The following is a 144,179-nucleotide window of genomic DNA, read 5'->3' as shown; positions in this document are numbered from 1 at the left end:
TGTAATTATCAACAAACCTCTGACATCTGATCTTGTAGAGAAAGGGAGGACATTTATGATGGAGTTGATACTGGTTGAACAGGCAGCTATCATGTAAGGACTTCTGCATTGATATCATGAGGTTGTATGGATAGATTTCCAACACTCAGTTCTACAGAGCCAGTTTCCAGCCTGATCAGTGGTTTTATCCTCATGAAATTTACAAGCATTCTTTGTCCTGTAGGGTTGCCTGTGTGTTGCAATTACCACTCCATTCCAAAGATGTGCTGACTTTTGGGTTAGTTGTTCACCACACGTTATCCCATATGAGGTGGTTGACAACCAAATAGGGATCTGTAGAAATGGAAGTTTTTGTGTTTAGAAATTCTAATGGAACCTGTTTCCTTTCAGACAACCAGGCACTCTGTCTGAGAAAGCCACACCTTTCACAATGGAACAACTCAGCAAACTGAAATCCTACTTTGAAGAAGGTGGGGTGGAAAAAGCTACCATTCTGATACAACAGACACTAGAGGAACTGGATAAAATAGAGCTTAACATTGCAGTGACAGGAGAAACAGGTGCAGGAAAATCCACCTTCATCAATGCCATGAGAGGACTTCGGAGCAATGATGAAGGAGCTGCTGAAGCTGATGTTGTGGAAGGTACAATGGAGCCAACTGTGTACCCACATCCCAATGATTCCAACGTCCGCTACTGGGACCTGCCAGGGATCGGATCCCCAAAATTTCTAGCTGGTGAATATCTCAAGAAAGTGAAATTTGAAAGATTCGATTTCTTCATCATAATATCAGCTTGTCGTTTCAAAGAAAATGATGCAAAACTTGCTAAAGAGATTAAACAGCTTGGGAAAAATTTCTACTTCGTCCGCACCAAGATTGATCAAGATGTTTATTCAATGAGTAAGTGCGGAGGAAATAAAATTAATGAGCAAAAAAAGCTGGATTATATTTGGAGTAACTGCGTCAATAATTTGAAGAAAGTGGGGATTCGGACCCCGACTGTGTTCCTGATATCCAGTTTTGAACAGAATCTGTATGATTTCAATCGGTTAAATAAAAGACTTGCAGATGATCTGCCGTATATAAAGAAAATCGTCTTTGTCCTGGCCTATGCAAACCGAAGTGTGGAGATTGTTCAGCAGAAAAGCAAGATGCTACAGGAACGTATCTGGATGTCAGCAACAATTTCAGGAGGTGTAGGAGCAGTCCCTGTTCCTGGTCTCTCCCTTGCTTGTGACATCACCATTCTGATTCGGGAAATAATCTATTTCCGTAAATGTCTGTGTCTGGATGAAGCTTCTCTTCAAAGACTGGCCAACATCACGGAAAAACCTGTGCAAGAGCTTAAGGCCATAGTTAACCCTCTTCTGCTGGGGAAAATAGATAAAAATATAATTGTGAGGTTAGGTTGGGGTGCTACAGTTGTTGCCATTTCAGCTTTGGAATTTGGTCTTGGCTTCATCCCTGTCATTGGTTCCATTTTTGGAGCAGGATCATCATTTCTCATGACCTACATAATGCTGACCAATGCACTGAAGGACCTTACAGAGAGCGCAGAGAGGGTGGTGAAGGTAGCATATGGCATTGATTAACTGGTCAGCACCAACATCAACCCAGTGAGTTAATGTTATACTGCAGTAAAAATATTCAATCGGCCTGTCACTGAACCCTGCAGAAATTCTACATGACAACTTTCTCCTTTGTTGCTTTCCTTCTGAAATATTTCTTATCCATTTCTGAGGACACACTTATGCCTGACCGAGGGAGTGCCAATCCGTTAAGGAGATGAAACAGGAGGACATAGATGACATATGATTCTAATTCGAAGAAGATTCAAGAAGTTACCTCCAGGTGTCTGAAGGATGCTCACCCGTCAATCAATAGCTCTGGGGCAGACTGTTTGGTCATTATATGGTCACAGTGTATGCAATATTGCTGTGTATAAACTAGTGGCTGTGTTTTCCCTTCAATATCTATAAAGATCTGATTGTGATATCATAAATAGGGCAATGGAAAGGCATTTCAAGAAATTGGAGTATCAAATGAAACAGCAGCCAGAGACACAACTGAGTTGCAGTCAGAAATGAAAGAGAGCTGGAACAAAATCTCAGTGTCTAAAGAGAAAAGAGCCTGACCAATCGGATTTTGTTACCGTTGTGGCAGGGGCTCACATACACCAGACCATTGCAGGTTTAAAGGTGAAACTTGCAGAAAATGCAACAACATAGGTCACAAAGCGTGTGCGGCAGATGACAAAAATAAATAGCAGTGTTCAAGCATGGCATTGGAAAACTCAGACTTATCAACAGTAAATTAGTGTTAACTGAAAATTCCACACACAAATTTTACAAAGCTCATCTGGTTCCTTCTACCATCGGTGATAAAGTAGCCAGTGAGCTAGATCAGCTGGAGGCTGAATAATTATTTTCAAGGTTGTGTGGAGCCCATCGGCAATAGTTGTGTTCCCAATGGACACTGGTGTCCATTTTCAAACCTCAGAAGGATATTCCACTAACTTCAGCAGCACAAATGCAAAGATGGCTGTCATTCTTGAAGGACACAATTACAAGTTTGAATTTAAGTGCATGATAAGTCATGAAAATGCTGATGGATTGTCTCGGCTCGGAGCATTTCACTGCAGCGGTGCCTGGGTCCTAGTGCGAGGTATTATGTAATGTTTGGACAATTTAAACAAAGGCCCAGATATACTGGAAGGACAGGGTGTCGGGATTGAAGGTGAGAGCCAATATCACTCACTCTCCTGTGATGCCCACTCCTCTCCATGGTGCTGAGGCTATGAAGACTGCCCCGGTGCTGTGCTCTGTACTCGCAAATATAATGAACTGATACCGAGGCTTTGGGCCTACTCCAAGCTGCTCTGGGGTTTGGAGTGAAGGACTCACTTTGGTTCAAAACGCTGTTGCTCACTTCTTTTGTTTTCACGTTTTGTGTTTTTTTTCTCCCTCTCTCTGCGCATCAGGTGTTCGTCTTTATTTCATTTTCTTATCATTGGGTTCTTTTTGGTTTCTTGCTTTCCGGTTACCTGTAAGAAAACAAATCTCAAGATTGCATGATTCATACATTCCTTGATAATAAATGTACTTTGAAACTTGAATCAGAAACTCACCAATTTCCTCCTTGTATGTCGTAAAGCAACACACTCCACAACCGACAACTCATCGGCTATGCTGTGGATGTCTATGTAACAGATGGGTTATGTTGTAAGAGGCATGTGTGTGTATGTATTTGAGTAATATTGCAAATATATTGTTTGATTAGTGATAGACAGAGAGAAGGTCTCTAATGAAGTGGTTCCTGTTCTACACTAAGTTTCTCCGATGTACAAGAGGCCACACTGTGAGCACTGGATAGAGCAGATGATGCTGACAGGCTCGCAGGTGAAGTGTTGTGTCACCTGGAAGGATGTTTCTCCCTGAAGGGTGATGAAACATATAAATCTACCGCACATTACAGGCCCTTCAGCCCACAATATTGCACCAACCATGGAATCTACTCTAGAAGCTGCCTAGAGTTTGCCTACCACATAGCCCTCTATTTTTCAAAGCTCATGTACCTATTGAAGAGTCTATTAAAAGACCCTATTGTACCATCATCTACCACCTTTGTTGGCAGTGCATTCCACACACCCACCACTCTGTGTGAAAAGCTTATCTCTGACATCCCCCTTGTACCGACTTCCAAGCACCTGAAAACTATGCCCCCTCTTGTTAGCTATTTAAGCCTTGGGAAAAAGCCTCTGACTATCCACATGATCAATGGCTCTCATCATCTCATACACCTCTATCAGGTCACCTCACATCTCTCATGCTAAGGAGAAAAGGCCAGGTTCACTCAACCTATTTTCATAAGGCATGCTCCCCAATCCAGGCAACATCCTTGTAAATCTCCTTTGCACCCTTTCTATGGTTTCCACGTCCTTCCTGTAGTGTGGTGACCAGAACTAAGCACAATGCTCCAAGTGGGGTCCAACTAAGGTTTTATATAGCTATAATGTTACCTCATGGCTCTTGAATTCAATCCAATGGTTGGTGAAAGACAACACACCATACACCTGCTTAACAGCGCTGTCAACCTGCGCAGCAGCTTTGAGCATCCTATGGACACAGACCACAAAATTTCGCTGCTTTTCCACACTTCCAAGAGTCTTACCATTAATACTATAGCCTGCCATCATACTTGACCTACCAAAATGAACCACCTTACACTTCTCTGGGTTGAACTCCATCTGCCACTTCTCAGCCCAGTTCTGCATCCTATTGAGGTCCTGCTGTAACCTCTGACAGCCCTCCATTCTATCCACAACACCCCCAACCTTTGTGTCATCGGCAACCTTACTAACTCATCCCTCCACTTCCTCATCCAGGTCATTTATAAAAATCACAAAGAGAAGAAATCTCTTTGCCAGAACAAATCCCTGAGGCACAGCACTGGCCAATGTCCTCCATGCAGAATATGAACCATCCACATCCAGCCTTTGCCTTCTGTTGTCAAGCCAAATCCGGATCCACAAAGTAAGGTCTCCTTAGATTCCCTGCCTCATTACTTTCTGAATGAGCCTCAAATGGGGAAACTAATTGAATACCAAATGTTCATAAATTCTGCCTCTCAGGATCTTCTCCATCAACTTACCAACCACCGAAGTAAAACTCATTGCTCTATAATTTCCTGGGCTATCTCTACTCCCTCTCTTGAATAACGGGACAACATCTGCAACGCTCCAATCCCCTGGAACCTCTCCCATCCCCATTGATAATGCAAGGATCATCACCCTATGCTCAGAAATTTCCTCACTCGCCTGCCACAGTAGCCTGTGTTACATCTCATCTGGTCCCAGTGACTTACCCAACTTGATGCTTCCCAAAAGCTCCAGCACATCCTCTTTCTTAATATCTACATGCTTAAGCTTTTCAGCCCACTGTAAGTCATCCCTACAATCACCAAGATCCTTTTCCGTAGTGAATACTGAAGCAATATTTTCATTAAGTACCTCTGCTATCTCCTCCAGTTCCATACACACTTTTCCACTGTCACATTTGTTTGGTCCTATTCTCTCACATCTTATCCTTTTGCTCTTCACATACTTGTAGAATGCCTTGGAGTTTTCCTTAATCCTGTCCACCAAAGCCTTCTCATGGTCCCTTCTGGCTCTCCTAGTTTCATTCTTAAGCTCATTCCTGCTTGCCTTAAAATCTTCTAGATCTCTGTCATTCCCTAGTTTTTTGAACTTTTCGTAAGCTTTTCTTTTCTTCTTGACTAGATTTACAACAGCTTTTGTAAACCATGGCTCCTGTACCCTACCATTCTTTCCCTGTCTCACTGGAATGTACCTGTGTAGTACTCCACCCAAATAACCCCTGAATGTTTGCCACATTTCTTCTGTATATTTCCCTGAGAACATCTGTTCCTAATTTATGCTTCCATGTTCCTACCTGATAGCTCCATGTTTCCCCTTCATCCAATTAAATGCTTTCCCTACTTGTCCGTTCCTTTCCCTCTCCAATGCTGTGGTAAAGGAGATAGCATTGTGATCACTATCTCCAAAATGCTCTCCCACTGAGAGATCTGACACCTGACCAGGTGCATTTCCCAATACCAGATCCAGTACAGCCTCTCCTCTTGTAGGCTTATCTACATATTGTGTCAAGAAACCCTCCTGAACATATCTAACAAACTCCACACCATCTAAACCCCTCACTCTCGGAAAATACAATCAATATTTGGGAAATTAAAGTCTCCCACCACAACAATCCTGTTATTATTACACCGTTGTAGAATCTGTTTCCCTATCTGCTCCTCAATGTCTCTATTACTATTAGGTTGTATATAAAAAACACCCAGTAGAGTTATTGCCCCCTTCCTGTTCCTAACTTTCACCCACAGAGACTCCATAGACAACCCCTCCATGACTTCCTCCTTTTCTGCAGCCGTAACACTATCTCTGATCAACAGTACCAGGCCCCATCTCTTTTGACTCCCTCCCTGGCCTTTCTGAAACATCTAAAGCCTGCCACTTGAAGTAACCATTCCTGCCCCTGAGCCATCCAAGTCTCTGTAATGGCCACCACATCACAGCTCCAACTACTGATCTATGCTCTAAGCTCATCTGCTTTGTTCATAATACTCTTTGCATTAAAATAGACGCATTTCAAACCATCAGGTCTGAGTGTGTCCCTTCTCTATCACCTGCCTATCTCCCTTCTCACACTGTCTCCAAGCTTTCTCTATTTGTGAGCCAACTGCCTCTTCCCCAGTCTCTTCAGTTCGGTCCCACCCCCCAGCAATTCTAGTTTAAACTCTCCCCAGTGACCTCAGCAAACCTCCCTGTCAGGATGTTGGTTATCCTGGGATTGAAATACAACCTGTCCTTTTTAAACAGGTCACACCTGCCCCAAAAGATGTTCCAATGATCCAGAAATCTGAATCCCTGACCCCTGCTCCAATCCCTCAGCCGCTCATTTATCCTCCACCTCATTCTATTCCCATACTGTCACATGGCACAGGCAGTAATCTCAAGATTACTACCTTTGTGGTCCTGCTTCTCAACTGCCTCCCGAACTCCCTGCGGTCTGTCTTCAGACATGTCAGTTGTTTTCGAATAAAAACTCTCACACTGAGAACAGATGGAGTGGAGATGGTGGACCTGAGAAAAGGGAATGGCATAGTTGGAGTCATCGCAGGTGCCCATGTGAACACCTTGGGATTGGAGAAAGTGGGAGAAGCCAAAGGAGAACCAGATCTGCCAAAGAGAGGAGGGTGGTGGTGGAGTAGAAATATCCAGGTCTGTGGTTCCGAAAGATGCAGAGAGCTTTAAATCCTTCCTGATGGGGGTGGGGGGGGGGAGTCCTGTAAAGGGACTGCATGTCCATAATGAATATGAGGCAATCAGGAACAGGGAACTCAGTGACTGAGGTGTTCGGGAGCATGTAAGAGAAATTGTGTGATGCAGGAGGAAGAGTTGGGAGCACCAGAAATGTACAAATTAGAACGAGACAGAAAAATGATTCCAGATATTACTGGCACATTTGGAAGAATTAGAAACACTACAGTGAGCAGAAACATGAGAGAAATGAGGAGGAGATCCCTGGAGGAAGCCAGAAACAAAAGCACTGTTGCCGTGCACTAAATACCAATTGTATTTTAATATTCTTTTTGTGTGTTTCACTTCTGGTTCATAGATTGCAGCTTATCCATTAACTGGAACACATCAAGAGTCACAGAGAGATCCGACGTGGAAACAGGCTCTTTGGCCTCCCATGTCCATGCTGACCGTCAGGCAAACAATTGATTACTTGCAGACCAGAAATTATATTGTGTCCATCAGCACTTCTTGCTTCCAATTGACACTGATAAAGGATCGTCAGTGTTGCCTGTGGAGAAGCAGGTTTTGCATGACACAATCTGAGGAAAGGAGAGGGGTGTAGTACCAATGTGACAATGAATAATCTTGTTGAAATAATAGAAACATAGAAACATAGAAAATAGGTGCAGGAGTAGGCCATTCGGCCTTTCGAGCCTGCACCGCCATTTATTATGATCATGGCTGATCATCCAACTCAGAACCCCGCCCCAGCCTTCCCTCCATACCCCCTGATCCCCGTAGCCACAAGGGCCATATCTAACTCCCTCTTAAATATAGCCAATGAACTGGCCTCAACTGTTTCCTGTGGCAGAGAATTCCACAGATTCACCACTCTCTGTGTGAAGAAGTTTTTCCTAATCTCGGTCCTAAAAGGCTTCCCCTTTATCCTCAAACTGTGACCCCTTGTTCTGGACTTCCCCAACATCGGGAACAATCTTCCTGCATCTAGCCTGTCCAATCCCTTTAGGATTTTATACGTTTCAATCAGATCCCCCCTCAATCTTCTAAATTCCAACGAGTACAAGCCCAGTTCATCCAGTCTTTCTTCATATGAAAGTCCTGCCATCCCAGGAATCAATCTGGTGAACCTTCTTTGTAATCCCTCTATGGCAAGGATGTCTTTCCTCAGATTAGGGGACCAAAACTGCACACAATACTCCAGGTGTGGTCTCACCAAGGCCTTGTACAACTGCAGCAGTACCTCCCTGCTCCTGTACTCGAATCCTCTCGCTATAAATGCCAGCATACCATTCGCCTTTTTCACCGCCTGCTGTACCTGCATGCCCACTTTCAATGACTGGTGTATAATGACACCCAGCTCTCGTTGCACCTCTCCTTTTCCTAATGGGCCACCATTCAGATAATAATCTGTTTTCCTAGTTTTGCCACCAAAGTGGATAACTTCACATTTATCCACATTAAATTGCATCTGCCATGAATTTGCCCACTCACCTAACCTATCCAAGTCACTCTGCATCCTCTTAGCATCCTCCCCACAGCTAACACTGCCACCCAGCTTTGTGTCATCTGCAAACTTGGAGATGCTGCATTTAATTCCCTCATCCGAGTCATTGATATATATTGTAAACAACTGGGGTCCCAGCACTGAGCCTTGCGGTACCCCACTAGTCACCGCCTGCCATTCTGAAAAGGTCCCGTTTATTCCCACTCTTTGCTTCCGGTCTGCTAACCAATTCTTCATCCACATCAATACCTTACCCCCAATACCGTGTGCTTTAAGTTTGCACACTGATCTCCTGTGTGGGACCTTGTCAAAAGCCTTTTGAAAATCCAAATATACAACATCCACTGGTTCTCCCCTATGCACTCTACTAGTTACATCCTCAAAAAATTCTATGAGATTCGTCAGACATGATTTTCCTTTCACAAATCCATGCTGACTTTGTCTGATGATTTCACCGCTTTCCAAATGTGCTGTTATCACATCTTTGATAACTGAATCCAGCAGTTTCCCCACCACCGATGTTAGGCTAACCGGTCTATAATTCCCCAGTTTCTCTCTCCCTCCTTTTTTAAAAAGTGGGGTTACATTAGCCACCCTCCAATCCTCAGGAACTAGTCCAGAATCTAACGAGTTTTGAAAAATTATCACTAATGCATCCACTATTTCTTGGGCTACTTCCTTAAGCACTCTAGGATGCAGACCATCTGGCCCTGGGGATTTATCTGCCTTCAATCCCTTCAATTTACCTAACACCTCTTCCCTACTAACATGTATTTCGCTCAGTTCCTCCATCTCACTGGACCCTCTGTCCCCTACTATTTCCGGAAGATTATTTATGTCCTCCTTAGTGAAGACAGAGCCAAAGCAATTATTCAATTGATCTGCCATGTCCTTGCTCCCCATAATCAATTCACCTGTTTCTGTCTGCAGGGGACCTACATTTGTCTTTACCAGTCTTTTCCTTTTTACATATCTATAAAAGCTTTTACAGTCAGTTTTTATGTTCCCTGCCAGTTTTCTCTCATAATCTTTTTTCCCCTTCCTAATTAAGCCCTTTGTCCTCCTCTGCTGAACTCTGAATTTCTCGCAGTCCTCAGGTGAGCCACTTTCTCTGGCTAATTTGTATGCTACTTCTTTGGAATTGATACTATCCCTAATTTCTCTTGTCAGCCACGGGTGCACTACCTTCCTTGATTTATTCTTTTGCCAAACTGGGATGAATAATTGTTGTAGTTCATCCATGCAACCTTTAAATGCTTGCCATTGCATACCCACCGTCAATCCTTTAAGTGTCATTTGCTAGTCTATCTTAGCTAATTCACGTCTCATACCTTCAACGTTACCCCTCTTTAAGTTCAGAACCTTTGTTTCTGAATTAACTATGTCACTCTCCATCTTAATGAAGAATTCCACCATATTATGGTCACTCTTACCCAAGGGGCCTCTCACGACAAGATTGCTAATTAACCCTTCCTCATTGCTCAAAACCCAGTCCAGAATAGCCTGCTCTCCAGTTGGTTCCTCGACATGTTGGTTCAAAAAACCATCCCTCATACATTCCAAGAAATCCTCTTCCTCAGCACCTTTACCAATATGGTTCACCCAATCTACATGTAGATTGAAGTCACCCATTATAACTGCTGTTCCTTTATTGCACACATTTCTAATTTCCTGTTTAATACCATCTCCGACCTCACTACTACACTTAGGTGGCCTGTACACAACTCCCACCAGCGTCTTCTGCCCCTTAGTGTTACGCAGCTCTACCCATATCGATTCCACATCTTCCCGGCTTATGTCCTTCCTTTCTATTGCGTTAATCTCTTCTTTAACCAGCAACGCCACCCCCCTCCCCTTCCGTCATGTCTATCCCTCCTGAATATTGAATATCCCTGAACGTTGAGCTCCCTTCCTTGGTCACCCTGGAGCCATGTCTCTGTGATCCCAACTATATCATAATCATTAATAACAATCTGCACTTTCAATTCATCCACCTTATTACGAATGCTCCTTGCATTGACACACAAAGCCTTCAGGCGCTCTTTTACAACTCTCTTAGCCCTTATACAATTATGTTGAAAAGTGGCCCTTTTTAATGCTTGCCCTGGATTTGTCGGCCTGCCACTTTTACTTTTCTCCTTAGTACTTTTTGCTTCTACCCTCACTTTACACCCCTCTGTCTCTCTGCACTGGTTCCCATCCCCCTGTTGTGAACTAACCTCCTCACGCCTAGCCTCTTTAATGGCCAATGATACACATTGTACTTCATACTGCTGGGCTGTGCAGCTCAATGAGAATATAAATGTGTAAAGGTATCTGCCAGATGTAAACCCCTCACCTGTAGAATGCAGAGTAACGGACACAGCTGATATCTTCCAGACCACTCAGTCACAAACATCTTTTCATTATAATGGTTGGTCAGATATTTGGTAGAATTACCCTCTTCCATTAGATACGGGTCATCCTTAATGACACGTGGAATAAAGAAAAGGACAACTCCACAATCCAGTGAATCACAGCAACCATTGAGATTTACAATGGGTTGTTTTCACAGTGTTGCTCACTGATCTACAATAAGTATCTTCTCACAAGTTTTTCCCAATCCTTTGATTGGTGAGTTTCTGGGTCTATGAGTGATTTCAAAAGTAGGGGTAAAGAAAGAATGCTCACGGAAATGTTGAAACAACTTGCAGATGGCTAAATCACATCTTTTAGCTGGATGTCACAGCTTTTAAAAACTGAAAGAATTTCGAAAATTTTTTTTAAAAGGTTGATTAAAGATTAGCTGTGCATTGAAACATTGAAACTTACAGTAAAATGCAATGTGTGAGTCAATGGCAAATACTGTCCGAGGATGTTCTGGGGACAGCCCACAATTGTCACCATGATTCTGGTGCCAACACAGCATGGCCACAACTTATTAACCCTAACCTGTACATATGGGAGGAAACCAGGGCATCCAGAGGAAATGCACACAATCACGGGAGCACAAACTCCTTATCGACAGTAACGGGAATTGAACACAGACTTTCCAATCCCTGAGTCTAAATCATTATGCTACTGTGCTGCCCAATATCCTAGAACTATTAAAAATCAGAAAACTATTCGAATTGTACAGGAGAAAATATATTTAATAACTAACCAAGGCATTGAAGTGAAATTAACAAATTAAACAATGTCACTTCTATTAAACTTACTGTGATCTTTCACAGCCATTCAGAGTCATAGAGTCATAGAAAAGGACAGCTCATTCCACACTATCATGACCCTCGGAGTGAAGAAGTTCCCCTCATGTTCTGCATAAACTTTTCACCTTTCTCCCTTAACACATGACTCCGGATTTTAGTCCTATCTACCCTCAGTGGAAAAAGCCTGCTAGCATTTACCTTACCTACACCCTTCATAATTTTGTATACCTCTATCAAATCTCCTCCCAATCTTCTACAGTCTAAGGAATAATGTCCTAACCTATTCAAACTTTCTTCATAATTCAAATCCTCGAAATATCCTTGTAAATTTTCTTGGTACTCTTTCAACCTTATTTACATCGTTGCTGTACGTAGGTGACCAAACTGCACACAGTACTCCAAGCAACACACACAAAATGCTGGACTCAGCAGGCCAGGCAGCATCTATGGAAGTTGACATTTCAGGCCGGGACTCATCAGCAGGACTGAAGGAAAAAAAGGTGAGGAGTAGAGTTAAAAGATGGGGCTAGGGGGAGGGAGAAACACAAGATGACAGTTGCAACTGGGAGCAGGAGGGGTGAAGTAAAGAGCTGGGAAGTTGATTCTTGAAAGAGATACAGGGCTGGAAAAAGGGGAAACTGAAAGGACAGAACTAAAGGCCATGGAAGAAAGAAAGAAAAGGGGGAGGAGCACCAGAGGAGGGAGAAGGGTAGGGAATGAGACAAGGTAAGAGAGGGGAAAGGAGATGGGGAATGAGGAAGGGGTGGGGGGCATTACTGGAATTTTGAGAAATCGATGTTCCTGCCATCAGGTTGGAGGCTACCCAAATGCGATATGAGGTGTTGTTCCTTCAACCTGGTGTGATCTCATCGCGACAGTTGAGGAGGCCATGGATAGACATATCAGATGGGAATGTGAAGTGGAATTAAATAGGTGGCCACTGGGAGAACCCACTTTTTTTGTCAGATGGAGCATAGGTGTTTGGTGAAACGGTCTCCCAATCTATGTCAGGTATCACCGATATACAGGAGGCCACACCAGGAGCACTGGACACAGTATATGAACCCAACAGATTCACAGGTGAAGTGACACCTCACCTGGGGGGACTGTTTGGGGCTCTTAATGGTAGGGAAGGAGGAGGTGTAGGGGCATGTGTGGCACTAGTTCTGCTTGCAAGCATAAGTGCCAGGAGGGAGATCAGTGGGGAGGGACTAATGGACAAGGGAGTTGTGTAGGGACGATCCCTGCAGAAAGTGGGAGTGAGGTGGGGTGTTGAGGGAAAGGTGTACTTGGTGGTGAGATCCCTTTGGAGATGGCGGTTGTTGCAGAGAATTATGTGCTGCAATCCGATTTAGACCTCACCAATGTCTTATACATTTTCAATATCCCATCTCCTGTACAGAGTACTTTGATTTTTGAAGACCAATGTCCCAAAAGGTTTCCTTCTGATCCTGTTATGATCCTATCTAACCGTAACACCACCTTTAATGAATTATGGACCTGTATCCTCAGATCACTTTGTTCTACCACTCTCCTCAGTGTCCTATCATTCACTGTGTTACACCTACCTTGGTTGGTCCTATCGAAGTGCAAACCCTTACACTTGTCTGCATTAACTTCCAGGTGTCAATTTCTCAGCCCATTTTGCCAACTGATCCATATCCCTCTGCAAGCCATGATAGTCTTCCTCATTGTCTACTGCACCTCAATCTTGGGGTCATCAACAAATTTGCTGATGCAGTTGACTACATTATCTTTCAGGTCATTGATATAAATGACAAACAACAATGAACCCTGCACCAATCCTGTAACACACCGCTAGTCACAGACTCCTGTCAGAAAGGCAATTATCCATGACCACTCGCTGGCTTCTCCCACAAAGCCAATGTCTAATACAATTTACTACCTCATCTTCAATGCTGAGTGACTGAACATTCTCGACAAACCTTCCATGCAGGACCCTGTAAAAATGCCTTGCTAAAAAACATTGAGACAACATCCTTCAACATTCCTGATAACTTCCTCAATAAATTTATAAGATTAATTTGACATAATCTACCACACACAGAACCATGTCAACTATCCCTAATCAGTCCATTTCTATTAAAACGTTTATACATCCGGTCTCTTGGAATGATTTCCAATAACTTTTCCATAACTGAAGTCAGACTCCGTAGCCTATAATTTCCTGGTTTATGTTTGCAGCCTTTCTTAAAGAGCAGAACAACATTGCCTATCCTCCAATCCTCTGGTAACTATCCTGACACTAAGGATGGTTTCAATATCTTTTCTAGGGCCCCAGAATTTCTGCACTTACCTCCTGTAGGAACCCCAGAATCCTGAGCTGCCAGTCCTGCCCATCCTGTAACGAAGTCTCACCGAAGTCTGCAGTATCATAATTCCACGTGTTGATCCTTTGCCCAGAGCTTTTCCGCCTTTCCTATGATACTTCTTCCACTGAAATCAGGACACTAGTCTCACCATGCTCAATCTTTTGATTCCTGACTTTGTCTGAGGTCTAACCATCATCTTACCATTTCCCTTATCAGAACTGAATGGTGTCACTGCACCTGACAGTCTAGTTCAAAGTAAACTTGTTATCATTGTATGTATATGACAGCATGTTCTACCCTGAGAGTCAATTACTTGCCAGCATTCACAGTAGAACAAAGAAATACAATAGAATCAATGACAAACTGCACACATAGATGGACCAGAAAACTGTGTAAAAGAAAACAAACTATGTAAGTACAAACACAAACACAAATAAATGAATAAATACATAAACAAACACAGATTGGCAGACATATAAGGAAAGAAAGAAAGAAAGCTGAGAACATGAGTTGTAGAGTTCTTGAAAATGAGTCCACAGGTTGTGTTCAGTGATCAGTTCAGTGTTAGGGTGAGTAAGTTATCCACGATGGTTCAGGAGCCTGATGACTGAAGAGTAATAACTGTTCCTAAACCTGGTGGTGTGGGACCTAAGGCTCCTGTATCTCCTTGCCAAAGGCAGCAGTGAAAAGAGAGCATGGCCTGGATGGTGAGGGTCCTTGATGATGGATCTGTGTATAGATTTAACAGTGTCATTGTCAGCAAACAGACAAAATGTCACTGATCATGAGGATGTTGCCTCCATCACAATATGTTTGGACCGGGAACATCAGGATTATCATTAATCAATGTTCAGTGATGATAAACATTACCCTGTGTTTGAAAATGTGACGATCATCAGGGACCAGTGATGTGAAATCCTTGGGACTGAGGGGAGGCAGAGGAGAATAGCCTGAAAAAGGGCCTGGCAAAGACTGGTTACACTGGGAAGAATGGTGGCATCTGAAAGTAGAGGCTGGTGAGGTGGATGTAGAAGCCAAGAAAACCATCTCCTTGTTCTGGATGTGTGGGAAGTGTATGAGAACAGAAGTATAGGATGAAGACTGAAAGTTGCAGAGGGATCAAGACAAATCACAACTGGGATCCAGGAAAAGAACCTTAACAAAGTTCAAAGTTCAAAGTATATTTATTATCAGAGTACATTTATGTCACCATATACAACCCTGAGATTCATTCCTTTGTGGGCATACTTAACAAAATCTTAATAGAATAATAACCACAATAGAACTCATGAAAGACCAACCATCTTCTGTGTTCAATCAATGTGCAAAAGAGAACAATCTGTGCAAATACAAAAAGAAAGGAATAATAAAAGGATAAGTAAGTAAGAAATATCAATAAAGAGTGAGGGCAATTGAATCTGTGGGCTTGTCATGGTCTGGTCCTTTGATCCTTATTCCGGGTTTTCCTGTTTTCCCTTGTTCCATTGGGTGACTTAATTGAGGTACCTGATTCTCGTTTTGGGCTGGAACATAAATACCTCTTCAAACCAAGGATTCCTTGCTGGACTATTCCCTTCCCCTCCCATTTGTATCCTCGGCAGTTAACCTCAGCAGTCATCTCGGCAGGTATCCTCAGCAGTCATCCTGGCCCTGTGTCCTAGAAAGCTTCCTGGACCTGAGTCCAAGAAAGGTTCCTGGCCCTGCACTCCAAGAAGGAGTCCCAGCTCTGTACCCAAGAGCCTAATCAAGCTGAGTCCAAGATCTAAGCCAAACCTTGTCCAAGAGCCACGTCCTGTGCTGGAGTTCCTCGATCAGTCCAGGAATTCCTCGTCCAGCCCAGGAGTACCTTCACCCAACCCAGGAGTACCTTGTCCAGCCCGGTGCTGGAGTTCCCTCATCCTGTCCAGGAGTTTCTCGGTTCAAGAACCTCATCTGGACCAAGCCCCATCCAAGAACCTCATCCTGTCCAAGTCAAGACTTTGTGTTCTCATCCTGTCCACGTGCCTCGTCCTGTGCAGGAGTTCCATGTCCAGTCCTGTAGCCTAGCCACATTCCATCCTCTAGCCATGTCTTGTCCTTGCCTAGATCCAAGGACCGGGCCCAAGTCAAGACCCAGGTTCCGGATCCCTGTCCAGTCCCTGGCTCGGAGTCCTAGCCCAGGCTCTTAGTTCTTTGTCCTGGTCTCACCTTCCTAGTCTTAGTCCTAGCCCAGGCCCGGTGTCCTTGTCTCATCCAGGGCCTGTGTCCATGTCCAGCGTTATTTCTTCCTGACTCCCTTTGCTTTCTTGATAAACCGTGTTCTGTTCCTATTACTTCAGTGTCTGTGTCTTGCATTTGGGTCTGCTCCCAATGCCTCTTTATGACAGAACAACCCAGTCAGACATGGTCGCAGTGACATAGACAATGTTGTCTAACTCTCGTCATCTTGGGTTCCCTCCTATTGAATACCCCCCCACCCACCCAGGTCATCCTTAGACCTGGAAAGCCCGTTCGGTCACCCAGAGGCTCCCATAGCAAGGGGAGGGGTAGTGTCATGGTCCGGTCCATGAAATCCGTATTCAGGTTCACAGTCTGGTTCATTGATCCTTATTCCGGGTTTTCCTGTTTTCCCTTGTTCCATTGGGTGCCTTAATTGAGGCACCTGATTCTTGTTTTGGGCCAGCACATAAATACCTCTGCAAACCAAGCATTCCCTGCTGGAGTGTTCCCTTCCCTTCTCCATCTGAATCCCTGACAGTTTCCTTGACGCTTTCCTCGGCTGTCCTCTCAGCAAGTATCCTCAGCAGTCATTCTGGCCCTGTGCCCTAGAAAGGGTCCCAGACCTGCGTCCTAGAGAGTGTCCTGGCACCATACCCAAGAGCCTAAGCAAGCCGAGTCCAAGAACCAAACCAAACCAAGTCCAAGAGCCACTTCCTGTGCTGGAGTTCCTCATCCAGCCCAGGAGTACCTCGTCCAGCGCAGTGCTGGATTTCCCTCGTCCTGTCCAGGAGTAACTCGTCTAGTCCAAGCCATGTCCAAGTACCTCGTCTAGTCCAAGCCACGTCCAAGTACCTCGTCTAGTCCAAGCCACATCCTAGAATCCCGTCTTGTCTAAGCCTAGTCCAAGAACCTCATCCTGTCCAAGTCAAAGCTTTGTGTGCTCTCCTGTCCATGTGCCTCGTCCTGTGCAGGAGTTCCACATCCAGTCCTGTAGCCGCATCCAGTCCTCTAGCCACATCCATTCCTGTAGCCACATCTTGTCCTCATCTAGGTCCTCGCGAACACCTACACTCTGTCCACCAGTGAAAGCAGGATCTTCCAGTGGCGACACATCTTAATTCCACGTCACATTCCAACTCTGATATATCTATCCATGGCCTCCTCTACTGTCAAGATGAAGCCACATTCAGGTTAGAGGAACAACACCTTGTATTCCATCTGGATAGCCTCCAACCTGATGGCATGAAAATTGATTTCATTAACTCCGTTAATGCCCCTCTTCCCCTTCTTACCCCATCCCTTATTTATTTATTTGTTTGTTTGTTTGTTTGTTTGTTTATTTATTTATCTATTTATTTATTTATTTATTTATTATTGTTCCCCTTTTTTCTCTTTCTCTTTTTTCTCCCTCTGTCCCTCTCACTAGAACTCCATACCTGCTCTCCATCTTTCTCTGGGCTCCCCTGCCCATTTTTTTCTCCCTAGGCTTCCTGTCCCATTATCCTCTCCCTTCTCCAGCCTTGTATACCTTTTGCCAATCAACTTTCCAGCTCTTGGCTCCATTCCTCCCCCTCCTGTCTTCTCCTATCATTTCAGATCTCCCCCTCCCCCTCTCACTTTCAAATTTCTTACTATATCTTCTATCAGTTAGTCCTGACGAAGCGTCTCGGCCTGAAACGTCCACTGTACCTCTTTCAATAGATGTTGCCTGGCCTGCTGCGTTCCACTATCATCCCTGCCAGTGTTCTTTTCCAATCAATTTTGACCCACACCTCTCTCATGCCTCTGTGATCCCTTCACTTCACTGTAATACTGATGCATCTGAATTTAGCAACTCCCTCTCAAATTTCAGAGTGAATTTGATTTCAATATGATCACTTTCCCCGAAAGGTTCTTTTACCATGAGTTCTCTAATCAATTCCACTGCATTGCACAATGCCTAATCCAGAATTACTGATTCCCTCGTGGGCTGAACCATGAAATACTCTGAAAAGCCAACTCGTGGACACTCTAGAAATTCCCCCCTTGGGATCTGGCTCAAACCAGATTTTCCCAATCTACCTGCATATTGAAATCCCCCATGACTATTATAATATTGCCCTTTTGGAATGCATTTTCTATCTTCCATTCTAATCTGTAGACCACATCCTTACTACTGTTTGGGGTCTGTATATAATTCCCATCAGTGTCTTTTTACCCTTCTGACCCTATATGTCACCTCTTTGTAAGGATTGTTTTCACCAATAGAGCCACCCAACCTCCTCTGTCCTTTTAATATCATGTTCTGCATATCCTTTGACATTGAGCTTTCAACTATAATCTTCTTTCAGCCACGATTCAGCAATGTGCACAATGTCATGCACGCCTATCTGAAACTGTGCTACAAGTTCATTTACCTTTTCTATACTGTGAGCTTTCAAAGCTAACACCTTCAATCCTGTATTCACTCTTTTTGGTTTTGTTTACCAATTACTCTCTCTTCGGTCACGACCCCCACCTACAGTTTCTAAAGTGGTACACTTATTGTTGAGGGGAATGTCCACAGGTGTGCTCTGCACTGCCTATGCATTTCCCTTCCTTCTCCTGACACTCACCCAGTTACCTGTACCCTGCAACCTCGGGGTGACTGCCTCCCATAGTTCCTATCTGTCACCCCCTCATCCTCCCATATGAGCTGAAGGTTACTGAGCTGCAGCTCCAGTTCCTTCATACATTCTCTCAGGAGCTGCATCTCACTGCACCTGGTGTAAATTTGTTCATTAGGGAGACTTGTGTCTCACACACAGTATAAAACACTGCCCCTGAAGCTGGTCTCACCACACTACTATGCCCTAACAGATGTGAAATGAACAATTAAGATCACAAAGAGAAACTTACAAGATACTTTACCATGCTCAAGCCTGATCTCATCTAAACCTAATGAGCTAAAGCCACTCTAAATTGGCAGACCAATTGAATAATTACTTTGGTTCTGTCTTCACTAAGGAGGACATAAATAATCTTCCAGAAATAGTAAGGGACAGAGGGTCCAGTGAGATGGAGGAACTGAGTGAAATACATGTTAGTAGGGAAGTGGTGTTAGGTAAATTGAAGGGATTGAAGGCAGATAAATCCCCAGGGCCAGATGGTCTGCATCCCAGAGTGCTTAAGGAAGTAGCCCAAGAAATAGTGGATGCATCAGTGATAATTTTTCAAAACTTGTTAGATTCTGGACTAGTTCCTGAGGATTGGAGGGTGGCTAATGTAACCCCACTTTTTAAAAAAGGAGGGAGAGAGAAACCGGGGAATTATAGGCCGGTTAGCCTAACGTCGGTGGTGGGGAAACTGCTGGAGTCAGTTATCAAGGATGTGATAACAGCACATTTGGAAAGCAGTGAAATGATCGGACAAAGTCAACATGGATTTGTGAAAGGAAAATCATGTCTGACGAATCTCATAGAATTTTTTGAGGATGTAACTAGTAGAGTGGATTGGGGAGAACCAGTGGATGTGGTATATTTGGATTTTCAAAAGGCTTTTGACAAGGTCCCACACAGGAGATTAGTGTGCAAACTTAAAGCACATGGTATTGGGGGTAAGGTATTGGTGTGGGTGGAGAATTGGTTAGCAGACAGGAAGCAAAGAGTGGGAATAAACGGGACCTTTTCAGAATGGCAGGCGGTGACTAGTAGGGTACCGCAAGGCTCAGTGCTGGGACCCCAGTTGTTTACAATATATATTAATGACTTGGATGAGGGAATTAAATGCAGCATCTCCAAGTTTGCGGATGACACGAAGCTGGGTGGCAGTGTTAGCAGTGAGGAGGATGCTAGGAGGATGCAGGGTGACTTGGATAGGTTGGGTGAGTGGGCAAACTCATGGCAGATGCAATTTAATGTGGATAAATGTGAAGTTATCCACTTTGGTGGCAAAAATAGGAAAACAGATTATTATCTGAATGGTGGCCGATTAGGAAAAGGGGAGGTGCAACGAGACCTGGGTGTCATTATACACCAGTCATTGAAAGTGGGCATGCAGGTACAGCAGGCGGTGAAAAGGCGAACGGTATGCTGGCATTTATAGCGAGAGGATTCGAGTACAGGAGCAGGGAGGTACTACTGCAGTTGTACAAGGCCTTGGTGAGACCACACCTGGAGTATTGTGTGCAGTTTTGGTCCCCTAATCTGAGGAAAGACATCTTTGCCATAGAGGGAGTACAAAGAAGGTTCACCAGATTGATTCCTGGGATGGCAGGTCTTTCATATGAAGAAAGACTGGATGAACTGGGCTTGTACTCGTTGGAATTTAGAAGATTGAGGAGGGATCTGAATGAAATGTATAAGATCCTAAAGGGATTGGACAGGCTAGATGCGGGAAGATTGTTCCCGATGTTGGGGAGGTCCAGAACGAGGGGTCACAGTTTGAGGATAGAGGGGAAGCCTTTTAGGACCGAGATTAGGAAAAACTTCTTCACACAGAGAGTGGTGAATCTGTGGAATTCTCTGCCACAGCAAACTGTTGAGGCCAGTTCATTGGCTATGTTTAAGAGGGAGTTAGATATGGCCCTTGTGGCTACAGGGGTCAGGGGGTATGGAGGGAAGGCTGGGGCGGGGTTCTGAGTTGGATGATCAGCCATGATCATAATAAATGGCGGTGCAGGCTCGAAGGGCCGAATGGCCTACTCCTGCACCTATTTTCTATGTTTCTATGTTTCTATGTTTAAACACTGGTACACTCCAAAGATTGGCCGCTCCAACAATGGCTGCTCTGATAGCACTTGCATTATTTTATTCTCGCTTTCTGAAGAATCCTGCTTGGTGATTGCTCGCAGTCCAACTCCAGGAAGCTGTCAGGAAGCCCTGCCCTTTAAATCTTCATTATGTTCCAAACAGAAAAGGTAACTCTCTTCACGTATACCGCTTGGTGATTGGTTGCAGTCCAAATCATCCAAAATGGATTGGTTGCACTGTACTGTACAAGAGGGTATTAATGTCCTCGTGGTTAAACTAGATTGGCAAGGGGGGGTGGGGGTTGTACTCGAGAGGGTGAAGTCAGTATGATAACAGGCAGCATGCAAAGTCTGAAAGGGACCGAGAAAAACATCAGCAACATATTTCTGATCACAAAAGTCCAGACAGAGAAGGCAATCCTCCCACAGCTGGGTGACCACGTCATGGTAAGAGAGCTGCCAGAAATATCTGGATTAGCTCCAGGTGGATAGGACCACAGCTGGCCTTGTTGACGAATGATATCCATGTCTTTGTGCATCTCTGCAGGGCAGCAAGTGGAAACAAAGGATCATGCTGAGTGTTAATACTCACCTTCTTCTCACCCACACAGAGAGACCAAGAGATGAAGTCCACCCAATCACAATGTCATTACAGGGAATGAAAATAATGAACACCAGCCTCTGCTTCACATCTGACCTCTCCTGATGGAAGTAGAACGACCAATGAAAGGGAATGGGAATGAAAATGCAGAAACACAGTGTAGATCAGCAAACCACAATGAAAATGTTAAAATATTATGTGATTGTACTTTGTAATGAAGGCCTGCTCTGGGAGGTAGATGTTTAGTAACACAGATCAGAATAAAAAGTAACTAGATGAGAATGGATGTCAAGTTATGATAAAGACATTACCTCAAATGTGTGAATCAGGAGAGTGTGAGTGTGTGCGAGTAGCTGGTGAATAGATGAGGGCCTCCCCAACGGGCTCAGCTCTCTAAACACCAGCCCTGAAAGTTCTGACTGTGTCCCACACAGATTGCTGTCATAAGATCTCGGGTGGTGCTACGGAGTGCCGGATTGTCAGAGGTTTGAACTGAGAGAAGGTATGTTAAATTGGGGCCCGATTTAAACTGTGGCAGTGTCTAGCCACAATGGTAGTGGTTGCCACGTGACCTCCCAGGTCCCCTCTGGTGCTCGAACAGTTTGAACAGGGCAGCCTGAAAGAATGTCAGAAAGTTCACTTCAGTTGTGCTGCAGTCTCTTATCGCCTGGAACACTGGTGTGAAGCTAATTCACCCCCAGCCCACTCTCTCAAAGGCTCATGTCTCCCTTCTTGGCAGTGTCCAAGCCGGTTTCTTGGTCCGCTCTTCCCAAGGTTTATCCGGCTTGTTTACTCAACTCCTCAGTTCCTGGTTATAACAGAACCCCACCCCCATCACCCCATTAGCCTTGTTGGCTCCTTTTGTCATGAATTGTGAATTTCATTCTCACGGAGCCCTGAAGCAGGGCTCTCCCGTTTTCCCCATTCAGAAAGGGTCTGCCCCGGGTCCAAAATTAGTCACTCACTCCATTGCAGTGCGAATCCATTCTTCATGAACGCTGAACCCTAACCATAACCCGGTGTCTTTCTCTACTTGCTGACTGCTCTGTGCATCTCGCTGGGTCAGAACGACAGACAGTCAAAAGTTAACCACATTGCTCCAGGACTGGAGGGAGGCGCATGTGGAGAGAGGACAGCAGTGGCCTCAGTGAGCCCAAGGAGTTTTACAGCATCCAACAGTTCCACAGACCATGTTGCTAACGCTGCTTGATTTATTTATTTTGATGGATTAAAACTTCCCATAGATAGTGTTGGATTTAAATTTATGTCTGCCACCCGTGTTCCCTGAGCTGACAGCAACACACATAAAAATTACTGGTGAACGCAGCAGGCCGGGCAGCATCTATAGGAAGAGTTACAGTCGACATTTCGGGCCGAGACCCTTCGTCAGGACTAACTGAAAGAAGAGTTAGTAAGAGATTTGAAAGTGGGAGGGGGAGGAGGAGATCCGAAATGATAGGAGAAGACAGGAGGGGGAGGGATGAAGCCAAGAGCTGGACAGTTGATTGGCAAAAGGGATATGAGAGGATCATGGGACGGGAGGCCTAGGGAGAAAGAAAAGGGGGAGGGGGAAAACCCAGAGGATGGGCAAGGAGTATAGTGAGAGGGACAGAGGGAGAATTAGAAAGCAGGATCTCCCAGTGGCCACAGATTTTAATTCCACGTGGCATTCCCATTCTGATATGTCTATCCACGGCCTCCTCTACTGTCAAGATAAAGCCACACTCAGGTTGGAGGAACAACATGTTATATTCCATCTGGGTAGCCTCCAAACTGATGGCATGAACATTGACTTCTGTAACTTCCGTTAATGCCCCACCTCCCCTTCGTACCCCATCCCTTATTTATTTATTTATTTATTTATCCATCTATTTATTTATTTATTTATTTATTTGTTTGTTTGTTTGTTTGTTTGTTTATTTATTTATTTATTTATTCATTTTCTTTCGCTCTCTCGCTCTCTCTCCTTTTTCTCCCTCTGTCCCCCTCACTACCCCCTCACTATACCCCTTGCCCATCCTCTGGGCTTTTCCCCCCATCCCCTTTCTTTCTCCCTAGGCCTCCCGTCCCATGATCCTCTCATATCCCTTTTGCCAATCAACTGTCCAGCTCTTGGCTCCATCCCTCCTCCTCCTGTCTTCTCCTATCATTTCGGATCTCCCCCTCCCCCTCCAACTTTCAAATGTCTTACTATCTCTTCTTTCAGTTAGTCCTGACGAAGGGTCTCAGCCGGAAACGTCGACTATACCTCCTCCCATAGATGCTGCCTGGCCTGCTGTGTTCACCAGGTATTTTTAAGTGTGTTGCTCGAAATTCCAGCATCTGCACATTTCCTCGTGTTTGCATTTTTAAACTAACACAGTGTGGCAGGATCACCCGTGGGAAATTGACTCGGTCACAGGAGAACATGCAGACTCCACACAGACAGCACCAGAGACCAGGAGTGAAGCCAGGTCACTGGTGGTGTCAGTCCACTGCACCACTTGCAGTACAGTGTCACTGCACTCCACTGGGTCACTTTGTTACAGTGGGCATGAATTTGTTTAGTTTTCATTGTGAAATGAATTGAATCTTGTATAATTATCAGCAAACCTCTGTCATCTGACCTTGTAGAGAAAGGGAGGACATTTATGATGGAGTTGATATTGGTTGAACTGGCAGCTTTCACGTGAGGACTTCTGCATTGATATCATGAGGTTGTATGGATAGATTTCCAATACTCATAGATCTGGAAAGCCAGATTGCAGCCTAACCTATGGTGTTATCCACATGAAATTTGCAAGCAATCTTTGTGGTCCTGTCAGTTTGCCTGTCTATTGCAATTACCACCTCATCCCAAAAACATACTGATTATTTGACTAATTGGTTCAAAATGAGATGGATGACAAGAAATTGGTGATCTGTAAATTTCAAAGTTTTTATGATTAGAAATTCTAATGGAAAAATGCTCCTTTTCAAACAACAGGTGGCCCAGTCTGAGAATCCTACATTCTTCAGAATGGAACAGCTCAACAAACTGAAATACTACTTTGAAGAGGATGGAGTGGAAAAAGTTACCTTTCTGAGTGAACACAGCTCGCAGAACTGGATAACACAGACCTTAACATTGCAGTGACAGGAGAAACAGGTGCAGGAAAATTCACCTTCGTCAATGCCATGAGAGGACATTGGAACAATGATGATGGAGCGGCTAAAGTTGGGCTCACTGAAACTACAATGGAGCCAATCGAATACCCACATCCCAATCATTCCAATGTCTGCTACTTGGGACCTGTCAGGGATTGGGTCCACAGAATCTCCAGTTGCTGAATATCTGAGGGAAATGGAATTTGAAAGATATGATTTCTTCATCATAACATCAACTTATTGTTTCAAAGAAAATGATGCAAAACTTGCGAAAGAGATTAAACAGCTTTGAAAAAATTCTATTTTGTCCGCACTAAGAATGATGAAGATTTAGTTCAATGAGAACAGGGGAAGGAAATTAATGAGGAAAATGAACTGGAATATATTCAGAGTGACTGCATAAAGATGTTGAGAGAGGTGGGGATTTTGACGCTGAACGTGTTCCTCATAGCCAGTTTTGAGCAGGATCGATATGATTTCAATCGGTTAAATAAAGCAGTTGAAGATGATCTGCCGAATGTAAAGAAAAGAACCTTTGTCCTGGCCTATGCAAACCGAAGTGTGGAGATTGTTCATGAGAAAAGCAGGATGCTGCAGAAATGTGTCTGGATGTCGGCAACACTTTCAGGGTCTGTGGGAGCAGCCCCGTTCCTGGTCTCTCTCTGACTTGTGATATCGGCAAACTGATTGTGGCAATAATCCATTCCTGTAAATGTCTGTGTCTGGATGAAGCTTCTCTTCAAAGACTGGCAAAAATCACAGAAAATCTGTGCAAGAGCTTAAGGCTATAGTTAATGCTCTTCTGCTATGGTAAATAGATAAAACTATAATTGTGGGTTTAGGGTGGGGTGCTACAGTTGTTGCCATTTCAGCTTTGGTATTTGGTCTTTACCCTATCCCGATCATTGGTTCCATTTTTGCAGCAGGGTCATCATTTCTCATGACCTACACAATACTGACCGATGCACTGAAGGACCTTACAGACAGCGCAGAGAGGGTGGTGAAGTTTGTATATGGCATTGATTAACTGGTCAGCACCAACATCAATACAATGTGCTCATGTCTTTCTGTGGATAAAATATTTAAGAGGCCTGTCACTAAACCCTGTTGTAATTCTATATGACAACTTTCCCCTTTGTTGATTTCCTTTCTGAAATATTGCTTATCCATTTCTGAGGAACACTTGTGCCTGACTGAGGGAGTGCGATTCCATTAAAGACATGAAACAGGTGGACATAAATGACATGTGATCGTAATTTGAAGAGGAGCCGAGAAGTTATCTCCAGGTATCTGAATGATACTCACCTGTCAATCAATAGCCCTGGAGCAGACTGTGTGGACATTATAAGGTCACAGTGTATGCAGTATTGCTGTATACAAACTAATGACTGTGATTTCCCTTCAATATCTGTAAAGATCTGATTGTGACATCATAAAGAAGACAATGGAAAGGCATTGCAAGAAATCATTGAAAAACGGCTCCTAACTGAAGCACAACTCACATTTAAGAGAGCTGTTGAAATCACGAGTTCAAAGGGAGCAGCAGACAGAGACACAATTGAGTTGTATCAGGAATGAAAGTGAGTGTCAACAAAATTGCAGATATCCGACTGAGAACTTACACTGGAGAAACGTTAACTCCTGTAGGAGTGAGATTTGTAACAGATACAACAACCAACAAGCCACATTGGACTTGTATATGGTAAACACAGGAGGGTCAGCATTGTAGGGATGTGAGTGGCTGAGACAACTACAACTTGACTGGAGATATATCCACCATTTGCATGCCACATCCTCTGCCGTAGAGTCAATTGAAATTGAATTGAGAAAGATTCTGGATGATGCCAGAGCAGTGTTCAAGGTTGCCGTTGGAAAACTCAATCCTATCAATGGTAAAATAGTGTTAAATGAAAATGCCACACCTAAGTTTTTCAAGACCCGTCCGTTTCCTTAGACCGTCCATGATAAAGGATCCAGTGAACTATATTGGCTGGAAGCTGAATAAGTATTTTCAAGGCTGAGTGGAGCACATGAGCAACTGCAGTAGTTCCAGCAGACAAGAAGGATGGGTCTGATAGGATCTGTGGTGATGTTAAGGTCACCACCAACCCAGTCCTTAAAGTAGATCAATTCCCTCTGCCCAGGAGAGAGGAAATCTTTGCAACCCTTCTGGAAGGAAACATTTCAGCTGTGGACTTTGCAGAGGCCGAACAATGGATGGTGACATCAGACGCTGTACTCACACATTATGATCCATATCATCCAGTGAAGCTTGCCTGTAATGCCTTGTCTTGTGGTACAGATGCAGTCATGTCAACTGTTATGAGTGATGGAAGAGATACCCCATAGCCTTTGTGTCATGTTTCCTGGCCACTGCAAAGAAAAATAATGTGCAGATTGACAGAGAGGCCTTGAATCTGGTTTGGGGTGAAAAACAGTACAACCACTACCTGTATGGATGAGAGTTTACCATTGTTACTGATTATCAGCAGCTAGTGTCCATTTTAAATTCACAGAGGGTATCCAACTAACTTCAGCAGCACAAATGCAAAGATGGGCTCTGATTCTTGGAGGACACAAATACAAGATTCAAGAGGGTGATAAATCATGGGAATGCTGAGGGATCGTCCTGTTTACACTTGGAAAAGACCATAAGACCATAAGACAAAGGAGCAGAAGTTGACCATTTGGCCCATCGAGTCTGCTCCACAATTTTATCATGAGTTGATCCATTCTCCCATTTAGTCCCACTCCGCTGCCTTCCCACCATAACCTTTGAAGCCCTAACTACATAGATACCTATCAATCTCTGCCTTAAATAGGAAAAGGAACTACCTAAAAATTTACAAAAGATTTGTAATTTCCTCTGGATTAAGACAAAGCACATCTATACTGCGCCACCCAGCTATAAATGGCTCAGTGGAGAGGATTGTCCAGAATCCAAAGACTGCACTGCGATCAATGTCAGCAGAATACACTATTCTATCACTGAAACTGCTACCAAACACATGTGGCAGCTCACTGGTTGTTCAAAGGCAAGGAATTTGACTAAAAATATCACTCATTACACCTTTTCTGGAGCAATTTGTGGTAAATTTGCACCGTATGCAATGAAGAGACCTGCGAAGCAAAGCAAATTCGAGGGATGAACCATAATGGTACTTTGAAGAACTTAGGTGATGTAGTGAGCCACTCGGCGAGGGGAAATCGAGGCAGAGGAGTTTCAATGCTTCTACAACTGGCCCGGGTGAGAGGTTGGATCACTCTGGGCACCGAGCCAATTTGGAGAAATCAAGAGTGACTTTGGGATGGGCAGCGAAATCTGGGCACGAAGCGAGTCGCTAGGCAACGTGTTCTAGGCTTGGAGCCTTTCGCTGCAGCTTTGCCTGGGTCCTAGTGGGAGGTATGAAACACAGGACAATTCAAACGCTGGCCCAGATATACTGGAAAGACAGGGTGTCAGGATCAGAGGCCAGAGCCAATATTACTCACTCGCCTGTGATGTCCACTCCTCTCCATGGTGCTGGGGCTATGAAGACTGCCCTGGTGCTGTGCTCCATGCCCGCTAATATAATGAACTGATACTGAGGCTTTGGGCCTACTCCGAGCTGCTCTGGGGTTTGGATCTCAGGTTCATTTTGGTTCAGAAAGTTGCTGCTCACGTCTAGTGTTTGCATGATTTGTGTTTCTTTTCCCTCTCACTGTGGGTCGGGTGTTGGTCTTTATTTTATTTTTTCATTGGGTTCTTTCATGTCTCTTGTTTTGTGGTTGCCTGTAAGCAAACAAATCTCAAGATTGCATGACTCATACATTCCTTGATAATAAATGTACTTTGAAACTTGAATCAGCAACTCACCAATTTCCTCCTTGTATGTCGTAATGCAACACACTCCACAACCGGCAACTCACCAGCTATTCTGTGGATGTCTATAGAGCAGTTGTATTCTGTAGTAAACGGTACATATGTATGTGACTGTGTGTGTGTGTGTGTCTGTGTGTATGTGTGTGTGTGTGTGTGTGTGTGTGTGTGTGTGTGTGTGTGTTTCAGTAATAGTGCAAATATATTGTTTGTTTAAGCATTCTTTGTTTAATTTAATAATTATTTACAGGCTATGTGTAATAGTGCATGAATGTCATACATCATCACATCACCACGTCATAAGTGCACGCCTCGATAAAAGTGAAACCGAAGAGTATACATTTGTCCCAATCTCCCCGTGTGTTGCTTTTGATTGGTTTTATGTTTTCGAGTTACAAAACACAACAGCGTTGTTCCTCCAACCTGAGTGTGGCCTCATCATGGCACTAGAGGAGACCATGGACAGACATTCCGGAATGGGAATGGGAAGTTGAATTGAAATAGGTGGTCACCGGTAAATCCCACATTCAGTGATAGACAGAGCAAAGGTCCACTGATGGTGCAATCCCCATTCTACATGAGGTCTCCCCGATGTACAAGAGGCCACACTGTGAGCACCCAATACAGTAGATGACACTGACAGACTGGTAGATGAAATGTTGTTTCACCTGGAAGGACTGCTTCTCCCTGAATGGTGATGAGGGAGGAGGTGTAGGGGCAGGTTTAGCACCCGTTTGCAGGGATAAGTTGTACCAGGGAGATCAGAGGAGAGGGATGAGTGCCAAGGCAGCCTCATAGAAACCAAACCCTAATAGTAGGGTGGGGTGTGGTGAAATAGAAAGCTGTGCTTAGTGGTAGGAACACATTGGAACTGGTGAATGTTACAGACAATGATATGCTCGATACAGAGGCTTGTGGGGTGATAGGTAAGGACAAGGGGAACCCTATGGGAAAAGCTGAAGTACAGCCAAGATAACTGGGAGATTCACTAGGTTTCTAAAATATATCTATAGATTGACTATCTCCGGAGATGGAGATATAGAGATCAAGAAGGACGAAAGAGGTGCCAAGGAAGGAGCAAGTGAATTTGACAGCAGGGTGGAATTTGAAGGCAAAGTTGATGAAACAGATGAACTTAACATGGGTGCAGGAAGCAGCACAAATACAGTCATCGATGGAGCACAGAAAGAGTTGGGGTGCATTACCAGCTAGGCTTGTTGCCAGTGAAATATCATGCATAGTTGGGGTCATCATAGATACCCATGGGAACACGTTGGGATTGGAGAAAATGAGAGAAGCCAAAGGAGAACCAGATCTGACAAAGAGAGGAGGGTGGTGTTGGAGCAGAGCTGTTCAGGTCTGTTGTCCAGAAAGAAGTAGAGGGTTTTTAATCCTTCCTGATGAGAGAGAGAACTGTATAAGGACTGGACATCCATAGTGAATATGAAGCAATCAGGGACCGGGAACTTCATGACTGAGGCGTTTCAGAGCATGTGAAGTGTCACGGATGAAGATAGGAAGGGACTGAACCAAAGAATTCTGGGTATTTGTGTAGTGAGGAAAGCTACCCCAATGCAGGGGACAAGAATGTGACCCATGGGGAGATGTCTGATGGATCGGTTGAATGTTGTATTGAACCTGGAATTGAACTGCTGTTACTGTAAGATAAATTGTGTGATGCAGGAGGAAGAACTGGGAGAACCAGAAATGTACAAATTAGAACTAGACAGGAAAATGATTCCAGACATTACTGGCACATTTGGAAGAAGTAGAAACACTACAGTGAGCAGAAAACATGAGAGGAATGAGGAGGAGATGGGTGGAGGAAGTCAGAAGCAAAAGCACTGTTGCCGTGCACTAAATACCAATTGTACTTTAATATTCTTTTTGTATGTTTCACTTCTGGTTCATAGATTGCAGCTTATCCATCGACAGGAACACATCAAGAGTCACAGAGAGATCCGACGTGGAAACAGGCTCTTTGGCCTCCCATGTCCATGCTGACCATCAGATAAACAACTGATTACTTGCAGTCCAGAAATTATATTGTTTCCATCAGCACTTCTTGCTTCCAATTGACATTGATAAAGGGTCGTCAGTGTTGCCTGTGGAGAAGCAGGTTTTGGATGACGCAATGTGAGGAATGGAGAGGGGTGCAGTACCAATCTGACAATGAATAATCTTGTTGAAATAATGGCCAATGATACACATTGTACTTCATACTGCTGGGGTGTGCAGTTCAATGAGAATATAAATGTGTAAAGGTATCTGCCAGATGTAAACACCTCACCTGTAGAATGCAGAGTAATGGACACAGCTGATACCTTCCAGACCACTTAGTCACTATATAGAAGAAACATAGAAACATACAAAACCTACAGCACAATACAAGCCCTTCGGCCCACAAAGCTGTGCCAAAAATGTCCTTACCTTAGAGCTACCTAGGGTTACCCATAGCCTTCTATTTCTCTAAGCTCCATGAATCTATCCAGGACCCTATCATTTCCACCTCCACCACCGTCACTGGTAGCCCATTCCACGGACTCACCACTCTCTGCGTAAAATCTTACCCCTGACATCTCCTTTGTACCTACTTCCAAGCACCTTAATACTGTGCCCTCTCATGCTAGCATCTTCAGCCTCTGACTATCCACACAATCAATGCCTCTCATCATCTTATACACCTCTATCTGGTCACCTCTCATCCTCCGTCGCTCCAAGGAGAAAAGGCCGAGTTCACTCAACCTATTCTCATATGGCATGCACCCCAATCCAGGCAACATCCTTGTAAATATCCTCTGCACCATTTCTATGGTTTCCACATCCTTCCTATAGTGAAGCGACCAAAATTGAGCACAATTCTCCAAGTGGGGTCTGACCAGGGTCCTATATAGCTGCAACATTACCTCTCGGCTCTTGAACTCAATCCCACGGCTGATGAGGGCCAATGCACTGTATGCCCTCCACACTGTATGTCTTCTTAACCACAGAGTCAACCTGCATAGTAGCTTTGCGTGTCTTATGGACTCGGACCCCAAAATCCTTCTGATCATCCACACTACCAAGAGACTTACAATTAATGCTATATTCTGCCATCATATTTGACCTACCAAAATGAACCACCTCACACTTTTCTGGGTTGAACTCCATCTGCCAATTCTCAGCCCAGTTTTGCATCCTATCAATGTCCCACTGTAAACTTTGACAGCCCTCCACACTGTCCACAACACCCCCAACCTTTGTGTCATCAATAAATTTACTAACCCATCCCTCCACTTCCTCATCCAGGTCATTTATAAAAATCACAAAGAGTTAGCTGATATAAGAGCAGACTTAGGTTATTTCCCTCTCAGCCCCAATCTCCTCCCTTCTTCCCACAGAAAAACATAGAAACATAGAAAACCTATAGCAAAATAAATACCCTTTGGCCCACAACGCTGTGCCGAACATGCACTTACTTTAGAAATTCCCTAGGGTTACCCTATTTTTCTAAGCTCCATGTACATATCCAGGAGTCTCTTAAAAGACCCTATTGTATCCACCTCCACCACCGTTGCCAGCAGCCCATTCCACGCACTCACTACTCTGCATAAAAAACTTACCCCTCACATCTCTAGTTCCAACACCTTAAAACTGTGCCCTCTCACGTTAGCCATTTTAGCCCTGAGAAAATGCCTCTTGTACATCTTGTACATCTCTATCAGGTCACCGCTTATCCTCTGTCACTCCAAGGAGAAAAGGCCGAGTTCACTCAACCTATTCTCACAAGGCATGCTTCCCAATCCAGGCAACATCCTTGTAAATCTCCTCTGCACTCTTCCTATGGTTTCCACATCCTTCCTGTAGTGAGCTGACCAGAACTGAGCACAGTACTCCAAGTGGGGCCTGACCAGAGTGCTATAAAGCTGTAACATTACCTCCCAGGTCTTGAACTCAATTCCACGGTTGATGAAGGCAAATACACCATATGCCTTCTTAACTACAGAGTCAACCTGCGCAGTAGCTTTGAGCATCCTATGGACTCAGACCCTAAGATCCCTCTAATCCTCCACACTGCAAGAGTCTTACCATTAATACTACATTCTGCCATCATATTTGACCTACCAAAATGAACCACCTCACATTTATCTGAGTTGAACTCCATCTGCCACTTCTCAGTCCAGTTTTACTCCTATCGATGTCCCACAGTAACCTCTGACAGCCCTCCACACTATTCACAATACCGCCAACCTTTGTGTCATCAGAAAATTTACTAACCCTTCCCTCCACTTCCTCATCCAGGTCATTTATAAAAATCACAAAGAGTAGGGGTCCCAGAATTGATCCATGAGGCACACCACAGGTCACCGACATCCATGCAGAATATGACCCGTCTACAACCACACCTTGCCTTCTGTGGGCAAACCAATTCTGGATCCACAAAATATGTCCCCTTGAATCCCATGCCTCCTTACTTTCTCAATAAGCCTTCCATGGGGTACTTTATCAACTGCCTTGCTGAAATACATATACACTACATCTGGTGCTCCACCTTCATCAATGTGTTTATTCACATCCTCAAAAAATTCAATCAGGCTTGTAAGTTACTACCTGCCTTTGACAAAAGCCATGCTGACTATTCCTAATCATATTATTCCCTGACAAATGTTCATAAATCCTGACCCTCAGGATCTTCTCCATCAACTTACCAACCACTGAAGTAAGACTCCCTGGTTTATAATTTCCTGAGTTATCTCTACTCCCTTTCTTGAATAAGGGAACAACATCCGCAACCCTCCAATCCTCTGGAACCTCTCCTGACCCCATTGATGATGCAAAGATCATCGCCAGTGGCTCAGCAATCACCCCCGTCGCTCCCCACAGTAGCCTGGGGTACATTTCGTCTGGTCCCGGTAACTTATCCAACTTGATGCTTTCCAAAAGCTTCAGCACATTCTCTTTCTTAATGTCTATATGCTCAAGCTTTTCAATGCACTGTAAGTCATCCCTACAATTGCCAAGATGCTTTTTCGTAGTGAATACTGAAGCAAAGTATTCGTTAAGTACCTCTGCTCTCTCCTCCAGTTCAATACACACTTTTCCACTGTCACACTTGATAGGTCCTATTCTCTCGCATCTCATCCGCTTGCTCTTTACACACTTGTAGAATGCCTTGGGGCTTTCCTTAATCCTGTCTGTCAAAGTCTTCTCATGGCCCCTTCTGGCTCTCATAATTTCATTCTTGAGCTCCTTCGTGCTAGCCTTATAATCTTCTGGATCCCTAACATTACCTAGTTTTTTGAACCTTTCGTGAGCTTTTCTTTTTTCTTGACTAGTTTTACAACGGCCTTTGTGCATTGAAAAACTATTGAATGCTGTGCTTCATCAATTTTTTAAAGAAGACACAATGATACCTCAGGTAATTTGCTGGACTGGCGATCATTTCCAAAAAAGTTGTTATTTGTGTGATATTCTTTGTTTGGATGTGATATGCAGGTTTTGAAATTTGGGGTTGGTGCTTGCCTGGAGTGATTTGAGTTCATTGCTGATTGAGAACAAAGAGCCCTAAATTATTGACTGTCACTTGATGGGAAGAGGGCAATAAATGATGCCGGCTTCGAGCAGAGGCAATAACAAGGTCTTAAAGTTCAGACACATGACCTGTGGCCAACTTCACTGGAATGCAATATTTGAATTGATAAGGAATGGATGTAAAAGTGGATGCTTTGTGTGTGCTCACAGAAGCAACATGGGTTTCCAAAAAAAGCAGAGGATGAAATAGGTAAGGTAATCCAAAGTTTGGTAAAAACAAGGGGTACTGAGGCCGGTAGCCTGCACAAATAACTCACCCACACGGCCAGGGAGGAAACCAGATGGTAGTTGGAGGTTCACATTAGACTATGGAGTGCTGAATAATGTGATCCTGTAAGCATCCCCAACTGTAGCAACTAACCCAGAAATAGAGGTCAAACCGAATGGAAGAGCGCAATAGTTCAGTTTTGGACATAAATAGTGGATTTTGGTCTATCTCACTAGAAAGTGAGTGTCAATATAAGTTTGCATTTACCTTTCAGGGACAGAAGTATACCTGGACTGCCCTACAACAGGGGTTCCATAATTCCCCATCTATATTCATCAGCATTTAAGGAAAGAGTTAAAATGCTTTTCAAGTCTGAGTGATTGGTGCTATATATAGATGGTCTACTTTTGCAGACTGAAACCAAGCAGGAACATTATCAGCTATTGAGAGAACTGCTCCAATTATTATATGCATTGAGACTAAAGGTGAACCATAAAAAAGCACAGGTGATGAAACAAGAAGTTGGTTATCTGGGAATGACCTTGACACTGGGAAAAAAGAGAAATTGATAAATGAAGAGTAGAATCGGTTATGAAACTGCCTATTCCCAAGATTTGAAAGGGCTGGGGTCCTTTCTGGGGCTAGTAGGATACTGTAGTGATCACATTGATGATATTCCACCAAGGCAGCTACTTTAATGGAATTACGGAAAAAGAATGTGGCGTGGGAATGGAAATCAGACACACCCAGACCGTCGCAGCTCTAAAGCAAGCGTTGGCCACTGTGCCTGCTCTACAAACCCCAAATCTGAATGAGCCATTCTCACTGGAGGTGTCCACAACTGATACCACCCTCTCAGCAGTGCTATTACAGGAGATGCATGGGAAGTTAAGACCAGCAGTGTATGCTTCATGCATGTTCTCACCAGTAGAACAGGGGTATACTGTATGTGAGAAGAAGCATGCTAGTGGTTTGCTGGGCGGTACATTTTGCCCACAGAGTGGGACTTAATCCACTTACAATACTGACAGAACATACCCCCATATACGTAATTACTTCTAGATAGAAGAATTAAAGATGGTTCAGTAAGCAAAACAGAATTGCTAGATAGACATTGCTGTTGCAAGGGAGAAATATAACTGTAAAACGAGTAAGTACCACCACTATGTTAGCTGACAACCTGGTGTACCAAGGTGGTGAACATGGGTGTCAGGTTATGATAGCAAATGATCCCAAGGGACCACTTGTATCAAAACAAAAAGGAGAGGGTGCAAGCAGGTCAGACAAAATAATGACTGAGAACAAAGGCACAAAGGTGAAAGAAAAACCCTATTTTAAAAATTTTTGTAGACAGCTCCTCATCAGTACAGGATGGTGAGAGGAGAACTGGGTGTGGCATATATGTAGAGGATAAACATGGCCAGAAAAGGTATAGCACAGCTTTAAAGTTACCCAAAACCATGAGGGCACAGGCAGCAGAATTGGCAGCTGTAGCATACGTGGTTAGACACCCAGAATGTTTTCCACCTGGATCAGTCATACACTCCGATAGTATGTATGTTTGTAATAGCCTTACAGAACATTTGCCTGTGTGGGAAGCAAGAGGGTTTGTTTCGGCTGACAGAAAGCCCCTACTGCTGCTCTGTTGCAGTATATATTTGAAGAAGCAAAGGGGAAAGAATACAGAGTCATAAAGGTGAAAGCTCACTCTAAATTGTCTCCTGAGTGGAGTAGGAAGGCTGACGAGTTAACAGAGCAAGGTGCTTTAAATGGGCAGGAATGGCAGCAGCAGATTGGGGAGATGACAAGGCAGAGGAACAATGGGTTAAGGTTATGGATTTAACTGAGGAGCAGAAGAAAGATAAATAATTTAAAAATTAATAAAGGAACAGTGTCTGACTTGTATAAAGAGCACAAGGGTTTACTTGTTAAGGATGGAGTAGCCCTACATGATGGAAGGTTTGTGCTCACAGAGGGAGGAAGAAATCTGATGATCCACCTGGTACCATGATTTATGGGGACACCGGGGAGCTGAAAGCACCCTGGAAAAGTTAAAGGAGCTGTGTTGGTGGCCCAGGATGTCAAGAATTGTTTGATTTGTGCACAATATAATGCTGAGAGAAACGTAAAGAAAGGAACCTTCCGACATACCAGACCAGTGGGAGGGCCTTGGACTAATTTGCAGATAGAATACGTTGGACCTTTGCCACCCACCCCAGGAGGGTACAAATATATTCCCGTAGTAGTAGATGCTTTCCCCAAGTGTGTGGAAGCTTTTCACACGGCCAAAGCCACTGCAGAAGTCTTATTGGAAAGGGATTTTACTCTCTGGGGATTACCTCGGCGTATCGAGTCAGATCAAGGTACACATTTTACAGCACAGATAATGCAAGGTGATCGGTAATTACAGATCTCTCTGTGCCTCACTGATCATTGTTGTAAAAAGTAATTCTTACAACAGCACACATAGAAATATATGGTGTGGTGCTTTGGTAAGGCGGTTTTCAAATGACCAGGGCTGGCAATGAATTATCCATGATACACAAAGAAGAGATGGTTGAAATAGAAAAATAAGGGTGGTCACATGTGTAATAATGGATGGGAGAATGACCCTACAGCATGAGGACTGAAGCAACTTTGATAGAGTCAGAAAAGCAAGCTGAAGAAATCAGTGCTGAGAGTGTATTGGCTGCAGTTGCATTATGGAGCATCATGAAAAACAGGAAACCAGAGGTGCATGTGACACGGGTAGGACAATAACCATGGAGGAGCTGAATCCAGATCAAGACAGAAGAAACCAACTGGGCAGTAATAGTCTGGAGCTTGATGTCATGGAGCATGTAAGAGGTGGATTTCTGAAAAGGTGGTAAGATGGCGGCATCCTCGGACACAGCGGCCACTCCAGGTTCAATTAAAGGTGTATTTGTTCATCTTGCATGTCTTTTTAATGATTGAAAGTCACTGCTGGATACTGAGAACTTCAAATACTCCAGGACTGTCTCATCAACAAGTTGCTTGTAGTGATGGAGCTGGACTTGTTTCGTACCATTGTTGTGTTGTTGCCTGGAGTTGTTGAGTAACATACCACACTGTTCAGTGTGAGGGATTGTCTGGGATGTTTTTATTGTGACTGAAAGACCCTGCTGGACATTGGTAACATCAAATACTGCAATTCTGGTTCACTGTTTTATTGACGAGACCGACAGTGGAGGATCTGTGTTACCTCATTGGGCAAGCACTAGGTTGAGACTACGGGGTTGTTCCTTACAGCCGACCAGGAGAGGAGAGGCTGAAGTTGTGTGAAAGAACCCCGCAGGGCGAGCTAGAATCCGAACCTGTGTTGGGGCTGGTCCCTTCAGTCGATGATGCTCTTCAGTGTTTCGCTCATTGGAAGAACAACCTGAATCAGGACAACTTGCCACTAATCCTACAATCCTGCCACTCAGGCAATGGCTATATTATGTGTTGTTTCTTTGTGACTATATATATATTTTTGAAATTGTAACCACCTGTGGATCATTTGGCTCTATTCATGTATGGTTGAATCACAATTAACTTGAACAGGAGAGTTAAAGAAACAAGAAGTGAATAATCTTTTTATATGTGATGTCATGCAACAAGAAAAGGTTAATTATAAGTATTAAAATGCATAATTTTATGCCATGATGAAAGTGATTTTGCTTACATTAAAAGTAAATTTAAGTGTGTTTAAAACATAAAACAAAGGTATGAGGTATGAGTTGGTTATGATCAACTATAATCGACATTGAAAAGTATAACAGTTATCCTCAGCAGATCCTGATGATTGAGGATGACTACAGGCTTCTGAAGTAATTAATAAGGAAACTTGGAACTGTTAGATTCATCCAAATCACAACTGAGCTTTGTCCTTCTCTGGAGTCTGCATTGGGAATCTGAAAGATGTGGCTGATCCAGTGGGATATCTGTCAGAATTCTGATCATGAAGTTCCAACACAGAATCCTGGGATCCTGAGTGATCTGGTGACAAAGAGCCAAAAGGGAGTCAAATCTCTCCGTAGCTTTACCATTTAACACAAGCAAGTGCTTTTGGTTGGGGAATTGACATGTTGTGCAAGACGGCAGAAATCCTCTCAGTCCATGTATAATAACTGCCAGGTACACAACTGTCCACATGGAAGGAAGGAACATGAGAAGGAGGGACAATGAAATAGGGGCATCCCTGGTCTGATGCAGATTCGGGGCTCCAAAGGGCCTGGATTTCTTGTGTTGTGTTTTATTACTTGTACTGCTTTGATTTGGCTCAAAATACTTTAGTATTCACAACTGGCAGGTGTGTTTACTGACATTTTTAATCTCTCCCTCTCTCGATGTAGACTGCCTTCCTGCTTCAAATTATCCACCATTGTCCCTGTACCAAAAAAGACCAAGGTAACATGCCAAAATGACTGGCGTCCTGTCACACTCACCTCAAAAATAAGCAAATGCTTTAAGAGTCTGATCAAGGACTACATCTGCAGCATGCTACCACCCAAACTGGACCCCCTACAATTTGCTTACCGACACTTCTGATCGACAGACAATGCAATAGCCACTGCTCTACATACCATCCTTGCACATCTGGAGAAGAAGGATGCTTGTATGGGAATGCTGTTCTTGGAATGCAGTTCAGCATTCAACACCATAGTTCCATCCAGGCTCGACAAGAAGCTCAGAGACCTCAGCCTTGACCCTGCCTTGTGCAGCTGGATCCTGGACTTCCTGTCAGATCTCCTGCAGGTGGTAAGAGTGGGCTCCCACACCTCCACCCCTCTAACTCTCAATACAGGAGCCCCCCCATGGCTGTGTACTAAGTCCCCTACTTTACTCCCTGTATAACCATGACTGTGTTGCCACCTATAGCTCTAATCTGCTAATTAAATTTTCTGACGACACTACATTGATTGGCCTTACCTCAAACAATAACGAGGTGGCCTACAGGGAATAAGTCATCTCTCTGATACAGTGGTGTCAAGAAAACAACCTCTCCCTCAATGTTGTGATAAAGAAAGGAGCTGGTTGTGGATTACAGGGGGGAATGGAGAGAGGCTAACCCCTATTGACATCAATGGATCTGGGGTTGAGAGAGTAAACAGCTTCAAGTTCCTCAGCATCCACATCACCAAGAACCTCACATGGTCTGTACACACCAGCTGTGCGGTGAAAAATGCACAACAGCGCCTCTTTTACCTCAGACAGTTGAAGAAGTTTGGCATAAGCCCCAATTCTTAAGAACTTTCGACAGGGGCACAATTGAGAGCATCCTGACTGGCTGCATCACTGCCTGCTATGGGAACTGTACCTCCCTTAATCGCAGGATTCTGCAGAAAGTGGTGCAGACAGCCCAGCGCATCTGTAGTTGTGAACTTCCCATTATTTAGGACATTTACAAAGACAGGATTATTGGGGACCTGTTACCCTCAACCACAATCTATTCCAGCTGCTACCATCCGGGAAACAGTACCGCAGCATAAAAGCCAGGACCAACAGGCTCCGGGATAGCTTCTTCCACCAGGCCATCAGACTGATTAACTCACGCTGATTTGGGTGTATTCTATGTTACATTGACTGTTGTATTTATTATAAATTATTATAAATTACTATGATTATGATTGCATATTTAGACAGAGACGTAACATAAAGATTTTTACTCCTCCTGTATCTGAAGGATGTCAGAAATAAAGTCAATTCAATTCCGGGAACTGTGGGAGCAGTATCGAGAAGGAAAGGAGCTCGTGCTATACGACAAGTTGTTGTATAAAGCAAGAAAGTGGATATGAGGGAAGCTATGAGGAGTGTAGAGTGATGTGATTGGTGGATACATTCATAGTTCACTGCCAGCACCGTTGAGTTGGGGATGACTTTAAGAGGTTGGTTCCGACGTGTTGACGTAATTACAAAAAGTACTTTTACTGCACTTTCTGTTCAGTGCTTAGAGTACAATAAATTAATTTTCCTGGTTTTCTTAAACATAAAAGGCCTCCACCATTTTTATTTGCAAAAATCTTCATTGGTGACCTTTATGTTCTAGGATGATTCCAGAGTTACTGCACAGGAGATGTCAGGGGTAGGTTTTTTATGCAGAGAGTGGTGAATGCATGGAATGGGCTGCTGGTGGCAGCAATGGAGGCGGAAACGATGGGGTCTTTTAAGATTAGATTAGATTATGAGAACACTCAGTCCTCATTTATTGTCATTTAGAAATGCATGCATGCATTAAGAAATGATACAATGTTTCTCCAGAGTGATATCACAGAAAAACAGGACAAACCAAAGACTAACACTGACAGAACCACATAATTATAACATATAGTTACAGCAGCGCAAAGCAATACCATAATTTGATAAAGAACAGACCATGAGCACGGTACAAAAAAGTCTCAAAGTCCTGAGTCGATCGACTCCCAAGTCCCCGATAGAAGGCAGCAAAGGGAGAAACTTCCTGCCATAAACCTCCAGGCACCAATAACTGCCGATGCATTGGAAGCATCCGACCACAGTAGACACTGAGTCCGTCCGTCCGAAAACTTCGAGCCTCCGACCAGCCCCTCCGATACAGCCTCCCGAGTGCCATCCTCTGCCAAGCGACTTCGACCTTGCCCGGCCGCCGAAACAAGCAAAGCCGAGGATTCAGGGCCTTCTCCTCCGGAGATTCCGGACCACACAGTAACAGCGGCAGTGAATCGGGCATTTCAGAAGTTTCTCCAGATGTTCCTCTATACTCTCACATCTGTATCCATCAAATCAGAATTGTGCATGGTCCCCTACTTGACAAATAACAGACATCACCACTGAAGTGGCCACGCGCGCTGTGTCGCACTGCCATCTTCTCCTTCTCCTCCTGGATGGAGCTCAGAAAAATAGAGGGCTACGGGTAAGCCTAGGTAGTTCTAAGGTAAGGACATGTTCAGCATGGTTTTGTGGGCCGAAGGGCCTGTATTGTGCTGTAGGATTTCTATGTTTCTATGCTGGGTAACACACTTGCTTTGGATCTGCAAGAGTTTGGGGAGTAAAATGCTTTTGCTTGATTTGTGCAAGCCAAGGCCGAATTCGCATTGTGAGAAATCTCCAACAACACCAAATATTTCTGTGTGGTAGCATCACTCAGTAACTTCACAGTTGTGAGAGTGGTGAGTCTACTAGAACACCCACCTGAATATGATAAATAACAATCGCTGAGAACTCACTTTTTGCAGACTTTTGGACTATCGGAGTCTGAGCACGCCAGACAGTTGCTCTCCTTGCCCGGTCTTGGTGATGCTAAGCCATCAGGGCTAATGATCCACAAGCTGTCTCTCCTGGAAAATCACCAATCTTGTTTATTTTTAAAAAACTCTTCATGCAGCTAACACTTGATGAAGTTCACATAGCCATCACTAATGTACTGTGAAGGACTATAGGGAGCTTGCTAAATGGCTAATAGTCTATACTCAGCCAGGCAGCAGACATAATCCTCCATTCTCTTCCTCAATAGGCTCGGTCAGTAAGACCCCCAACATAAGGACACCCGCAGCTGTGGAACAGACAGACCTGGGTCTGTGTTTTTACCACCCTTGCTTTGGCAAGAATGCGAGGAAGTGACAACGGCCTTGCAGCTTCAACAGTGCCAGCGCATCGAGACATCAGAGGTCTGTGAACACTGTGGGCTCCAGCTGCCAGGTTACCTATTGTTCATTACAGACACCCTTTCAGGGCAACACTTCCTGTGTGACACAGGTGCTTAAGTGAGTGTGCTGCCAGCATCATTGTCCTGTGGGGTTGTTCATTGTTCTGATTGTCAAAAGTTGCTTCTGTTGTGATTGGTTAGTTTAGAAACTGCAGCTGGTTTTCACACTGAATAGCAGCCTGGAATCCCGTTATAAATATCCTGGGTATATAAAGTAGCATGTGGGAGCAACTTTCTCCCTTTCCTTTGTTTCAGGCGAGACCATTGAATCAGAATCAGAATCAGGCTTATTATCACAGGCACATGACGTGAAATTTGTTAATTTAGCAGCAACAGCAGCAGTTTAATGCAATATATAATATAGAAGAGAAAAAATAAATAAATAAAATTAAAATAAGAATAATAAATAAATAACTAAATCAATTACAGTATATGTATATGGGATAGATTAAAAACATGCAAAAACAGAAATGGTGTATATTTTTTAAAAAGTGAGTTAGTGTCCATGGGTTCAATGTCCATTTAGGAATTGGATGGCAGAGGGGAAGAAGCTGTTCCTGAATCACTGAGTGTGTGCCTTCAGGCTTCTGTACCTCCTACCTGATGGTAACAGTGATAAAAGGGCATGCCCTGGGTACTGGAGGTCCTTAATAACGGACGCTGCATTTCTGAAATACTGCTACCTGAGGATGTCCTGGGTACTTTGTAAGCTAGTACCCAAGATGGAATTGACTAGATTAAAAAACCTCTGCAGCTTCTGTCAGACTTGTGCAGTTGCCCCTGTATACCAGACAGTGATGCAGCCTGTCAGAGTGCTCTCCACGGTACATCTATAGAAGTTTTTGAGTGTATTTGTTGACATGCTAAATCGCTTCAAACTCCTAATAAAGTATAGCTGCTGTCTTGTCTTCTTTATAACTACATTGATATGTTGGGACCAGGTTAGATCCTCAGAAATCTTGACACCCAGGAACTTGAAACTGCTCACCCTCTCCACTTCTGATCCCTCTATGAGGATTGGTATGTGTTCTTTCGTCTTACCCTTCCTGAAGTCCACAATCAGGTCTTTCGTCTTACTGACGTTGAGTGCCAGGTTGTTGCTGTGGCACCACTCCACTAGTTGGCATATCTCACTCCTGTACGTCCTCTCATCACCACCTGAGTTTCTACCAACAATGGTTGAATCATCAGCAAATTTATAGATGGTGTTTGAGCTATGCCTAGCCACACAGTCATGTGAATGTAGAGCAGTGGGCTAAGCACACATCCCTGGGGTGCTCCAGTGTTGATTGTCAATGAGGAGAATACATTATCACCAATCTGCACAGATTATTGTCTTCCGGTTAGGAAGTCGAGGATCCAATTGCAGAGGGAGGTACAGAAACCCAGGTTTTGCAAATTCTCAATCAGGATTGTGGGAATGATGTTAATAAATGCTGAGCTATAGTCTTTGAAAAGCATCCTGACAAAGGTGTTTGTGTTGTCCAGGTGGTCTAAAGCCGTATGGAGAGCCATTGAGATTGCATCTGCCATTGACCTGTTGTGGCGATAAGCAAGCTGCAATAGGTCCAGGTCATTGCTGAGGCAGGAGTGCAGTCTAGTCATGACCAACCTCTGAAAGCATTTCATTACTGTAGCTGTGAGTGCTATCAGGTGACAGTCATTAGGGCAGCTCACATTGTTCTTCTTAGGCACTGGTATCATTGTTGCCTTTTTAAAGCAAGTGGGAACTTCTGCCCGTAGCAGTGAGAGGTTGAAAATGTCCTTGAATGCTCCTGCTAGTTATTTGGCACAGGTTTTCAGAGCCTTACCAGGTACTCCATCTGGACCTTCCAACTTGCGAAGGTTCACTCTCTTTAAAGACAGCCTAGCATCGGCCTCTGAGGCAGAGATCACAGGGTCATCAGGTGCAGCAGGGAAGGTGTGCTCTGCATGCACTTTTAACTAAGTATATTTGTGATATGTATGTTTGTTTGGTGTTCAGCTTTGTAGTGTCTGTAACTTGTAGGACATGAATGTTTGGTCCAATTTTTACTGTTTATCAATATATTATGAAAATACCTATTTGAAGTTAGTGCATGTCCTGTCTCACTTGCCAGACCCGTGAACCTGATTCAACATTACATTTGGCACTGCAAGCAGGGTATGGCTTTTTGAGCAGAAATGCATTTCTCAAAGAGGTTATTTAAAAGTTAAGACCCTTTATCTGCAAGATGCAGAGTCCCAGGGTGGACAAATAATAGTGCAGGTTTTGAAAGTCTCGCTAACTTACTGATGGGTTATGGGATGTCGGTAGATTGGTCAGACCAGTTAAATTTTGCCGGGGTTGAAATGGGGCATCTCATTGTTTCCATAGTTAAATTGTTGAGATTTCCCTGTGGAAAGAGAGCCAGCAGGATGCTTTCTGGCTGTTTGTAGTGATTGTAAGACATCAGTTAAAATGATAGTGGTAGCCTAACAGGGAATGTTGAATTAAATCCTGGAATGATAGGACACGTGGTTATAGAGGCAGTTTTCTCAATAAAAGGGGTAATGCTGTTGGTCACCCTATGAGTACAGCAATTCAATTATCATAAGGTTTAAGGTATGTAGAAGAGGGTGCACGTAGCCAAGTAGGGAAGTTGGATAAGCAGATGGGGAGTGCGGGATACTTCATATCTGGTAATGAAATCGTTTTAATGTTGCTTAAAGCTGGAGTTTCAGAGGAGCAGGTAAATGGGCTTCCAACCCCATCTACAATGTAATGTAGAAATACTGTCAGGAGGAACAAGAAAAGGAGACTGTTGAGGAGGAAGGGTCATTTTTCAAGTCCTCTGTAGATAAGGGTTCCTTTTGTCCTCTGCCAGATTCCCCGCATTATATTCAGGGATCCCTGCAAAGGATATTGGTGAACATTCATTGGGAATCAGTGGGTGGTTAGCACATTCGCACCTCATTGTTGTAGGGAGAGGGTGGTCATTCACCCTGCACCCCTCTTCTCTGTAAATAGAGGGTGAACTCTTTGAATGCAGGGAAATGTGAAGTGTGCCCACACATGTCAGTTTATTTGTGTATGTGTGGACTTTGCCTTTAAGAGACTCGGTGAATGTGGGCCCCATCCAGTTGCTTTTTCCTTGTCTGACGTTCTTTGATAAGTGTGCTGTTTCTCTGAGACACTAACTGTCTGTTTTAAGTTTTTGCAATTCCATGCAAGGCTTATTGAGAAAGTAAGGAGGCATCGGTTCTAGGGTGACCTTGCTTTGTGCATCCAGAATTCGCTTGCCCACAGAAGGCAAAGAGTTGTTGCAGACAGGTCATACTCTGCATGGAGGTTCGAGACCACTGGTGTGCTTCAGGAATCTGTTTGGGACCCGTTCTCTTCATGGGATTGAGTTTAAGAGCCGAGAGGTAATGTTGCAGCTATATAGGACCCTGGTCAGACCCCACTTGGAGTACTGTGCTCAGTTCTGGTAGCCTCACTACAGGAAGAATGTGCAAATTACAGAAAGGGAGATTTACAAGGAAGTCGCCTGGATTGGGAAGCATGCCTTATGAGAATAGGTTGCGTGAACTCAGCCTTTTCTCCTTGGAGCGACGGAGGATGAGAGGAGACCTGATAGAGGTGTATGAGAGGCATTGATCGTGTGGGTAGTCTGAGGCTTTTTCCCAAGGTTAAAAAGGCAAACACGAGAGGGCACAGTTTTAAGGTGCTTGGAAGCAGGTACAGACGAGATGTCAAGGGTAAGTATTTTTACGCAGAGTGTGAGTGCGTGGAATGGGCTGCCTGCAACGGTGGTGGAGGCGGATACGAAAGGGTCTTTTAAGAGACTCCTGGATAGGTTCATGGAGTTTGGAAAAATTGAGCGCTATGGGTAACCCGAGGTAATTCCTAAGTAAGTGCATGCTCAGCACTGCATTGTAGGTGAATGTCCTGTATTGTGCTGTTGGTTTTCTATGTTTCTATAGGAAGTTTTAAAGGAGATGTGTCATAAGGTGGTGGCTGGGATCGGACCCAAGTGCAAGACACAGACACTGAAGTACCAGGGACGGGACTAGGATACAGCGCGATGCCAAGGACATGGACAGGAAAACCAGGAACCTGGAACAGGACTGGACAAAAGAGCCAGGAGCCCGGGCTTTGACTCCGAGCCAGAAACTGGACAAGAACCCAGTACCTGGGTCTTGCCTCTGGCTCGGACCACAGAACTAGGCAAGGACGAGGCTTGACAGGAAGGCAAGACGAGGCTGGAGTCTTAAGACTTGAGGGTAGAGGCTAGAGACTTGGCTTGGCTTGGCAAGAGGCTAGAGGCTAGAGGCTGTAGTCTTCAGGCTTGAGGCTAGGCAGGAGGCTGCAGTCCTCAGGCTTGAGGCAAGGCAGGAGTCTGCAGTCCTCAGGCTTGAGGCTAGGCAGGAGGCTGGAGTCTTCAGGCTTGAGGCTAGGCAAGAGGCTGGAGTCTTCAGGCTTGAGGCTAGGCAAGAGGCTGGAGTCTTCAGGCTTGAGGCTAGGCAAGAGGCTGGAGTCATCAGGATTGAGGCTAGGCAGGAGGCTGGAGTCTTCAAGCTAGAGGCTAGGCTGGAAGCTGGAGTCTTCAGGCTAGAGGCTAGGTGAGAGGCTGAAGTCTTCAGGCTCGAGGCTAGGCAGGAGACGAGGCGAGGCTTGGCAGGAGGCTGGAGAATTGAGACTTGAGGCGAGGCGAGGCTGGAGGCTGGAGACTTGAGGCGAGGCTGGAAGCTGGAGGCAGGGAACTTGAGGCGAGGCTGGAGGCTGGACACAGGAGACTTGAGGCTAGGCAGCAGGCTGCAGTCCTCAGGCTTGAGGCTAGGCAGCAGGCTGCAGTCCTCAGGCTTGAGGCTAGGCAGGAGGCTGCAGTCCTCAGGCTTGAGGCTAGGCAGGAGGCTGCAGTCCTCAGGCTTGAGGCTAGGCAGGAGGCTGCAGTCCTCAGGCTTGAGGCTAGGCAGGAGGCTGCAGTCCTCAGGCTTGAGGCTAGGCAGGAGGCTGCAGTCCTCAGGCTTGAGGCTAGACAGGAGGCTGGAGTCTTCAGGCTTGAGGCTAGGCGAGAGGCTGGAGTCTTCAGGCTTGAGGCTAGGCGAGAGGCTGGAGTCTTCAGGCTCGAGGGTAGGCAGGAGATGAGGCGAGGCTTGGCAGGAGGCTGGAGAATTGAGACTTGAGGCGAGGCGAGGCTGGAGGCTGGAAGCAGCAGACTTGAGGCGAGGCGAGGATGGAAACTGGAGGAAGGAGAATTGAGATGAGGTGAAGCTGGAGGCAGGAGAGTTGAGGCGAGGCGAGGCTGGAGGCAGGAGACTTGAGGTGAGGCTGGAAGCTGGAGACAGGGAACTTGAGGCGAGGCTGGAGGCTGGAGGCAGGACACCGGAGGCGAGGCTGGAGGCTGGAGGCAGGACACCGGAGGCGAGGCTGGAGGCTGGAGGCAGGAGACTTGAGGCGAGGCGAGGCTGGAGGCTGGAGACTGGATGCAGGAGACTTGAGGCGAGGCTGGAGGCTGAAGGCAGGACACCGGTGGCGAGGCTGGAGGCTGGAGGCAGGAGACTTGAGGTGAGGCGAGGCTGGAGGCTGGAAGCAGGAGATTGAGGTGAAGCGAGGCTGGAGGCTGGAGGAAGGACACCGGAGGCGAGGCTGGAGGCATGAGGTGAGGCGAGGCTGGAGGCTGGAGGCAGGAAATTGAGGTGAAGGGAGGCTGCAGGCTGGAGGCAGGAGCCGAGGCTGGAGGCTGGATGCAAGAGAATTGAGGCGAGGCTGGAGGATGGGGACTGGAGACTGAAGACTTGTGGCGAGGCGAGGCTGGAGGCTGGAGGCAGGAGCCGTGAGGTGAGGCGAGGCTGGAGGATGGAGGCAGGAGACTTGAGGCAAGGCTTGGCAGGCTCCTCCTCGGCAGGGCGCAGTTCACCTGGGCAGGGCGCGGATCACCTGGGCAGGGCACGGTACTCCAGGGCAGGGCACGGATCACCACCTGAAAGAGGCAAGGGACAGGAAGGGACAGAATCACCCCCAGGTAACGGCAAGACGGCCTGACTTACCTGGGTGGAGGAAAGGGACAGGAAGGGAGCTTGGTACAGGGTGGGTCCAGGACAAGACTGCAGGCAAGACGAGGCGAGAGTTACCAGCAAGACAAGGCAAGGTTTCAGGTGAGGAAACAGAAGGCAGAGCAGGAGATACAAGGAGTAAGGACAAGAACAATCCAGCAGCCACGACAGGATCTCTGAAGGTATTTATGCAGCCAGCCCCAACGTGCATCAGCTGCTACAATTAGCTGAACAAGGACAGAAAAAGGGTAGATAGGAAAACCTGGAGCAAGGGTCGATGGACCGGGCTGTGAACCAGAATAGGGACTTCACAGACCAGACCATGATAGTACCGGCGCCCCCTCCCCCACCCCTCCCCAACCACGGGAGCCTCCTGGCAACCAAACAGAGTATCCAGACTATGGACGACCCAGACAGGTGGGAGGGTAATTAATAGAAAGGAACCCCCAGTGGCAAGAGGAAAAACGACAATGTCTGTGTCGCTGGGTCCATGGTTGGCTGGATGGTTCTATCATAAGGTGGTGGCTGGGAACGGACCCAAGTGCAAGACAGAGACACTGAAGTACTAGGGACAGGATGAGGATACAGGGCAATGGCAAGGACATGGACAGGAAAACCAGGAACCTGGAACAGGACTGGACAAAAGAGCTAGGAGCCCTGGGTTGGACCCTGAGCCAGAGACTGGACAAGGACCCAGTACCTGGGTCTTGCCTCTGGCTCAGACCCCAGAACAAGGCAAGGACGAGGCTTGGGAGGCAGGCAGCATGAGGCTGGAGTCTTAAGACTTGAAGCTAGAGGCTAGAGACTTGGCTTGGCTCGGCAAGAGGCGAGATGCTAGAGTCTTGGCTTGGCTTGGCAAGAGGCTACAGGCTAGAGGCTGGACTCTTCAGGCTTAGGGCTAGGCAGGAGACTGGAGTCTTCAGGCTTGAGGCCAGGCAGGAGGCTGGAGTCTTCAGGCTTGAGGCCAGGCAGGAGGCTGGAGTCTTCAGGCTTGAGGCCAGGCAGGAGGCTGGAGTCTTCAGGCTTGAGGCCAGGCAGGAGGCTGGAGTCTTCAGGCTTGAGGCCAGGCAGGAGGCTGGAGTCTTCAGGCTTGAAGCCAGGCAGGAGACTGGAGTCTTCAGGCTTGAGACCAGGCAGGAGGCTGGAGTCTCAGGCTTGAGGCCAGGCAGGAGGCTGGATTCTTCAGGTTTGAGGCTAGGCAGGAGGATGAAGTCTTCAGGCTTGAGGCTCGGCAGGAGGATGGATTCTTCAGGCTTGAGTCTAGGCAGGAGGATGGTGTCTTCAGGCTTGAGGATAGGCAGGAGTCTGCAGTCTTCAGGCTAGAGGCTAGGCGAAAGGCTGGACTCTTCAGGATAGAGGCTAGGCGAGAGGCTGGAGTCATCAGGCTTGCAGCTAGGCAGGAGACGAGGCAAGGCCTGGCAGGAGGCTGGAGACTTGAGACTTGAGGCGAGCCGATGCTGGAGGCTGGAGGCAGGAGACTTGAAGTGAGGCTGGAAGCTGGAGGCAGGAGACTTGAGGTGAGGCGAGGCTGGAAGAAGGAGACATGAGGCGAGGCGAGGCTGGAGGCTGGAGGCAGGAGCCTTGAGGTGAGGCGAGGCAAGACTGGAGGCTGGAGGCAGGAGTCTTGAGGTGAGGTGAGGCTGGAGGCTGGAGGCAGGGCAAATGAGGTGAGGTAAGGCTAGAGGCTGGAGGCAGGAGACTTGAGACAGAGGCAAGGCTGGAGGCTGGATGCAGGAGATGAGGCTCTAGGTGGAGGCAGGAGACTTGAGGTGAGGTGAGGCTGGAGGCTGGTGGCAAGAGCCTTGAGGTGAAGTGAGGCTGGAGGCTGGAGGCAGGAGACTTGAGGTGAGGCTAGAGGCTGGAGGCTGGACGCAGGAGACTTGAGGCGAGGTGAGGCTGGAGGCTGGAGGCAGGAGACTTGAGGCGAGGCTGGAGGCTGGAGGCAGGAGACTTGAGGTGAGGCGAGGCTGGAGGCTGAAGGCAGGAGACTTGAGGCGAAGCGAGGCGAGACCGGAGGCCTGAGGCAGGAGACTTGAGGTGAGGCTGGAGTCTAGAGGCAGGAGATTGAGGCGAGGCGAGGCTGGAGGCTGGAGGCAGGAGCCTTGAGGCGAGGCGAGGCAAGACTGGAGGCTGGAGGCTGAAGACTTGAGGCGAGTCAAGACTGGAGAATGGAGGCAGGAGACTTGAGGCGAGGTGAGGCTGGAGGCTGGAGGTAGGAGACTTGAGGTGAGGCCAGGCTGGAGGCTGGAGGCAGGAGACTTGAGGTGAGTCGAAACTGGAGGATGGAGGCAGGAGTCTTGAGGTGAGGTGAGGCTGGAGGTTGGAGGCAGGACAAATGAGGTGAGGCAAGGCTGGAGGCTGGATGCAGGAGATGAGGCACTAGGTGGAGGCAGGAGACTTGAGGCGAGGCGAGGCTGGAGGCTGGAGGCAAGAGACTTGAGGCGAGGCTGGAGGCTGGAGGCTGGAGGCAGGAGACTTAAGGCGAGGTGAGGCTGGAGGCTGGAGGCAGGAGTCTTGAGGCGAGGCTGGAGGCAGGAGACTTGAGGCGAAACGAGGCGAGACCTGAGGCCTGAGGCAAGAGACTTGAGGCGAGATGAGGCTGGAGGCTGGAGGCTGGAGGGAGGAGACTTGAGGCGAGGCGATGCTGGAGGCTGGAGGGAGGAGACTTGAGGCGAGGCGATGCTGGAGGCTGGAGGCAGGTGACTTGAAGTGAGGCTGGAGTCTAGAGGCAGGACACGAGGCGAGGCGAGGCTGGAGGCTGGAGGCAGGAGCCTTGAGGTGAGGCAAGGCATGACTGGAGGCTGGAGGCAGGAGACTTGAGGCGAGTCAAGACTGGAGGATGGAGGCAGGAGTCTTGAGGCGAGGTAAGGCTAGAGGCTGGAGGCAGGAGACTTGAGACGGAGGCAAGGCTGGAGGCTGGATGCAGGAGACGAGGCCCCAGGCTGGAGGCAGGAGACTTGAGGCCAGGCGAGGCTGGAGGCTGGAGGCAAAAGCCTTGAGGTGAGGTGAGGCTGGAGGCAGGAGACTTGAGGCGAGGCGATGCTGGAGGCTGGAGGCAGAAGACTTGAAGTGAGGCTGGAGTCTAGAGGCAGGAGACGAGGCGAGGCGAGGCTGGAGGCTGGAGGCAGGAGGCTTGAGGTGAGGCGAGGCAAGACTGGACACTGGAGGCAGGAGTCTTGAGGTGAGGTGAGGCTGGAGGGTGGAGGCAGGACAAATGAGATGAGGCAAGGCTGGAGGCTGGATGCAAGAGATGAGGCTCTAGGTGGAGGCAGAAGACTTGAGGTGAGGCGAGGCTGGAGGCTGGAGGCAAGAGCCTTGAGGTGAGGTAAGGCTGGAGGCTGGAGGCAGGAGACAAGGCTCTAGGCTGGAGGTAGGAGACTTGAGGCCAGGCGAGGCTGGAGGCAAGAGCCTTGAGGTGAGGTGAAGCTGGAGGCTGAAGGCAGGAGATTTGAAGAGAAGCTGGAGGCTAGAGGCAGGAGACTTGAGGTGAGGCGAGGCAGGAGGCTGGAGGCAGGAGACTTGAGGCGAGGCAAAGCTGGAGGCTGGAGGCTGGAGGCAGGAGAATTGGGGCAAGGCTGGAGGCTGGAGACTGGAAGCAGGAAATGAGGTGAAGCTGGAGGATGGAGGCAGGAGACTTGAGGCGAGGATGGAAGCAGGAGACTTGAGGCGAGGCTGGAGGCTGGAGGTTGGAGAAAGGAGACTTGAGGCGAGGCGATGCGAGACCGGAGGCCTGAGGCAGGAGACTTGAGGCGAGGCGAGGCTGGAGGCAGGAGACTTGAGGTGAGGCGTGGCTGGAGGCTGGAGGCAGGAGACTTGAGGTGAGGCTGGAGGCTGGAGACTGGAAGCAGGAAACGAGGTGAGGCTGGAGGGTGGAGGCAGGAGACTTGAGGTGAGGATGGAAGCTGGAGGCAGGTGACTTGAGGTGAAGCGAGGCTGGAGGCTGGAGGAAGGAGACATGAGGCGAGACGATGCTGGAGGCAGGAGACTTGAAGAGAGGCTGGAGGCTGGAGACTGGAAGCAGGAAACTTGAGGCGAGGCTGGAGGCTGGAAGCTAGAGGCGGGAGACTTGAGGCAAGGATGGAAGCAGGAGACTTGAGGTGAGGCTGGAGGTTGAAGAAAGGAGACTTGAGGCGAGGCGATGTGAGACCGGGGGCCTGAGGCAGGAGACTTGAGGCGAGGCGAGGCTGGAGGCTGGAGGCAGGAGACTTGAGGTGATGCAAGGCTGAAGGCTGGAGGCAGGAGACTTGAGGTGACGCGAGGCTGGAGGCTGGAGGCAGGAGACGAGGCTCTAGGCTGGAGGTAGAAGAGTTGAGACCAGGCGAGGCTGGAGGCAAGAGCCTTGAGGTGAAGTGAGGCTGGAGGCTGGAGGCAGGAGACTTGAAGGGAAGCTGGAGGCTAGAGGCAGGAGACTTGAGGTGCGGCGAGGCAGGAGGCTGGAGGCAGGAGACTTGAGGAGAGGCAAAGCTGGAGGCTGGAGGCTGGAGGCTGGAGAATTGGGGCAAAGCTGTAGGCTGGAGGCTGGTGTCAGAAGACTTGAGGCCAGGTGCAGCTGGAGGCTGGAGGCAAGAGCTTTGAAGTGAGGTGAGGCTGGAGGCTGGAGGCAGGAGACTTGAGGCGAGGCTGGAGGCTGGAGACTGGAAGCAGGAAACGAGGTGAGGCTGGAGGATGGAGGCAGGAGACTTGAGGCGAGGATGGAAGGTGCAGGCAGGAGAATTGAGGTGAAGCGAGGCTGGAGGCTGGAGGCAGGAGACTTGAGGCGAAGCGAAGCGAGACCAGAGGCCTGAGGCAGGAGACTTGAAGCAAGGCGAGGCTGGAGGCTGGAGGCAGGAGACTTGATGTGAGGCAAGGCTGGAGGTTGGAGGCAGGAGACTTGAGGCGAGGCAAAGCTGGAGGCTGGAGGCTGGAGGCAGGAGAATTGAGGCCAGGCGAGGCTGGAGGCTGGAGGCAAGAGCTTTGAAGTGAGGTGAGGCTGGAGGCTGGAGGCAGGAGACTTGAGGCGAGGCGAGGCTGGAGGAAGGAGACTTGAAGAGAGGCTGGAGGCTGAAGACTGGAAGCAGAAAACTTGAGGCGAGGCTGGAGGCTGGAGGCTTGAGGCAGGAGACTTGAGGCGAGGATGGAAGCAGGAGACTTGAGGCGAGGCTGGAGGCTGGAGGTTGGAGAAAGGAGACTTGAGGTGAGGTGATGCGAGACCAGAGGCCTGAGGCAGGAGACTTGAGGCGAGGTGAGGCTGGAGGCTGGAGGCAGGAGACTTGAGGCGAGGCTTGGCATGCTCCTCCTGGGCAGGGCACGGTTTACCTGGGCAGGGCGCGGATCACCATCTGAAAGAGGCAAGGGACAGGAATGGACAGAACCAATCCCAGGTAACGGCAAGATGGCCTGGCTTACCTGTGCGGAGACAAGGGACAGAAAGGGAGCTAGGTACAGGACAAGACTGCAGTGAGAAGAGGTGACAGTTACCGGCAAGACAAGGCAAGGCTTCTGGCCAAGCAAGTCGAGACGAGAACTTCAGGCAAGGCGAGAGTTACCAGCAGGACAATGCACGGCTTCAGGCGAGGAACCAGAAGGCAGAGCAAGGGATACAAGGAGTCAGGACAAGAACAATCCAACACCCACGCCCTGGTCTCTGGTGGTATTTATGCAGCCAGCCCCAGTTAGCATCAGCTGCCTCAATTAGCTCAACAAGGACAGAAACAGGGTGGATAGGAAAACCTGGAACAAAGGTCGATGGACCAGACCGTGAACCAGAATACGGACTTCATGGACCAGACCATGACAATACCACACTCCCCTCCACCACGGGAGCCTCCTGGCAACCAAACAGACTATGGACGACCCAGGCAGGTGGGAGGGTAATTAATAGAAAGGAACCCCCGGTGGCAAAAGGAAAACGACAGTGTCTGTGTCACTGGGTCCATGGTTGTCTGGATCGTTCTGTCATAAGATGGTGGCTGGGAATTGACCCAAGTGCAAGACACAGAGACTGAAGTACTAGGGACAGTACTAGGATATAGGGCGAGGGCAAGAACATGGACAGGAAAACCAGGAACCTGGATCAGGACTGGACAAAAGAGCTAGGAGTTCGGGCTTCGACTCCGAGCCAGAGACTAGACAAGGACCCAGTACCTGGGTCTTGCCTCTGGCTCGGACCCCAGAACTAGGCAAGAATGAGGCTTGGCAGGCAGGCAGGACGAGGCTGGAGTCTTAGGACTTGAAGCTAGAGGCTAGAGACTTGGCTTGACTTGGCAAGAGGCTAGATGCTAGAGACTTGGCTCGGCTTGGCAAAAGGCAAGAGTCTTAAGACTTGAAGCTAGAGGCTAAAGACTTGGCTTGGCTTGGCAAGAGGCTAGAGACTAGACATGGAGTCTTCAGCCTTGGGGCTAGGCAGGAGGATGGAGTCTTCAGCCTTGGGGCTAGGCAGGAGGCTGGAGTCTTCAGGCTTGAGGCTAGGCAGGAGGCTGGAGTCTTCAGCCTTGAGCCCAGGCAGGAGGTTGGAGTCTTCAGGCTTGAAGCTAGGCAGGAGGCTGCAGTCTTCAGGATTGAGGCTAGGCAGGAGGCTGGAGTCTTCAGGCTTGAGGCTAGACAGGAGACTGGAGTCTTCTGGCTTGAGGCTCGGCAGGAGGCTGGAGTCTCCAGGCTTGAGGCTAGGCAGGAGGGTGCAGTCTTCAGGATTGAGGCTAGGCAGGAGGATGGAGTCTTCAGCCTTGGGGCTAGGCAGGAGGCTGGAGTCTTCAGGCTTGGGGCTAGGCAGGAGGCTGGAGTCTTCAGCCTTGAGCCCAGGCAGGAGGTTGGAGTCTTCAGGCTTGAGGCTAGGCAGGAGGCTGCAGTCTTCAGGATTGAGGCTAGGCAGGAGGCTGGAGTCTTCAGGCTTGAGGCTAGACAGGAGACTGGAGTCTTCAGGATTGAGGCTAGGCAGGAGGCTGGAGTCTTCTGGCTTGAGGCTCGGCAGGAGGCTGGAGTCTCCAGGCTTGAGGCTACGCAGGAGGGTGCGGTCTTCAGGATTGAGGCTAGGCAGGAGGCTGGAGTCTTCAGGCTTGAGGCTAGACAGGAGACTGGAGTCTTCAGGATTGAGGCTAGGCAGGAGGCTGGAGTCTTCTGGCTTGAGGCTTGGCAGGAGGCTGGAGTCTCCAGGCTTGAGGCTAGGCAGGAGGCTGGAGTCTCCAGGCTTGAGGCTAGGCAGGAGGCTGGAGTCTCCAGGCTTGAGGGTAGGCAGGAGGCTGGAGTCTTCAGGCTTGAGGCTAGGCAGGAGACTGGAGTCTTCAGGCTTGAGGGTAGGCAGGAGGCTGGAGTCTTCAGGCTAGGGGCTAGGTAAGGGGCTGGAGTCTTCAGGCTTGAGGCTAGTGTGACCAAGTTATCAGAAGATGCCGATAAGAGAGAGACAAATGGGGGAAGCATTCAAAATGCTAATAAGAGAGAGACGAGAGGGATTAACAAAAAGGAGACACAGTTCCGAGTATTGGCAGAGACTGGTTACTTTGAACCTGAACTGTTTGAAGTTTGATGGACAGGTGATACCCCAGCAGGGGGATAAAAGGAATAGGTTCGCTAGGGCAAAGGACACCATGACACACACAACACCACGAGATAACGAGACCCTGGAAAATCGGTGTGCCCCCACAAGTTGGAGTGAGTTTTGGAGGTCTGGTCGCAGGACCAACCATAGACGCACAGGGTGAGAAGGTACGGTCGGCGGGAACCTGGTGTGTGTGTCCACCCTTGCCTGGGTGCTGGGTTCACCGCAGAAGAACGACTGTATCCGGAACGGAGGGGTCACAGTCGGTGACCTCAGAAGATGTGAAAAAGGGCTCACGCCGATAGCTAACCGTGAAGATCAAAGGTCGGTCTGTTGAATCCGATTTGAATATCAGCATTTGCTCTTTTTCTCTCTCTCCCCAACGGCACGACGGCGATATACTGCAAACTGAAACTGAACTGAACTCTGTGTCACTTGAGACTGATCATTTTACCCCTAGACTGCGATAGAGTTTGATTGATCCTATTATCCTGGTTCTGTGTACATGTGTGTTGATTCATTGCTAACCTGTTGCATTTATATCCTTACTATTAGAGTATTGTGTTACTTATTTCTTTAATAAAACTTTCTTAGTTCCGGTAATCCAGACTCCAACTAAGTGGTCCATTTCTACTGGTTTGGCAACCGAGTTACGGGGTACGTAACACAAGGCAGCAGACGAGGCGAGACTTGGCAGGACGCTGGAGACTTGAGACTTGAGGCGAGGTGAAGCTGTAGGCTGGAGGTTGGAGGCAGGAGGCAGGAGACTTGAGGCGAGGCAAGGCTAGACCTGGAGGCAGGAGACTTGAGGTGAGGCGAGGCTGGAGGCTGGAGGCAGGAGACCTGAGGCGAGCTGAGGCTGGAGGCTGGAGGCAGGAGGCAGGAGACTTGAGGTGAGGTGAGGCTGGAGGCTGGAGGCAGGAGACGAGGCGAGCTGAGGCTGGAGGCTGGAGGCAGGAGACGAGGCGAGCTGAAGCTGGAGGCTGGAGGCAGGAGACTTGAGGCGAAGTAGGGGTGGAGGCTGGAGGCAGGAGACGAGGCGAAGCGAGGCTGGAGGCAGGAGACTTGAGGCGAGGCTTGGCAGGCTCCTCTTGGGCAGGGCGCGGATCACCTGGGCAGGGCGCGGATCTCCTGGGCAGGGCGCGGATCTCCACCCAACAGAGGCAAGGGACAGGAAGGAACAGAACCAAACCCAGGTAACGACAAGACGGCCTGGCTTATCTGGGCAGAGACAAGGGACAAGAAGGGAGCTAGGTACAGGGTGGCTTCAGGAAAAGACTGCAGGCGAGACGAGATGAGAGTTACCGGCAAGACAAGGCAAGGCTTCTGGCAAAGCAAAGCGAGATGAGATGAGAGTTACTGGCAAGACAAGGCAAGGCTTCTGGCAAAGCAAGGCGAGATGAGAACTTCAGGCAGGGCGAGAGTTACCGGCAAGACAAGGCAGGGCTTCAAGCGAAGAACCAAAAGGGATACAAGGGGTAAGGACAAGAACCATCCAGCAGCCACGCCTGGGACTCTGAAGGTATTTATGCACCCAGCCCCAACAAGCATCAGATGCCTCAATTAGCTCAACAAGGACAGAAACAGGGTAGATAGGAAAACCTGGAGTAAGGGTCGATGGACCGGGCCGTGAAGCAGAATACGGACTTCACAGTCCGGACCATGACAAGATGAGTACAGTTCAGCCTGAGCTTTATGATTTGTGTTTTATGTTTAATCTGCTTTTTGTCTTGTTTATGTACGGGGTTTTTCTTTTTTTATGTTAAATTAAAAATGGCTTCTTTGTTATGTTATACTGGGGAATGCTTCTTTGTTATGTTAAATGCTGGGAGTCTCTCGCTAGGCAGTTGCTTGGGTTAATACAGATAGCAGGGTGCTATTAGCCAACAGGTGTTCATGTATCGTTTTGTTTTCAGATGATAATGCTGTATCATATGACTGTGGATGGGGTTTTGGCGGTAAGTCAGAGGAGAGATGGGAAAGATGGCGGACGTGCGGAAAGGCTCCGGTCGATCACTTTGGGTGGTCCCGACCATGAGCCGACAGGATTCGGGTGGTCGTCAGGAATCGATTGAGCTCCAACGGATGCGCGCAAAGCACTTGGACTTTGATAAGTGTTTGTGCCTTTTTTTTCATTACTTCCTTTTCTGTATCGAATTTATATTTATGTCATAGAATTAGTAATATCTATAAAATGTACTTGGTAAAACGTACTGGGTGTGCTGCCTGATGATTGATGGGTGGGCTTGATTCGGGCGACAACCAGCTTCGTGGGAAGCATTGAGGCATGTGCTGGGTGGGATTTCTCCTTGACATATATGAGCCAATATAACTGAGCATTACATTTAGTTAGTTACTTTTCAGTCAGTTATGACTGTTACTTCTTTATTGTGTCTTAATATGATACTTTGATACTTGTTCCCCCAAATAATTAGTTTAGGGATGACTCATTTCATACTGGCCATATGAAATTTGAGTTGAAAGTTGGCAGAAATTTGGGCAACTTTATTCTGAATATGAGATGCCCACATTTCAGAGGGAATTGAACATCTGGGAAGCAATTCTTGTAGTTTTACTGTTTTCCCCCTTAATATCCAATGATTAATCAGGAACGAGTGCATTTGTATCTCCCTGTATTACAGAGTGGCAAAGTGGTGGATGCTAATTTGTCATAGGAGATCCTGTTATACATTCCTGTGGATGGTATTTGAACTTCAATACTGGACTAACAGGTCAGATTGCTGAATTTGCATGAAGACTCCTTACAATATCGTGGAAGGGATGCCACTGATATCAATCCCTTTGACAAGGAAAAGATGGTGGGGGAATTATCTGGCTTCTCGGGATTTGGTATTCTGTTTTCAGGGAGTTGGGAGGGAGTAGTCTTCTGCCAAATCCTGACCCAGAGTATGGAAACAGCCTTAAGAGACATGAACCTCAATAACCCTGGTGTGAGTACTTTAAGGGCTGATATTTCCCTATGTACCATTTGTATAAATGGAAAGTCCTGACTCCCAGTGATATCCCAACATGACAGTGTTCATGCAGGTGGTATGTTGAGTACAGATACAAGAGGCAAGGTGGATGGCGAGTGTGAGCATGAACAGTATCCTGGGATAGATGCATCTATGCCAAATAGTGTTGTGGGGCTGGGCACTTGCTGGCAGCTGAATGATACTTATTGGATATGCTGTTTCTGGGCCTAGCTGTTATTCCCATAAGGTGGTGCGGTTGATATGTGGTGCTGTATGTACACCAGCCCAGTGCCCTGAATGGACACCTTGCCCTTGCTGGTTGGTAAGAGGGCTATTACAAAGGAATAATATTTCGAATGATAGCTTTTCTCTACATGGTATGGCCAGACTGTCCCGGGAACTGATTTTGATGGTCTTAGATTACTGGCTCACAAAGCAAGGTGGCACTGGTACTGTTATTAGTCAAGAATGCTGCACCTACATTCCTGATGGGTCAGGTAATGTCACTCACCTGCTTGATCATATCTAAGGGTCAGTGTATAAGATCAAGTGGGGGGGCTGGGTCAATGGCATTTACAGTCCAGGCTGGGGCTGGTGGCCTTTTGGGTCACAGAGAGCCTGGTGGACTACCATGGTACACTGGGAGGTGATTATTGGGTTTACAGTACTGGGTATTGTAGTCTTGTGATCTACGTATAACTTAGTTGGGAGTTCATGAGAGTTAAATTAGTCACATTTGCAACTTTTGAGGGGTGGAGTGTCCTGTGGGGGCATGGCTTATTCTAGTTGTCAAAAGGTGCTTTCTTTGTGATTAGTTAGTTTAGAAACTGCAGCTGGTTTCCACATTTGAAAACTGCCTGGAGTCCCATTTCTAATATTCTGGATATACAAATAGCACATGGAAGGGGCTTGCTCTCTTCTTCCTTTGTAAAGGCAAGACCATTGTGAAGTTATGCTCTGCTCACACTTTTAACTAAGTATGTTTGTTTAGTATTCAGCTTTGTCCTGTCTGTAACCTGGGGAACATGAATGTTTGGTCCAGTTTTTACTGTTTGGAAATAAATGATGAATATACTGTACCTATTCGAAGTCAGTGCATTTCCAGTCTCACTTGCCAGAACCGCAACATTACAATCACCTACTGATGAAAGCAAAAGAATGAAGCTTTGCCTCCTGCTGCCAATGGTTGCAGGATCCAGACACAATGGGTGACACTCTGCTTCAGTGGGCAATGTTACACATAGGACTTCGTCCTAGCTAAAGTGGTTAAACCTCTGCTCAGTGCAAATTTCCTGTGTGCCCAAGGATGATTAGTCAATCTTAAAGAACTGCTGGCTTGTGCATGTCATGGACATTGGGTCATTAACCTGTTGCCCGAGTAACTTCATCACAATGACTCTGTCAAGCGCATGCACCACCACGTGTGAGTTTACTCGACTGCTGGGTGAATTCCCAAACCTCTCCAGGCCCATGTTCTCCACTACAGTTGCAAAACACCGGGTCAAGCACCATATACCCACAACTGGCCCGCCATTCCATACCCACACGCATAGACTAGACCCTGAAAAGCTGGCAACCATGAAAGCTGACTTTGCCAACATGGAAAGACTTGGTATTGTACACGGTTGAATAGCCCCAGGGTTTTGCTCCTTCATTTGGACCCTCAATCCGGTGGTGGTTGCCGCCCACATGACAACTGCCGAAACATTAATGAGGCCACGACCCCTGATCATTACCTGGTCCCATACATCCAAGATTTTTCAGCATGTTTAGCAGAGGTGGTGAGTGCGGGTAGCCTGGGGGATGGGAAGCAAGCTGATGTTTGACTCCATTTCATCAATCAAAGCTTCCATTGTGCACCAATTAAAGTGACGAGGGAGAGTGAAATATCCGGGTAAATGTGGAAGGTGAGCACCGGCTGTCTGTCTTCTGATTGGTGAGGATCGCTCTGGTATGCTACTGGAGAGAGGAGAGCCCGCTGCTCTGCCAGGAGAACGTTGCCCAGGTTTTCTGCATTTTGGATGTGGACTTGGACAACAGCCTTTTTCCGGCCTTGTAATATTTTTATATTCTGTGTTTTCTGCCTAATATTTCTCTTTTTTTTCTCTCTGTGCAATGGCAGGTGGATGTAGGGGGTCAATACGCCTGCTCCATTTTGTTCATTTTTTGTGTGGGAGGGGAATTTGGGGTTTGATGAATCTGTTCTGATTTTGTTTGTGTTTTGGATGGGAGGAGGGATTTGGGTGTTGGTGTGCCTGTTCCATTTTTGTTCACTTTTTTCTGCAGGGAGGGGATTTGTGAGTTGATGATCCTGCTACCTTTTTTTTCTTGGTTTCATGACTACCTGGAGAAGAAGAATTTCAGAGTTGTACACTTTGATAATAAATGAACATTTGAAAGTTATTTTCTTCCAAAATCAATCCAGTTAGGAACTACTATCAGTTGCCTAAGGGCTTGGAGGACATTCCCAAAATGGCGTGATAACCCAACTTGGCTGTTTTGAGTTGCTATGTAGACCGTCTGGTCTGAAAAATGATGCAGAGTATTTCCAATGGCTGATGGTCTCTTTATTAAAAGACTTAGTTTCTATTTTTTTGTTTACCCGGATAACACACGTCACGGTGCATCCAAATCCAGATACATATCCCATTTCTGCACACTTTCTGAGCACTTAAACCAACACGGGTTGATTATTAACACAGCTAAATGCCAGTCTGGGTTGTCTACCATGGACTTTCTTGGCCATCGCATCTTTGCAGGAAGTGCTAAACTCCTTCCATCAAAAGTAGCACTGCTTTGGTTTTCCACGGCCCACACTGCTCAAATACCAAAGGAGTTTTTTTAGGTAGGGTGAATTTCTATCAGCCCTTCATTCAACAAGCTACTGAACTTATGCTCCTCCTGTATAGTACATTTGAAGGCAATATCCCATCACTTGACTGGTCAGTGGACATGACAAGGGCATTTGATGATGTCAAACATAATCAGTTGGTTTGACACGTGTGGCATCTGCTCACCTGCTTCAGCCAGCAGCACCAACCCCTCAAAAGGAAGTCCAACATGTTTATCATGAGACTCTCAGTCTCTATCTGGCTGTCCACCATTTTCATTTTCTTCTAGAGGGTGACCATTTCACAGCGTTCATTGACCACAAATTCCTTGTGCATGTGATGGTCAAAATATCAGATCCTTGGTCTGCATGACAGCAACACTACCTAGCCCGCATATCCGAGTTCACAACAGATGTATGGCACATCAAAGGGGAAAATAATGTCATGGCTGATTACCTCTCATGGCTAGCCATTGAGGCCATACACATGGGGGTTGACTATGCCTTCGTGGTGGCTGACCAAGCCCCTGACCCACAGGTCCAGTCTTATGGAACAGCGCATAGCTGACATTAAATTTGGGGAACTGAGGGTTTCTCTGCTGTGTGATATCTCAACCAGTCGCCTTTGCCCCATCATGCCCACAAACTGGTGGTGGGCTGTTTTTGACTCCATTCATGGCATCCAGACTAAAAGGCCTCACAGAAACTAGTTGTACTAAAGTATGTTCAGCACGGCCTGAGGTGCGTAACTGGTCTTCAGCCTGTGTTGAGTGCTAGCAGGCAACAATTAACCGCCATGATCAGATGCTATTGGCATCTTTCGAGGTCCCTGAGCAATGGTTTGACCATACCAATGTGGACCTTGTTGGTCCTTTCCACCACTCCCATGGTTTTATGCACCTCTGTACCATGGAGTGTACCACCAGACGTCCCTCTAGCATCGACGATGGCCGCAGACGTGGCTCAGGCTTTCAAAGCACCTAGATTGCTCGGTTTGGGACCCGATCTGATATTTCTTCTGACTGCAGTTCCCAAATCCATAAACGACATCTGGGCTACGTTTGTCCAGAGCCTCAGTGTTAAACAACATCACACCATGCAGTATCACTCACAGTCCAATGGCGTAGGCAAGTGCTTTCTCCAATCCTTAAAGGCTGCTCTGAGGGCTTCCCTGGCCGATGAGTGTTGGCACGACCATCTCCTGTGGGCCCTGCTGGGGCTCAGAGCTGCTTCAAAAGAGGACCTGCAGTCGTCCGTGGCTGTTGGTAAACGGGCAGCTGTTTGAAGTGCCAGGTGATTTTATTCCTGACAACACGCCCACCTGGTCATCCTCTCAACAGTGTTCCACTATTCTCAGTAAATTCAATTCCTCTGCACCTATTCCTACCTCCCATCATGGCGTACAGCAATCTTGGATTCCTGTTGACCCACATTCCGCTTCCTTTGTTTTTTTCTGCTTTGGAACGGAGAGAAAAGAGTTTTTATCATAGATAGGAATAAATCTGAATGTACTTAAGTAGATTGCCGTAAACCTGCCCAGCAAAATTTCGAGGATTTTGCTACAATGTCCCTGCTGTCACATCATGACTGATAGCTTATTAACACATCTCTGGACAAAGCATATGCTTTACTATTTCTCCACACGTGGAACATAGGACCCGAGCTGGATGGTTCACTTGAACTATAGACAGGCTCGTTATGCTGGATTTAGTGAATTTTTGGGGACCGGTAAAGGGCAATGTAATTACTGGAAACAAAGAATTCATAACCACCGATATTGAGTTGGAAATCACTTTAAAAAGATGGTTTGACATGATGACGTAATTACCATAAGACCATGAGATTTCGGAGCAGAAGTAGGCTAATCGGCCCATCGAGTCTGCTCGGCCATTCAGTCAATGCTGATTCAATTCTTGCAGTTATCCTGACTCCCCTGCCTTCCTCCCATACCCTTTGATGCCCTGGCTAATCAAGAACCTATCTATCTCTGCCTAAATGCACCCAATGACTTGGCCTCCACAGCTGCTCATGGCAACAAATTCCACAGATTTACCATCCTCTGATAAAGTATTTTCTTTGCATCGCTGTTCTCAACGGATGTCCCTCAATCCTGAAGTCATGCCCTCTTGTCCTAGACTCCCCTACCATGGGAAATAACTTTGCCATATCTAATCTGTACAGGCGTTTGAACCTTTGGAATCTTTCTATGAGATCCCCCCTCATTCTCCTGAACTCCAGGGAATTCATCGCAAGAGCTGCCAGACGCTCCTCGTACTGTAACCCTTTCATTCCTGGAATCATTCTCGAGAGTCTACTCTGAACCCTCTCCAACGTCAGTATATCCTTTCTAAATTAAGGAGCCCAAAACTGCACACAATACTCCAAGTGTGGTCTCACATGTGCCTTATAGAACCTCAACATCATATCCATGCTCTTATCTTGTATACCTCTAGAAATGAATGCCAACATTGCATTCACCTTCTTCATCACCGACTCAACCTGGAGGTTAACTTTTAGAATATCCTGCACAAGGACTCCCAATTACGTAAAGTACTTTTACTGCACTATGTGTTCAGTGTTAGGAGTACAATAAATGAGTTGTTACAGTCCTTTAATCACACCCCCCCCCCACCACTCTCTATGTTGGGGGAGAGTTTGCTGCCAATTCTTGAGTCAGAAAAAATGAGAATAGAAGTGACTCACTAGCTTGTGATATCATAACAGCGAGCGGTTTGTTTGTTGATCTCCCCTCTCACTGTGGAAAAGGGGCGACACCTCTCTGTCCCTTGTTACTGAGAGGGAGAGGGAGAGAGAGTGTGTGTGAGAGAGAGGGAGAGGGAGAAGGAGAGGGAGAGGAAGAGGGAGAGGGAGAGGGAGAGGAAGAGGGAGAGGGAGGGAGCAGGAGAGGGGGAGGGGAGAGGGAGGGGAAGAGAGGGAGGGAGAGAGTGAGAGAGAGGGAGAGGGGAGGGAGAGGGAGAGGGTGAGGGGAGAGGGAGGGGAGGAGAGAGAGAGAGTGAGAGAGAGTGAGAGAGAGGGAGAGAGGGAGAGAGAGAGAGGGAGAGAGCCTGCAGTATGTCAAATTGTCAGGTGAACAACAGTTTTTGTTGGACTGCAGATCATCGGCTCACTTGGGGACTTTGTTTGGTGGGTGATGGACGCTAATGCTTCCTGCTGAAGTAAGTAGGGGAAGGGTTTATGCTTTGCTGCTTCCTGTATGTGGGGACGGGAGGGAGTGTTGGGGTTCGAATATTTTTCTGTTAGTGATTCTTTGGAATTCTCTTCTGTTTTTGTGATGTCAGCAAAGAGTAAGAATTTCCGGTTGTATACTGAATACATTCCTTGATATTAATTGGAACCACTGAACTATTGAGAATAGAAGTTGAAATGTTCAAGTAATGGTTGCCAGTGTGCCAAAAGCCTTCTTCACCATCCTGTTTACCAACCATGCCAGGTTCAGGAATCCATGTTTTTTGACTCCTCTGTCCCTCTGTACAAAACCATTGGGAGTTTTGGTCACAATGCTGGAGGGAAAAAAAGCCATTAAACATGAAAGAATGCAGAGGAAATTGATGAGGGAATTGCTGGGGGTAAAGAACTCAGTTATGGAGAGTGCTTCAATAGGGTGGAACTATATTCATTGTAGAGCAGGAGAATAAGGGGTAATCTTACAAAGGTGCATAAAATTATGAGGGGCATTGATAGGGAGAATGTGTAGTCCTTCCCCTGGGCTGATGAATCAAGATTTAGAGGGCAGATGTTTGAGTTCAGAGGGAAGGGTTTTTATAGGAGCCAAAGGGCATCTTTTTCACCCAGAGAGTGGATAGTATATGGAATGAGCTGCCAGAGGAAGTGGTTGAGGCAGGTATATTAACTACATCTAACATGTGAATGGACAGTTACATTGATCAGAAAGGACTGGAGGGATATGGGCCAGGTATGCCCAATGTGACTAGCTTCGATGGAATCTTGTTTGACATGGACCAATTGGGCTCAAGGATGTGTTTGTTGGATCCGGAAAGGCCGTTGCAATTAAGCATCTTACTGAAAGGCTTCAAGGACTTGTACAACATGGAAAGTCTCAATCTTCCATGGTCGCTTTCTCTGGCGCAACTGAGAGGATAACTGATAAAATTTATAAACTGATGAGCAATTTGGATAGAGTTGGCATCCACATCGTTTCCCCAGGACTGAAAAGTTGAATACAAGAGGGCATTATGTAGAAAAGGTAAACAGGGAAGTTTCAAAGGAGCCGTGTGGGGAATTGTTTTTTCAAATCAATGGAAAATAGTGGTTTTAGGTACAGACACAAGCTGTCGAGGAGTAAGGAGAGAGAATTTTGGATGAAAGGCATTGCTCCCCTGATAGCTGATGTTGATCCAATGGGTTGAAAATACTTCAATGTTGTGAACCTTTCTTTCCACAGATGCTGCTTGCCCCATCAAGTTTTTCCAGCATTGGACGTATGTCATAGATTTCATGTAGATCTTTAGCTGATCCCAGTGTTCCTTTACTCATGGAGTCTCAGTGAACCAGGATTACAAACTGAAGAACTGTTGTCAATTAGATTCTATCAGCATGGTATAAATGGCACCAGACAGCGGCATTACCTAACAACTGTACTTCTTTATTAAATGCAATGAGCTCAAACAACTTAAAGATTCAGTAAATAGTTCAGATAATTGCTTAGTACCTTGGTCTCATAATCTTTAAATTAATTAACTATTTAGTTAATCAACTCCTTTCACAAATTCCAAAACTCAGTCCTCATATTTTGATATTACCTGCTCTTGGTGACCCTATCTGTGGTTTGACTTGGTGAGTTTTTCACTGAGTTCCTGGTTCAGCGTCTCAAATGGTCACTGTCCACAGTCGTCGGTGCTGTCTGTCATCTCTCAGGACACTTTTTGTACATTTCTTTGCATTACCTTCCTGACACTGCGTCATCTTTCTAGTTGATTACAGGGCTAAAAATCCAATCCTTACCCATACAAGTATATGTTTCTGTAACTCCTTCCAAGTTCCTGTTGAGGTTACTCCACAATTATCTTATCCATCAGTTCTTTAATTATTTTTGCCATTTATGTTTTCTACATTTATCAGATTGTTCCTTTCATAGGAATTCTGTTTCTAGATCAATCTCATCAGCTTGCGCTGTCCTCTGGATTAGTTCACAGGACCATAAAGCTGTTTGATTTACTGTATGTTCATACTTTGACAGTTGCAAGGTTTGTGTCTCTTTGTCCGCCTCTCTCTTGCTCTGGTCTTGGATTGAAAGGCAAAAGAGTTTAAAAGAGATTTGTCTCAGGACTTCCCGCTGAGTTTAATTGACCAGGAGCTTAAAAGAGGCAATATACATATTGCTCGTTAATTGATTTACTAATTCAGCTTATTAACTGTAGTGAATAAAAAAATGTTGGGATGGAGCAGATCTATCACTGTGGAGTGTTGGAGTAGGCCCCTCATGGTTATTTTACCTTCAGCTCTCTGATCATTTCCGGTTCATTGCACAGCACCCAATCCAGAATAGGTGATCCCCTAGTGGGCCCAACCATGTGCTGATGAGCTGTTCTAAAAAGCCATCTCATAGGCAATCTAGAAATCCCCCCACAAACCTGATTTTCCCAATCTACCTCAGTATTGAAATCTCGCCATGACTATTGCAACATTGTTGATCACATCCTAACTGCTGGTTGGCGTCTGTGTACTTTTACTCTTGCAGTTCCTTACATCTACTCACAATAATTCAATACCTTCTGACTCTATGTCACCTCCAAAGGATTTCATTTCTTTTTTTTTTACCAACAGAGCCAACCCACCCTTCTGCCTACCAATGTGTCCTTCCAATACAATATGTATCTTTTGACATTAAGCTTCCAGCTATAATCTACTTTCAGCAACACTTCAGTGATGCACACAAAGCCGTAAATGCCAATTTGTAACCGTGCTACTAGTTCGCCAACCTTATTCTGTATAGTGTGTGCATTCAGATAGAACACCTTCAGCTCTGTATTCATCTTTTAGATTTTGTTCACCAACTCCCCTCTGGTAGGTTGTCCCCTTCCATGGTATCTAAAGTAGAATACCTATTATTGAGCGGAAGGGCCACAGGTGTCCTCTACACTGCCTATGCATTTGCCTTCCTTCTCTTATCACTTATCCAGTTACCTGTATCCTGCCAGCTAGGGTTGACTATCTCCCTGTAGTTCTTATCTGTCACATTCTTATCGTCCCATATGAGCTGGAGGTCATTGAGCTGCGGCACCAGTTCCTTTATACATTCCCTCAGGAGCTGCATCTCAGTGCACCTGGTGTAAATGTGTTCATCTGGGTGACCAGTCTCCCAGAATTCCTATATCTCACACACAGTATAAAACACTTCCCCTGGAGCTGGTCTCAGCACACTACTATGCTTAATCTAACAGATGAGGAATGAACAATTAAGATAAAAAAGAGAAACTTGCAAGATACTTTACCTTGCTGAAGCCTGAACTCACCCAAGCCTAATGAGCTAAAGCCACTCTAAACACTGGTACACTCCAAAGATTGGCCGCTCGAAAAATGGCTGCTCTGCTTGCATTTGTGTTATTTTTATTCACGCTTTCTAAAGAATCCTGCTCGGTGATTGCTCACAGTTCAACTCCAAGAAACTGTCATGAAGCTCTGCCTTTTAAATCTTGATTACAGAAACATAGAAACATAGAAAACCTACAAAACCTAGACATTACTAGGCTTACCCGTAGACCTCTATTTCTTTAAGCTCCATGTACTGATCCAAAAGTCTCTTAAAAGACCCTATTGTATCGGCCTCCACCACTATTGCCAGCAGCCCATTCCATGCACTCACTACTCACTGCGTAAGAAACTTACCCCTGACATCTCCTCTGTACCTACTCCCCAGCACCTTAAACCTGTGTCCTTTTGTGGCAACCATTTCAGCCCTGGGAAAAAGCCTCTGACTATCCACATGATCAATGCCTCTCATCATCTTATACACCTCTATCAGGTCACCTCTCATCCTCTGTCGCTCCAAGGAGAAAAGGCCGAGTTCACTCAACCGGTTTTCATAAGGTATGCTCCCCAATCAAGGCAACATCCTTGTAAATCTCCTCTGCACCCTTTCTATGGTTTCCACATCCTTCTGTAGTAAGACGACCAGAAAATTGTGCACAGTACTCCAGGGGGGGTCTGACCAGGGTCCTATGTAGCTGCAACATTACCTCTCGGCTCCTAAATTCAGTTCCACGATTGATGAAGGTCAATGCACTGTATGCCTTCTTAACCGCAGAGTCAACCTGCGCAGCTGCTTTGAGCGTCCTATGGACTCGGACTCCAAGATCACTCTGATCTTCCACACTGTCAAGAGTCTTGCCGTTAATACTATATTCTGCCATCATATTTGACCTACCAAAATGAACCACTTCACACTTATCTGGGTTGAACTCCATCTGTCTCTTCTCTGCCCAGCTTTGCATCCTATGAATGTCCCGCTGTAACCTCTGATAGCCCTCCACACTATCCACAACACTCCCAACCTTTGTGTCATAAACAAACCTACTAACCCATCGCTTCGCTTCCTCATCCAGGTCATTTATAAAAATCACAAAGAGGAAGAGTCCCAGAACAGATTCCTGAGGCACACCACTGGTGACCAACCTCCATGCAGAATATGACCCGTCTACAACCACTCTCTGCCTTCTGTGGGCAAGCTAGTTCTGGATCCACAAAATAATGTCCCCTTGGATCCCATGTCTCCTTACTTTCTCAATAAGCCTTGTACGGCTTACCTTATCAAATGCCTTGCTGAAATCCATATACACTACATCTACTGCTCCTCCCTCACCAAGGTGTTTAGTCACATCCTCAAAAAATTCAATCAGGCTCGTAAGACACAATCTGCCCTTGACGTAGCCATGCTGACTATTACTAATCATATTATACACCTCCAAATGTTCATAAATCCTGCCTCTCAGGATCTTCTCAATCAGCTTACCAACCACTGAAGTAAGACTCACTGGTCTATAATTTCTTGTGCTATCTCTACTCCATTTCTTGAATAAAGGAACAGCAGCTGCAAACCTCCAATCATCCGGAACCTCTCCCGTCCCATTTGATGAGCAAAGATCATCGCCAGAGGCTCAGCAATCTCCTCTCTTCCTTTCCACAGTAGCTGAGGGTACATCTTATCTGGTCCCGGCGATTTATACAACTTGATGCTTTCCAAAAGCTCCAGCACATCCTCTTTCTTAATATCTACATGCTCAAGCTTTTCAGTCTGCTGGAAGTGATCATTACAATCACCAAGATCCTTTTCCATAGTGAATACTGAAGTAAAATATTCATTACGAACCTCTGCTATTTCCTCCGGTTCCATACACACTTATCCCACTGTCACATTTGATAGGTCCTATTCTTTCACATCTTATCCTCTTGCTCTTCACATACTTGTAGAATGCCTTGGGGATTTCCTTAATCCTGCCCTCCAAGGACTTCTCATGACCCCTTCTGTCTTCTAATTTCATTCTTAAGCTCCTTCCTGTTAACCTTATAATATTCTAGATCTCTAACATTACCTAGTTCTCTAAACCTTTTGTAAGCTTTTCTTTTCTTCTTGACCAGATTTATTACAGCCTTTGTACACCACGGTTCCTGTACCCTACCATAAATTCCCTGTCTCATTGGAACGTACCTGTGCAGAACTCCACACCAATATTCCCTGAACATTTGCCACTATTCTTCTATACATTTCCCTGAGAACATCTGCTTCCAATTTAAGCTTCCAAATTATTCCCTGATAGCCTCATACTTCCCCTTACTCCAATTAAATGTTTTTCTTACTTGTCTGTTCCTATCTCTCTCCAATGCGATTGTAAAGGAGACAGAATTATGATCACTATCTGCAAAATGCTCTCCCGCTGAGAGATCTGACACCTAACCAAGTTCATTTCCCAATACCAAATCAAGTACAGTCTCTCCTCTTGTAAGCTTATCTACATATTGTGTCAAGAAACCTTCCTGAACAGAGAAAACAACCTCCACCCCATCTAAACCCCTTGCTCTAGGGAGGTGCCAATTGCTATTTGGGAAATTAAAATCTCTCATCACAACAACTCTGTTATTATTACAACTTTCCAGAATCTGTTTCCCTATCTGCTCCTCGATATCCCTGTTACTACTGGGTCTATTAAAAACACCCAGTAGATTTATTGACCCCTTGCTGTTCCTAACCTCCACCCACAGACACTCTGTAGCTAATCCCACCATGGCGTCCACCTTTTCTGCAGCTGTGGCACTATCTCTGACCAACAGTCCCACACCTCCACCTCTTTTGCCTCCCTCTGTGTCCTTTCTGAAATATCTAAAACCCGGCACTTGAAGTAACCATTCCTGTCTCTGAGCCATCCAAGTCTCTGTAATGGCCACCACATCATAGCTCCAAGTACTGATCCACGCTCTAAGCTCATCCGCTTTGTTCACAATACTCCTTGCACTAAAATGGACACATCTCAATCCAACGGTCTGAGCACGTCCCTTCTCTTTGCCTATCCTCCCTCTCACACTGTCTCCAAGTTTTCTCTATTTGTGAGCCAACTGCCTCTTCCCCAGTCTCTTCAATTCGGTTCCCACCCCCCAACAATTCTAGTTTAAACTCTCCTCAGTAGCCTTAGCAAACCTCCCCACCATGATATTGGTCTCCCTGGGATTCAAGTGCATACCGTCCTTTTTGTACAGGTCACACCTGCCCCAAAAGAGATCCCAATGATCCAGAAATCTGAATCCCTGCCCCCTGCTCCAATCCCTCAGCCACGCATTTATCCTCCACCTCATTCTATTCCTATACTCTCTGTCGCGTGGCACAGGCAGTAATCCCGAGATTACTACCTTTGCAGTCCTGCTTCTCAAATTCCTTCCTAACTCCCTGTAGTCTGTTTTCAGGACCTCTTCTCTTTTTCTACCTATGTCATTGGTACCAATATGTACCACGACCTCTGGCTGTTCTCCCTCCCACTGCAGGATATCGTGAACGCGATCTGAAACATCCCGGACCCTGGCACCTGGGAGGCAAGATACCATCCGAGTTTCTTTCCTGCATTCACAAAATCGCCTGTCTGACCCCCTAACTATAGAGTCCCCTTTCACTGCTGCCATCCTCTTCCTTTCCCTACCCTTCTGAGCCACAGGGCCGGGCTCTGTGCCAGAGGCACGGCCACTGTTGCTTCCCCCAGGTAGGCTGTCCCCAACAACAGTACTCAAACAGAAGTACTTATTGTCAAGGGATTCAGCCACAGGGGTACTCTCTAGTACCTGACTCTTCCCCTTCCCTCTCCTGACTGTGACCCACCGTCTGTTTCCGGTGGCCTCGGTGTGACCACCTGCCTATAACTGCTTTCTATCACGTCCTCGCTCTCCCAGACCCGACGAAGGTCATCGAGCTGCAACTCCAGTTCCCTAACGCAGTCCCTTAGGAGCTGCAACTCAACACACTAGGTGTAGATATAGCCGCCCGGGAGGATGGGAGACTCCAGGACCTGCCACAGCTGACACCGAGCACAGAAAACAGGTCTCACACACATTCTTCCTTTCCACAATTAAAACAGGTAAACCTACCTTACCTGTTACCGCCTAAGCCCCTTGAACCAAAGCCCTATCACTCTGCTACCCACTCACTCCGCTGCCCGCTGGATATGGTGGTCTTCTTTTTAAAATTTTCCCACTTAACTGGCTGACATCACACGCCTGCGCAGTCTTGCCTCTCTTTACCCTGAGTAGTAAATTATGGCCCTTATTTAAAAGGTAGCTCTCCTTAATAGAAATATAGAACACCAACAGCACAATATAGGCCCTTTGACCCACAATGTTGCGCTGAACATGTACTTACTTACTCGGGTTACCCATAGCCCTTTATTTTTCTAAATTTCATGTACCTATTCAGGAGTCTCTTAAAAGACCCCATTGTATCCACCTCCACCACCATCGCTGGCAGCCCATTCCATGCACTTGCCAATCTCTGCATAAGAAACTCACCCCTGAGATCTCCTCTGTTCCTACTTCCAAGCACCTTAAAACTGCGCCTTCTTGTGCTAGCCATTTCAGACCTGGGAAAAAGCCTCTGGCTATCCATATGACCAATGCCTCTCATGATCTTATACACCTACATCAGGTCACCTCTCACCCTCCGTTGCTCCAAGGAGAAAAGGCCGAGTTCACTCAACCTTTTCTCATTAGGCATGCTTCCCAGTCCAGGCAACATCCCTGTGTAACTCCTCTGCACCTTTCCTATAGTTTCCACATCCTTCCTGTAGTGAGATGACCATAATTGAGCACAGTACTCCAAGTGGGGTCTGACCAGGGTCCTATATAGCTGTAACATTACCTCTCAGTTCTTGGTTGATGGAGACCAATGCACCATATCCTTTCTTAACCACATAGTCAACCTGCTCAGCAGCTTTCAGTGTCCTATAGACCCCTAGATTCCTCTGATCCTCCACACTGCCAAGAGCCATATTCTGCCAACATATTAATACCATATTCTGCCAACATATTTGACGAACCAAAATGAACCACCTTACACTTATCTGGGTGAACTCCATCTGCCACTTCTCAGTTCGGTTTTGCATCCTAACGACGTCCCACTGTAACCTCTGACAGCCCTCCACACTATTCACAACACCCCCAACCTTTGTGTCATTAACAAATTTACTAACACATACCACCACTTCACAATCCAGGTCATTTATAAAAATCATGAAGAGAAGGGGTACCAGAACAGATCCCTGAGGCCCACCACTTGTCACCAACCTCCGTACAGAATATGTCCCGTCTACAGCCAGTCTTTGCCTTCTGTGGGCAAGCCAATTCTGGATCCACAAGGCAAGGTCCCATGCCTCCTTGGATCCCATGCCTCCATACTTTCTCAATATGCCTTGCATGTGGTACCTTATCAAATGTCTTGCTGAAATCCATATACATTACATCTCAAACACGAGGAAATCTGCAGATGCTGGAATTTCAAGCTACGCACATAGAAGTTGCTGGTGAACGCAGCAGGCCAGGCAGCATCTATTGGAAGAGGTACAGTTGATGTTTCAGGCCGAGACCCTTCATCAGGTTTAACTGAAATGAGCTAGTAAGAGATTACTAGCTCTTACTAGCTCTTCTTTCAGTTAGTCTGATGAAGGGTCTCAACCCGAAACGTCGACTGTACCTCTTCCAATAGATGCGGCCTGGCCTGCTGCATTCACCAGCAACTTTTATGTGTGTTACATTACATCTACTGCTCTACCTTCATGAATGTGTCTGGTGACATCCTCATAAAATTAAATCAGGCTCGTAAGGCATGACCTGCCTTTGACAAAGCCAGGCTGACTATTCCTAATGATGTTATGCCTCCCAAAATGTTCGTAAATCCTGCCTCTCAGGATCTTCTCTATCAATTTACCATCCCAGGTCCTTTTCCATAGTGAATACTGAAGCAAAGTATCTCTGCTATGTCCTGCGGTTCCATACACATTGTTCCACTTACACACTTGATAGGTCCTATTCTCTCACATCTTATCCTTTTGTTCTTCACATACTTGCAGAATGCCCTGGGGTTTTCCTTAATCCTGCTCGCCAATGCCTTCTCATGGCCCTTTCTGGCTCTCCTAATATCGTTCTCCTCCCTGCTAGCCTTTAATTTTCTAAGTCTCTATCATCACGTAGTTTTTTTTAACCTTTTGTAAGCATTTCTTTTCTTCTTGACTGGATTCTTAACAGCCTTTGTACACCATGGCTCCTGTACCCTACCATCCTTTCCCTGACTCATTGGAACATAACTATGCAGAACATTAGGGGGGGCTTCTTCACACAGAGAGTGGTGGGGGTATGGAATGAGCTGCCAGATGAGGTGGTAAATGCAGATTCTTTTTTAACATTTAAGAATAAATTGGACAGATATATGGATGGGAGGTGTATGGAGGGATATGGTCCGTGTGCACGTCAGTGGGACTAGGCAGAAAATGGTTCAGCACAGCCAAGAAGGGCCAAAAGGCCTGTTTCTGCGCTGTAGTTTCTATGGTATGGTTTCTATGGTAACACCACACAAATATCCCCTGAACATATGCCACATTTCTGCCGTACATTTCCCTGAGAATATCTGTTCCCAATTGATGCTTCCAAGTTCCTGCCTGATAGCTTCATATTTCCCCTTACTCCAATTAAATGCTTTCCTAACTTGTCTGATCTATCCCTCTACAATGCTATGGTAAAGGAGATAGAATTGTGACCACTATCTCCAAAATGCTCTCCCACTGACAGACCTGACACCTGACCAGGTTCATTTCCCTATACCAGATCAAGTACAGCCTCTCCTCTAGTAGGCTTATCTACATATTGTGTCTGGAAACATTCCACTTATCTACATATTGTGTCAGGAAATTAAAATCTCCCACCATGACAGCCCTGTTTTTATTACACCTTTCCAGAATCTGTCTCCCTATCTGCTCTTTGATGTCCCTGTTACTATTGGGTGGTAACAGGGACATCGAAGAAAATCTCTTCGTGACTTCCTCTTTTTCTGCAGTCTTGACACTATCTCTGATCAGAAGTGCCATGCACCCACCTCTTTTCCTTCTCTCCCTGTCCTTTCTGATTCATCTAAAGCCTGGCACTCCAAGTAACCATTCCTGCCCTTGAACCATTAAAGTCTATGTAATGGCCACAACATCATAGCTACAAGTACTGATCCACCCTTTAAGATCATCCGCTTTGTACATGATATTCCTTGCATTAAAATAGACACATCACAAACCATCAGTCTGAATGCATCCCTTATATCTCAACAGCCTATCCTCCCTCTCACGCTGCCTACAAACTTTCTCTATTTTGAACCAACCACCCCTTCCTCAGTCTCTTCAGTTTGGTTCTCAACACCCAACAATTCTGATTTAAACTCTCCCCAATAGCACTGGACGTGCTTGAAAGGGAAGGATATGTTAAAATATGATGCAGTTCTACTTTGTAATGAAGGCTGGATCTGAGCAGTATATGTTTAGTAATGCAGATCAGATTTAAAAGGAAATAGATATGCTTGGTGATTGGTTGCAGTCCAAATTATCCAAAAAGAATTGGTTGCACTGCACTGTAAAAGAGGGTACTAATATCCCAGCAGAGAAATGTGGTTTTCCATCAGGGAGGGTTTAAACTAGATTGGCGGGGGGAGAGGTGCTCGAGAGTCTGAAGTCAGTCTGATGATATGCGTACGTGTGAAAAATGTGTCAAAATGTGAAACAGTCTGAGAAAAACAACAGCAACATCTTTCTGATGACAAAAAGCCAAAGGGAGAGAAGGCAATCCTCCCACAGCTGGGTGACCACGTCATGTTACGAGAGCTGCCAGAAACATCAGGATTAGCTCCCAGCTGGATAGGACCACAGTTGGCCTTGCTGACAAATGATTCCTGTGTCATTGTACAGGATCATGTTCAGTGTTCATACTATCCTTCTTCTCACCCACACAGGCAGACCAAGAGATCAAGTCCATTCAGTCACATTGGCTCAGATCTACAAACACAGGCCCCGAAGTTTCTGTCTTTGTCCCACTCAAATTGCCATATGGAGATCTAGGGTGGTGCTACAGGGTGCTGGATTGCCAGAGGTTTCAACTTTGAGAAGATATGTTAAATTGGGATCCAGACAATGCTCCCATATCTTGGGAGAGAATCCACTATGTGACTGTGAGCCGATTCTCCCAATAAATAACCCTCTTACTGATCTCAAGTCTACTTTGAACAACAGCATGAACTTTAAGTGCCATTCGTGGAGTAGCGATCCGCAATGCCCTGCATGTCTGGGCAGGAGTCGCTAATACTCACGCACCCCACCACACCCATCCGGAAAGCTGGGCTCTCACTGCGATTGTCTCCAGCCGCAAACACCTTGAACAACAGGAGTAGTTGGCACGCGACCTCTCAGAGCCCCCTCACCCTCCCCCCAGAGCTCGAAAAGATTGAACAGAAAGTGCGGTTTAGTTGGGCGTAGTCTGTTATTGCTGTGAGCACTGGTGTGAAGCTACTCCACGCCCAGCGCACATTCTCAAAACTGATGTTTCCGTCCTTGGAAACGTCCTCAGACAGCTGGTTTCTTGGTTCGCTCCACCCAAGGTTGTGTTTCACCGACATGTTAACTCAACCTCTCAACTCCAGGTTAACACACAACTCGGCCCAACCCCGTTAGCCTCCTTGGCTCTCTCTGCACACAAGAGAAAATCTGTAGACGCTGGAAATCCAAGCAACACACACAAAATGCTGGGATAACTCAGCAGGCCAGGCAGCATCTATGGAAAAGAAAATGTCGATGTTTCAGTCCGAAACCCTTTAGCGGGACTGGAGATTTAAAAAAATGATTAGAGTTAAACGGTGGGAGAGGGAAAGGAGAAACACAAGGTGATAAGGGAAAACGGGAGGGGGTCGGGTGAAGTGAAGAGCTGGGAAGTTGATAGTTGAAAGAGATAGAGGGCTGGAGACGGGGGAGTATGATGGGATAAGACAGAAAGTACTGGAAGAAAGAAAAGGGGGAAAAGCACCAGAGGGAGGCGACGGGCCGGCAAGGAGATAAGGTGAGAGAGGGAAATGGAGATGGGGAATAGTGAATGGGGGCATTACCGGAAGTTTGAGAAATTGATGTCCATGCCATCAGGTTGGAGGCTACCAGACGGAATATAAGGTGTTGTTCCTCCAGTCTGAGTGTGGCATCATTACAATTGTGGAGAAGGTCATGGACAGACATATGAAAATGAGAATGGGAAGTGAAATTATAATGGGTGGCCACTGGGAGATCCGCGTTTATTTTTAAAGCAGATGGAGCGTAGGTGAAGTGGTTTCCCCATCTACGTCGGCTCTCGTCTGTATACAGGAGACCACACAGAGAGCACCGGACGCAGTATATGACCCCAACAGGCTCAATGGTGGAGTGGTGCTTCACCGGGAAGGACTGTGCAGGGGCGGGTGTAGCACCTGCTCCACTTGCAAGGATAAGTTCCAGGAGGGAGAGACAAAAGGACAAAGGAGTCGTGTAGGCAGCGATCCCTGTGGAAAGCAGACTTTGGGGGGCAAGAGAAAGACGTGTTTGGTGGTGTGACCCCGTTGGAGATGGTGCTTCGTGGTGGGATACCGTTGGAGATGGAGGGCTTGTTAGTTTTCCTGTCCCAGTTTATGTATATCTTTCTCACAGAACCCAGAAGCAGGGCTTTCCCGTTTTCCTCATTCAAGCAGGGTCCGTCCAGGGTCCGAAATTAGTGACTCACTCCACCACAGAGTGAATCCATTCTTTGCCTCAGTCTGCTCGAGATCAGTGAACCCTAACCATAACCCATTGTCTTTCTCTACCTGCCAACTGCTCTGTGCGTTTTACTGGGTCAGAACGGAGGACGGTCAAAAGTTAACCACATTGCTCCGGGACTGGAGGGAGGCGCATGTGGAGAGAGGACGGCAGTGGCCTCAGTGAGTTTGAGAGGTTTTACAGCATCCAACAGTTCCACAGACCACGCTGCTAACGCTGCTTGATTTATTTATTTTGATTGATTAAATTTCCCAAAGATGGCGTTGAATTATAGACCAGTTAGCCTGACATCAGTGGTGGGGAAGATGCTGGAGTCAAATATAAAAGATGAAATAGCGGCATACATCAAAGTTGCTGGTGAACGCAGCAGGCCAGGCAGCATCCATAGGAAGAGGCGCAGTCGACGTTTCAGGCCGAGACCCTTCGTCAGGACGTCAGATGAAATAGCGGCATGTTTTGGTTAGCAGTGACAGGATAGGTCCGAGTTAGCAAGGATTTACGAAGAGGAAATCATGCTTGACTAAGCTTCTGGAATTTTTTGTGGATGTAACTATAAAAATGGACAAGGGAGAGCAAGTGGATGTATTGTACCTGGACGTTCAGAAACACTTTGATAAGGTCCCACATAGGAGATTAGTAGACAAAATTGGAGCACATGTTATTGGGGGTGGTGTACTGACATGGATAGAAAATTGGTTGGCAGACAGGAAACAAAGAGTAGGGATTAACGAGTCCTTTTCAGAATGGCAGGCAGTGACTAGTGGTGAATTGCAAGGCTCGGTGCTGGGACCGCAGCTATTTACAATATACATGAATGATTTAGATGAAGGAATTAAAAGTAACATTAACAAATTTGCAGATGAAACCAAGCTGGTTGAAAGTCTGAAATGTGAGGAGGATATTATGAGAATGCAAGGTGACTTGGACAGGTTGAGTGAGTAGGCAGATGTATGGCAGATGCAGTTTAATGTGGATAAATGTAAGGTTATCCACTTTGGTGGCAAGAACAGGAAGGCCGATTACTATCTGAATGGTGTCAATTTAGGAAAAGGAGGAAGTACAACAAGATCTAGGTGTGCTTGTTTATCAGTCACTGAAAGCAAGCATGCAGGTACAGCAGGCAGTGAAGAAAGCTAATGGCAAGTTGGCCTTCATAACAAGGGAAATTGAGTGCAGGAGCAAAGAGGTCCTTCTGCAGTTGTACAGGGCCCTGGTGAGACCACACCTGGAGTACTATGTGCAGTTTTGGTCTCCAAATTTGAGGAAGGACATTCTTGCTATTGAGGGAGTGCAGCATAAGTTCACTAGGTTAATTCCAGGATGGAGGGACTGTCATGTATTGAAAGATTGGAGAGATTTGGCTTGTATACACTGGAATTTAGAAGGATGAGGGGGGATCTGATTGAAACATATAAGATTATTAAGGGATTGGACACACTAGAGGCAGGAAACATGTTCCCGATGTTGGGCGAGTCCAGAACCAGAGTCCACAGTTTAAGAATAAGGGGTAGGCCATTCAGAATGGATTTGAGTAAAAACATTCTCAACCAGAGAGTTGTGGATCTGTGGAATGCTCTGCCTCAGAAGGCAGTGGAGGCAAATTCTCTGGATGCTTTTAGGAAAGAGTTAGATAGAGCTCTTAAAAATAGCGGAGTCAAGGGATGTGGGGAGAAGGCAGGAATGGGGTACTGATTGTGGATAATCAGCCATGATCACAGTGAATGGTGGTGCCGGCTCGAAGAGCCAAATGGCCTACTTCTGCACCTATTGTCTATTGTCTATCAGATTTGAATATGCGTCTCCCAGATGAACCGTTCAGATCTCCGGAGAGCAGGCAATAACTTTATGCCTGCCACTCCTGTTCCCTGAGCTGACATTTTCTGTAACTGTTGATGTCCCTTGTTGATGTGTGCTTTGCTACTCCACAGCTTACACGATTTCCTGTGGCGGGGGTGCGGCGGGGGGGGGGGGGGCAGATGGGAATGCACATCTCCAAACAAAAATCCCATCCCAACTGGTCATGAATACCACCAACATCTGAAAACCCAGACAGCTCCTTTCAGGCCATCACTCGTCCCAAACTGCTCCATCTCCATTTGGGTCCCTGCTGCTCACGGACTGTGAACTGCGCTCACACTGAGCTGCTCTCAGCACCATCACGTTATCACCGAGCAATCAGAATTCAACAGCACTCGTGCTGTGAACCCAAAGTACCTTACAGAACCAGTGAAGCAGGCGGGGAGAGTGAGACACACTTGATTGTGTGGAACTTTCCCAACTCACTTGTTTCCCTGGATCTGGGTTGAACGCGTATCTTCGTGACCAGATAGCGAACTGCAGTAACCATCAGTGAAAATGCTCGATTCAAGATGAAGCCGCACCCTTTCCGAGAACACAGAGAGTCGAGGGCTGGAATATTTTATTCACGGAGCTGAGGTCAAAGCCAGTGCAACAGAATGACAACAGCGTTCACAAATCCCAACTGTCTGAACACATAAGTATTGAAATGCAAAATTGAAATACAGGTATGATGGCACTTTCCTAACTTGTCTGTTTTATCCTTCTGCAATGCTGTGGTAAAGGAGATAGAATTGTGACCACTATCTCCAAAATGCTCTCCCACTGAGAGACCTGACACCTAACCAGGTTCATTTCCCTATACCAGATCAAGTACAGCCTCTCCTCTTGTAGGCTTATCTACATATTGTGTCTGGAAAACTTCTGCTTATCTACATATTGTGTCAGGAAATTTAAATCTCCCACCACGACAGCCATGTTATTATTGCACCTTTCCAGAATCTGTCTCCCTATCTGCTCTTCGATGTCCCTGTTACTATTGGATGGTCTGTAAAAAACACCCAGTAGAGCTATTGACCCATTTCTGTTCCTAACTTCCACCCACAGAGACTCAGTAGAAAATCGCTCCATGACTTCCTCCTTTTCTGCAGTCGTAACACTATCTCTGATCAGAAGTGCCATGCACCCACCTCTTTTCATTCTCTCCCTGTCCTTTCTGATTCGTCAAAAGCCTGGCACTCCAAGTAACCATTCCTGCCCTTAAGCCATCCAATTCTATGTAATGGCCAGAACATCATAACTTCAAGTATTGATCCACTCTCTAAGATCATCCGCTTTGTACATGATACTCCTTGTATGAAAATAGACACATCACAAACCATCAGTCTGAGTGTATCCCTTCTGTATCACCAGCCTACCCTCCCTCTCACACTGCCTATAAGCTTTCTCTATTTTGAACCAACCACCCCTTCCTCCGTCTTTCAGTTTGGTTCCAACCACCCAGCAATTCCAGTTTCAACTCTCCCCAGTCACACTGAACGTGCTTGAAAGGGAATGAAATGAATGGGAATGGAATGCAAAGGCAGAGGACAGAGTGCAGGTCAGCAAGCCACAGTGAAAATGTAAAATATGATGCATTTGTACTTTGTAATGAAGGCTGGCTCTGAGAAGTAGATGTTTAGTAATATAGATCAGATTCAAAAGGAAATAGACCTGCTTGGTGATTGGTAGCAGACTAAATTATCCAAATAAGGATTGGTTGCACTGCACTGTTAAAGAGGGTACTAATATCCCAGCAGAGAAATGTGGTTTTCGACCAGAGAAGGTTTAAACTAGATTGGTGGGTGCTCGAGAGTGTGAAGTCAGTGTGATGATATGGGTACGTGTGAAAAATGTGTCAAAATGTGAAACGGTCTGAGAAAAACAACAGCAACATCTTTCTGATCATAAAAAGCCAGAGGGAGAGAAGGCAATCCTCCCACAGCTGGGTGACCACGTCATGTTACGAGAGCTGCCAGAAACATCAGGATTAGCTCCCAGCTGGATAGGACCACAGTTGGCCTTGCTGACAAATGATTCCTGTGTCATTGTACAGGATCATGTTCAGTGTTCATACTATCCTTCTTCTCAACCAAACAGGCAGACCAAGAGATCAAGTCCACTCAGTCACATTGGCTCAGGTCTACAAACTCAGTCCCCGAACTTTCTGTCTTTGTCCCACTCAGATTGCCATACTGAGATCTAGGGTGGTGCTACAGGGTGCTGGATTGCCAGAGGTTTTAACTTTGAGAAGATATGTTCATTTGGGGTCTAGACAATGCTCCCATGTCTTGGGAAGAATCCACTACTTGACTGTGAGCCGATTCTCCCAATAAATAACCCTCTTACTGATCTCAAGTCTACTTTGAACAACAGCACGAACTTTAATCGCCATTTGTGGAGTAGCGATCCGCACTGCCCTGCATGTCTGGGCAGGAGTCGCTAGTCCTCACTACTCCCTCACACCCATACCGAAAGCTCGGCTCTCCCTGTGATTGTCTCCAGCCGCAAACAACTTGAACAACAGGAGTAGTTGCCACACGACCTCGCAGGCCCCCCCACAGAGCTCGAAAAGTTTGAACAGGAAGTGCGGTTTAGTTGGGTGTAGTCTGTTATCGCTGCGAGCACTGGTGTGAATCTACTCCACCCCTCAGCCCACTCTCTCAAAACTGATGTTTCCACCCCTGGGAACGTCCTCAGATAGCTGGTTTCTTGGTTCACTGTACCCAAGGTTGTGTTTCACCAACATGTTATCTCAACCTCTCAATTCCTGGTTATAACACAACTCGCCCCAACCCATTAGCCTCCGTGGCTGTTTCTGCACACAAGAGATGCTATAGGTGCTGGAAATCCAAGCAACAGACACAAAATGCTGGAATAACTTTGCAGGACAGTGTGGGACCCATAGTAATGTGAAGCATATTAATGGACACTGGATACCCTTCATTCACAATTTAATTAATGTTCAGTTGCACTAGCAAAGGTAATATTTTAATGGGTTGGTTGATGGTTACAAGGGGCAAAGCTTATACAGGCACTTGGGGCAGTTGAGGGGTCCTGGGGGGGCACGGGAGTGCGCACGTGATGGAGTAGAGAGAGACGACCCCACAGCATGCATGGTAAGCCCATGCGCTTGTATTCCTGTATTTCCAGAAAGGACAATAAAGACATTATTTTAAACTTCTGCACGCCTGGAAGTCCCTTTTGTGTCCAAGTGTGCAACAAATATTTGGTGCCGAAACCCGGGATAATTAACGTCGCTCAGTGTGGCAACAACGAGGACACGAATCGCCTTTGCTTGATAGCGGGAGCGCGCAGCTTCGGGGCGCGGCTGCTTCACACATAATGAATCTGGAGGGGTTGGCAGAGACCTTGTCTCAGCGACTATGGCTTTTGCAACTGGATCAGCTCAAAGAGGTGTGTGTGTGGAAGCTAAGGTCCCATGCAAAAATGTTGCCACAAGGTGAACGTTAATTAGACTAATTACTGAATCTATGAGCAATGTAATTAATGATTAAGAGGAGGATGTTGTGAAGTGTTATCTAAGGACAATGATAGAATCAGTTGAGCAAATGAGAGGAAATACTAGAAACACTGGTAATGGGGGAAAAAAAAACAGACAATACAGCACGAACCAGCTAGAGAACAGCTGAAGAAAGGAGCTTGGCAGAAAAATACTTAGAGCTCCAGCTGAACAGTCAGGCTCTGCAGGATGAAGTTAGGAGGCTGAATGAAAGAGTGAACAGTGCATCTTCAAGTCAAGCTTCTTCTCCACAAGATGTGCTGCCTACCGCTGCGAACTGGCTCCCGGAAGTGACAACAAGGAGAGAATTCAAGGTCTGGGTCAGATCAGGGAAAAGGGACAGAAGGACAAACTCTCATACACAAACCTGATGCATCAGATTGACAGAGGCCTGAGTAGGGACACAGTGAGGCTGAGGTCATGAAAGCGGTGATCAAGTCAATCAGTCCAGGCTTCAGTATTCATGATATGCTCGAGATAAAAAGTGACCTTACCCTTCCTCGACTGAAGACAACATGAAAGGGACATTTCAACGAGGACAGTTCTACAGATTTATTCCACAGACTGGTAAACATAACACAAGACAGTCGTGAGTCTCCCCAAAATTTCCTCTTCAGAGCAATTGAGTTAAAAGAGAAGCTGTTACTTGCTTCAAGTGAAGTAGGGTCAGACGAACAGTACAGTCCCCAGCTCATCCAGAAGAAATTCTTGAGGTCAGTTAGTACTGGGCTGTCAAGTGACCATATCAGATTTCAGCTTAAGCCTTATCTCGACGATCGGAGAATGACTGATGAAATACTGTGACCGATGAAAATGAAGCAGCCAGTGTTGAATCAGAAAGACAGTCCAAGCAAAGAAAGAATACAAGCAGCAGAGCCCCAAAAGTAAGTGAATTACATGCAGAAAAGCAGAGCAGTCAGCAGAGTCAGGGTGCAGCCAAAGCCAGGGTGGGGGCTCTAGAGCAGTCAGATGAAGTTGTGAAGCCTAAGAGCCATAAAGCACCTGCTGTAGCTAGTTCAAGAGACACAGAGCTTTATGAAGCAGTCAGGCTGCTGAGAGGAGAAATGGCTGAAATAAGGAAAAGCATAGCTAACGCTCAAGGACCCACCCGCCAAGTAAGAATGAGTGTTAGGAGAGGATGTAAAGCACGTCAGGAACAGGGAACAGGTGACCAGTGTGAACACTGTTTCAAGTGTGGGCAGACAGGGCACCTTTCAAGTGGCTGTGAAGGCTGGCAGGGAAATCTGACGGCAATGTGACAATCTGGCCTGTGACAATCCCACAATCGTCAGCTCCAAGCCAAGCTGGACCAGATGACAAGGTGCATGAGTTTCTTTGTGAGAGAATCAGGCAGCTGGAGGTGGAGTTAGAGAAAATTGGGAAGGCTGAACAACAGATGGTGGGTGCTATCTACGCCAGTCATCTCTCCTTACGTCACCAAGCCAAGCTGACAGCTCTCATCGGGAAGAAGTGCACGGTAGATTGTTTCTTTGAGGGAATAGCAACACAAGCATTATGGGATACTGGCTCACAGGTCACTATTATCAATGAAAAGTGGAGAGAGTCCTGTTTTCCACACATCAGGGTACAGAACATGGATGAGCTCCTGGGTGAGAACAAGAAAATTGTGGGCAAAGCAGCAAACCAGACACCCATACCCTTTGCAGGATGGGTTGAGCTGAAGTTCAAGTTGGGATCACATAGCGGCCCAACGCCAGAGCTGCTTGTGCTGGTGCTTGTCTCGAATGACCCGGAGTAGCGGAGCCACCGATCATCGGCTACAATGTCATCGAGCAGCTGCTGATGAATGGAATGGAGCAGCATCCAGAAGTTACACCTGCTGTGGTAAGAGACGCTTTTTCCATTGACTGCAAAAAGGCAAATGAGTTGATCCACATAGTGCAGAGCGGCGATCAGAATGGCAAGGAGGGCGTGGTGAGAGTTGGCAAACTGAAGACAGTGATTCCGGCAGGCCAGACCAGGGAGGTTAAGTGTAGCGTGAGGACAGGGCCCCTTTCCGCAAAACAGGAAGTTCTTTTGAACCAGATGAGGTCCCAAAGTGGCCAGAGGGGTTGAACATTATTGACACCGTCATCTGCTTGCAGAAGGGAAATTTGTCTGGGGGGCTATCCCCGTCACTAATGACAACAACCACGACATTACTCTCACCCCTCGCACAGTGCTGGGACAGCTACAGCAAATCAAGGCTATTTACCCAGTAGATGTAAGGCCAGTCAATGCCAGTGTAAACACAGCAAAAACAGCCAGCGCTCCTGAGAATCACAAAGAGAAACGCAGACAGCTGGACACATGCAAACATGAGTCATGGGACCATCCAGTGTCTGTTGATCACCTAACTCCAGACCAGCAGGAACAAGTGAGGCAGATGTTGCGAGAAGAGTGCTCTGCATTCTCAAAAGACGAGAGTGATGTGGAATGTATTCCATCTCTGCAGTTAAAAGTCAGACTGAGCGACACAACTCCTGTAAGGCGCACCTACACTTCTGTACCCAAACCACTCCAAAAGGAGGTGAAGGAGTATGTGGAGGACCTACTGTATAGAGGATGGATTCAAAAATCCCGGTCCCCATGCTCATCACCAATAGTCTGCATCCGTAGGAAGGATGGGAGTTTACGTCTGTGGGTGGATTACCGTGAGCTGAACCGAAAATCCATCCCTGACCGTCACCCCATCCCTCGAGTACAAGATATGTTGAACAGTCTGAGTGGGAGTGTATGGTTCTCGGTACTGGATCAGGACAAGGCATACCATCAGGGTTTCCTAGAGGAGAGTAGCAGGCCACTTACAGCCTTTATAACACCTTGGGGCTTATACGAGTGGGTAAGGATCCCCTTTGGCCTGTCCTCGGCCCCAGAAGAGTTCCAGCGCGGTATGGAGGAGTGCCTCGTGGGTTTGAGCGATGAAACATGTCAGCCGTATTTGGATGACAGTCTTGTCCACGGCCAGTCTTTTGAAGACCATCTGCGGGATATGAGAGAGGTGTTATGTCGCTATCAAGCACATGGGGTAAAACTGACAGCTAAAAAGTATGAAGTGTTTAAAGACAAAGTGAAATTCCTGGGAAAGATTGTATCCAAAGATGGCTACAGCATGGATCCTGCTGAGACAGCACTCAAAGACGGCAGACCTGAGACTGTGAGAGACCTGAGGAAAATGCTAGGGTTCCTATCGTACCACCGCCCATATATCCCGAACTTGTCACGCATTGCCAAGCCGCTGTACAGTCTGTTATCCACCGAGAAGACCCCAGGAACTAAGGTCCAAGGATCAAGTGCAAGTAGGAGCGGGGGAAACGCAAAGAGTCGGACCAGCTACCCCCAAGCCAACCGATCACCTGGACTGAAAAACACCAGGAAGTGCTCTGCCAGCTGTTAGAGTACCTGCTGTGCCCGCTACTCCTAGGTTACCCCGACTTTGTAAAGCCATTTGTGTTGCATTGTGATGCCTCTCAGGAGGGGCTGGGTGCAGTACTGTACCAGAGACAACAAGGCAAGCTGGTCGTCGTAGGTTATGGGTCAAGAACACTAACTGCATCAGAAAAGAATTACCACCTCCATTCTGGAAAGTTAGAGTTTTTGGCAATGAAGTGGGCCATTTGTGAAAGATTTCGTGACTATCTATATTATGTGCCCTCATTCACTGTCTACACCGATAATAATCCCATAACCTGTGTTTTGACCACAGCGAAGCTGAACGCCACAACACACCGGTGGATTGCGGAGTTAGCTGACTTTAATTTCTCAATCAAGTATCGGCCTGGGAAAGTTAATTGAGACACGGATGACTTGTCACGGTTGCCACTTGATATGGAGGAGTACATCCGCACAAGCTCATGGGGAATGGAGCCAGAGACAATAACAACTGTCACACAGGCAGTCCAAATCGAATTGCATGAAAATGAGCCCTGGTTGTGTCCAGCCACCATCACTGGAGCAGGTACTGATGTAGGGCATGAAAGACTAACTTTCACAGTGGCAGAAATCTCCACCGAGAACCTAAAGGAAGCACAAAAGGATGATCCAGTCATTGGCAAGGTGCGAGAGTATTTCATGACGGGACAGTGGCCTCATCGATGGGGAAGAGACCAGCGTGATGACACCTCTGTTCGAGTAAGGGAGAGAAACAAATTGTATCTCAACAAAGACGGCATCCTGTACAGAAAGTCAGTGGCTCGAGATCAACTAGTGTGACCTAAAACATTTCATCGGCTGATATACAAGGAGCTGCATGAGGAGATGGGACACCTCAGAGTGGAGCGGACACTTAGCCTGATCCGTGACCGATTCTATTGGCCTAATCTGCAAAGAGATGTGGACCATTATGTGACCAAGGTGTGTAGCTGTCTGAAGCGGAAGCGCCCGATCAAGCCAACCACATACCTGCACCTGGAAAGCTGTAAAGGAGGATATGAGTATATCCTGGTTGTCATCGATCACTTTACGCGCTTTGCCCAGGTATACGCATGTACAAACAAGTCAGCAAAAACTGCCGCTGAAAAGATCTTTGGAGACTTTGCGCTCAAATTTGGATTTCTGGCCAAGTTGCATCATGATCAGGGCAAGGAGTCAGAGAATAAGCTGTTTCCCAAGCTGGAAGAATACTGTGGCATCCAAGGCTCACGCACAACACCTTACCACCCGGCTGGAAACGGTCAGGTTGAGAGATTTAATCGAACACTCCTTTCCATGCTGAGAAACTTGACAGAGGAAGCCAAGTCAGATTGGAAAGGCCAAGGTCGTACATGCGTATAACTGTACACTTAGTGAAGCGACAGGATATGCCCCATACTACCTCCTCTATGGTAGAAGCCCCCGGCTACCTGTGGACATTATGTTTGGCCTGACACCAAGTGACCAGAGCACATCTCACAGCGAATATGCCAGCAAGTGGAGAAGGTGGATGCAAGAGACATACAGGCTGGCATCACAGACAGCTCAGAGGGAGCAAAATAGAGCAAAGAAGCAGTATGACCAGAAGACTTATGGAGTGGAACTACAGCCAGGGTGTAGAGTATTAGTGTGGAACTTCAGGGACAGAGGAGGACCGGGGAAGCTCAGGTCTTATTGGGAGGAGCAAGTCCACATCGTAACCGAGAGGAAGCACAAGGACAGTCCTGTCTACGTCGTACGACCTGAGAGAGGCCCAGGAAAGACTAGAGTCCTACACAGGAACCTGCTACTGCCCTCTGACTTTCTGCCCTTGGAAGAAGATGAGCAGGGGAAAAAGAAAATGCAAAAGAAAAAGCCAAACACAGATAAGAAGAGTGAAAGGCAGGAAAGGCAGAAGGAGGGAGACCCACACAATAGTTCAGAGGATGAGAGTAACTGGAGATTCATCACCACACGGCCAGCAGAGTCATTCGAGCCATTCAGAAGCCAGCTGAGAGTGGAAGCAGAGGGTTTCCAACCACAAGCAGCTAACAGAGAACTGGAGCAAGGCGGCGAGGAAGATGAGGGTGAGGAAGGTAGGATGGAACCAGAGATGGTGAATGGAGAAACTGCAGGGGCCAAGCGAGAGGTGTTATTTGATGAAGCAGGCGAGATGATCTCTGAGCAGGCATTGTCATCTGATGAAGCAGACGAGAGGGATCTTGAGGAGTGGTCAACTCCCATAAGGAAGTATCCTTTCTGACAAAGAAACCCACTCAAGACACTCACGAACAACACATTGGGTCAACCATCAGTCGAACACAGACTACTGTATATAGAAGGACACTGGAACATGTGTGAGGCATACAGTAGGACATGAGGGTCTATGTAAAGGGTTATGGAGTAGACATAGGGTCAAAACCTTCAGTCCGAGATACATAGCCCGCACAAGTAGCAAAGTAGCACTTAAGATATCATCTGGCCAGCAATGCCTGTTGCTGACACATGACATAGTGAGGGAGATGTATGTCATGTCAAAGACTGTTGCTGTACAGAGAGTATCCCGAAAGACTGACTCCTTTATAACCTACCACTATAACTCACCAGTTGAAGACATGAGTACCCTGGGAAATCTATAATCTCGGGATGACATTCATTTTGAAGGGGAGAGTGTGGGACCCATAGTAATGTGGAGCATATTAATGGACACTGGATACCCCCCTAATTTTCTTATATTATGTTCATATTATTTTTATTGGTTTGGTTTGTTATTTTGTTCATTCACAATTTAATTAATGTTCAGTTGTACTAGCAACGGTAATATTTTAGTGGGTTGCTTGATGGTTACAAGGGGCAAAGCTTATACAGGCACTTGGGGCAGTGCAGGGGTCCTGGGGGGCATGGGTGTGCACACATGATGGAGTAGAGAGAGACGGCCCCACAGCATGCATGGGAAACCGACGCGCTTGTGTTCCTGTATTTCCAGAAAGCAAAATAAAGAAGTTATTTTAAACTTCTGCACGCCTGGAAGTCCCTTCAGTGTCCAAGTGTGCAACACCAGGCAGCATCTATGGAAAAGAGTATGTCGATGTTTCAGGCCGAGACCCTGCAGCAGGATTGGAGATTTAAAAAAGATGATTAGAGTTAAACGGAGGCAGAGGGGAGGGAGGAACACAAGGTGATAAGTGAAACCGGGAGGGATCGGGTGAATTAAAGAGCTGGGAAGTTGATAGTTGAAAGAGATAGAGGGCTGGAGAAGGGGGAGTCTGATGGGATAAGACAGAAGGTACAGGAAGAAAGAAAAGGGGGAGGAGCACCAGAGGGCGGCGATGGGCAGGCAAGGAGATAAGGTGAGAGAGGGAAATAGGGATGGAGAATGGTAAAGGGAGGTATTACCAGAAGTTTGAGAAGTCGATGTCCATGCCATCAATTTGGAGGCTATCGGACAGAATATAAGGTGTTGTTCCTCCGGTCTGAATGTGGCATCATTACAATAGTGGAGGAGGCCATGGATAGACTTATTGGAATGGGAATGGCAGGTGGAATTATAATGGGTGGTCACTGGAAGATCCCCGTTTATTTTTAAAGTGGATGGAGCATAGGTGAAGCGGTGTCCAACAGGGTTTTGCGATCACAAGGAAAACGTTTGAGACAAACATTGTCATCTTATGTTGTTCCAGGAGGAGCCTCTGTGACCAAGTGTCCTGCCGTCTATCATTGCCTTATTTTTAGATTAGATTATGAGGGCACACAGTCCTCTTTTATTGTCATTTAGTAATGCATGCATTAAGAAATGATACATTGTTCCTCCAGAATGATATCACAGAAACAGAAGACAAACCAAGACTAAAAAAACTGACAAAAACCATATAATTATAATACATATTTACAACAGTGCAAAGCAATACCATAACTTGATGAAGAACAGACCATGGGCAAGGTAAAAAAAAAGGCTCAAAGTCTCTCAAAAGTCCCGTCATCTCACGCAGACGGTAGAAGAAAGAGAAAACTCTCTTTCTGCCATGAGCTTCCAGTGCCGCAAACTTGTCGATGCAGCATCCTGGAAGCACCCAACCACAGCAGACTCTTGAGTCCATCCGATAACTTCGAGCCTCCGACTAGCCCTCCGACACCAAGCAGCGAGCACCATCTCTGCCGAAGGCTTCGACCCTGGACCTGGCAACAGGCAATAGGCAAAGCCGAGCATTTGGGGCCTTCCCCTCTGGAGATATTTGATCGCACAGTAGCAGCGGCAGCAAAGCAGGCATTTCAGAAGTTTCTCCAGATGTTCCTCCGTGCTTCTCACGTCTGTCTCCATCAAATCAGGATTGTGTACGGTATCCTACTTCACAAATACAAAATCATCTTGGAGCGGCCGCATGCACTGCATCACGCTGCCATCTTTAAATGATCTGGACCCTCCCGCTTTATCGTGGGCTTACAGAAAAGATTTCTATCCACCTAGTTTTAAAAGACCAGTCCTTATTTTGTAGCTATATCCCTAGTTTGCTACTATTCAACTAGTGAATGTATCACATTTACCATGTCAAGGCACTTTAGGGTCTTATATGAATAATGTCACCTTCATTTTTCTGAAATCAAAGAAATACAGGCTCAAGTTGTTTAGCTTCTCTTAATAGGACAACCTTGTCAGTACCATTGAAGATGGGAGTAGAATGTGGTGTGAAAGGAACTGGAGTTGTTTCTGAAGAGTAATTGGAAAAACGTTAAAGGAGAAATTGAGATGGGGAAGAAGACGTGGGTCACCTGATTCAAGGATCTAATGGAAAGTATTTTGCATGCTGTAGTTCTTTTGACTCTGAGACATTGTATGGCAAACCCTGAAGTGTTGTTGGATGCTTCAGACATTCTTCTCCTCCATATCAGGCTTTTGAAAACATCTTAAAGTCCTGGGAGGTCAAGTGCAAAGGAGACTCTATCAAGCAGTCAGCTCGACGCTGTCTAAGTTCCCAGCAGTCTATGGAGTTTCTCACAGAAGAGGAGATGGTAGATGTGCAGCAGTTTTCTCAGACAGTAGGGACCCTGATCAACAGGTATGGCCCAAAGTCAGAACAGTGTGTGCCAGGAGCCTGCTAACATTCATTGCATTCATTCAATTATTCATCAGTCATCCATCATCATTGACGAGATTCAATAAAGAGAGATGGCGAGTGGTACAGCAAATTGAGCCACAATATCATGGCCCCAGTGACCTGGATTTGACGCTGACCTTCCACGTTGTCTGTGAAGAGTTTCCATGTTCTCCCTGTGGCCATATGTGTTTCCAAAGGTGCTTCCATTTCCCCTCACATCCCAAAGGCATGCAGATCATTTTTTTCAGAGCCTCAATAAATTTGTCATCAACCTATTTTCATTAATGTTAGTCACCTAAACTCATTTCTGTAGTCAAATATTATGGCCCATGAGTGACATTGATGAGATTTTTATGATCAGGCAAACATGATGAGGACCTTTAACTGCAGTGATCTTTCAGGGAATAAGCATCAGCATCCTGTCATTCTTTAAGCATAATAAACATGTTTCCTCAACTCACTTGTAATTCTTCCAAAATTTATTTTAAGGCAATGATAACTATGTTAAGGAATGCTGTTTCTCCTCTTCAGCTTGGATTTTCATAACATTATTCAGATTGATTCATTATTTTCCTCTTTACTGGATATCTCATCTTCCGGTACCATCTTCATAACCCTGTTGACTCTTTTGAATGTAACTGAATCTTTCCTAAACTAATACTTTAATCATGACCAACCTGGAATGAACTCCCTGTTCCTTCATTTCCTGGTCTTGGTCAGAGAGGTCAGTATCTCATCTGTCTTGGGATGCATCTTACCCATCTGTCTTAGTACTTTCCAGGTTCAGCAAACACACATTCTCGAGTTTATCAGTTCTTCAATAGTAACTTCATTGTTAATGTTGATACACCTACCTTGTTTGTACTGTGCAGGTAAATTAATAAGTTCTTCTTCAGAAAGAATTCCATTTACCGTTTTAATGCATTAAAAACAAACTATTAATATATCCACCATTCAGGGCCCCAAACAGTCCTTCCAGGTGAGGCGACACTTCACCTCTGAGTTGGCTGGGGTGATATACTGCCTCTGGTGCTCCCGATGTGGTCTTTTATATATTGGCAAGACCCGACGCAGACTGGGAGACCACTTTGCTGAACACCTACGCTCTGTCCACCAGAGAAAGCAGGATCTCCCAGTGGCCACACATTTTAATTCCATGTTCCATTCCCATTCTGACATGTCTATCTATGGCCTCCTCTACTGTAAAGATGAAGCTACACTCAGGTTGGAGGAACAACACCTTATATTCCATCTGGGTAGCCTCCAACCTGATGGCATGAACATCGACTTCTCTAACTTCCGCTAATGCCCCATCTCCCCCTCGTACCCCATCTGTTACTTATTATTATACACACATTCTTTCTCTCACTCTCCTTTTTCTCCCTCTGTCCCTCTGAATATACCCCTTGCCCATCCTCTGGGTTTGCCCCCCCCGCCCTGTCTTTCTTCCCGGACCTCCTGTCCCATGATCCTCTCGTATCCCTTTTGCCAATCAGCTGTCCAGCTCTTGGCTCCATCCCTCCCCCTCCTGTCTTCTCCTATCATTTTGGATCTCCCCCTCCCCCTCTAACTTTCAAATCTCTTACTCACTCTTCCTTCAGTTAGTCCTGACGAAGGGTCTCGGCCTGAAACTTCAACTGCACCTCTTCCTAGAGATGCTGCCTGGTCTGCTGCGTTCACCAGCAACTTTGATGTGTGTTGCTTGAATTTCCAGCATCTGCAGAATTCCTGCTGTTTGCGCTATTCATATTTTCCTGTGGTCTAATTTTGTGTAGCATTTGCAAATTTCCTTAATCATGTCCCTTAAGTTTGAAGCTAAGTCCTTGATACACAGATTGAATGAATGGACCAGTGTCTGACCGCTGAGGAACTCCATCTCACAAAATCACTCATCAGCCTTTACTTCCCAACACTGAGTGAGACATTATCTAAATTGTCATCCAGACAATTTTCAAATCTTGTGGGAGTCCCTGTCTCTGCCTATGGCAGTGAATCCTAGATGGTAATTACCCTCTGGGTAAAAAAATAATTCTTCAGTTCCATTGTAGAAGACTTACCCCACCATAAAAGCAACTTCTGTTTATGCACTTGTCCTATAAGGAAAAATTTCAAACTATCCACCATATCTTGTCCGCTCTAACATAACAAAACTCAGCCTTTCCATTTAACTGAAGTGCTCTATCACAGGCAACACCCTCATGAATCTCCTCTGCATCCACTCCAGAGTAAACATATCCCTCCTATATACATCAAAGTTGCTGGTGAACGCAGCAGGCCAAGCAGCATCTATAGGAAGAGGCGCAGTCGACGTTTCAGGCCGAGACCCTTCGTCAGGACTAACTGAAGGAAGAGTGAGTAAGGGATTTGAAAGCTGGAGGGGGAGGGGGAGATGCAAAATGATAGGAGAAGACAGGAGGGGGAGGGATAGAGCCGAGAGCTGGACAGGTGATAGGCAAAAGGGGATACGAGAGGATCATGGGACAGGAGGCCTAGGGAGAAAGACGGGGGGGGTGACCCAGAGGATGGGCAAGAGGTATATTCAGAGGGACAGAGGGAGAAAAAGGAGAGTGAGAGAAAGAATGTGTGCATAAAAATGAGTAACAGCTGGGGTACGAGGGGGAGGTGGGGCCTAGCGGAAGTTAGAGAAGTCAATGTTCATGCCACCAGGTTGGAGGCTACCCAGACGGAATATAAGGTGTTGTTCCTCCAACCTGAGTGTGGCTTCATCTTTACAGTAGAGGAGGCCGTGGATAGACATGTCAGAATGGGAATGGGATGTGGAATTAAAATGTGTGGTCACTGGGAGATCCTGCTTTCTCTGGCGGACAGAGCGTAGATGTTCAGCAAAGCGGTCTCCCAGTCTGCGTCGGGTCTCACCAATATATAAAAGGCCACATCGGGAGCACCGGACGCAGTATATCACCCCAGTCGACTCACAGGTGAAGTGATGCCTCACCTGGAAGGACTGTTTGGGGCCCTGAATGGTGGTAAGGGAGGAAGTGTAAGGGCATGTGTAGCACTTGTTCCGCTTACACGGATAAGTGCCAGGAGGGAGATCAGTGGGGAGGGATGGGGGGGACGAATGGACAAGGGAGTTGTGTAGGGAGCGATCCCTGCGGAATGCAGAGGCGGGGGGAGGGAACGATGTGCTTAGTGGTGGGATCCCGTTGGAGGTGGCGGAAGTTACGGAGAATAATATGTTGGACCCGGAGGCTGGTGGGGTGGTAGGTGAGGACCAGGGGAACCCTATTCCTAGTGGGGTGGTGGGAGGATGGAGTGAGAGCAGATGTACGTGAAATGGAGGAGATGCGTTTAAGAGCAGAGTTGATAGTGGAGGAAGGGAAGCCCCTTTCTTTAAAAAATGAAGACATCTCCCTCGTCCTAGAATGAAAAGCCTCATCCTGAGAGCAGATGCGGCGGAGACGGAGGAATTGCGAGAAGGGGATGGCGTTTTTGCAAGAGACAGGGTGAGAAGAGGAATAGTCCAGATAGCTGTGAGAGTCAGTAGGCTTATAGTAGATACCAGTGGATAAGCTGTCTCCAGAGACAGAGACAGAAAGATCTAGAAAGGGGAGGGAGGTGTCGGAAATAGACCAGGTAAACTTGAGGGCAGGGTGAAAGTTGGAGGCAAAGTTAATAAAGTCAACGAGTTCTGCATGCGTGCAGGAAGCAGCGCCAATGCAGTCGTAGATATAGCGAAGGAAAAGTGGGGGACAGATACCAGAATAGGCACGGAACATAGATTGTTCCACAAACCCAACAAAAAGGCAGGCATAGCTAGGACCCATACGGGTGCCCATAGCTACACCTTTAGTTTGGAGGAAATGGGAGGAGCAAATGGAGAAATTATTAAGAGTAAGGACTAATTCCGCTAGACGGAGCAGAGTGGTGGTAGAGAGGCTCCATCTTCCTCTCACCCCAACCCTCCCCTCTCCACTGACACCCCCAGCCTCCCCCCTCCCCCCTCTGATCCCAGCTCTCATCCGTGCCGGGTCTTTACCATCCCCTCCGACCTTCGACTGTCGGAGGCAGAACGCTCTGTTCTCAGTAAGGGCCTCACGTTTGTCCCCCTTCGCCCACACCTCAGCGAGTTCCGTGTTCGCCACGATGCGGAACTTTTCTTCCGCCGTCTCCGTCTCCGAGCCTACTTCTTCGGCAAGGACTCTTCCACCCCCACCGATGACCCCTTCTCCCGTCTTCAACCCTCCTCTTCTTCATGGACACCCCGCTCTGGTCTTCTGCCTGCTCTGGATCTCTTTATTGCCAACTGCCGACGGGACATCAACCGTCTCGACTTCACCGCACCTTGTCCCCATTCCAACCTCACTCCTTCGGAACGCTCTGCTCTCCACTCCCTCCGCACTAATCCTAACCTTATTATTAAACCCGCTGATAAAGGGGGTGCTGTTGTAGTCTGGCGTACTGACCTCTACCTTGCCGAGGCACAGCGACAACTCGCGGATACCTCCTCTTATTTACCCCTCGATCGTGACCCCACCAAGGAGCACCAGGCCATTGTCTCCCACACTATCAACGACTTTATCCGCTCAGGGGATCTCCCATCCACTGCTACCAACCTTATAGTTCCCACACCCCGCACTTCCCGTTTCTACCTCCTACCCAAGATCCACAAACCTGCCTGTCCTGGCCCACCTATTGTCTCAGCTTGCTCCTGCCCCACCGAACTCGTTTCTGCATACCTCGACACTGTTTTATCACCCCTTGTTCAATCCCTTCCGACCTATGTTCGTGACACTTCTCACGCTCTTAAACTTTTCGATGATTTTAAGTTCCCTGGCCCCCACCGCTTTATTTTCACCATGGATGTCCAGTCCTTATATACTTCCATCCCCCATCAGGAAGGTCTCAAAGCTCTGCGCTTCTTTTTGGATTCCAGACCTAATCAGTTCCCCTCTACCACCACTCTGCTCCGTCTAGCGGAATTAGTCCTTACTCTTAATAATTTCTCCTTTTGCTCCTCCCATTTCCTCCAAACTAAAGGTGTAGCTATGGGCACCCGTATGGGTCCTAGCTATGCCTGCCTTTTTGTTGGGTTTGTGGAACAATCTATGTTCCGTGCCTATTCTGGTATCTGTCCCCCACTTTTCCTTTGCTATATCTACGACTGCATTGGCGCTGCTTCCTGCACGCATGCAGAACTCGTTGACTTTATTAACTTTGCCTCCAACTTTCACCCTGCCCTCAAGTTTACCTGGTCTATTTCCGACACCTCCCTCCCCTTTCTAGATCTTTCTGTCTCTGTCTCTGGAGACAGCTTATCCACTGGTATCTACTATAAGCCTACTGACTCTCACAGCTATCTGGACTATTCCTCTTCTCACCCTGTCTCTTGCAAAAACGCCATCCCCTTCTCGCAATTCCTCCGTCTCCGCCGCATCTGCTCTCAGGATGAGGCTTTTCATTCTAGGACGAGGGAGATGTCTTCATTTTTTAAAGAAAGGGGCTTCCCTTCCTCCACTATCAACTCTGCTCTTAAACGCATCTCCTCCATTTCACGTACATCTGCTCTCACTCCATCCTCCCACCACCCCACTAGGAATAGGGTTCCCCTGGTCCTCACCTACCACCCCACCAGCCTCCGGGTCCAACATATTATTCTCCGTAACTTCCGCCACCTCCAACGGGATCCCACCACTAAGCACATCTTTCCCTCCCCCCCTCTCTCTGCATTCCGCAGGGATCGCTCCCTACACAACTCCCTTGTCCATTCGTCCCCCCCATCCCTCCCCACTGATCTCCCTCCTGGCACTTATCCGTTGAAACGGAACAAGTGCTACACATGCCCTTACACTTCCTCCCTTACCACCATTCAGGGCCCCAAACAGTCCTTCCAGGTGAGGCATCACTTCACCTGTGAGTCGACTGGGGTGATATACTGCGTCCGGTGCTCCCGATGTGGCCTTTTATATATTGGTGAGACCCGACGCAGACTGGGAGATCGCTTTGCTGAACATCTACGCTCTGTCCGCCAGAGAAAGCAGGATCTCCCAGTGGCCACACATTTTAATTCCACATCCCATTCCCATTCTGACATGTCTATCCACGGCCTCCTCTACTGTAAAGATGAAGCCACACTCAGGTTGGAGGAACAACACCTTATATTCCGTCTGGGTAGCCTCCAACCTGATGGCATGAACATTGACTTCTCTAACTTCCGCTAGGCCCCACCTCCCCCTCGTACCCCAGCTGTTACTCATTTTTATGCACACATTCTTTCTCTCACTCTCCTTTTTCTCCCTCTGTCCCTCTGAATATACCTCTTGCCCATCCTCTGGGTCACCCCCCCCGTCTTTCTCCCTAGGCCTCCTGTCCCATGATCCTCTCGTATCCCCTTTTGCCTATCACCTGTCCAGCTCTCGGCTCTATCCCTCCCCCTCCTGTCTTCTCCTATCATTTTGCATCTCCCCCTCCCCCTCCAGCTTTCAAATCCCTTACTCACTCTTCCTTCAGTTAGTCCTGACGAAGGGTCTCGGCCTGAAACGTCGACTGCGCCTCTTCCTATAGATGCTGCTTGGCCTGCTGCGTTCACCAGCAACTTTGATGTATGTTTTATTGAATTTCCAGCATCTGCAGAATTCCTGTTGTTTGCGTTTAAATATCCCTCCTATAGTTCAGTGACCAGACTGCACATGGTTGTCCAACTATGTCCTAATTTTGATCAATGTTGGCACAGGCTCAAAAGGCCAGATGGCCAACTATCAATCCTGTTTGTTTTGCTGTCAGACAAAGGATCAGGTACACCAGCACCTTTCTGAAAGGTGGGGGAGTGGGTGGGATTGGGGGCACTAGATTAACATGCAGTATGTTTGTGCAACACAAGCTGAGTTAGATATAAAATCACAAACAAGGTGGCAAAGATTCAATGTATCAATAGTAATTAATTCTGGTGAGATGATCAAGAATAGAAAGCCACTAATGTATCTGAAAAGGGCATTTTAAGGGAGTTGGCTCAAAACCATTGATGTTGCGACCAATGTATCCTCCGACTCATAGGGAGGAAATAGCTTTAAGTCTTTCACTATTATACTGTACACGCTAATTTGCTATGACTGGAATTTTTGTACTTTACAGAGTCCACCAGGCAGCAGAGAAACAAGAGCTGGTTGAGCAGGAGCTGGCCCATGTCGTCAATGCCTGCTCCCAGCTGTTGAATGAAGCCTTACCAAAGCAAAACACAACTGAGGTAAGTCAAGTTTATTTAATACTGCCCTTGTCCCTCTTAAAAAAAAAAGTCCCTAATATCTTGTGGGCAGTGTACTGTTCCTCTAACACTACATAGGATGGGAACAGGGTAAATTATTGCTCTATCAAACTTCCCCAGGTATAGAATTTATCTGATATAGAATGAGGCTCCTCAAACTCAAATGCCTTGATCTAATCTACGCAATACCCCTCCACCCCAATGCCTCATCTTAAACTTCGGATAATATTCAAATAAACTAGTTCTACTTTGCTCATAAAACAGCCCAGGCCAGTTCTTATATGAGGTAACTACTCAGCAAAGGTCCTTTTATGCTCCTGTGTTAACCAATCCCAGGGGAGTGGTGCAATTAGATACAACTACTGAGTGTACGGGGCATTTATACACATTTAAATAGACGAGGTACAGTCGACAATGAGGAATCATACAGATGGACACAATGGTCAGCATGGATGTGCTAGATTGAAGGGTCCATTTCTGTGCTGCACAACTCTGAGGACGTGCATCATGGATTAGAATCCGAATCGGTCTAATATTACTGACCTTGCTGGTCGTGAAATTTGTTGTTTTGTAGCAGCAGTGTATATCAGCACATACAGTAATAATAAAAGTTATATTTAACAAAAATATATAATTGAAAAATTTAATCAAATAAGTAATGCAAAAAGGGAGCAAAGAAGAAGAAAATAATATTGAGGTGGGGTTTATGGGTTCAGAGTCTGATGGCAGAAGGGAAGAAGCTGTTCCTAAACTGCAGAGTTTGTGTCTTCGGGCTCATGTACCACCTCGTTGATGGTAGAAGTAGACAGAGGGCATATCCTGGTCATAGAGGTCCTTAATGATGGATGCCGCCCTTTTCTGAGGTATCGCCTTTTGAAGATGTCCTCGATGCTGGAGAGGTTCGTGCCCATGGAGCTGGCTGAGTTTGCAACTTTCTGCAGCTTTTTCCTATCCTGTACAGTGGCCCCTCCATGCCAGCCAGTGATGTGGTCAGTTGGAATGCTCTCCGCAGTACAGCCATGGAAATTTGTGAGGGGCTTTGGTTACATACCAAGTCTCCTCAAACTCCTGATAAAATATAGCTGCTGCCATGCCTGCTTTGTTACTGCATCAACTTGTTGGACCCAGGATAGATCTTAAGAGATGTTGACACCCAGGGATTTGAAACTGCTGATGTGTGTTCCCTTGATTTTCCTTTCCTAAAGTCCACAATCAATTCCTTGATCTTATTGATGTTGAGTGCAAGGTTGTTGTGACACCACTCAAGCAGCTGATCTATCTCACTCCTGTACACCTCCTTGTCACCGTCTGAAGCTCTGCCAACAATCGTTCAGATATCAGCAAATTTGCAGATGCTGCTTGAGCTGTGCCGAGCCACGCGGGTGTGGGTGTAGACAGGGTAGAGCAGTGGGGTAGGCACACATTCTTGAGGTGTGCCAATGTTGATTGTCAGCGAGGAGGAGATGTTATTTCTGATCAGCAGTAACTGTTGTCTACCAATGCGGAAGTGAAGGATCCAGTTGCATAGGAAGATACAGAGGCCAAGGTTTTGGAGCTTGTCGAGTCGTACTGAGGTATGATGGTGTTGAACACTGAGCTGTAATCAACAAACAGCAGCCTGATGTATGCATTGCTATTGTTCAGCTGGCTGGACAAGTGGAGAGCCAGTGAGACTGCATCTGCTGTAGACCTCCTGTGGCGATAGGCAAATTGCAGCAAGTCCACATCCCTGATTAGGGAAGAGTTGATTCTAGTCATGATCGACTTCTCGAAGCAATTCATCACAATAGATGTGATCGCCACTGGGCGATAGTTATGGAGGCAGCTCACCCTGCTCTTATTGGGCACTGGTGTGATTGTTGCTCTTTTGAAGCAGGTGGAAACCTCTGACTATAGCAGTGAGACGTGGAAGATGTCCTTAACACTATTGTCAGTTGGCTGGCACAGGTTTTCAGTGCCCTACCAGGCAGACCAACAGGGCTTGATGCCTTGTGAGGGTTCACTCTCTCGAAAGATGTTCTGACGAAGGCCTCTGAGACAGATCACAGGCGATTAGGTGCCAGATGAAGTTACAGCACATTCAGTTCCCTGAAGACTGGGAAAACTTAAGTCTGATGCAGCAGATACTGACCTTTCATCGAGAGTATTTTGACAGAAATTTATTCCTTGCCCACGAATGTGTAGAAGGTGAGTGGTTGGGGTGATGAGAGTGAAAAACATCGAAACAATGCCAAAAACCACCTCTACGATGAGTTATTCACTAGACCCAAACATTTTTGTGTTACAGCCTCCTTGGCTCCCAGACCACACCCCTGGTGCTCCCTCTCCTTTTCCGGTCATTACATAACAACCATAAAAAATTGATTTACGATGCACAGTGAAAGAAATTAGGAACTGCAATTCAAAGCAGTGACAAATAATTGCAAAAATGATTCAAATCTATTTAAAGCTACCCATAAAATTATTTCTTTATTTAATTACAGTAAAAAAAACATCAACAATTTTCGAGTGTACATTAGCTGTCCAACTACTCACTGATCCATTGATTTTTTGCTTTTCAGTGAGATAGACGGGTTTGGGGCAGTGAGATCCTAAGAACTTTCTACAGGGGCACAATTGAGAGCATCCTTACTGGCTGCATCACTGTTTAGTATGGCAACTGTACCTCCCTTAATCGCAGGACACTGCAGAAAATGGTGCATACAGCCCAGCGCATCTGTAGTCGTGAACTTCCCATGATTCAGGACATTTACAAGGACAGGCGTGTAAAAAGGGCCTGAAAGATCATTGGGGACCAAAGCCATCCCGACCACAATTTATTCCAGCTGCTACCATCCAGGAAGCGGTACTGCAGCACAAAAGCCAGGACCAACAGGCTCTGGGACAGCTTCTTCCACCAGAATATCAGACTGATGAACTCACGCTGACTTGGGTGTACTCTATGTTACATTGACTGTTCTATTTATTAGAAACTATTTAAAACGTAGCCCCCAGTAAACCTCAGGCTCGTTCAGCTTGCTTTCGTCTAGGGGGAGAAGCCTTCTGCCCCGCCAACTGGGTAATCAGTTATGTAGATGCTGTATGATGCACTCCACCATGCCAAATAACAGACAGTACAACATATGCGAGTGAAGGATTACACTTTATAAATCTCACAGGAACTATGTAATTAATAGAGATACAATATAAAAGGAGAAGTAGAAGGCACCAATCTTATCAGAGTTCAACCACCTCGTGCACAACTATTGGAGCTCAATTAATGGTGTCCTCATTCCACCATGCGATCTCCTCTGACCCCCTCGACTTGCCGCCTGGGACCAACCACGGTGGTCGAACAGAACGCACGTCCATCCTCTTCAGTTCTCCTCCCAAAGACCCTGGGCCTTGGAATTCCGCTCGGGGTCCGTCCCATCGCCCAGCTTACAGCATCGCGTCTCCCCTCTCTGTCCCCATCCACCTTCCACCCCAAAGCCCGCAAAAACAATAGCTTATAGACACACAAGAAAGAATAACATCTATCCCAAATGGTTAGCAAATGAATAGAATTCTCTTTCTCAGTAATTATAACCAAAACAAACTGCGAGAGAGAAGCACTTTCTCAGCCGTTAACATAACAAAGAAGCCCTTATGTAAGGGTTTTCTTCTTTTATGTTACTGCGAAGGCTAATAAAATGTACAATTATTATTGTACATTGCACATTTAGGTGGAGAAGTAATATAAAGATTCTTACTCCTCATGTACATGAAGGATGTAAGAAAGAAAGTCAATTCAATTCAATGATTTTTTTTTTACATCAGGCTTCATGTCATTATTCACTGATTTGTTGCTTTTTCACCCTTCAGTGAGGTGGATGGGCTTGGGGCAGGGATATCAGATTCTCACATTAGGCTGAGTGTCACTCAGGAGCCCCAGATCTCCACGTTCAGTCTGTTTCATGACTCTGAAAGAAGTTGAGACACTGTACTGAAACTGCTCCACTGAATATGATGTTGGAAAGGCAATAACGAACATCCTGACCTTTTTCCACAGTGTAGGATAGAGTTCTTTCTGTAACCAAAAGTTTTGATATGATTTTTTGAACCTGAGCTTCAGTTCAAATTCATTTTCATTGAGATCATTTCTCCTCCCATCCTTCCGGTTAATTTCTCATTACAAGTGTTCAGGAATGGATTTATTACCTAATCTGGAATTTGAATCGAGAGATAATCCTGAAATCTCTCTGACATGTCTTTATGCAGCTCCCCCAGGAGGGCACTGTATATGAGGGGCGATTGATATGTTCGTGGAGTCAATTTTAGAAAACCTAGCACATTTAATTTTCAACTTAGTCGCATCCTACATTTACACACTTAGTCCAGCAGTCATGAAGCATACGGATCCCTTCTTTGTAGAAGTCGGCGTCTTGGACCTTCAGAAGTAGTCGACAGCAGGGGTGATTGATAACTTTGTGGCCTATGGTAGACGACAAGTTATTAACTTCAAGAGAGGAGCTGCATGTGCATGTAACAAGAACTGTATAACTCATCTTTTTCTACCTTCGGCCACAAACTTATCAATCACCTCTGCTGTCAACCACTGCTGGAGGTCCAAGATGCCGATTTCTACAAAGAAGGGATCCATATGTTCCATGACCACTGGACTAAGTGTGTAAATGTAGGATGGGACTATGTTGAAAAATAAATGTGCTAGGTTTTCTAAAATTGACTCCTTCTACCTTAGGCCACAAACATATCAATTGCCCCTCATACTTGAAGAAGATTATCTGGTATTGTTTCTTTGTCTTTCAACTCAGAGAGGATCAGAAATTGGAAAAGGTTACGACAGACAATGTTGCACTTAAATAGGGTTAACTTGCACAGAACTGTGGAGAAGACTGTTCTATGGTGGATGTGGCATATTTTACTCTAAAGCCACTTCCATCATGCTGATTGGTTCATTTAAAGTCAGCAATCCTCTTTCCCATTCGTTGCTTAACGTGCCACGGTGCCTATTTCCCATTCCGTACACTCTGGGGTTATAGGAGAAGAAGGAGAATGTTCGTTATTTCTCTCTTCTGCCACCAACGGGGCCCACTTCAGGCAGAGAGTCGCAGAACACTGGGACAGAGCATTGCAGACGTAGATGGGCCCCGCGTTTGATTAGTAAAGTACCTATTCGTAGCATGCTTACTCTTGGCTTTTATAAATCGGGAAGATTTATCAGAGTTTCAACTCAATTAAAGGGTAACTGAATGTACAGTGTGGTGGTTTTGGGTAGGTTAGACGAACGCTTGTCTGTCTGGACATCTGATTTAGTGTTTCACTATTCATTTATAAATAAATACCTGTTTTTAAATCTGAGTCTCCTGTTTCACTCATTGGATCCTCAAATCTGCTCTCCCACATTACAAAGACCGATTTGACTTTGATAAGATTGACACCTGTTCAGTGCAATTGAAGATTGACTTCATTGAACTTTGAGAGTAACTCTGACAATGAGTCCAATAAGCCAAACATGCCCCATACTCCTGAGTTGATTACTGAATGAAGCTTTCCTGTCTTTAAAAGTATTTTATCACAGTATCAGAAATGCATAAAAGCACCTCAGGCAGTTTCCTTTTGAGAGTCACCTGACACCTGTGAGTAACAGCAAGTGTTCAAACTGTTCATCATTCTCTGAACAAAGCTCTTGAAATGGTTGAGAATTGAGAGCATAGGATTTGATTTTATTTACCATTGATTTAACATTATTTAAGGATTTGTTCAGCTGATCATTGATTTTTCTGTGATAAGATGTGGACCATAAGGTCATAACTGTCGCAAGGATGAGGCTGGGGATGAACCCTAGTGTAGGACACAGGTGCTGAGACAGAATCATAAGGTGTTAGCACTGCCACAAACGGGGAACCGGTATCCAAGACAGCCTTTAACCAGAGACAAGGTTTACATGACGTATCCAGGAAATGATGTGGAACTTAGAACTGACAGTCCTAATGAATCAGGAAATGAGGTTTACTCACACTAGAGTCAACCAACGAACTGGCAAAGCATGGCTGTGAACCTGAGTTTTATCCTATGTTCGCTAATGGGAACCAGGTGTGTGGTAATTAATAGGACTAGCAACCATTGGGAATCAGCTGACAGGAATTAAGGCACAATCAATGAGATAATTGGCAAGATGGGGAATTGCCAGACAGGACCATAACAATAACACATAGGAGCAGATTTAAGACAGTCAGCTCCATCAAGTCAGAACCACCATTTGATCATGGATGATCCATTTCCCCCTTCATCCTTTTCTTTTGTCTTCTCATCATAATCTTCTAAATTCCCAGGAGTACAGGCTGAGAGCCTTCAGTCGCTGCTCATATGATAACCCTTTCATTCCCAGGATCATTCTTGTGAACTTCCATGGAACCATCTCCAATGTCAGCACATCTTTTCTTAAATAAGGGGCCTAAAACTGCTCACAGTACCAAGTGATGCCTCACCATTGCCTTATACATCCTTAGTATTATATACTTCCTTTGATAGTCTAGTCCTCACGAAATGAATACTAATTTTCCATTGGCCTTTTTCACCACTGATTCCTGCACAATAACTCACTTTGCACCTTAGATTTTACATTTTCTCCCCATTTAGAAAATAGTCTACACTTTTATTTCTTCTAACAAAGTGTATGATCATACACTTCTCAGCACTGTAGTCCATACACAACATCATTGCCCATTCTCTTCATCTGTCTAAGTCCTTCTGCAGCCTCTCTGTATCCTCTAGCCCTCCAGCTTTCTTTGTATCATGCACAATCATGGCCAGAAAGCCATCAATTTCATCATCCAGATCATACAGATACAATGTAAAAAGAAGCAGTCCCAACACAAACTCCTGTGCAACACCAGTGGTCACCAGCAGCCAATCCGAAAAGGATCCTTTTATTCCCATTCTTTGCCTCCTGTCAATCAGCCAATGCTCTATCCATGCCAGTACCATTCCAGTGCTGTTTTGGATTCTTAGCTTGTTAAACAGCCTCATGTGTGACACCTAGTAGTGTGACGCCTTCTGAAAATCCAAGTACACAAAATCCACTGATTCTCCTTTGTCTCCCCCGTTTGTTACTTTTTCAAAAAACTCACATGGAATTGTCAGGCAAGATTTTCCCTTTTAGGAAACCATGCTGACTTTAGCCAATTTTAACATGTGCCTCAAAGTACCCTGAAATCAGATCTTTAACAAAGGACTCCAACAATTTCACAGACACTGAGGTCAGGCTAACTATAATTTCTTTTCTTCTGCCTCCCTCCTTTCTTGAAACATGGAGTGACACATAGAACATAGAAATTTACAGTACATTACATGCCCTTCAGCCCACAATGTTGTACCGACCATGTAACCTTCTCTAGAAACTGCATAGAATTTTCCTAGCGCACAGCCCTCTATTTTTCTAAGCTCTATGTACCTATCTAAGAGGCTCTTAAAAGACCCTATTCTATTTGCATTTACAATTTTTCCAGTCATCTGGAACCATGCCAGAGTCTAGTTCAATCTATTTGATTCTTGAAAGATCACTGCTAATGCCTCCACAATCTTTTCAGCTTCCTCTTTCAGAACCCTGTACTGTGCATCATCTGGTCCAGGTGACTTTTCTTACCTACAGACCTACGTGTTTCCCAAGCACCTTCTCCCTAGTAATAGCAACTGCGCTCACTTCTGCCCCCTGAGACTCTTGAACTTCTGGCTTTCTGCTAGTGTCCTCCACATTGAAAACTGATGCAAAATATTTATTTAGTTCATCTGCCATTTCCTTGTCCCTCATTACTATCTCTCCAGTGTCATTCTCTAGTGGTCCAATATCTGCTCTCTGATCTCTTTTACTCTTTATTTCTCTCAAAAAAAACTTCTCATATCATTTTTCATATTATTGACTAGCTTACCTTCACATTTCAACTCTTTGCCCCTCATGTTTTTGTTAGTTGCCTTCTGATGGCTATTAACAGCTTCCCAAACATCTAACTTCACATTAATTTTTGCTCTATTATATGCCCTGTCTTTTGCTTTTACGTTGGCTCTGACTTCGCTTGTCAGCCATGGTTGTGACCTCCTGCCTTCAGAATATTCCTTCATCTTTGGGATATATATAGATCCTGTGCCTTCCAAATTTCTCCCAGAGGCTCTAGCCACTGCTGCTCTGCTATCATCCCTGCGAGTGTCCCTTTCTAATCAACTTTGGCCAGCTCCTCCATCATGCCCCTGTAATTCCCTTTGCTCCACTGTAATAGTGAGACATCTGACTTTAGATCCTCCCTTTCAAATTGCTGGGTGAATTTGATCATATGGTCACTAAGGTTTCCATAACTTTAAGTTCCCTCTCATATCAGTTTCATTACACAATACCTAATCCAGAATTCCTGATCCCCTAAAGAGCCGTCTTGGAAACATTCCACAAATTCTCTCTCTTGGGATCCAGGATCAACTTGATTTTGCTAATCTATCTGCATATTGGCTTTTTGACATGCCTTTTCTAGCTCACCATACTTTGTAGACCACATTCTGGTGACTTTTCTGAGACCTGTAAATGACCTCTGTCAGTGTCTTTTTACACTCGCAGTTTTTAACACTATCCACAAGGATCCTACATTTTAAATCCTTTTTCACCTCATTCTAAAGATGTGATATTATTTTTTACCAGAAGATCCACACCTCCTCCTCTGGCTACCTGCCTGTTCTTTTGATAGATTGTATATCCAGAGAATGTTACCCTGGAGGTCCTGCTTTTCAGCTTTCTGCCAACCTCCTGAATGTTTCTCTTTTGGGCCTCCTCTCTTTTCCTTCCAATGTCCTTGGTACTAATATGTACCAACACATCCAGGTGCTCACACTCCCCCTTTAGAATGTTGTGGACACGATTTTGAGATGTCCCTGATCCTGGCACCTGGGAGGTAACATACAATCCGGGTGTCTCTATCGTGCCCACAGAATCTTACCTCTAATACTGTGAATAAGTAATCTCCTTTCACCACTGCATCTCTTCTTTGTCCCCTTTCCTTCTGTGCCACAATGCTAGACTCAGCACAGAGACCCGATCGTTATGGCTCTCCCCTGGTAGGTTGACTCCCCTCCCCAACAGTATCCAAAACAGTATACTTGTTATTGAGGGGAACGACCACTTGTGTAAACTGTACTAGCTGACTATTTCCCTTCCATCTCCTGACAGTCACACATTCACCTGCTTTCTGCAACCTCGGGTAACCACTTTCCTGCAGCTCCTTGGTTTCCCTTATGAACTCAAGGTGCAACCCTCGCTCTTTAACATATTGTCTGAGGTGCTGCAGCTCAGTGCATCTGGTGCAAATGTGGTTATCCAGGAGGCTGGAGGTCTCCCAGAATTTCACATCTCATGCAAATGAAAACACACAGCCCCTGGAGTCTTTTTTACTGTCTAACTACACACTTACAGATGAACAAGAAAAAGCTTACCAGATACTTACATTAACCATGCCTGTTCGCCCAAACCTGCTGAGCCAAAACCAAAAATTTCCTCACTCTAACACTGTCCCACTCCAACAATGGAGACTCCAACCTGATGGTATGAACACCGATTTCTTGAACTTCTGGGAATGCCCCCCAACCTTCTCCTTTTCCCTTTCTCACCTTATTTCCTTACCTGCCCATCACCTCTGTATGGTGCTCCTACCCCTTTTCTTTCTTTCATGGCCTTCTGTCCTCTTCTATCAGATTCCTCCTTTTCCAGTCCTGTATCTCCTTCACCAATCAAGTTCCCAGCTCTTCACCACTACTTCCCCCTTCCCAGTTTCACCTATCAGCCTGTGGTTCTTCCTCCCTCCCCCCACTTTCTTACTCTGACTCTCCACTTATTTGTCCAGTCCTGATGAAGGGTCTCGGCCGGAAACATTGACTCTACTCTTTCCCATAGATGCTGCCTGGTCTGCTGAGTTCCTCCACCATTATGTGTGTGTGACTGTCTAAATATGTCCCATAGAAGAAGTTCTTAAATGGCAGGGGTAGGCAACCATGGCTGACAAGGGAAGACATGGATAAAAACTGGATAGAAGCCAAGGAAAGGACATATATAATGTAGAAAAAGTGAGTGGGAAGTTGGATGATTGGGAAGCTTTTAAAATCCAACAAAAAACAACTCAAAAAGTTATAAGAAAGGAAAGATGAAATAGAAACATAGAAACTTTGAAAGCCTACAGCACAATACAGACCCTTCAGCCCACAAAGCTGTGCTGAACATGTCCCTACCTTAGAATTTACCTAGGGCTACCCATAGTCCTCCATTACTCTAAGCTCCATGTACCTATCCAGTAGTTTCTTAAAAGACCCTATGATATCTGCCTCCACCACCATCGCCAGCAGCCCATTCCATGCACTCACTACTCTCTGCATAAAAAACTTACCCCTGACATTTCCTCTCTACCTACTTCCAAGCACCATCTCCTCTGTACCTACTTTATGAGGACAAACTAGCCAATCGTATAAAGCAGAATACTAAAAGTTTTTTCAGTTATATCAGGACTAAAAGGGAGGTGAGATTTGATATTGGACTACTGGAAAATGATGCTGGTGAAGTAGTAATGGGGACAAACTAGTGGTGGAACTTCTATAATCCTCATAATAGACTAAGGGCCTCTTGGTCAATCTGTGTGTAATGTATTCTGTGATTATGAAGCAAATGCAATTGGACATTCAAATTCCATCTTTCATCGTGTGTGACCAAACAGCTCCTAAGCCTTATGGGGACACATAGCACGCCAGTCTGATGGGTTGAGATAGATCATAATGGGTGAGCAGTTCATCCGTTGTTTTTAGTCTGTTTGTTTCCTTGAATGCTCTTTCACATCTTTTTGATCATTGCCACTTTGCTTCTGTCTGCAACAGTACATTCGATGGATTCAGCACTGTAGCAATGATTGAGAGAAACTGGTGGTAGTAGTTTACAGGGCCCAAGTATGACTTGAGTTGTACCAATTTTCCAGTTTGGGTGCCTGTGGCACTGCTTTAATCTTTTCTTCTGACTTATGTAAGCCATGCTTGTCAATGACAAGTTCACATTGTGAAATTTTATTTTTGAAAACCTCACATTTCTCTCTAATTGTACACTAACCACACTCACTTAGACTGGTTAGCACATTACCAATGTTCTGGAGGTGCGCTGCATCATTCCTGCCAGTCACAATGATGTCATCAAGGTAACAGTGTATTTCTGCGTTACCTTGGAGCACTTGGTCCACTGCTCATTACCAAATTGCAGGAGCTGGCAAGATGCCAAAGACTAGACGGTTATACCGGAACAGTCCCTCCTGAGTGCTGATTGTGAGGAAATTCCTGCTTGACTCCTCAATCCCCATTTCCAGATAGGCTTATGACAAGCAAACCTTTGAAAACTTCTCCCTTCCTGTCAAAAATGCAAAAATGTCTTCTATTTGTGGCAGGGGATACTGCACAGTATGCAGCACCAGGCTGATACTCACTTTGAAATCCCAACATATGCAAATGGCTCCAGATTTCCTTTTCTGGATCACCGGGACACTGGACATAGCCCAATCGCTCCACTCAACCTTGGAGAGAATTGCAGACGCCTCCAAGCTCTGAAATTCAGCATCCACTTCAGGACATAGTGTGTAAGGCAGTGGACATGCTTTATGGAATCTTGGTGTTGCTGTTTCATCCAGTTCAGTTCTGGACTTCATGCCTTTGAGTTTAGCATTCTCCTTCCCAAAATTCTTCTCATTAATACTAAATAGCTATGACACTGTCTGGTTAGTGCTACCGTTTAGGCTGCAGTTGCCTGTTGATGACACATTGAGAGCTTTGATTGTGTTCCAGTCTAGTTGGATTTTTCTCAATGATTCATGTCTGAAAAGTGCTAGTGCTCCACTTTTTAATACACGAAGCTCTAACTGCTGTGTCTGGCCTCTGTGTGTTGCATTCACTTTCAGTTTACCTTTAGGAGATATCTTTTCACCTGTGTAGGTCTTTCATATCACTGAAATCTTTTTTAAAGGAAACTTATGTCATGGTCCGGTCCATGAAGTCCATATTCCGGTTCATGGACCGGTCCATCGAGCCGTATTCCAGGTTTTCTAGTTTTCCATTGTTCTGTTGGGTGCTCTAACTAAGCCACATGATTCTCGTTTGGGCAGACACATAAATACCCCCCAGAGACCAGGGCTTGGCTGCTGGATTGTTCCTGTTCAAAACCCCTGTCTGATTCCCTTCTCTGCCCCTTCTTCCAGAAGCCTCGCCTTGCCTATAACCCTCAACTGCAATCTTCGCCTGCACTGCTGTCAAGTTCAACTGCCAGAGCAAGATAAGGAACTGTGTTTCATTGCTTTGAACTGTCTCTGTGTCCAAGCCTTTGCTAGGTTGGTCTGGCTGTTTGCCGCTACCAAGTGTTGGGATCTGTCTCATCGTGTTCAGCATTCTGTGTATGAGTCCCGGCCCTACATCCTGCTCCCAAAGAGGGGTCTCAGCTCTGCGTTCCATGTCCCTGTCTCTCAAGACCAAGGTTCTGTGTCCTGCATTCCTGTCTCCCAAGATTACTAAGGCTCTAGGCTCTGCATTCCTGTCTCTCCCTCAACCAAATCAAAACTTCGTGTTCTCGCCCAGCCCATGAGTACTTTGCCCTGCCCGGTGCTGGATTTCCCTCGTCCTGTGCTGGAGTTTCTCATGCTGTCCTAGAACCTTGTCTGGTCCAAGTCAAGGCTTTGTGTTCTTGTCCTGACCATGCGCCTCATCCAGTCCTGTAGCCACATCATGTCCTCAGCTAGTTCTGGGGTCCGAGCCTGAGTCAAGACCCAGGTTTTGGGTCCTTGTCCAGTCTCTGGCTCGGAGTCCTTGTCCAGGTTCCAAGTTCCTAGTTCCTCATCCAGATCCCGCTTTCCTCGTCTAGTCCTAGCCCAGACCCTGTATCCTAGCCTCGTCCAGGGCCTGTGTCATGTCCAGCATCGTTTCTTCCTGTCACACCTTGCTACCTTGATAATCCTAGTCCTGTTCCTAGTACTTCAGTGTCTGTATCTTGCATTTGGGTCTGCACCAATGCCCACCTTATGACAGCTTAGAACAGCAGTCCCCAACCACCGGGCCGCGGACCGGTACTGGGCCGCAGAGCATGTGCTACTGGGCCGCGAGGAAACGATAAGATTTGGCGATAGGAGTCAGCTGCACCTTTCCTCATTGCTAGTCATGCCCACTGTTGAGCCATTACGCATGCGAGGTCATTACCTGCACGTCATCCATGTCAGCGCGGGAAGGAGATCAACTCCTTGAGCTTGCAAATGACGGCGGGCTGAAAAGTATGTTTGACAGAACATCCCTGCCAGCATTCTGGATCAAAGTCAAGGCTAAATATCCTGAGATAGCCACGAAAGCACTGAAAACGTTTCTTCTATTTCCAACATATCTCTGCAATGAATGCAACGGAAATTAAATTGCGGAATAGACTGGACATAAGGAACCTCCTTCGAGTATCGCTGTCTCCCATCACCTATCGATAGGACCGTGTTGTTACAGGGAAACAAGCCCAGGGCTTCCACTGATTCAGCGATATTAGTGTGTTGCAATGATTTTATATGTTCATACAGGGAAAATATGTGCTGTGTGTTTAATATCCAAACGTTACTGAAATGCTGTGATGCTATTGACTTATTTATATAACTATATAACAATTACAGCACGGAAACAGGCAATTAGGCGATCTCTGCCCTTCTAGTCCGTGCCGAACGCTACTCTCACCTAGTCCACCGACCTGCACTCAGCCCATAACCCTCCATTTCTTTCCTGTCCATATACCTATCCAATTTTTCTTTAAATGATAATATCGAACCTTCCTCTACCACTTCTACTGGAAGGTCGTTCAACACTTACTTCAAGCTCCTCTGATAATTGACTTATCACTATATTCATGCGAGGAAAATATGCGCTGTGTGTTTAATATTAAATTTGTTAGATAAACCCTTTTAGAAACGAAATTGGGTGTATTAGCCACTTAATCACCTGTATTCCGGTCGTGATTAACATCCCCCCACCCCCCCCAACACCGAACAGAATCGGCAAAAGCGATTTGTAGAGAGAAACCGGCAGGTACATGCGCAAGTCACGCATGCGCGATGATGCCCACGCAAGGCTTCGTGGTCATTGTAGTCTTTTCGGGGTAAACGATGTATTTGACTACGCAAACAACAGGAATTCTGCAGATGCTGGAAATTCAAGCAACATGCATCAAAGTTGCTGGTGAACGCAGCAGGCCAAGCAGCATCTGTAGGAAGAGGTGCAGTCGACGTTTCAGGCCGAGACCCTTCGTCAGGATGTATTTGACTGCTACTCTTGTCTGTTGGCAACCCTACCCCTCCCCCCCACCCCGGGTCGGCCGGTCCGCAATTCAAAAAATGGTTGGGGACCCCGGCTTAGAAAACAGTCTGTTGTAGTCAGCCTCTGAAATTATAGACAAGTAGTCACATTGTTTGTAATCCAGATGATCTTGTGATCTGATTCAGTACTACAATGCAGTTCTGAGCCTGACAGCTCACCTTTGTCAACAGGGGTCACGGGGTATGGAGGGAAGGCTGGGTTCTGAGTTGGATGATCAGCCATGATCATAATAAATGGCGGTGCAGGCTCGAAGGGCCGAATGGCCTACTCCTGCACCTATTTTCTATGTTTCTATGTTTCTATGTTTCTGTCGTGTCATTCTATTTCACATCCGGTCACTTTCTGCATTTGTTTCGTCTTGTGTGTGATACTTTTCACTCGGTTGTGCTTTTCCTCTGACTTGCATACTCTCTATGTAACCTTGTCTTTGACACTTTTGGCAGACTTTTTCCTTGAACTAACAGTCATTCGCGTCATGAGAAGGTTTGCCACATCAATAAGATTTACAGCTTTTTGCACTTCAGGAACACTTTGTGCATTTCACAATCTAACCTTTTGTTCTGTAGTTCTGCTGCATCCTTTGCTACAGTCCCTAACAATATTACAATGATAAAAGCCCAGTCTAAGCTTAAGTCTCTTTCTCACAGTAGCTCCTTTTAAGTACTTTCATGATGCATGCCACATACAAACATGTCCCTTAATGCATCAAAGTCCCATCTCTGAAGTCACAGTACTGGGAAAGTTTGCTCAGTTCTGCAAGGTATTCAGAAATACATGTATCCTTTGACTGGTGCCTTTTGTAAAATCTATATTCCTCAGCTATTACCAGCAGTGTAGGGATCAAGTGATTTTGTAAAATTGTAATAATTTCATCAAACATCTGGCTTGTTAGTTTTACAAGAGACTGTATGTTCTAGCACCCATTAAGCTCAGAAGCTTGGGAGCTTTCTTTACTTCATGCATGTTATTTGCATTACAATACAGTTCACCCTCTCAATATTCAACTTCTAGCCTTCGTTAGCACTATCAGATTGAAGTCATTGCCACATTATTTTCTTTTTTTGTAATTTATTTTTTTATTGAATTTCATCATCAAACATTTCCATGAGATGTATTTCAGGTACTGTATATATATCATATAATCATATGTCACAAATCTCCACATAATATTTATCTGAGGTATACACTTACAGAAAGGGGAGGAAAGAAAGAACAATCGAAAGGAGAAAACTATATACATAGTAGGGAGTGATCTTTTTTTTACAACATTTGACTTGGTCGAGAATAAAATCAAGCCTATGATGTGTTATGTAGTTAAGCCACTTTTTCCAGTATGAATAAAATTGTTCCAACTTATGATTAACAGATGCTGTTATCTTCTCCATTTTGTAAATGTCTATTGTAATTTCCATCCATATTTTTAAAGTTGGGCTCTCCTGAGATAACCATGTCCTGGTAAGGGTCTTTTTACCAGCCACAAGCAGGACATTCATTAAATATTTATCTCTTTTCAACCATTCTTGAGGTATATACCCAAAATATATGGTTTTTTGCTGTAAGGGGATTTCACATTTAAAGATGTCTTGTAGGGCATTATGTATCCCACTCCAATAGTCTTTGAGAATGGGGCATTCCCAGAAAATATGATAATGGTTTGCATTTTGATTTCCACAATTTCTCCAGCGAACAGGGGGGTTATTATCATAATGGGATTTCTGAGAGGATGTAATAAAATATCTTACCAAGTTTTTCCACCCAAACTCCCTCCATTTCTGTGAACTGGTACACTTCCATTGATACCTCCATATCATTGTCCAGTCTTCCTCAGATATTATTATCCCTCCTTCCTTCTCCCATTTTGTTTTAATGTATGAAGTTGAATATGTTTCACGATTTGACAAACCCTTATACACGCTTGAAATGATTTTACTACTGTTGTCTGAATTATTTGCTTTTCTAAATAGCTCTATCAGACATGTCTTGGTTACATTTTTAACCGTCCTACTAACATACTGTTGCATCTGTAAATACCGGTAAAAGTCTTGTTTTTCTAATAAGTGTTTCTCTTTGAGCATTTCAAAACTGAACAGTGTTCTTTCTTTCCTTATATTGCAAATAGCTGTTATTCCTTTAGCTGTCCAGTCCTTAAATCTAGCATCCAGTTTATTCGGTGTAAAATCCGAGTCACATGCACACCATTTAAGAATTGCAATGTCTTTCTCTAGTTTATATTCTTTTATAATAGTTTTCCATATTTTAAGAGTCCATTTCACCCACGGATTGTCAATATTATTTATGTAACTTTGTAGGTTGTTATCAGCCAAAATTGCCTGTTTGGGATGGAAAGTATCCTCTCCTCAATGTTTTTCCATTGAGCATCATATGATGGGTTGCACCAGCATATCACAGCTCTCAACTGTGCTGCAAAATAATAATCTCTAAGAGAAGGTAGGCCCCATCCCCCCTTCTCCTTGGCTGATTGAAAAGATTTGAGACTAACCCTAGGCTTTTTACCTTGCCATATATATCTTGATAGCATCTTGCTCCATTCATTGAATTGATTTTGGTTAATCTCTGTTGGTAGGGTCTGAACGAGATATAGTAGTCTGGGCAGTATATTCCCTTTAATAGATTCAATCCTTGAACTGAGACCAAGGAAAGGAATTAGGTTCCACCTTGCTTTTTCTTCCTTAATTTTTTATATATTGGCTGATAATTGCATTCTGATAATTTTGCCAAATCTTTTGGCATAATGATGCCCAAATATTTGACGGACTCTGTTTGCTATGCCCAAGTATATCTACTTTCAATTTCTCTCAGTGGGCTATAGTTATATGAAAGTAGTTCGGTTTTATCTATGTTGATCTTGTATCCTGATAATTGGCCATATTGTTCAAAGGATTGCATCAATTTAGGTAAAGAGTATGTTGGTTGCCCTAGTTAGATCAAAGTGTCATCCGCATAACAGGCCAATTTATGCTCTGTCCCTTTAATAGTAATTCCCCTGATATCTTCATTTTGTCTGATGTATTGAGCTAATGGTTCCAGATATAATGCAAAGAGTAGCGGTGACCTTGCACAAACCTGTCTCGTGCCCCTTTCTAGGGTAAAACTATTAGATAAGTATCCATTGATTTTAATTCTGGCAGGAGGATTGTTGTATGGTGCCCGTATAGTTTTAATAATTGTGTGATGTAGACCAAATCTATGTAAAACTCTATAGAGAAAATTCCAATTAACCGAATCAAATGGCCTTTCAGCGTTCACGCTTATCACTATTGCTTCAATTTCATTTTTTTTTATATGATCCATAATGTGAAGTGTCCTTCGTATATTGTCTTGTGTTTGGCGTTGTTATATGAAACCTGTCTGATCATTATGTATCAGTGTGGGTAGAAACTCTTCTAATCGTTTCGCCATGATGGAGGTAAATATTCACTAATCCACATTAAGAACAGATATTGGTCTAAATGGCCCACATTCCATTTTATCCTTGCCTTCTTTCCGTATAGCTGAGATTATTGCCTCCTTCCAGCTGGGTGGCATTTGTGCCGTTTTCAGGGCCCAGTTCAGTGTGGGGAGTAAAACATGGATTAACTCACTTCTAAACTCTTTAAACCACTCTGCCATATATCCATCTGATCCTGGTGACTTGCTTAATTTAAGCCTACTAATTGCAGTTTTTAGTTCAGCTTCAGTTATGTCAGCAGTCATCATTTTATTTTGTTCTTTGCTTAAAATGGGTAACTCTAAAGAATTCAGGATGGTGTCAATTTGGGTTAAGCTTCCCCTTGGAACTTTGGAGTATAGAGTTTTGTAAAACATTTCAAAAGCTTCATGAATTTCACTTAGCTTATTTTCTTTTTTTATCACTTTTGTTCTTGGATCCCTAATTCTTTGAATTGTATTTTCTGCTATCTTTCAGTTTCCACGTCAGTATTTTCACAGATTTAGATCCACTTTCGTAGTGTCTCTGTTTCAGAAACATTAAATTTTTCTAACTTCTTGTGTAGCCAAACTATTAATTTCATTCCTAATTTTTTTAAATTTCCTCTAGTGTGTCCAAACTCAATTTGTGTCTTTTTTTCTAGTTCCTTCAACTTATTTTGTAATTCCTCTAATGTTCTATTCCTTATTTTTTTCTTATATGAAGAAATCACTATAACTTTCCCTCTTAAGACAGCCTTCAGAGTATCCCATAGAATAGGCGGTGAAACCTCTCCATTATCATTGAATTCTAAGTAAAGACCAATTTCTTTTTAAATTTTTTTCCTTGAAATAGGGATCATTGAGTAGACTTGAATTTAGGTCCCAAATAGTATTATTTGGTTGTTGTTCAAAATCAATAGATAAATATATAGGTGCATTGTCACTTACATCTATTGTCCCAATTCCACAGGTGATTATTTTGTCTCTATCTTTTCAAATGTTATCAAATAGTCTATTCTTGTATATACAGAATGGGGGGCAGAATAATGAATGTAATCCCTTCTGTCAGGGAAAAGGTCCCTCCATATATCAATTAGTCAAAACTCCTCAAAAAGAGTGTTAATTTTCTTATGTAAGGACTTTGTTTCACAAGTTTTCCTATTGGAAGAGTCTAACTTTGGTTGAAATTGTAAATTTAAGTCTCCCCCACATATCAAGAGACCTCCTGTTTCCGTTACCATAATATTAGTAATTTTCTCGAAGAAACTCATATCACTTCCTGCGGTGCGTATACATTCAATAAAGTAACTGGATTTCCATCTATATTCCCCCTTACCAGAATACATCTGCCCTCCTTATCTCCCATTTCGAATACTTTTTCAAAATTTAGCTTACTTGAGATGAGAATAGCAACTCCTCTTCTATGTCCTGATTTATATGAGGAGAAAAACAAATGAATGAAGCCCATTCTCTTTAATTTTCCATGCTCATTATCACTTAAGTGGATTTCCTGTAAATATACTACATGGGCTTGTTCTTTTTTAATTTTTTTGTTAAAATTTTACTGCACATGACTGGATTCAACAACCCATTGACATTAAAATAAATGAATTTTACTTTGTCCATGTGTATTTATCTGTTAGTATATCATTAAAATTTGCAGAATATAACTTAATCAATCTACTCCCTGAACAAATTAGAGCCAAGAAACGCGAATAATAAAAAAAAAAGGTAACGAAGGTGTGATTCCAAGGCTGGGGTCTCTAGATGACCCTGGGTTGGGCTAGAAGAAAAGTCTAGCCGTGGGGGATAGCCCCTCCTACCTGTGGGTTGAGGGCCCCTATTGCAGTACCTATAAAAGTAAGAGAAAGAAACTATGTCCATTGTACAGAAATTATTTCCCTGTGTATTCCTCCCATGTATATATTCTCATTAAGGTGGGGAATAAGGAATGAATAAATGAATTTTAAAAAATTGAGTAATATAAAATCCACATTATAACATGTATTTCTCGAGATAAGTATATCACCATCTATTTTTGCTTCCGTTTAGTTTATCAGCACTTCTAAAGTTGGCCAAACCTTATGGCTCTTCTGCAGGAGGTGAGGGCTGCCCTCGGAGAACTGACGGTCTCTTCCTAATATCCTTCTCTCGTCCTGCTCCCGTCCCCTGCTTTCTCGGTTGTCTTACTATTTCCCAAGCAGCTCAGGACAACTGCTCAGCCGGACTTGCCCTTGGTTTGACGACACTAATGGACAGACCTCAGTTGTTCATGTCTGTAGTCGCCTCTTCCACTGTCTGGTATAGTCTTGTCCCTTCCGGGTAGAATAGCCTCAGTCTAGCAGGGTACGGGGTTTCGAATTTAATTTTTTCTTGCTTTAATATTCATTTTGCTTCGGAATATTCCTTCTGTTTCTGTAGGACCACCAGGGGGTAATCATGATCGAAGTATATTAACATCCTGTTCCAAAAGACCCTCTTCTTACCTCAGGCCCTTTGTAGAATCACCACCTTGCTTTTGAATCGAAGGAATTTCAATTCTATGGAGTGCGATTTACCTTCTCTGTCACCAGGAGGCCGCTGGACAAGTGAACGGTGCGCTCTTTCAATTTCAATCTCCATAGTCTGGGGAATCTCCAGCGCCTCCCACAGCAGCTTGTCTACAAAGTCCACCATCGACAATCCCTCTGCTCCTTCGGGAACATTATAAATCCGGATATTTTTCCATCGCGATCTTCCCTCCTGGTCAAGCAATTTACTTTCCTGTTGATTTAATATTTTTATCATCTTACTTAGTATCTGTTCTACGTTTTGCATGCGGTCTTCCACCTTCTCAATTCAAGTCTCTGCCACCACTATTTTCTGATTGACATTGGCAAGTTCTGACTTTATATCATTGAGTTGCCGCTTTATATCTTTTTGGACTTCCCTTATCTCCTCCAGAATCTTCATCATATTTGCCGCTTCGCCCGCACTAGGCCCTGCATCAGCCTCGCCGCCACACGCACGTGTAGGAGATCCGCGCGCTGCACCTCTCTCTTCCATAGGCTCCGCAGTGGTGCTTTATTTCTCCACTCTTGCCCCCCCTTATCAATTCAGATATTTTCGAGAGATCTTATACTTGATAGATTAACGGGGCAGAATATGCATTTTTCCGGAGGAGCTGTTGATTTAAGTTGCCATTCTGAACGATGATGTCGTCGGAACCCCCCGCCACATTACTTTCACTTTAATTTTGCTAGTCTGCGTCTTTCACTTTGGACTATGCAGTTATTCTCTTGTCCCTTTCTTAGCGTCCAAACAGTTTAACTCTTTCCTTTCACTGTCTCGTCCTGTAATTGTACCGTAACTGTCGGTGCAGTTTGTGATATTTTCTGACATTAAGGTCCGTACTCATCGCCAATTTGTTGTGTCTGTGCAACTACGTAGCAGTTAAGTAAAAGCCCGCACATGGGAGATGGATTTAACTGGTCAAATCACATTACAGCAAAAGGGAGAGGGAGAACAATGCACTTGTGTAGACAATAGATCAATAAGCATGCATAGACAACATCCATACGTAGTGCTAAGGGGAGTCATTGCTCTGAAAGAAATAGTTCTATATATTGCACTGAGCTACATACAATATATTTCAATGCAAGAATTATTGTAGGAAAGGCAAAAAAGAACAGGGTGTGGATCAACACCTGGAATTATGTTACTGCAGACAATAGTGAGACTTGGTTGCAGGAGTGGTAGGACTGACAGCTCAGTATTCCAGGGTTCCATTGTTTTCGCGGTGACAGAACAGGAGGAGGGATGGTGTTACTAGTCAGGGAAAATAACAAGGCAGTGCTCCATCAGGACAAATTGGAGAACTCATCCCATGAAGCATTATGGGTGGAGCTGAGAAATAAGAAAGGTAAGATCATGTTAATGGGGCTATATTACAGACCACTCAGCCATCCACAGTATTTAGAGGCACAATTCTGAGGAGAGATTGCAGACTATTGCAAGAAACATAAGGAACAAAGAAGATGATTTTAATTTTCCAAATATTGACTGGGACCCCCATACTGTGAAATGACTAGATGGAAAAGAATTTGCCAAACGTGTTCAGCAAAGTTTCCTTCATCACTAGGTAGAAGTCCCAATGAAAGAAAGTGCGATACTTAATCTTCTATTACAGAATGAGACAGGGCAAGTGACAGAAGTTTGTGTAGGAGAACAATTTGCATCTAGTGATCACAATGCCATTGCAAACATGGAACATAACCATGGAAAGCATGGAAAAAGATAGGTCTGTTCTATGAGTTGAGATATTAAATTGGATGAAAACCGATTTTGATGGTATCAGAAGTGACCTGGCAAGTTTGTATTGGGACAGGCTATTTTCTGGCAAAGGGGTACTTGGTAAGTGGGAGGACAACAAAGTTGAAGTTTTGGGAGTACAAAGCTTGTTTGTGCCTGGCAGAATAAAAAGTAAACATAACAGGTGTAGAGAACATTGGTTTTCAAGAGATATTCAGGCTCTGGTAAAGAGAAAAAGGGTAGTGCAGAGCAGATATAGGCAAGTAGGAATAAATAAGGTGCTTACAGGGTATTGGAAATGTCAGAACACTTAAGGAAGAAATCAGGAGGACTAAAAGAAGACATGGGTTTGCCCTAGCAGACAAGGTGAAGAAAAATCCAAAGGGATTCTACAGATATGTTAAGGTCAAAAGGTTTGCAAGGGACAAAATGGTCCTCTGAAAGATCAGAATGGTAATCCAAGTGTTGAGCCAAAACAGATGGAGGAATATCTCAAATAAGCAACTTGCATCTGTATTTACTCAGGAAATTGACGCAGAGTCTTGAGAAGTCAGGCAAAGTGGCACCAACTTCATGGACCCATACAGATTACAGAGGAGAAAATGTTTGCTGACCTGATGCAATGATTCAGACCAGGGTGGATAAAACCCCAGGGCCTGACAAGGATTTCCCCCAGACCCTATGGGAGGCAAGTGCAGAAATTCTGGGCCCATAGCAGAGATATTTAAAACATCCTTCGTGACAGGAGGGGCACTAGAGGATTGGAGGATAGTCAATGTTGTTCTTCACTTTATGGAAAAATTTTGGAAGGTATTCCGACGGAGCAGATGTGTAAGTGTTTGGATAGACTTGTACTGATTAGGGATAGTCGGCATGGCTTCGTGCATGGTAGATTATGTCTAATCAATCTTATTGAATTTATTGAGGAAGTTACCAGGAGAGATTATTGAGGCAAGGATGTTGCCTACATGGACTATAGTGAGGTATTTGACAAGGACCAGCATGGGAAATTGGTCAGGGAGTTTGGTCAAGAAGGTCCAATCATGGTGACTTTGTGCAAGAAGGCGGAGAGTGGTAGTGCATGGTTGTCTATTCTGACAGGAGGCTGTGACCTGTGGTGTGCTGCCGTATCAGTGCAGGGTCCATTGTTGTTCCTGATCTAGATCAATGGTCTGGATGATAATGTGTTTAACTGGATCAGCAAATTTGCAGATGACACCAAGACTGAGGGTGTAATGACAGTGAGGAAGTCTATCACGGCTTGCTGAGAGATCTGGATCAGCTGGAAAAGTTAGCTGAAGAAGTGTCAGATGGAATGTAATGCAGACAAGTGTGAGATGTGAGGTGTGGCACTTCAATAGGACCAACCAGGGTAGATCTTTCACTGTGAACTGTAGGGCACTGAGGAATGCAGTATAACAAAGGGATTTGGGAATACAGGTCTATAACTCATTGAAAGTGGTGTCACGGGTAGATAGGGTCATAAAGAAAGCTTTTGGCACATTGATCTTCATAAATCAGTGTATTGATACAAGGGATGGGTTCCTATGTTGCTTTGGTCGCCTACCTACAGGAAAGGTGCAAAGAAGATTGAAAGAGTGCAGAGAAAACTTACAAGAATATTTCTAGGTATCGAGGGCTTGAGTAAAAAGGAAAGATTGAACAGGTTATGACTTCATTCCTTAGGAATAGAAAATTAAGATGAGATTTGATAGTATACAAATTATGAAGGGTATCGATAGGGTGAATGCAAGCAGGCCTTTTCCACTGAGGTTGGGTGAGACTACGACTCAGAGATCATGGTTAAGGGTGAAAGGTGAAAAGTTTAAGCAGAACATGAGGTGAAACTTGTCACTCAGAGGGTCATGAGAGTGTGGAATGAGCTGTCAGCAGTAGTGGTGCATGTGAGCTTGATTTCAACATATAAGAAAAGTTTGGATAGAGACAGGGATGGTAGGGGTATGGAGGGCTATAGTCCTGGTGCAGGGTGAAAGGAGTGGCAGATTAAATGGTTTCAGCATGGATCAGATGGGACAAATGGTCTGTTTCTGTGCTGTACTTTTCAATAACCTGCAGTGATCGGAAGGTTGGTGTTCAATTCACATTACCGTCTATCAGGAGTTTGTGTCTATTCCCGGTGATTGTGTGCATTCCTCTAGATGCCCTGTTCTACTCTCATATGTAAAGGTCAGGGTTAGTAAGTCATGGCCATGCTATGTTGGCACCAGAATCATGATAATTATAGGCTGTCTCCAGAACATCCTTGGACAGTGTTTGAGTGTTGAAACAAACAATCGATTTCACTGAAAGTTGCAATATTTCAATGCACAGCTAAACTTTGAACAATAATTTTCTATTTTTTCCAAATGCATTCTCAGGTTTTGAAAGCTGTGACAGCAAGCTAAAAGTTGTTTCAACATTTCTGTGGGCACTGCTTCTTTAACTTTACTGTGTGAAAGTGTTACAATGTGGAAAGCACTCATCTACCCAGAAAGTCACCAATGAAAATTTTGGGAAAAACTTGTGTGAAGATGCTTCACAGCTGAATATACACATTGTAGATCAGTAACCAACACTGTAAAAACAACCCATTGTAAATCTCAATGTTTACTGTGATTCACTGGATTGTGGAGTCGTCCTTTTCTTTTTCCACGTGTCATTCAGGATGAACTGTATCTAATGGAAGAGGGTTATTCTACCAAATATCCGATCAGCTATTGTAATGAAAAGATATTTGTGACTGAGTGGTCTGGAAGATATCAGCTGTGTCCATTACTCTGCATTCTACAGGTGAGGTGTTTACATCTGGCAGATACCTTTACACATTTATATTCTCATTGAACTGCACACCCCAGCAGTATGAAGTACAACGTGTATCACTGGCCATTATTTCAACAAGATTATTCATTGTCACATTGGTACTACACCCCTCTCCTTTCCTCACATTGTGTCATCCAAAACCTGCTTCTCCACAGGCAACACTGATGCTCCTTTATCAATGTCAATTGGAAGCAAGAAGTGCTGATGGAAACAATATAATTTCTGGTTTCCAAGTAATCAGTTGTTTGTCTGACGGTCAGCATGGACATGGGAGGCCAAAGAGCCTGTTTCCACGTCGGATCTCTCTGTGTCTCTTGATGTGTTCCTGTTAATGGATAAGCTGCAATCTATGAACCAGAAGTGAAACATTCAAAAAGAATATTAAAATACAATTGGTATTTAGCGCACAGAAACAGTGCCTTTGCTTCTGACTTCCTCCACCGATCTTCTCCTCATTTCTCTCATGGTTTCTGCTCACCGTAGTGTTTCTACTTCTTCCAAATGTGCCAGTAATGTCTGGAATCATTTTCCTGTCTAGTTCTAATTTGTATATTTCTGGTGCTCCCAGCTCTTCCTCCTGCATCACACAATTTCTCTGACAGTAACAGCAATTCAATTCCTGGTTCAAAACAACATCATCCGATCCATTAGAAATCTCCCCATGGGTCACATTCTGGTCCCCTACATTGAGGCAGCTTTCCTCACTACACAAATACCCAGAATTATTTTGTTCAGCCCCTTCCTATCTTCATCTGTGACACTTCACATGCTCGTGATCACCTCTGTCGTTAAGTTCCTGTCCCTGAATGCCTCATATTCATTATGGGTGTCCAGATCCTATACAGATCTCTGACCCGCCCCTCCCCCCCCCCCCCCACCGCATCAGGAAGCATTTAAACCTCTCTGCTTCTTTCTGAACAACAGACCTGAACAGTTCTGCTCCACCACCACCCTACTCTCTTTGGCAGAACTGGTTCTCCTTCGCCTTCTCCCACTTTCTCCAATCCCAACGTGTTCCCATGGGCACTTGTGACAACCCCAACTATGCCTGCCTTTTCATTGGCTACAAGCCTGCACTGGTAACCTTCCCCATCACTTGCTGTGTTTCGCTGACTGCATTGGTGTTGCTTTCAGCACCCATGCTGAGCTCATCTGTTTTAACAACATCGCCTCCAATTTCCACCCTGCTGTCAAATTTACATGGTCTATCCTGGATACCTCTCTTCTCCTTGATCTCTCTCTGGAGACAGTTAAGTTACTGATATATTTTATGAATCTAGTTATCCTGCCAACTATCTTGACTATACTGTAGTTCTTTCCACTCTATCACCTGTAAAAATGCCATTCCATTTCACAGGTCCATCATTTCCACTCCATCTGTTCTCAATGTGAGAGTTTCCATTCTAGAACAACTGACATGTCTGAAAGCAGACTAGAGGGAGTTAGGAAGGAAGTTCAGAAGCAGGACCACAAAGTTAATAATCTTGGGATTACTGCTTGTGCCACGTGACAGAGTATAGGAATAGAATGAGGTGGAGGATAAATGTATGGCTAAGGGATTGGAGCAAGGGGCATGGTATCAGCTTTCTGGATCATTGGGACCTATTTTGGGGCAGGAATGACCTGTACAAAAAGGACGGGTTGCACTTGAATCCCAGCGGAATGAACATCCTGGCAGGGAGGTTTGCTAAGGCTACTGGGAAGAGTTCAAACTAGAGTTGCTGGGGGGTGGGAACCGAACTGAAGAGGACGTTGGCTCAGAAATAGAGAAAGCTTGGAGACAGTGCGAGAGGGAGGATAGGCAGGTGATAGAGAAGGGACAAGACAGACCGATGGTCTGAGGTATGTCTGTTTTATTGCAAGGAGTATTATGAACAAAGTGGATGAGTTTATTGCGTGGATCAGTACTTGGAGCAGTGATGTTGTGCCATTACAGAGACTTGGATGACTTAGGGGCAGGAATGGTTACTTAGAGTGCCAGGCTTTAGATGTTTCAGAAAGCACAGGGAGGGAGGCAAAATAGGTGGCGGTATGGCACTGTTGATCAGAGATAGTGTCATGTCTGCAGAAAAGGAGGAAGTCATGTAGGGATTGTCTACTGAGTTTCTGTGTGCAGAAGCTAGGAACAGGAAGGGGCAATAACTCTACAGAGTGTGTTTTATAGACCACCCAGTAATAACAGGGACATCAGGGAGCAGATAGGGAGACAGATTCTGGAAAGGTGTAATAACAACAGGGTTGTTGTGGGAGATTTTAATTTCCCAAATATCGATTGGCATCTCCCTAGAGCAAGGGGATTAGTTGGGGTGGAGTTTGTTAGGTGTGTTCAGGAAGGTTTCTTGACATAATATGGAGATAATCCTGCAACAGAAGAGGCTGTACTTAATCTGGTATTGGGAAATGAACCTGGTTAGGTGTCAGATCTCTCAGTGGGAGAGTATTTTGGAGATAATGATCAGAATTCTATCTATTTTACCATAGAATTGGAGAGGGATAAGAACAGACAAGTTAGAAAAACGTTTAATTGGAGTAAGGGGAATTATGAGGCTATCAGGGAATAAATTAAAAGCTTAAATTGGGAACAAATGTTCTCAGGGAAATGTATGGCAGAAATGTGGCAAATAGTTAGGGGATATTTGCATGGATTTCTGCATAGGTACGTTCCAATCAGACAGGGAAGGGATGGTAGGGCACAGGAATCGTGGTGTGCAAAGGCTGTTGTAAATCTAGTCAAAAAGAAAAGCTTATGAAGCGTTCAAAAAACTAGAGAAAGATAGACATCTGGAAGATTATAAAGTTAGCAGGAAGGAATTTAAGAATGAAATTAGGAGAGCTAGAAGGGGCCATGAGAGGGCCTTGGTGGGCAGGATTAAGGAAAATCCCAAGGCTTTCTGCAATAATGTGAAGAGCAAGAGGATGAGACATGAGACAATAGGACCAATCAAGTGTGACAGTGGAAAAGTGTGTATGGCACCGGAGGAGATGGCAGAGGTACTTAATGAATACTTTGCTTTAGTATTCATGACAGAAAAGGATCTTGGCAATTGTAGGAATGACTTACAGCAGACTGAAATGTTTGAGCATGTAGATATTAAGAAAGAGGATGTGCCAGAGCTTTTGGAAAGCATCAAGTTGGATAAGTCACCGGAACCTGATGAGATGTACTCCAGGCTACTGTGGGAAGTGAGGGAGGAGATTGCTGAACCTCTGGCGATGATCTTTGCATCATCACTGGGAACAGGAGACGTTCCAGAAGATTTGAGGGTTGCGGATGTTGTTCCTTTATTCAAGAATGGAACCAGAGATAGCCCAGGAAATTATATACCAGTGCATCTTACTTCAGTGGTTGGTAGGTTGATGGAGAAGATCCTGAGAGGCAGAATTTATGAACATTTGGAGAGGCATAATATGATTAGGAATAGTCAGCATAGCTTTGTCAAAGGCAGGTCGTGCCTTCTGAGCGTGATAGAATTTTTTGAGGATGTGACTAAAAACATTGATGAAGATAGAGCAGTATACTTAATGTAAATGGATTTCAGCAAGGCATTTGATTGGGTAACCCATGCAAGGCTTATTGAGAAAGTGGACATTGCTTTGTAGATCCAGAACTGGCTTACCCACAGAAGGCAAAGTGTGGTTGCAGATGGGTTATATTCTGCATGGAGGTCAGTGACCAGTGGTGTGACTCAGGGATCTATTCTGGAACCCCTACTCTTTGTGATTTTTGTAAATGACCTAGATGAGGAAGTGGAGGGATGGGTTAGTAAATTTGCTGATGAGACAAAGGTTGGAGGTGTTGTGGATAGTGTGGAGGGATGTCAGAGGTAACAGCGGGACATTAATAGGATGCAAAACTGGGCTGAAAAGTGGCAGATGGAGTTCAACCCAGATGAGTGAGAGGTGGTTCATTTTGGTAGGTCAAATATGATGGCAGAATATAGTATTAATGGTAAGACTCTTGGCAGTGTGGAGGATCAGAGGGATCTTGGGGTCCGAGTCCAGAGGATACTCAAACCTGCTGTGCAGGTTGACTCTGTGGTTAAGAAAGCATACAGTGCATTGGCCTTCATCAATCGTGGGACTTGGGATCGGAGAGGTAATGTTGCAGCTATGCAGGACCCTGGTCAGACCGCACTTGGAGTACTGTGCTCAGTTCTGGTCACCTCACTACAGGAAGGATGTGAAAACCACAAAGGGTGCAGAGGAGATTTACAAAGATGTTGCCTGGATTAAGGAGCATGCTTTATGAGAACAGGTTGAGTTAATGTCCTTTTCTCCTGGAGCAACGGAGGATGAGAGGTGACCTGATAAGATGATGAAAGGCATTGATCATGTTGATATTCAGAGGATTTTCCCCAGGGCTGAAATGGCTATATGAGAGGGCACAGTTTTAAGGTGCTTTTAAGGTACAGAGGAGAAGTCAGGGTAAGTTTTTCACGCAGAGAGTGGTGAGTGCGTGGAATGGGCTGTCTGTGATGGTGGTGGAGGCAGATACAATAGTGTCCTTTAGGAAATTCCTGGATAGGTACATGGAGTTTAGAAAAATAGAGGGCTATGGGTAACTCAAGGTAATTTCAAAGGTATGGACATGTTCGGCATATCTTTGTGGGCTGAAGGGCCTGTATTGTGCTATAGGTTTTCTATGTTTCTGTGTCCTATTTTTATTAAAATACAAGGTTTTCCTTCTACCGCCATCATTGCTGCCCTCACCAGCCATGTGCTCTATTACTCAAACATCTGCTCTCATCCCATCCCATCCCATAACAGTCCTTACCTATCACCACACAAGCCTCTGTATCGAGCATATCACTCTCCGTAACATTCACCATTTCCAATGGGTTCTTACCACGAAGCACATCTTCCTATTCCACTGTACTCCACCCCACTCCACACTTTGCCTTTCCACAGGAAATGCTCAGAGATTCCCTTGTCTACTATTCCTTCTCCACTGACCTCCTTGCCAAATGGTGTCCCTGCACGCATGCGTTCTAAACCTGTCCATACACGTCCTCCCTCATTGATGAAGGCAGAACAGTGGATGTTGTGTATATCGATCTCAGGAAGGCATTTGATAAGTTTCCCTTTTGAGGCTTATTCAGAAAATAATGAGGCAGGGGATCCAAGGAGACCTTGCTTTGTAGATCTGGAATTGGCTTAACAACAGAAGGCAAAGATTGGTTGTGGATGGTTTGTATTTTACATGGAGGACATGTCCTGTGGTGTTCCACAGGGACCTGTTCTGGGACCTCTCCTCTTTGTCACTTATATAAATAACCTGGATGAGGGTGTAGAAGGGTGGGTTAGTGTCACATACCCTGTGATGAGTTAAAGAACCAGCAGAAATAGAAAGCACGTTGGAGTCTGGTATTGCTATTAACTAATATTATTTATTAGTAACTACACAATACAGTAATATAAATTCAGATATATCAAACAGGTTAGCAATGATATATATATATATAAAAACCAAGCTTTTCCAAGTCTAGAAGTAAATAGACAGTCTTACGATGATGAGTAAATTTCATTTCAGTTCATGGTGTGGAATTGAATAGTGATGGAGGGAGAGGGAGAGATTTGAGTCTTCAGGTGAGCTGGTGCCGTCGATCTTCCCGTTGTCCTCCAAAATCCTTTAACGTCACTGACTGTGACCACAAAAAAGGGGACCGTTCTTCTGTGGTGGAATTATCAACCCAGGCAAGGATCAGACACACAAATCACTCCCCACAGGTCACACCCTTTTCACACTGTGAGGGCCACTGATCGATCTTCCAAAACCTACCTTTTCTGTGGGCACAATAAAGCTCATTCAGTGTCCAAAACCATGTGCCTGTCAGTCTATCAGCTGACCTTTTATTTATCTCACCATGCTGAACACTATCTGTCCATCAAGCAACTCCTCCCTTCTTTCTCAGTAGGAACGTAGAAGCTGCCAGTGTCCTTGCAATATGTAAACAAGCTGCAGAGAAACAATAACACTATCTCCGAGCAGTCTTTGCCTGCCTCTCCCCCTCTCCCCCTCTCCCCCTCTCCCCCTCTCCCCCTCTCCCTGTTAATAACAAGGTGTCTGGTGTTGAACAACTCTCTTTCTCTTTTCAAAAGTACAGTTCATCAGGGTAATTCAAGATCCTGTCACACCCCCTTCCTTTTAGGAAAAATTTTGATGTAGGCAAAATTTTTAGTTTAACTGTAGATTACGAACTTTGAACCAATACATGTATAATCATCAGATTACAGAGCAAAATGTGTACAATTTCTAACTTAACATGTGGATAAACAATCAGCTATAATATTGTCAGTACCTTTCACATGTTTGATTTTCAGGTCATATTCTTGCAATATCAGACTCCAGTTTAATAACCTTCTATTCTTATCCTTCATTTTAGTTAGAAACACCAATGGATTGTGATCCGTGTAAACCACAAGTAGTCTCTAGGCAGAGCAAACATAGACTTCAAAATGGTGTAAAGCCAGAATAAGTGATAGCAACTCCTTTTCAACAGTGGAATAATTTTTCTGGGGCACATTAAATTTTTTTGAGAAATAAGCTACTGGATGTTCAATGTCATCCTCGCCCGTCTGTAACAGTACTTCCCCAGCAGCTTCATCACTGGTGTCTGTTGCTATAGAGAATGGTCTTGAAAAATCAGATGCTTTGAGCACACAACAATAACGCAGGATGATTTTTAGTCATTCAGTTGCCTCCTGGCAAAGGTCATCCCATATAAATCTTTCACTCTTCCCTAGGAGTTTTGTTAGGGAGAGAGCGATATCTGCAAAGTTCTTACAAAATTTACGATAATACCCCACCATTCCTAAAAACCTTCTTAAAGCTTTCTTGCCGGTCGGAATGGGAACTTCAGCAATAGCTTGAACCTTGGTTTCTACAGGAGCCAGTTGGACCTGACCTTACTACATAGCCCAGATATGTAACTGTGGCATGACCAAACTCTCTTTTAGCGAGGCCTCGGACAGCCTTTCAAACAGTTTTTCTACCGCTGCAAAATGCTCTTCAAACATGTCATTCCATAGAAGCAGATCATCAATATAAGCCCCTGTGTTTTCTAAACCTCTAATCATAGAATTGATCATTCTTTGAAATGTTCCTGGAGCATTTTTCATCCCGAAGGGTAAAACATTATATTCATACAGCCCAGATGGTGTCACAAACGCAGAGATTTCTCTGGCCCTTTCAGTCAAAGGAACACACCAATATCCTTTTAGCAAGTCAATTTTTGTGAGGTACTTAGCCTTTCCCACTTTATCAATACAGTCATCCATTCTCTTTCCTTGTTCTTTCTTGTTTCTAATTTCTTTTTCAACCAATTTGCTTTTCTCTGAGTTCATTCTGTAAGGATGCTGTGTGATTGGCTGGGCTGAATTTACAATGACGTCATGCACTGCAGTTGTGTACTGCCTTGGAATGTCGGGAAATAAATCTTTATGCTTGCTAATTAATTATTTCAATTGTTTTGCGGTGTAGGCTCCAACTGATGGACCTTGGCAGTAATATTTTTCAAAATAATAGTGCTTCCGAGCTTTGTGGAGACAACACTGAGTACATTAAAATTATCTGTAATCTCGGTACCAACCTTCAAGACTTCATTTGCTTTCCTAACAGTACCCACACATGCTATCCTATCAAACCAATGTTCCACTTTAATTTGAACATTCTGCAATTTTTCCTTTGCAAGGTAACAAGCCTTGTTAAGTCTTTCTTGGAACTTCAAAACATAATCTAACACACTGGCACACACTTTTGGGTTAGACCACTGCTCTCTGAGCAAGGTCAAAGGTCCTTTGGGCCTATGGCCGAAAATGAGTTCAAATAGACTACACTCCAGTGATTTTTGAATCGAATCTTCAACAGCAAATAAGAGTAGGGGAACCCCCTCAACCCAGTTTTTTCCATTTTCCACACAATACATTTTAATCATGGTCTTAAGAGTGGAGTTGAACTATCCCAAGGCTCCCTCGGAATCTGTGTGATATGCAGATGACACAACGTGCTTAGCTCCCAATTCTCCAACTATCCCCTGGAATGTTCTCGAAGTAAAGTTACTACCCTGGTCAAATTGAATTTCTTTGGGCAGACCTACCAGAGTGAAAAACTTACTGAGTGCTTTTACCACAGTCTTGGCCTGGATGTTTCTGAAAGGCACGGCTTCAGGGAACCTAGACGCAGCGCATATAATTGTTAACAAGTACTGATGACCTGCTGCAGTCTTTGGCAATCCACTATAATCCTGGAAAATGGTTCACCAAAAGCAGGTGTCGGCCTAAGTGGTTCTTTTGGGATAGCCTGATTAGGTTTTCGCACCACTTGGCACATATGACACCCTCTGCAAAAATTCACAACATCCTTTCTCACGTTAGGCCAATAAAATTCCCTCATAATCCTGTGCACTGTCTTCTTTACTCCAAAATGTTCACCTAAAGGCATCTTGTGGACCAGGTTTAAAATTTCAGCCCTGTAAACCTTTGGAACCACTACCTGATGCACAATAGACAGTCCTCACTTGCAGGCACAGTGCCTGGTCTCCACTTCCTCATCAACACCCCATCTTTAAGGTAATATCCCACTGATTCATTCTGAATTTTATCCTCAGAGTGCTGTCTCTTTTAAAGCCACAATTTCAGGATCTTTATTTTGTTCCTCTACAAATTCCTTCCTCGATAAGGACAAGTCTTTCTCATCGTCCTTACTCTCCTCAGCCTCACTACCCTCTAAGTCCTGCTGGATTAGGGAAGGTAGAAACATCTCTGATAAATCATCATGATTTAAACCCCTCGTTTTGCTATCATGGGCCTCAGCAGACTTTTTAAACATGCTTCGAGTTACTGCGCATGTGGGAACATTAGCAGTAGCTTTGCTTGTTAGCTGAACTGCTGAATAAACTTCACCTTGGAGAAGTGTCAACCTCCCCCCATTGTTTACTAAACTGAGTACTATCACCAGACTTACAAAAACCATGTGCATATTGTGAAAAATGCCAAACAATTCATTTATTTTATTCCTACAACCTTTATCTTGTTTTGTCTCCATAGTAATCTCTTCAAATGGCTTCTCAAAACCAAAACAATCCTTCTTCTCCACATCACAATCGTGAACAACATCATAACCTTGAAGGTGTTTACATCCAGATGTTAAAACAATATTCAACAGAGTGGTGCGTACTTCTTCAGCTGTCCTGTCCGGCAAGCGGGGTCAAAGGCCACGAAACCAATCCAACCTTCACAAGTCCAGAAACAACACTTTCCTCAATACATTCAGTAATATTTACTTCACTAATTTTCATCTCATCACTAACTTTTAAAATACCATCTAATACAAGTGACTGATAATCCTCAATTTCTACTGGTACCAAAGTTAACCCCTTATTCACTGAACCAAGACCATCTGACACAGAAGAGCTGCATTCCTTTCCAACCCAGTCAGACACCTCAGCCCTGAACTGAGCTTCAACATGAGGTTCAGTACCCTGTGAATCCACATGTACTTCAACAACCTGAACACAGGCAATCAGGACAGCTACCTCTTCTGGGCTGTCATCACTTGTCCCAGTTTCAAATTCAGGATCACCCTGAACCTCCCGGCTACTCTCTGGCAAACTCTCATCTGGAGTAAACTCAACCTCGTGGGTTAAAACAACTTTGTCTGCTTTTTTAGCAGACCCCCGCAAGGTGGTGGCATCCCCTTCATCAAGGTATGCCCTTACATCATAGGGGACACAACTGTTAAATTCTTCAATCAACACAAGCCCTTTTGAGCTGTAAACACCATCAGGGTCCGACACTGGACCTCCCAGCTGCCACATCTCCCTCTCGAACTGTCTCTGTCTTTTTGTCTCTTCTCTCTGTTTCCCTGCTTCTTCTCTCCATTTGTCTGCCTCTTTAACCTCATGGATCCTCTGCTTTTCTACTTCATCAGCCTCGAGCAGTTTTAATTATAATTGCAATTGCAACTGAACCTCAACCTCAGTAAGTACCTTACCTTCAGCGAATAACTCTAACACCTCCTCATCAAACGTTCCCTTAGCTACATAATGCTGGGTTATTACCGTCTGTATCTGAGCTCTCCCCATTTTAGTAGTCACCTTTAGTCTTAACTTTTGAGCGATTGCCAACAGCACATTCCTCGTAGCATCATCCAATGCCTCAGGGGTTGGTTCTGCCACAAACTTGTTAACCTCAAACTCCATTTCTGCTGATATTCCACACAACCAAATCCAAAGGGATTTTCCCCAATCAAATCAAACAAGCCCCCACACAGTTTTTAGAATGGCTCCCACCAATTTGTTCATTTCCTGGATGCAGGCCCCAATTTTGTCACGTACCCCGCGAAGGGTTAAAGAACCAGCAGGAATGGAAAACACTTTGGAGTCTGGTATTGCTATTAACTAATATTACTTATTAGTAACTATGCAATACAGTAATATAAATTCAGATATATTAAACAGGTTAGAAATGATTATATATATAAGTGTGGAAATATATGAAAACCAAGCTTTTCCCAAGTCTCGGGATAAATAAATAGTTTTACGATGATGAGTAAATTTCAGTTTAGTTCGTGGTATGAAATTGAGTAGTGATAGAGAGACAGAGAGGGAGGGATTTGAGTCTTCAGGTGAGCTGACACCATCGATCTTCCCGATGTCCTCCGAAATCCTTTAGAAGACACCGACTGTGACCACAACAAAGGGGATCGTTCTTCTGTGGCGGAATTATCAACCCAGGCGAGGATCGGACACACGAATAACTCCCCACTGGTCACACCCTTTTCACACTGGGAGAGCCACTGATTGATCCGCTTGATCGATCCTCCAAAACCCACCTTTTCTCTGGGCACAACAAAGCTCATTCAGTGTCCAAAACCATGTGTCTGTCAGTCTATCAGTTGACCTTCTATTTATCTCACCATGCTGAACACCAGCTGTCCATGAAGCAGTTCCTCCCTTCTCTCTCTGTAGGAACTTAGAAGCTGCCAGTGTCCTTGCAAAGTGTAAACAAGCTGCAGAGAAACCATAACACCATGTCCAAGCAGTCTTTGCCTCTCTCTCACTTAATAACAAGTTGTCTGGTGTTGAACAACTCTCTCTCTCTCTTTTCAAATGTACAGTTCATAGGGCTAATTCAGGACCCTGTAACACGAAACAAGGAAACATGCTTTCTAGAAGAAGATTTAGTTTTTACAATGCCTGATTTTACAATCTCTGACTTGGATCCAATCAAAAAGCATACTCCACTAAGTCTTCAATATTGGTGAGGCTCATTGTGGTCGTATATATATGGAGCAATAGGAGATCAGAGGTATGTTAAAAGAATTCTGTTCTTCCTTTTTCATTGAAAGCCATAACAATGTTGTTTCTAAACATTATTACCACAACATCTCCTTTTAATCTGTTGTATTCATGAGTATTAACTATGGATTCCTCAAAATTTTAATATAATACTTTACCACTACATTATATTCCCACATGACTAGCATTTGTAGGTCACTAAAAGTGTATTTACACGCTTTGTGTTTGAATAAATCGTAAACCTTTGTAATACTGGGAGCCTTGACTAAACTGGCATATGAGGATTGGGTAACCACAGGACTGGAAGAGTTTCCAGATAAGTAGACTTTGTTCATACTGATATCTGAACACCTAGTTACTTACTACTTTTGCAAAATTACAAGAAGGTAATATAAATTTTACAGTGAAACAGTTAAGTTTAAGTGAAGGAGCTCTGGAGACAAAATCCAGTGAACAATAAGGAATATAAGAATGGGGGTGGGTGAGTTTATGGAAAGTGCAGAAACAGGGTCTGATTACATTAAGGGATTGCGAGAATGGCGATTAAGAAAGGGAAATGGGTTTGAGAACAGCAGGGTAACAATTGGACACCACATCATATCTGTACTTAAGAAGCAAGCTTCCGCAAGAGGAAGGGGGATCTGGAAAGATGCTTTCTGGCTGCTAGCAGCCATCATAAGACAACAGAACAAGATGATCGTGGAGAGAGAGCAGGGGATAGTAGGTCTTAATAATGAGATGGAGGTGCTGCATCAGCGCTGTGCCATCATGGGGAAGTCATCTGGTCAACACAGACATGGGTCAGAGAGCTAGAAGACAAGAATATGGAGATAACCTGTTAGCAAATGAAGGTGCAACAATGAGAGGCTAATTGACAACTGGATCCCATTAAGTTCTGAACCTTGATGTGGTGGGGCAATGATCCTAACATGTGGATGGAGGATGGAGATATCTGGGCTGGATAGTGAGGATGGGGCAGAGAGGGAAGAGTGAAGTCCAATGATTCTCCTTCAAAATGATCACCCTGTCCCCTACCCACCCGAAACAGTGCAGACCAGGCCAGTGACCATGTGGTCCCATACCGCCATTAGGGGCATTGGCCAGTGGCCTCTTCCTCTCAGGAGGAAGATCAGAAATGTGTAGAGCATAGTACTATGGGCCCTCCATGACCACTGAGATCAGGGAGTTCTCCACTAAAGAACTGGCAAGATTAGGGGATAGGTATAGACAGAGGCCTGGAGTGTCTCTGGCCACGTGGTTGTTGAGGGTATTGGATGGGGGGTAGGGGTTTGTACTGGAGTAAGCCTATCTAATAGAGGGATGGATGTTTTAGGGAGGTTGTTATACCAACACATAATCAATAACGCCCTGAGAAAGCCATTTGCTTCCCGTGAGCATAATGCATCTTTATGGGATTGGGTGGCAGTGGTCGTTAGGGTCAGGTACCCTTTCCTCCTTGAGTGGTGTTGAAATCCCGGAGTGAAGTGGAGCACAGTAGAGGATGGGACATGAGCCCTTCACCAGTGAGCTCTAATTATAACTTTATACAGTGGTAGTGACAGCCGGCCAGAGGATTCTGAACTAACCCCCGCTATGGTAGTGCATTTGGTTACTGCAGCTGCTCCCTGGTTGACAGGAGTGGCAATATCTTTAATAGGACCAGCAGTCGTGTCTCTCATAAATGCAGCCATTTGGTTGTTGGAAGTGTTGGAGTATGTGAAGATGGGATCCGTATGACGTGGAAGGAGATGTTTTTAGCACTGCTCAGAGCTGGGATCCAAAAGGAGCAAGTAAATAGAGTTCCCAATCCTACCCTCTGTGCCATGTGGCTGGAGCTCTGCCAAGGGAAGGGAGAAGGGTTATTTTCTAAGCCCTCCCTTTGTCCTCCGCAGGATTCCTTTCATTCTGTTCAGGATTCCCGATATCCCTTGCTGGAGACTCTGCTGCAGGTACCTGCGGACATTCAGTGGCAGCAGGGTTTAGGAGTGGGTGACACTTTCCCTCCTCACCCCCATAGGGAGGGGGTCATTCACCCGACACCCCCTTCCCCTATAATAAAGTGTGAATGGTTTGAGTTTACGAAAAATGTTGCGTGACGTGTGGCGGGTTTACTTACGAGCAAAGTCTGTCTTGTGTTTGTTAAATCTGCATTGGAAGGGAATCCTATGTTTCAGTGGAAAAGCTGACCAATTGAAATATTTTTCAATTTGAAGTGAATTTGCAGGAGCTCTTAACTTTTAAAAGGTCAGTGCTTTTAAGCAGCTGTGGGAATGGGTTAATGTGTTGTGGCCCCCAACTGGAAATTTTCTTTTCGATGTAAAATCTGTTAGTTTTTCACTGTGGGAATTATCTGCTTATTCAAAGTTTTGCAGTTACTTGTGAAGATTCAGAAGGAAGAGAAGTACAAGCACGGATTCTTGTTTCTCCTCTCTGTGTGTTTTGCTTGCTACTCTATTTGTTTTCCATAGAATTGGCTCCAGGAAGAGACAGATTCCACACTGGTCGTGTGGAATTCAGGATAAGGTGATGGAAATCTGTGGATCTTTATTTTGGATATGAGATGCCCACATTCCAGAGGGAAAAAGGCATTTGAGGAAATTGCTCACTGGCGGACGGTTAAGCTGGGAATTCAGAATTCGTATTTTGGACGATTAGAAAGTTTGGGGAACAATCCTAAAGGTTATAGTTTTTGCTAACACAGACTGCTTTATGTCTAAATACTCAATGACTAACTCAAAGGCCCCAACTTTTGAAAGTGATTACCCAGCTGACAGGGAAGAGAAAGGAACATTGGTGTAGGCAGTGTGACAGGCACAGGGTCCAACCAATCAGTGGGACACAGTGAGAGTGAGAAGGAGCAGTGTTTTGGGATGACAGTGTCTATGAAGAATGGTGCTGTGAAGGTGGGCACTCCCAGGACACTGAGTGGCACTTACTAGATAAGCAGCTCCTGCGGCTACCCATGGCGTAGTACAGCTGCTGCTTATACGGGATATCTAGTGCCGTGCATACACCACTTCAGTGCCCTAGATGAACACCCTACCCATGTTAGTCAGCGTAGCAGGAACACTATCACAGAGGGAAAGAGGTTTTGGATAATAGCTTTTCCCAGTATGCACAGCCAGTCTGTCCTAAGAAATGATATAGCTGGCTTTAGGTTACCTGCTTGCAAAGAAAGGTATTACTTGTGGTGTTATGCTGCACATACATTCCTGATGAGCCAGGGAATGTAACTGAACTGGCTGACCACATCCGACAGCTGGGGAGGATAAAATTGAGGGGGGGGGGGTTGTGGTTCAATTGCTATTACACTCTGTGGGGGGGGGGGAGGCTACTGGCCTTCTGGGGTCACTAGGAGACTGCCGGACTACTGCGGTACACGGGGTGGGGTAAGGTGACTATTGGCTTTGTAGTACCGGGTTTGTTCCTTCCTGTTTTATAGTAGTTTATTGGAGCAGTTGTGTGGGTCCTATTAGTCTGAGACCCAGATTGCCATGGTGTTGCATCTTCCAAGGGGTGGAAATTAATGTGAAGGGTTAATTTACTTGCCATTCAAAAGTTGCTTCCAACATTACTGTCATTGATTGGCCCATTCAAGGGATGCAGCTGCTCTTTCCCATTGGTTACCTTGCATGCCATGGCATTGGTTTCCAGTCCCAGGCTACTCAGGGTATAAGAATAGCATGTGTGACAGACCTGCACTCTTTCCTTTGTCTCCAGGGGCTCCTCTTTACACTGACATCACGACCAGTGCTGAAGAACCATGGGAAACAGCTGTAGATATAGGAGGGCCCACATACACACTGTTTGTTGAATGTTTAGTTGCAACAAACAAGTTGTGTAACTTGGGCAGTCTTAATGAGTCTCCAGAGACAGTTCATCCACCAATCTCCCTGCCTCTATCTCCGGTGACAGCTTATCCACAGATTTCACTCTCTCAATCTCCGGAGACAGCTTATCCACCGATGCCACTGACTCTATCTCTAGAGACAGCTTATCCACCGATGTCCATTATAAACCAATGGACTCTCACAGCTGCGTGAACTATACCTCGTTCCACCCCGCTACTGGTAAACATGCCATCCCCTTCTCTCAATTCCTCTGTCTCCACCGCATCTTCTCTCAGGATGAGGCTTTTCATTCTAGAACGAAGGAGGAGTCCTCCTTTTTCAACGAAAGGGGCTTCCCTTCCTCCACTATCAACACTGCCCTCAACTGCACCTCTTCCATTTCACGCATGTCTGCTCTAACCCCATCCTCCCTCCACGCTACCAGGGATAGGGTTCCTCTTGTCCTCACCTACCACCCCACCAGCCTCCATGTCCAGCACATAATTCTCCAAAACTTTCGCCACCTCCAACTGGATCACACCACCATCTTCCCTCCCCCCCTCAAATTTCTGCTTCACAGGAATCACTCCCCACGTGGCTTCCTTGTCCATTCAGCCCTCCTCACTGATCTCCCTCCTGGCACCTATCCTTGCAAGCGGATCAAGTGCTTCACCTGCCCATACACCTCCTCCCTCAATACCACTCAGAGCCCCAAACAGTCCCACCAGGTGGGGCGACACTTCACCTGTGAATCTGTTGGGGGTCATATACTGTGTTTGGAGCTCCCGGTGTGGCCTCTTGTACATCGGTAATACCCGATATAGATTGGGGGACTGCTTCACCGAGCATCTACGCTCCATCACCAGAACAAGTGGGATCTCCCAGTAGCCACCCATTTTAATTCCACTTCCCTTTCCATTCCGATATGTCCATCCATGACTCCTCCATTGTCATGATGAGGCCACACTTAGGTTGGAGGAACAACACTTCATATTCCGTTTGGGTAGCCTCTAACCTGATGGCATGAGGAATGATTTCTCAGACATCCAGTAATGCCTCCACCACCACACCCTGCACAATTTTCCCTCCCCTTGTCCCTCTCTCATGCTATCTCCTTGCCCGCCCATCACCTCCCTCTGGTGCTCCTCCCCCCTTCTTTCTTCCATGACCTTCTGTCTCTTCCACCAATCAAATTCCCAGCTCTTTGATTCATCCCTTCCCCTTCAAGTTTCAAGAGCTGATCGGAGGCGCGAAGTTTTCGGACGGCTCAGAGTCGGACTGTAGTTGGGCATGGCAGGGAGAGTTTTTCTTCCTGCTCCCGTCTGCGTGAGATGTGGGACATTTGAGAGACTTTGAACTTTTTACTATGCTCATGGACTGTTCATCAAGTTATGGTATTGTTGCACTGCTGTAACTATATGTTATAATTATGTGGTTTTGTTAGTTGTTTCAGTCTTGGTCTGTCCTGTGTTTTGTGATATCACACTGGAGGAAATTTTGTATCATTTCTTAATGCATGCATTACTAAATGACAATAAAAGAGGACTGCATGTCTTCATAATCTAAAAGTTTCACCTATGGCGTGGTGTTTCTCTCTCCCTTCCCCCAACCTTCAAACCTACTCCTCAGCATTTTTTCTCCAGTCCTGTCTTTGGGTTTCGGCCCAAAATCTTGACTGTAATTTTTTCCATAGATGTTGCCCGGCCTGCAGAGTTCCTCCAGCATTTTGTGTGTGTGTTAAAGAAGTACCAGTTGAGTTTGGAATGTTACTGGATATTTTGTATTTTCATTTTTGTAACTTAGGGTATCTTAGGTGAGTTCAAAAATGCAAACACGGGGAAATCCGCAGATGCTGGAAGTTCAAGCAGCGCACACAAAACGCTGGTGGAACGCAGCAGGCCAGACAGCATCTATAGGAGGAGGTACAGTCGACGTTTCGGGCCTGCTGCCATCCACCAGCATTTTGTATGTGTATCTTAGATGAGTACTTGTTTGATTTAGATGTCTATTTGAATGTTTTACTGTTTCTCTGTAAATAAATGGTTATTCATAATCAGTGTCTTCTGTCTCACTTATCAAACCTATGAACCTGCTTCTCCCTATCAGTGAGTCACCTGTCTTCTTCAGCATTTATTTTTTCCACCTATTAACTCCCAGGAGCTCAATCATCTCCCTCCCCACCCACCTACTTTCACCTATACCCCTCCAGCATGTGTTCCTTCCTCTCCCCTCACCTTCTCATCCTGGCTTCTTCCCCCTTCCTTCCCAGTGTGGGCCCCGAACATTGATGACTCTTTACTCCTTTCTACAGATGCTGCTCAACCTGCTGAGTTCCTCCAGCTTGTTGTGTGTGTTACTCTGTACACTGAAACAATGTGTGAATTGGTGCAGGAGCAACAGTGAAGAGAGCGGGTATTACCCACTGAAGAAATATTAAGAATTGAAGTCAGTAACTATAAATTACAGGAGTATTATTCCAGGACTGCATTGGAGATGAATGCTCTTTGAAACTGGATCACATCTGCCACTGACCCTTTCCTTTCCTACAGACAAGGAAACAGAGTGGTTTTATTTCTCACAGGTGCAGCTACAGTGAATCACATCGTTCGCCTGTGTCAATACAGTCGGAGGATTGTGCTGGGGTCGGCCTTCGCGTGTTGCTGCGCTTCCAGCTCCAACATAGCCGGCCTACAACTCAGTATTCTTTGGAATGTGTGAGGAAACCAGATCACCTGGAGGAAACGCATGCGTTCATGGGAAAAACGTACTAACAACTTACAGACACAGCAGGAATTGAACCACAATCGGGGGTCGCCAACGCTGTGAAGTGTTGCACTAATCACTCTGCTACCATGCCAACCTAACAATTCTAAAGAAAAAGAGGAGTACAGAGCAGCCAATTTCTTAGAGAAACTGTTAGAAACAGGGCGTTCAGTGAGTGACAAACAAAGGGAGTGGGATGATCCCTATCTTTGTTGGTGAGGCTACACCGGACATTGCCCCAGCACCTCCAGTCTCAGCACAATTTGCTAGCACAGTAAAAGGCCAGTGCTCAATTCTCTCAATCGTGCCACCTCAATTCCTGTTGGTAATCTCTAATTTCCTGATCATGAGCCCAGATCTGGCGTTGTGTGCCAACCAGGTCCCTGCTGAGTTTCTGAAACCTGTTGGATCACAGCCTGATGTCCCACATTTTCGAAGAGGAAACGACTCCATGCGACATCACTGGTCAATATAGTTGAGAGCAACTCTTTAAATGAGGAGCCAGATCCGGCTGCATTTATAACAGAGGGGTCTTCCTGCTGTCCATTGACCTGGAAAGACAAGGCTAGGGCCCGCCTCATCTGTAGCCCCCCGTAGTTGAACACTTCTTCCCAAATAACAAAATACTGTAGAAAAACAACAAGCATGTCCTTTAATGTGTGACAACTCCAAAGCAAGTAGTATCAACCACAATATAGTGTGTTCAGTTTTTCTCCCAAAATACTGTCAACCCATCATTGAGAGTGACTGTGGAGCACCCTTCTCAAATCTGGCTGCCCACAGAAATGTATCCCAATAATCCTTCTACATAATGGTGTGCACAATCTGAATATTATAGTCATAGTCATAGTCATAGTCATACTTTATTGATCCTGGGGGAAACTGTTTTTCATTACAGTTGCACCATAAATAATTAAATAGTAATAAAACCATAAATAGTTAAATAGTAATATGTAAATTATGCCAGGAAATAAGATTACTAATCTCAACGTGGATTACTATCAAACAAAGCTTCAAGATCACCTCTAGTTTTCCACAAACTTTGTCTCTTTGCAATGCTAATCCTCACCAACACAGCAAGCTTCCTGCTCGCAAACAGATAATCAACAAGATCAATGAGAACTATTCAGTTGACATTACCTCCTCTCGAGAATTCCAGTCAACCCGACCTCAGCCACGAAAGAGCTTCACAATAATGAACAGATGATGTTCCATTGCTCACATGTTTGGAGCCCTGGCACGTTACTAAGTTGCTGAAGGATCCAAGAAGAAAAGTCAAATGTCCTCTCTAATATCTCACAATGGCACATAACCACTCTCTGACAATAAAAACTTCTCAAACAGTGTGTCTCTTCTTTACTTGGAAGTCTCCTAGTGACAAAAGCAAGCACTGATTATGAAATTTGCCATCTCTTTCAGAGGGGCAGCCTAACTTTAGGCTACGTGAAAAAGGGTGAATTGAAAATTAACATCTGAGAACTAATTAAAAGCTTGTGATCTGCTGCAACACAATGATCCCTACCCTGTGTAAGTTTATGTAGAAGGAACTGCAAGTAGCACCTTGGGGTAGACTAAAAATATCACTGGCGTTGTCTTCATAAGGTCCATTGGCAGGGCATGCGAAGCAACATTAGTGTTTCCTCCCAGGCCTACATCTCCCATCAAGTTGCTTTGTGTTCAGCCTGGCTCCATTAGGCAGAACATGTTGCTCAAATGTCCGATGCAAGACTCTAAAAACAGACATTGCATGCTGAGCTCCATCACTTCAGGTGATTATCACATAACAATGAGAAAAGGATCACGGATGTCCTTAAAGTCTCATGGCAGCATCTGGGGAAGTCCTGGCCATGGCTGCTCTCAACGGATTAACATTCAGGATGGCACTGAGAATCTGCTGCCTCTTTTGCCCTGTCAATGCACAGGGCAAAAAAAAGCACAACATCTCACAATCTACCCACATTTTCAGCTCATCAAGTCACCAAGCAGCAGTTTGTGGATCCACGTTTGCCTCTTCAGCTACATCCTTGCCACCCACAAAACTAGTGCAGAGACAAATTATTTTCAATCCCCAGGACATTCCAAGAACAATTTATATTTTTCTCGTACCTTCCAGGAATTAAACATCCCAAAGTTCTTTATAGGAAATAATTCTGATTTATAGCCACTGTTAGAACTTGGACCAGAAGATTGTACCATAATCTGTCAGTGAAAGCCCCTTGTATAGTACAGTGTGATGGTCCACAACCATGAAGGAAAGTGGTTTTGTCAATCCGAATCACCAGAGCTCACTTATGAGAAGTTGGCAACCCCACAAATAAACAAATACTGATGTTTATTACTGGACTGAATTATGTTTAGAGTCACTCCAAACTACAAAATCGCAGGAATGCTTTCCTGATTTAAGGTGCGGTGAACTATAGCTGGTGTTTAAATTTGTGCTTTGACAGGATTTACCTGCAATAATTTGTAAAACTTACTTGGGTGCAACCTCTTTTTGTAGATCCCAACAGTATCTTACCAGAGGTTTTAAAATATCCACCACATTAACAAACTAAATCCCCTTTGAAAAGGTGAATAATTTGTATTTGTTACATTACCGGCAACAATGAATATTAATCGAGACAGGTTATATAAAAACAACCAAACATTTACTAAACACGTATAATCGATAAGGGAAAAAAAACAAACAAAAATTTTAGCTGGAAGTTAACAGATCTGCAGTCGTTCACCAACTCCACTCGACTCTGCTTCTTAAAGCATTAAATGTGAAAACAGTTCTTAAAGCAATACAGTCAGATACAGTTCTTGAAGCGATAACTTCGAAAGTCTAACAGATTTACACGTTC

At 45.3% G+C, this 144,179-nt stretch overlaps 1 protein-coding gene and 1 long non-coding RNA gene across 8 annotated transcripts in view; both read left to right on the top strand.

The window, feature by feature from the left end:
* The window catches only part of LOC134352919 (interferon-inducible GTPase 5-like), a 10,114-nt gene extending 6,825 nt beyond the window's left edge, over positions 1–3,289 (top strand). For 6 of the 7 annotated variants that reach the window (XM_063060535.1, XM_063060538.1, XM_063060537.1 and 3 more), the window contains one exon: positions 391–3,288. In XM_063060535.1, coding sequence (XP_062916605.1) covers positions 391–1,594 — 1,204 coding nt within the window. In that variant the 3' untranslated portion in view covers positions 1,595–3,288. Of the gene's footprint in view, positions 1–390 lie in introns of all 7 variants that reach the window. The other variant, XM_063060533.1, reaches the window with a different exon arrangement.
* A 76,619-nt stretch (positions 3,290–79,908) lies between these two features.
* LOC134353315 (uncharacterized) lies at positions 79,909–142,828 on the top strand. The gene is made up of 3 exons (XR_010019577.1): positions 79,909–79,995; positions 98,405–98,516; positions 140,882–142,828. It is a non-coding gene; the product is annotated as an uncharacterized LOC134353315 (long non-coding RNA).
* The last annotated feature ends 1,351 nt before the right edge of the window (positions 142,829–144,179 follow it).

This window comes from Mobula hypostoma, chromosome 10 (genome assembly GCF_963921235.1).
Source record: "Mobula hypostoma chromosome 10, sMobHyp1.1, whole genome shotgun sequence".
NCBI lineage: Eukaryota > Metazoa > Chordata > Chondrichthyes > Myliobatiformes > Myliobatidae > Mobula > Mobula hypostoma.
Note: the sequence above shows the minus strand (reverse complement) of the source record. Positions and strands in the feature narration are given on the sequence as shown.